Source organism: Haliotis cracherodii, unplaced genomic scaffold (genome assembly GCF_022045235.1).
Source record: "Haliotis cracherodii isolate W230 unplaced genomic scaffold, xgHalCrac1.p SCAF_3, whole genome shotgun sequence".
Lineage (NCBI taxonomy): Eukaryota > Metazoa > Mollusca > Gastropoda > Lepetellida > Haliotidae > Haliotis > Haliotis cracherodii.
In genome coordinates, this window is record NW_027266286.1 from 20,641,054 (window position 1) to 20,785,232 (window position 144,179).

Here is a 144,179-nt window from a genome sequence, read left to right on the forward strand (position 1 = left end):
TCAGCAACCTATACTTGTCCTAAAAGGCGACTATGCTTGTTGTAAGAGGCAACTAACGGATCGGGTGGTCAGTCTTGCTGACTTGGTTGATGCACATCAATGTATCCCAATTGCATAGATCAACACTCAGGATGTCAATCACTGGATTGTCTGGTCCAGACTCAATTATTTACAGACCACAGTCATATAGCTGGAATATTGCTGAGTGCTGCGTTAAACAAACAAACAAACACTCATCAAGAAAATGAAACACAGACACTGCCATATTATTGTCATTTTATTCCATACTTTGTCATGAATTCCTGTATACGATTCTGGACGGAAGATTTGACATAAAACCTAATAAATACAAATGTATATTACAGACATACTAACATAGCTGTAACATGCAAGATATAAAAATATGAACAATGGTGAATAATGGTCAACAAATACACTTCACTTGTACATGAGAGTGGCCTCACTAACAAGATACACTGAAATGTGTTGCAATAACTGCATCAACGGAATGTCTGTAAAACCCCTCCAAACTCTCAAACTGCCCAACACCAGCTGGCGGTACACTACAAGGGGGAGAGCAACATGGCAGTACAGCAGTGGGCGGTGATCATACACCCAACAACAGGGAAATGAAAGATAGGTTAAGGCTTAAAAAAATAAAAGAATTGGCTCTCAAGCAATGGCTTTTGAAAATATAGTGCAGGCATGCGATTGTTTTGTTTTTTGTTCAAGCCAGTATGTAACCAAATTTTGTTTACAATAATTTCAGCGAAATCATGTTGTTCAAAAGTATTGTAGCATTCACTGCCAGGGTTGTGTGTTCAAGACGCGGAAAATTCAAAGATTTTATTTTTTTGATCATGGGAAAAAAAAAAAAAACTGCAGCAGACTTTATAATGATGTGGGCAGTGCCTGAGAACCAAAAATATTATTTGTTTTAGCCTAAATATTGTAGCTCTTGGGGATTTATGTTTTTTAATCTTTGTTATCATTATCAAAGGTAATTATGACATTAATTATCCTGCTACTCATGGATACGAGTAAATGTCGGAACAGATTTTCAAATTTCACATGCCAGAAACTATTATACTTGACCATCAACCCCTCTATCATCAAAGCTTCAAGAAAGTTAGAGTAAATATCTACCCTTGGTGATTTTATTATTATAATCTCAGATATCGAAATTTGAGAGATGATGCCTAATGCTACAACTGTTGTATTGAGATATGTATACCGGTACATGACAGGTACTGCTGGTACACCAGTTACAGTACCATACTTCTTTAAGTGGCATTCAGCAGTTGGTAGCTGAACAATGAGATAAGTCTATGGATATACAACTTATTTATTACAATGGATGCACAGATTCTAACTTGATAACGGTGTTAGTATCTACGCCGAAATGTCACATTCATTGTAATCAAGAAGTTGTATATCTACAGAAGTATCTCCCAAGAGTATCATACTTGACCAAAACAACCCAAACTGTTTGAAAAGATGTATCTGTACCAGTTGATGCCAAATGATTTTGAGTTTAGTTGCTCCAACTAGGCTCTTAAGGATCATTTTCAGTGGAAGTTTCTGTTGCTATGTGACAAGACTGTGTTACAAGACTGAACACAATATCACTTGACTTGGGCTTTGGACCAGTGGCTAAAGTGACAGATTGCTGTACCAACTTGTCATGATCTAAACCCGCACCACATGTACACACTATCACTCACACTAGAATCCTGTGAGAACCACATCCATACCTTAACAACAATCACACAGATGTACATGTAAACATAATGCTGAAGAGGTCCCTCACCCAAGGGGAGACAACTCACTGCTGAGTCTCAATGATCATGAACCACCACTAAATTACACCAACAGTTGCACCAATCATTGTTGTATGGAGTCAAGATGTATGAAGTTCAAAGAAGCAGTCCAGCAACAATTTGATGATATCAAGTCTCAGTTAATACAACAGTTGCCCAGATATTCCAGCATCTCATACTTGCGGTGTGATACTTCCGGCAGATTTGCCTTAATTTGTCACCGGAAAATATAAGACACACAGATTTCATCTTCCCCATGAAGACGCAAGGACTGTTTTCTGTACATGGCATCCATTCTCTGTATTCATACACTGTTAGAGACTGTTTTTATCTACTCAGATAATATGTCTCCATGACACCCTTCCCTTGCCCCCGAGTTCATCACAATGCAGCCCCATGGGACCCGAGCCCCTTGACCCCAAGGTCATCTCACCGGGGCCCCCACTTGATGTTATTCATTCCCTGGAACTGTCTCTTCAGCTGCTTGGTGTCAGCCCAGGCTGAGTCCATGTACGCATCCTCCGCATCAGCATCCATTTTCTGCAATCAAAGTATACATCAAGTGAGGTGAGGTGAAATGGGGTTTAACGTCGCGTCCAAGATTATTGCACTTATATAGCGACGCGCATATCTGTGTGTGTGTGTGTGGCTGCTTGTACTAGTCCGGACTGATGCCGATTTATAGTGCTAGCTCACTGAGATACCATGCCGCAGTTTAACATAAATACCCCACTCAGACACAGTATACTGACTCCGAGCCGACCAGTCCTTGTTTTAGCCCCTTAATGCCAAGCGCCAGACAGGGTACCATCTTTTAACGTCTTTTGGTACGACGCGGCTGGGGATCTGGCTGTAGTGACAGCACTTTCACAAAGGCCAAAGAAATCTGAAAGACAACTGACTGTTGCTAATTACTAGCAATCAGTAAAATCAAAGAGCCTAACCCACCCGATCCTCATTTCAGTCGGCTCTTACAACCAATCTTCTGACCCATCTTCCCAAGGCAAGGGAATTAACTGACTGAAAAAGTCCAGTTTCCACCCTTGCCGAACTAGATTGGAACTTCTGGGCTCGATCATAGCGACACCAGTGGCTATTGTGAGTTTCCATCAGTTTTATCAGATTCCACCTCTCATATCACATGCATTTGCTTCAAACAAAATGGCAGCTCCAAGACGATATGATCAATAATCAAGATCATCATTGTAATAACATGTGCATCAAATCATGTGAGCACTTTGATTAAAAATATGAAAAGATTTGGAAAATATCAGTTGATGCTAAAGTGACGGTTCACACGTTTTGCAAATCCTGCAATCGACCGAAATCTGTACAGCAGTTGCCATGTTGTTTTGAACCAGATGTCGATTTCCCAGCGCGATTTTGATTGGACTATGGACTCAGCCATTATGTCCAGCCAAAATAAAATTCCATAATCCCAGCCTAGTTCGACAAGGGTGGAAACTGGACTGTTAAGTCAGTTAACTCCCTTGCCTCAGGAAGATGGTTCTGAACTGGAATCCCCACAGGGACAGAGAGACGAGAGACAGGAGACATGTTACCTTCCACTCCTCCTGTTTGCGGTAGTAGAACGCCATCATCTGTTTCTGTTCCTCCTCCCCGACCACCGGCTCCCTCCCCGGTGCACCCTGGCCACGCTGCAAAACAACCACGCAGCCGATACACTCACTGCATTGCAGTCAGCTTAATGATGTATCCATTGCTCTGTGGCAGTGGAGATTTATGCAAGTATATTTGACGTGAGTGAGTGAGTATGGTTTTACACTGCATTAAGCAATATTCCAACAATATCACAGCGGGGACACCAGAAATACGCTTCACACGCTGCACCCATGTCAGGAATCGAACCCGGGGCTTCCCCATGACAAGCGAACGCTGTAACCACTAGGCTACCCGACTACCCCTATATTTGTAGTGATTGTCAGTGGCAGCAAATTACTTAAGCACTGTTAAAATGGCAAGTGGTGTTGTGGCCAGATTTTATCGGCAGTGAGTAATTTAGAATTAGCCGCCTTTGTGTAAACTTGTACGAGACAGACTTGATCATTTAAGAAATTTGGGGATCGGACAGTTTTTAGAAGGCTGACTGTACCAAAATAAGAGCAGGAGGGCGATATGAGGCCTTTAACTACCAGACTAGTGTGTTATCTACTTGCCAAATGTGGACTGAATTCCTATCTGAAAACACTAAATTCCTGCCAGCTCACACTATTCTGGATTCAAGGACTGAGACAGACCCCTTCCAAGACCTTGACAGTGACAAAATTCTAGACATTCATGAATGCAGTTACATTAATTCTAGTCCTGCTAGTTCATGTACTTACTGCTACTGCCACCTATTTGTCCCAGTGTATTGCCTCATTATTCTAAACCTAAAACTCTGTGTTATCAAGATAATTTGTTGATTACCCATTGTGGTCATTTACCAATTTCACAACTTAGTTCTGTACGTAAAGATTTCTGGGTTAACATTCGCGTTTCTATTTGTAAATCATCTTGCAACACTATGGTAACCACTTCAATGCCCCGACAGTCCATATCTCCACTCATACAGAGGTACATAGCATCAGAGCGCAATCAGAAATAGTGATTTCCGAACTTTTATTACAGACATATCTCAAGGCCCACCTTCTGCAACTTGGCAACTATTTTTGTCTTCTCATTCTTGCCAATGAAGTCCATGAGTTTCTTCCCCCTGATAAACTCCTTCCCTGCCCACCAGAGGGAAGAACTAGCCTCGTCTATCACATCCAGGGACGCCTGCATACAAGGAGTAAACAGAAATAACAACATGCAATCTTTTATGATCAGGTATTTCTCATAACATAACTCAATCCAAATGGACTAGTAAATCACAAAAGGTCTTAAGTGATCGTCAGCAATAAGACAGCCAAATCACATCCACAGGGGTCAACATTGTGAACACTGATCCATGACGTCAGAGATGTCACCGCATGAGTTGAGTGAGTAAGTGAGTTGGGTTTAACGCCGCTTTTAACATTATTCCAGCCATATCGTGGCGTGTCAGCTTAATGTGGGAGGAAAGCCCAAAGTGATGCAGGTCTCAGACGTTTACCACTTCGGTGAAACCCACGAGCACGGGTATGGTGCTGACAAACCTAGAAACATAATCAGGGCGAACCGGGATTCAACATGAGTTGAGTCTGTGTTAGTATTCCAAGATGATCTCTCCCCCAGGGAATGTTTTGTTTGTTTGTTTGTTTCACATGGCACTCAGCAATATTCCAGCTATATCACAGCGGTCTGTAAATAATCGAGTCTGGACCAGACAATCCAGTGATTGACCTCATGAGCATCGATCTATGTAATTGGGATACAATGACATGCACCAAGCAAGTCAGCGAGCCTGACCACCCGACCCGTTAGTTGCCTCTTCGAGAAGCAAAGTAGCCTCTTATGACAAGCATGGGTTGCTGAACACCTATTCTAACCTGGATCTTCACAGCTACCTGGGAATGCGTTGCTACAGAGGGGCATGAAATACAAGGGGATATTGTCCCGTCACACAAACCTGAGTTCCAGTGAGGTCCTCTGTGTTTTCAAACTCGTCCCTGATGGGGTCATGAGGCGGCAGTCCCATGGGGTACACAATCATCACCGCCCCACGCAGCATGTCCAGTGCCTCCTTCACTGACCCCTGGGTCACCTCCACGTTGGCCTTCACCTTCTCCTGGACACAACACATGCACAGTTTAGGGAAGCGAATAACTGATCGAATATTGAAATGAAAGTATATTACAGACACTCCAAATATCAAAGTCATACCACAAAGGCTGCAAGTATCAAAGCTATACCACAGATACCAGGGATACTGCAAGTATCAAAGCTATACCATAGATACCAGGGATACTGCAAGTATCAAAGCTATACCACAGATACCAGGGATACTGCAAGTATCAAAGCTATACCATAGATACCAGGGATACTGCAAGTATCAAAGCTATACCACAGATACCAGGGATACTGCAAGTATCAAAGCTATACCAGGGATACTGCAAGTATCAAAGCTATACCACAGATACAAGGGATACTGCAAGTATCAAAGCTATACCAGGCATACTGCAAGTATCAAAGCTATACCACAGATACCAGGGATACTGCAAGTATCAAAGCTATACCACAGATACCAGGGATACTGCAAGTATCAAAGCTATACCACAGATACCAGGGATACTGCAAGTATCAAAGCTATACCACAGATACCAGGGATACTGCAAGTATCAAAGCTATAACTGAGACTTCAAATATATATTCTTAAGACTTTAAGTATCAAAGCAATAAGAAATGTTAGCTGAAATGTGGGGTTAATGTAGCTTTTTCGATTACTTCACCATATAGCATGTGCGAGTGCATGCATGCGCATACTTGTACTAGTCCAGACAAATGCCAGTTTTATAGTGCTAGCCCTCGGAGATACCATGCCAGGGTTCCACATGGACACCCCACACCAGACACAGTATACTGACTGTTCTTGCATCTTAATCCCGAAAGCCAGGTAGGGAAACAACAAGAATGGTCTTTTAACGTCTCTGGGTATAACATGACCAGGCATCAAACCACCGATCTTCCTCTCTCTGGGCAGATGTTCTATCCACTTGACCACGAAGGCGGTAAAAATATACAGAGAATGTTTCACAGTCTTGTACCTTTGAGATCAGGTCCTTGGCCTCCTTCACTGTCTTCTTGATAACTTCTGCCATTTTGTCAGTGGGTGCTGAAACAAATCAACAAAACCTTCAGTAGGAGTCAAATTTCTGAAATAAATATCATAACATTGTTTTCAATTGATGTAAGAACAGGTCTTACTTAATTGTAAGTGTGTCTGGTTGAACACCATTTTGAAAAATATTTCAGTAATTCAGTTTACGGCAGTTTAATTTGGGAGAATACCCAAAGTGATGCATCTACCCGAGGCAAGGTGTCCACTATCCTATATCAAAGTTTAGTTTCTACCCTTGCAACATTAAGGCCACTTTTCTTGGATTGACCCTGGCGCCACCTCATGTAGATCACGAATTTTGCCTCTTGTAATAAAAACGAGATATCCAATCAGAACGCTGTTCTTATCTTGTATAGTTTCATAAAGATAGCGACTACCTAGTCAATCAGATAACGAAAACATTCGCGATTTCATCCGTGAAACAAAAACATAGGCAATGGTTCGGGGCTTTAAGAGATGAAAAAGACATGGTCGTTCTCAACAAGGACAGGCAGCGGTAAATCACTTTCATACAAAGGTGTACCAGTAGTGGATGTTGATTTTGTGAAAAGTTCTCTGAATGGACTATCGACATCTGCGATAGTCCAATCATATTTATTATTGAGCACAGGAAAGTGGGCTTGATGTGGCAAGGGTGGAAACAAGACTTTGATAAAAAGGATAGTGGACACTCTTGCCTCGGAAAGATGGCATGTCTCAGACTTTCACCACTTTGATAAAAGCCATTAGCACAGCTATGGTGCTGCAAAACAAGCATCTCCCAAGATGTCATTCTCAGGTGGTGAGGTGGTGAAATGGGGTTTAACGTCGCATCCAAGATTATATATAGCGACTTGCATGTACGTGTGTGTGTGGCTGCTTGTACTGACTGATGCCGATTTAAAGCGCTAGCTCACTGAGATACCATGCCGCAGTTTAACATGAATACCCCACTCAGACACAGTATACTGACTCCGAGCCGACCAGTCCTTGTTTTAGCCCCTTAATGCCAAGCGCCAGACAGGGTAACAACAAGTACCATCTTTTAACGTCCTTTGGTATGACGCGTACGGGGATCAAACCCCGGACCTTCCACGCTCCGGGCGGACACTCTACCACTAGACCACAGAGGCGGTCTGTCTTTCTCAGGGAAGATACAGTCACAAGAACATACAATGATTAACTTGTTCTTGATTTACCCATTGTCAGTGCCATCTAATTACTACAAAACACACTCGAGCATCTAGCTTGACAGTCCTATAAGAACAGTTGAAACTGTAACAAGAGCAAAGATGTTTTGGTTTGGGTTTTCCTAGGAAAGAGACAATAATAAGACGAATAACAAGAACAGTATTTTCCTTCATCCTACCTCTGCCATTCCGTCGTCCAATCTCATCCTTCTTCTCCTTGTATCCCCCACTTGGTGTACACTTCTCTGCCCACTCGTCCACCAGCTTCAGGTCAAAGATCTGCTCCTCTGTCAATCCCTGCATGTTGGGGGGCAGCGTGATGCCAAACTTGGCCAACTCCTCCATCTCTGTATGATATATATACATTTACTTTAACAGACTGTGTTCAAAATGACTGGCATGAGTAAAAATCAAGAAACAAACCTCATGATATTAAAAGATGTACTTAAAGTATTTACCAGTTTGTGTGTTTATTTGTTCTTTAACGCTGCACTCGGCAATATTCCAGCTATATAAATAGCTATGTAAATAATCGAGTCTGGGACAGACAAGCCAGTGATTGACATCATGAGCATTGATCCAAGTAATTGGGATACAATGACATGCACCAACCAAGTCACCAAGACCACCCGATCCCGTTAGTCACCTCTTACGACAAGCATAGTCGCCTGTTATGTCAAGCATGGGTTCCTGAAGAACCATTCTACCCCAGATCTTCACGGGTGATTTTAACTAATTAATCAAGTAACAGCCTGTTCAAGCCAGAGAAAAACCAGCACATACTCAGCCAAATAAATGCTCAGTTTACATCACACAAACAATAACATTTCTCACATTACATCATGTTTAACACAGATTAGTGATATCAGCTCCATTCTTTGCTGCAATGTCGGACAATGGTAAAAACTTTATGCAATGCATAAGGTTCAGTTGAACTCCGCAAGTTATGAATGGCCATATATCATTTGGGTGAGTGAGTGTGTATGGTTTTACGCCGCTTTTAGCAATATTCCAGCAATTTCACAGCAAAGGACACCAGAAATGGGCTTCACACATTGTGCCCACGTGGGGATTCAAACCTTTGGCATGACAAGCGAACGCCTTAACCACTAGGCTACCCCATCGCCCATCTATATTTCATCAGCTGACTGAAATAGACATCCATCACCTAAACATATTGGCCTTATCTCTTCACAGTTGATGGAAGAACATAAAGAATACAAGCCTGTGAAGTATTGAAGATGGAGTCAATTAAACTAGCATGGCTTGAAACACATCTACCAGGAAACACAGTCACAGCAGCAGGGCTTAAAACTTTGTCTGTTTTAAGACATTTGGAGCTTTCATACATGCTGTACATGATTTTGTTATCCCCAGAATTTTTTTAACACTAACTAGCTAATTGGAAAATAACTGATCATTGAATTTGTGACTGATTCCTTGATTTGAAACAAAATCCAATCATTTATCAATGAGATCCATTAATTGGGACAACACTACAAAATAGCGTTTGGGTTGGCTGTGGATATTTATGTTCTACATACAATGGTTAAAAGTTGGGTAGGGAGCACAAAATTGTTCAAAGTTAATCTTTATTGTGAGGCCTAACCTAAACAATAGACAAATTGTGTGACAAAGCTAACCTGCACATATTCTCATCACTTTCAACCTGCCATTGTAGATTGCAGTGATATCTCTCAGTAGGTCTTCGATGGGAATATTCACTGTTGTTTCGTACAGGAACTGACTGTCATCACCTTTCTTGATGTGTAGTTTCACCATCTTGATCTGAGAAGGAGGATGCATAAGTCCTAATTATATGGTTAATCAAAGGTGTAAAGACAAGAGCGACATTATCAGTGATGGATGATGCGAGAATTTCTGACATCATACAACATCACGTATGTCTGCGGAGTGTATCAATAATAAGTACATTGACCAGCATTAATATTATTTATTAGATACATTATTACTATACTATAATCTCGTGAATCAACCAACCTTGATATGTAAAAATGGTTGCAGTGGTACACGACGGAGGAAAAGACTGAGAATAATGAGGAATAGAATATTCCTGGTCAGAAAAGGGAGATATTTCATCTCTTCATACCCTTCTAGTTAGTGAAAGGGATTGGTTACATATGATATTCATCACACATCTACCGATTCAGACAATGGAAAGAGAGAAGAAAAACATAATTGTTGGCTACTGTTACCTGTTAGCGGAGCTTTGGTGGTCGGTTTGTTTTTCTGTCGGCGTTTCTAGAATTTGAGTAGGCTGCGTCAAGTCAAAACGGGCACTATGTACACCGGATATCACTTAAGGCCAGCTACGGACACAATCACCTAGCAACGATGGTAAATAGACCGGTACAGATCGTGCAGTCGTACATTCATTTCACCATGGAAACGGATGGATTATCCGTTATTCAAAAGTTTAATAAGGGACGTATTATTCAAGCGGGGGGTCGCGGCGTTAATGCGATTACTACCAATGACGTTTGGAGTTAATCATCAGTGCAGGCATAGATTATTTCGAAAAGTTGTATCCGAAAAGGAGTCGGAAATTGAATTTACCTTGCAATCAAAATTAGTAGCAGCAAATAAAGGACCATGGTCATTGTGAAAAGCTTGAACTGAAAATAATATTAAATTATATTTTATTCATGAATAATATCCACTTCAATTCAATCTATTCCATATCATAAAGTCAAGGTGGATTTGAACTATGGATAAATAGAAATATTAATATCACAAATTCTCCATTCAACACTGTTTAAACACGCATATTGTCAGAAAAAAACATGGATTAGTAAACATGAATAACATACGTATAACAGTATCGCTACAGCAACAAAACATTTACAAACTTAGTTACAGAATCACATTGGCAAAAAAAACATAAGTAGAAACACTAGGAGAAATATCACTGCAAAACGTTAGTTTGTTATGTATGTTATTAAAGTTATTTGGGTCACGTTCTTCATAAAAAAATAGTTCTAGACAGCATCTTGATTAAATGTCAGCTGTTTCAGATCTCTTTGTTTTTATGGAGAAGTCATGGACTTTGAATATATATTCACGCATCTTATCTATAGCTCTACCAGTGTAAGCAGTGTATTGTGCTGAATAACTATATAGAAACTATGTATTGTTCCTTCCAGGAGGGGCGGTCGGGTAGCCTTGTGGTTAAAGCGTTCGCTCGTCACGCCGAAGACCCGGGTTCGATTCCCGACATGGGTACAATGTGTGAAGCCCATTTCTGGTGTCCCCCGCCGTGATATTGCTGGAATATTGCTAAAAGCGGCGTAAAACCATACTAACTCACTCACTCACTCACCTTACAGGACGTTTTGCAGTTGGAATTTAAAGTGCTACCCTTCATGTTTGACTCTCACACTGAACATGGACTAGATATTAATTGCAACTGTGGACGTACAGAATACATGTATGTTGTGTTGTTGTTGGTTATAAACATGCGTCTCGGTACACCGGCAAAGTGACGGTGTATTCGACTGTGGATGTCTTATTGCAGTATGCATGCGGCATGTAATGTTTAGGTAGTATATTTTATATTATATATTTTGCGTGTGCATGTGCGTTGGGAGTGTCTATCAGTTTTCGATGGATCCCCACACTTCTTTTTGTTTAAAAATAACATGTGGACATCAAGCGCCACAGTAATAGACACATATACACAGACACAGACATACTGTCCTACACACAGACACACATGCACCACATACACATACACACTGTGGACATCAAGCGCCACAGTAATAGACACATATACACAGACACAGACATACTGTCCTACACACAGACACGCAGGCACTACACACATACACACTGTGGACATCAAGCGCCACAGTAATAGACACATATACACAGACACAGACATACTGTCATACACACAGACACGCATGCACCACACACATACACACTGTGGACATCAAGCGCCACAGTAATAGACACATATACACAGACACAGACATACTGTCCTACACACAGACACACACACACACACACATACACACTGTGGACATCAAGCGCCACAGTGATAGACACATATACACAGACACAGACATACTGTCCTACACACAGACACGCATGCACCACACACATACACACTGTGGACATCAAGCGCCACAGTAATAGACACATATACACAGACACAGACATACTGTCATACACACAGACACACATACACATACACACTGTGGACATCAAGCGCCTCAGTAATAGACACATATACACAGACACAGACATACTGTCCTACACACAGACACGCATGCACCACATACACATACACACTGTGGACATCAAGCGCCACAGTAATAGACACATATACACAGACACAGACATACTGTCATACACACAGACACACATACACATACACACTGTGGACATCAAGCGCCTCAGTAATAGACACATATACACAGACACAGACATACTGTCCTACACACAGACACGCATGCACCACATACACATACACACTGTGGACATCAAGCGCCACAGTAATAGACACATATACACAGACACAGACATACTGTCATACACACAGACACACATACACATACACACTGTGGACATCAAGCGCCTCAGTAATAGACACATATACACAGACACAGACATACTGTCATACACACAGACAGGCATCACGCACATACACATACACACTGTCACGCACGCGCGCACACAATGTCCACAAAATCATAAATCAATAACATTATTCTTTCTATTTCTTAGTGTACCTTGCTAGATATCGCCAGTGCGCAATGTTATAATACTGTATTGACATCCCCTGAGAAGTAATGCTGCAAGGCTCCGTATTTCTTCATTTTATCGCAATCTTACTCTGAAAACCATGTCATTAAAACATTGAAAGTAGTTCCAACATAAAGCGTTATTTCACACTCGAATGCGATTTCGATTTCACATTTCACCTTCATAAATACATTAAACTAAATACCTAAAAAATGTGAACATTTCATTGCAAGGCTCGGGAAACACAGTCGTTCGCTGTACACATACAATAAGTACATGTTCGTAGTGGCTTGTAAATATTGTAAACTGGAGAGGCGCAAAATAAATGTTTCAGCGAATCTTACAATGACATGATGTTTTAAAAACATACCATAGTAACCAAGAAAATAATATAATTTGTAAACATAAGATGTGTGTACTTGTCAAATAACATATTTAACTCATCTAGTAATCATAAATTGATTTTTTAAAATGCTATTACGTAATTTGTTTGAATATAATTTTATTTAGGAGAATTGTCTCTTGTTCTTCCGGTGAATTTTCATATTCAAACAAACTACTGCACGTACAAACTACTGAGTGTGTTGCGTTTTACGTCGCATTGAACAGTATTTCAGGTAGATCATGGTGTGGAGAAAAGCCCGAAGTGATGCAGGTCTCAGACGTTTCCCCTTTTGATGAAACCCACGAGCATGGGTATGGTGCTGACAAACCTAGAAACATAATCAGGGCGAACTGGGATTGGAACCCACGATCATAGGCGTCTGGCATGCCCAAGGGGCGCAACTGCATAGCGAATTGCGCTGTCTTAGCTGAGACAGCTTCGTGAGTAGACCACCTGGGCCATCCGTGCCCTCATCGGTAGGATAGATGGACGATGTTTTACATAGATGTCGCCCCTATTTGATGACCGTACCTGTGTCCTGTTATCTGGCAGGACCGCCTCCGTGGTCGAGTGTTAAAGCGTCCGCCCGGAGAGCGAAAGATCCGGGGTTCGATCCCCGGCCGCGTCACACCAAAACACGTTAAAAGATTGTACTTGTTGTTACCCTGCCTAGAGCTCAGCAGACTTAGCATTATACTGGAATATTTTCTCACACACAGAACATTCACAACAGAGACAACAGAGTATTCACAATTGTACGTTAACACATATGTGTTACCGGTCTAGCAAGTGTAAAAAAAAACCTGATATAGATCGTGTCCTTGAATCTCCGAATCCTCACTCTCACCATAGACCATAAAACATGTTATGGCAATCTGCGTTTTGAATAACAGGGGTCCGTTCTATGTAAACTCCCTGGTTTGACCAGAAAAAAGTGACTACTCACTTGTTTAACGATTGCGGACCAATTTCGTTCCGCGTAATAAATCCGTGCCAACTTTTAGGAAAAAGATGGCGGCTAAGAGCACGCAACGGCGCTATACTTAAACACGATGATAGCGATGTCTCTTTAAATCGCAACATGGCAGCAGCTACAAGGGGATCTACGACAATCAGGGGGTTTGTTGTAGCTCTTCCTCAAGAAAACGACGATGACAGCGATGCAGATGAGAGTGACGATGACGCCGACTGGCTCGATTTTGGGGAAATGTCTGCTATGGCAGATGGTGCATCGTACATCAAGTTTACAGCAGCCAAAAAAAGAAGAGGTTTGGTCCTTATTATTGTTATGTCGACCTACTGTATGTATGACATAATTGACTTGACCATCAGGTTGAACGCACAATGACGGGTAGACTTACCCCTTATGTTATGACACCCAGGGAAGTTCCTCGGATCTGCTGAGACGGGTGCAGGCTAAAACGTCACCGATTTCTCGGGGAAGTTTCATTTGGCGAAAAAGGCAACTAATTGACATTGAGTTAATTTTGAGTAAAGGTTAAATCAAAGCATCTGAGGGGGCACTGATGGCTCAGTCGTCTAAGGCACCGCGATTCGCTGTGCAGAGAAGTGTCCCTTGGGCACGCAAGAAACGTATGATTGTGGGTTCGAATCCTGGTTCGCCTTGATTTTTTTCGAGGTTTGTCAGCACCATACCTGTGCTCATGGGTTTCACTGAAGTGGTAAACATCTGAGACCTGCATCATTTCAGGCTTTCCTCCACATGATATAACTGGAATAATTTTAAAAGCCGAGGGAAACCCAACTCACTCACTCACTCACTCACTCACTGAAAGCATGTGATGTTTTTACCATTAGTTTAGTTGTGCCTCCCAATTAGAGTAGGCGAGTAAATTGGAGTAGAGGCTAATTTCTTGTTTTAAGGCAATTAACATTTCACAATTATTTTTGCTTGCTTGACCATGTGAGTTTAATTTATTTTACTTCAAAGCATTTTTGCACAATAAGTCTAGCTGCGCCTCCCAATCAGAGTCAGGGAGTAAATTGGAGTAGAAACTTGTTTTAACATTTAACAATTATTTGTGTTTGCAAGTGACCATGTGAGTTTAATTTCATTTATATTTTTACCAAGGAAAAAAATAAGGTGCCATTTTCGCCAGGCAAGGTGCCGTTTTAGCTAAGACAGAGCCCAGTACTTCACTGGAGAAAAAGCACATCTCAACTAATGGGATTGAGAGTACTGCGTGTTACCAGCACACTTTTCGGATTGTAGTTAGTGCTGTGGTGGTAGTGGAGGATCAGACTGTTTTGCCTATGTAGTAGCCATAAAATTGCTAAGTCTTGTGATGGGATTCGAAACCACATACCTTTTGATCAGAGGTCAGATGCCTTTTCCAAATGAACAAAAAGGTCAAGCATGTCATCATCTTTGGGATGACCTCATGCCCTGCTACATACTTCCCATCCAACAGAAGGCACATCTCAGATCGCATAGTAGGATCCTGGGACATATTACTCAAGTTTGATATGAGCATACTCAGGCCTACATTGGGCGAAAGTTTAGTGGTCATAAAATTTCAGAGTCCCTTGATGGAATAGCCCACCTGACCAAAAGGTTTACCCCCTATCAGCAAGATACCTACCTGTTTGAAATATGAAATGGGTTGGCAAAATATGTTGATAAATTACATTCTTTGTTTATTTGTTTATTGCTTAACGCCGCACTCAGCAGTATTCCAGCTATATGATGACGGTCTGTAATTAAATAATCAAGTCTGGACCAGACAACCCAGTGACTGACATCATGAGCATCAATCCACACAATTGGGATCGATTGCATCAATCAACCAAGTCAGCGAGCACATGATACCGTTAGTCGCTTCTTACGACAAGCATAGTTGCTGATGTCCTATTCTACCCCTGATCATCACTAGTCGATAATTTACATTGAGTAACATAAGTTCATACAGAAGATGCTTTGTTGCAATTGTCACCATGGTTACTCATGGTACTGGGGCAGGTTCCCTCTTTTCCTTTCCTTATGGGGGTCAGTGAGCCTGATAATCCCTTGAACAATTAAAGTATAATCTGTTGCAGATTTATTTATCACAGGTTATCATTTTTTAAGACATGGTTAAAACATATTTTGATTCTTTTTTATTTAATATAACAATGATAGCTGCATAAATCGTTTTCTGTTTTTGCATATTATGGTGCAAGGCAATTGGTACAATGAACATTTATTACTTTACATAGAGACCAAAGTGCTTTCAACTGATCAGATTATTGCTCATGATCGATCGATGCTCATGATGTCCATCACTGGATTGTCTGGTCCAGACTCGATTATTTTACAGACCGCCGTCATATAGCTGGAATATTGCCGAGTGCGGCGTTAAACAACAAACAAAACAAACAAACAAATCATAGCGTAAAATTAATTTCATCTGGATTTGTTTTAGAGACAATTTAATTTTTTCATTTAGTTCATTTAAATAAATAGACTAATTATTAAATATAATGGATAACTCCTTTCATATTTTGAAGTGACCATCAAGTCTGTGACCCAACCCAAGAGAGAATATTTCTGTCAAGGCCTGTTCCAACTGATGGACCCATGGTGGTTGATAACAGCCCAGGCCAAGTACAGACAACGGTGCTATTACATGAACGGCCATCCAGAATATGAGTTACGTGAAGACAGTGCTGTCACATCCCACAAACTGGTTGTGCAGTTCCTCACATCGGCAGGACGTTCAAGGGACAATACGTCAGACCCTGTGGTTGATGATTTGATCAAATATTTTGAGTAAGTAACTTTCTGCATTCTTTTCAAGCTGTAAACTCGGCAATATTCAAGCTACTGATGTCATCCTGACATTATTAAGTCTGGACCAGACAAACCAGTGGCTGATATTGTGAGCACATCCCTTGCTGTGGTGGTACAAAGACACTCAATCAACCAAGGCACAGAGCCTGACCTCCGTACAGCAACCTCTTATGACAAACTTTGGTTTCTGGGGACTAAGCTATTCTAACCCAGAATCCCTGGAGGGAATCAGGCTTTTAATCTTATACCATGCATTTGTTTTACGCCGCTTTTAGCAATATTCCAGCAATATCATGGCGGGGGACACCAGAAATGGGCTTCACACATTGTACCAATGTCGGTAATCGAACCCGGGTCTTCGGCGTGACAAGTGAACGCTTTAACTGCTAGGCTACCCGACCGCCCCCCAAAACAATTGGGATATGATGACATGCATCAACCAAGTCAGCGAGCCTGACCCCCTGATACCGTTAGTCGCCTCTTACGACAACCATAGTCGCCTTTTACGGCAAGTCATGGGTTGCTGAAGACCTATTCTACCCTGGATCTTCATGGACCTTCATATGGCCACCTCTTTGGTTGCTGGGAACATAGCTATTCTAACCCAGGTTGTTGTTTTCATTATATTTCATCACAATGTCATGCATCTTATTTGTCGGCATATATGTCTATAGCTTACTTAAGCATCTCAGGACTCATTTTGACTTTTTTCCATTATCAGCTATAGAGATTAATTTTGATTTTGCAGAGCTAATGGAATTGATAAGAGGTTACAGTTTAAGGATCTGGAAGAAGAGATTGAGAAGTATTTACAGACGCTGGGAGAAGCTGATCTTGTATTTGTCAAGAAGACCTTGAACTCAACTATATGGCTGTCAGGTGGTAAACATATCACAATATACTTAGTTCAGCTTCCAATATGAGAAAGGTTTCAACATAGTAAATTCAAAATATGAATGTACAGATAGTGTCATTTGTGAGAAGTTTTAAATCCTAATTATTCAATACACAGATGAAACTCAATTAATGTGTTTTTTATTGTCTTAGGGTGTTTAAGAATTGGACATAACATCTTGTGTTCAATATTAAGTATGAAAGTCAAGAAGCCTTCGTAATTTCCCTAGATTCAAATACTACGGCAGCAGCCCTCAAGGATCTCAGGGTCCTGTTCCACAAAGCGATGGTAGCACTACGATTGTCATACGTCTATGTTAAAGTATGGGAATATAACCACTAAGATTGCTTTGTGGAATGGAGATCCGTGAAGATCCGGCGTAGAATACGTCTTCAGCAACCCATGCTTGCCGTAAGAGGCGACTAACGGAATCGTGTGGTCAGGCTCGCTGACTTGTTTGATTATGCATGTCATCGATCCCAATGCCCATGTTGTTAATCGCTGGATTGTCTGGTCCAGACTTGATTATTTACAGACCTCAGTTATATAGCTGGAATATTGCTGAGTGGGGCTTTATACAACAAACAAAGCTTTGTGGAATGGGACCCAAGACCCTCCTTAATTTGATATTTTGACATGTTTACATTTTATTCATTTCTGTTCTGTGTTTTGGTGAAATCACATATTTATGGTCATGAATAATTATCATCAAAATTTGATGTACAAAATTATTTTTTAAATGAGGGTATAATAAAATGATTTTATGAAAGAACTGTTTTTCTTGAGTTGTTTCCCTTCCCATATTGATCTCATAGGTTTTATTATATCCACAAAGCAGGTTCAATGTGTGAAGCCCATTTCTGGTGTCCCCCCGCCGTGATATTGCTGGAATATTGCTAAAAGCGGCGTAAAATCAAACTCACTCACACTAATTTCACAAAGCAATCTCAGCACTAGACTAACATAAGTCCCAAACATTAACCCTGTCTTATGGTTTGTTTGTTTTGTTTGTTGGTTGGTTTAATGTTTAACGCCGCACTCAGCAATATTCCAGCTATGTGATGGCAGTCTGTAAATAATCAAGTCTAGACCAGACAATCCAGTGATTGATATCATGAGCATCGATCCACGCAATTGGGATACAATAACAAACATCAACCAAGTCAGTGAGCCTGACCACCCAATCCCATTAGTCCCTTCTACGACAGGCATTGTTGCTTTTTATGGCTAACATGGGTTGCTGAAGACCTATTCTACCTCTGATCTTCACGGGCCTGTCTTATGGTGGTCATAGCGCTAAGATTGCTTTGTGAAATGGGGCCCACACCTGTAAATCATAAAGAAGCCTCCACTAACTGTCATGTAACATTGTTGTGATGTGTTTTCATTTCCAAGGTCAAGGAAGTGTTATCCAGTTTGCAACTCGTTATCCAAAGCTGTTCAAAGTGGCTTCCCAGCTGCTGCCATGCCACTTCCTGAAGCTGGCGGAGAAGGCTCGTCACATCAATGAGAAGAAGCTGCAGCTGTTGGAGGAAGCAACTGAGACCAAACTGTGGGTGTTCGGCTTTAAACAGGTATACCTCCTGCCACAGCCTGGTGGGATTGGGATTGTCTCACTTGCCATGAAATACATAGTTGTTTATGTTTTAAATACTGTAAATCTTGATATTAACGCAAGCGTGAATTAAATGCGAAAAATGCGAGTGGTCTTTGCTCGCATTATTAAACATCTCATTTATGTCAATAATAAGACATTTTGGATAGCAGAAATACCAACTTAGACATACGCTGAAAACAAACAACTATGTATTCCACATCACTGTTTATTGAGCAGCACTTGTAACAAGTACATAAACAATGTCATTCAAACACTAATTACATCCTGTGAATTGATACTGTTGGGGTGAAGACAAGCGTTCTACTCACTCATGTCATCACTGATCACACCTGCAAGTTCAGACAGACGCCACCCAACACGGTGTCTTTGCTCTTTGCGACTGCATCAAAGGCCGACACGAGCCAGCGTGCACGTATTGTTTTAGCTGAAGTATTCTACTCAGCGCTAATAAGCGGTGCTATTTGGTGTGTGATTGGATTAATGTAAGGTTGGATTAAGGTGAGGATTCTCCTGTAAACCTGACAGAGGACATTTTGTTTAGATATAAATCCACTGATGCTTGAGAGGAGGGGGTGTCGCATTCATATTGAGTCGCATTTTTGGCTAGGGGCCAGCGGTCGCATTATTTTGGAGATGCATTAATTTCACGTTTTACAGTAATTGTTTTTTGAGATGCTGTACACCAGGCTACACGACGGCCCCACTCCCTGTTGTAACATGTCTATATTGATACATGTGGTGAAAAACTCTCGACTGAAAATTACAGATACACTCTTTTGGAGGTAGATATTTGACACAGCAGAAAACTTCAAAGATTTAAATAGCTGGTCAGTGGAAACTAATTAGTTTTTCTTTCACTTGAACACCAGATCTTATACCGAGAATTCGGGGTGATGGGCTTGGAGGCACAGCTGCGGTCGTGGGTCAACTCCCGCCTCATCCAACGCATCCCTGCTGTACAGAAAGATGCTCTGTACATGTACAATGCTCTCAAACTGTACGCCAAGAAGAGAGGACACACGTATGTGAAGGAGAATGAATTGAGGAATAAATCGGCCATCTTCTTTGAGAAACATGTCGTACAGAACTGGGAAGAAGCTCTGGCCTTCCTGGACAAGAATGATGTAATAATCCGTGAGATTGAGGCTGATCATGTTAAGATATTCCTCAAGACTATCTGGTACGCGGAGAGAGACTCTGCCAAGGCCTTCACAGCTGTTCTCGAGAATGGAAGTGGAGATCCCCTTGAGATGGATGTAGATCTTAGCAGGTGGGTTCTGTATGACTTCAGGACTTGTTAAACTCTTAGCTCAGGTTATGATGTTATTGATGCCTGTATTAATATTTGAGAATGTGAGTTGGTCATTTTGTTGGGAGGTGGGGGAGGAAGCTGACCTAGTAAATATTCTTTTTTTTTAATTTATCCTGAATCACTCCTTAATGTATATACCGTATTCGACGCAATAAGCGCCCACGGCGACATTTGCTAATATATTGGCTGGTGAACAATCCCAATTAGCACCCCTTCCGATTGATCAATGTACACAAGACTTAATTATTGGCGTATAATGCGCACTCCTGTGTTATATGCACCCTTAGTTTTTGGCTAATAAATTCTGGAAAAATATATCTGTTGTACATAAAAACTTCAGGCTGTCAGCATAAACCACGAAATTTACTCTGTTTTTTCACCAAAATAATATTCTAATAAGAGCCCCCTATTTCTAAGTTTGAGAGCGCCCTGGGCGCTTATTACATCGAATACCGTACTGCTGTTTTCTGATAGAAGGATGAAGCTGTGTGAGGTCCAGCTGAAAAAAAGTTTTTCAGACTAGTTGTGTGGGTAATCCCAACACACAGTGCCCACATGACCACAGAAGTGATGATGTCACAGAACTTCACATTAGTGATTGTCAACCAGACTGACAAGTCGGGCATAATAAAGCTCTGGTTAATCTACTGGCATCCTTTTACTTATTCATTGTTCAATGTTCATTGGCGATTTATATCATTCTTATGGTTGTGACTTCACGTCTCACTACATACTTTTGCCGTAGTATTGATATATTGTGCGTGATGGTAGCTACAAGTCATTGCAAACATCATGTGCTTTGTTGTTCCAATAAGCAATTTTGAATTTACCAAGTGGTCATGTTCTCGTGTCCTACGTCCTTTAGTCATTATTGTTGCTAGGTAATTCTTTTATATTGTCTTACCTAATGCTCCTGGTGTGGTATTTAAAGTGTTTTCTCACTATAACACTGCGTAATTCATCCTTTGACCACCAAGTTTCTGGGTTTAGAATGGCCTTAACATTCTCTTTGTTTGTGCACCTTCTGATCAGGGCATCTGCTTAATTGCAGATTTATGCCTCGTTGTAATCACTGCCAGTGTAAGAAGTCCAGCAGGGATTCCCACCCCCTGTGTCTGGTCTGAACAGACCCTTGTGCTGTGGCTACGAAGTGTAGCTTCTGCTCACCCCTCCTCTCCTCCATGCTTCTCCAAGTACCCCCAGGTATCTCCGCCTTAAGTAGCAGGCCCTCAGACACCCTAGGATGTTGGACTTTCAAGAGATCCCTGCCACACTAGCATCATATCCATACTAGCCACTTCTGGCTGGAATCTGCCCTCATCAGCTACGCCTAAGAGCCCTGCCTCACCTTTGCCTCACCTTTGCCTCACCTTTGCCTCTGAGACCAAAATCTAGGCGGACGCCTTTGCATCCCCCATCCCACCTTTGACTTCCCTGATGCCGACGCTTGCCCAAGCATATCATCTGCCGTCAGCGCCTGCACCTCCGGGCCTCTATACGGCACCTCCTCAAGCACCTGCTACACAAGGCACAAGACTGCACTCAATGCTTTAGAACATGTGTCCTAGCATGCATCCCACAAGTTCTCAAAGGCTGGGAACTATCAGCCACGACAGCCTGTTTCAAGGACCACGCACAGGACACCCCGTCTGTTCATGGCAAAGGACAGGGTAGAGGGAGACAACAGGGCAAGGTAGAGGGAGACAACAAGGCGAGGTAGAGGGAGACAACAGGGCAAGGTAGAGACAACAGGGCAAGGTAGAGGGAGACAACAGGGCAAGGTAGAGGGAGACAACAGGGCAAGGTAGAGGGAGACAACAGGGCAAGGTAGAGGGAGACAACAAGGCAAGGTAGAGGGAGACAACAGGGCAAGGTAGAGGGAGACAACAGGGCAAGGTAGAGGGAGACAACAGGGCAAGGTAGAGGGAGACAACAGGGCAAGGTAGAGGGAGACAACAGGGCAAGGTAGAAGGAGACAACAAGGCAAGGTAGAGGGTGACAACAGGGCAAGGTAGATGGAGACAACAGGGCAAGGTAGAGGGAGACAACAGGGCAAGGTAGAGGGTGACAACAGGGCGAGGTAGAGGGAGACAACAGGGCAAGGTAGAGGGAGACAACAGGGCAAGGTAGAGGGAGACAACAGGGCAAGGTAGAAGGAGACAACAGGGCAAGGTAGAGGGTGACAACAGGGCAAGGTAGAAGGAGACAACAGGGCAAGGTAGAGGGAGACAACAGGGCAAGGTAGATGGAGACAACAGGGCAAGGTAGAGGGAGACAACAGGGCAAGGTAGATGGAGACGACAGGGCAAGGTAGAAGGAGACAACAGGGCAAGGTAGATGGAGACAACAGGGCAAGGTAGAGGGTGACAACAGGGCAAGGTAGAAGGAGACAACAGGGCGAGGTAGAGGAAGACAACAGGGCAAGGTAGAGGGTGACAACAGGGCAAGGTAGAGGGATACAACAGGGCAAGGTAGATGGAGACAACAAGGCAAGGTAGATGGAGACAACAGGGCAAGGTAGAGGGTGACAACAGGGCAAGGTAGAGGGTGACAACAGGGCAAGGTAGAGGGTGACATCAGGGCAAGGTAGAGGGAGACATCAGGGCAAGGTAGAGGGAGACAACAGGGCAAGGTAGAGGGAGACAACAGGGCAAGGTAGAAGGAGACAACAGGGCAAGGTAGAGGGTGACAACAGGGCAAGGTAGAGGGAGACAACAGGGCAAGGTAGAGGGAGACATCAGGGCAAGGTAGAGGGAGACATCAGGGCAAGGTAGAGGGAGACAACAGGGCAAGGTAGAGGGAGACAACAGGGCAAGGTAGAAGGAGACAACAGGGCAAGGTAGAGGGTGACAACAGGGCAAGGTAGAGGGAGACAACAGGGCAAGGTAGAGGGAGACAACAGGGCAAGGTAGAAGGAGACAACAGGGCAAGGTAGAGGGAGACAACAGGGCGAGTACCAAGGCAAGGGTGGTGAATGATGGGGGAATCTCTGACGCACTGGACATCGACGTCTGGGAAGTTCCACCCCCAGTCATTCCAGACATCGACACCCCCGTAGGTGGGAGACTAGGCTGAAATTGGGCCATCGTGGAGGACCCTTATGTGACCCACATCCTCCACCAGGGGTATTGGTTATCACTGCTAACCAATCTGACTACTGACTCTGACTAACTCACCCCAGGCAGACATTTACCCTCAAAATCAACATCAACCTCTGTTAGACAACATCAACAAATTACCAAACAAAGAGATTGTACATGGCCCAGCCATAACACCAGGCTACTACTCTCCCATACCCGTTGTTCCTTGTTCACAAGAAGGACTCAGACATGCTACGGATCTGTCAGTATTCAATGAGCATTATCTGGAATGCCCACCGTATTTCCAGATGACAATGCTGAGGCTGCTCAGGACCAGAATCAGCACCAACAATTTCCTTATCATTATCAAAGAGCCTAAGGCCCAGGGGCTACTCTGCTAGAGCAGCCAAAGCCATAGCCATGGTGCACAGACCTTCCACCCGGGGACTCGAAGACGACATGTGACGATCCTTTGAGTCCTTTTGTAAGGAGAAGCATCAGGACCCTACTTCTGCGTCTCCCCGTTTCTTGGCAGAATTCCCTTCTGTTCTTGTGCAGCAAACGACACCTCAAGGGTAGCACCATTACTACCCACCTGGTGGCCCTCCTGACATAGAACCCAGAACACCAAGCATTGCTGCACTCCTTCAGACACTCCTAGGAGATCAGAAGGCCAAGTTCAGACCTCCTGCCTGAGATCTGACCATGGTTCTCAAATTGCAGCTGGACCTCACACAGCTTCATCTTTCTATCTTAAAACAGCAGTAATTGCATTAAAGGGTAATGCAGGATAAGTATGCAAATATGAAAAAAATATTTAGATTTCACTAATATTCTTTACTAAAAGCATTCCAATGAACACTGAAGAGAGTAGTATTGAAAACCCTTCATGACCCATTACTACAATACAAGACTGTTGACCAGAGGGAAACAGTACTTGCTCTCTCACTCTATGTTAGATCTGCCTCAACTCCACTTTGGCGGCCATATTGAAAGTTTCATATTTGCTACTGATCATTGATTGCATTATTTCAAAACGTTATTTTTGTTATTCATATATGTTACATATATCAAGATATTAAACACTTAAAACAGCAGCTGATTTTTTACGGTAATTTCTGTTCGCTTCTCAGTGATGACTTTGACAGTACCAGGACAGACAGAGATCAGTGGACCGCCGTCCACCTCATGGTCAACTCTCCGATCACTGTCCTGTCTGGGAAAGGAGGGTGTGGCAAGACGTCCGTCGTCACCAAGCTTCTCAGTCATGCCTGTGTCCGCAGTGGAAAAGCCCCAAAGTAATATATCCTTGTGTTCAGGTCTACATTTGGTGCTTATTTCTCTCTTGTTGTGAATGAGGTAATCTGCTAGTAATTCTACCTTCAGAACTTCCTAAGGTTATTATTTAAAAGCTGTTATGTCAATAGTTAGGGTTGTTTCAAGAAAGAAGACCACAAAGTAACCGCAACATTGTTTTGTATTGTCTCTTACATCTTGGCATATTGACCAAGAAAATCTGATTCTGTCTTTATGATTATCATACATATTTTTGTTCCCTCCAGAAATGCAAACATCGCCTGTATTGGTTGAATAAATTTTGATAATTTTGATGTTAGGCAATTCACAAGATGTTTGTCACTTAGGAATCATTACACAACAGCATTTTCCTTGAAACACAATGTAGATGCAGTGTTAATCTGACTTTGAAACTTGTCTAGTAATGCTTTTTGATAATCACTTATTGACATTCATTCCAACAAACCAGACCTGATACAGAACAAAAGGAGGAAGATCAGAACACCAGCAGAACGCCATCGAAACTGGACAGGACAAGGCACATGTCTGGGATCGGGGACGCAACATTCACCACGACACAGACAGAGAGTGAAGCCATGACCAAAGATGGCAACCAGGACGAGGCAGACACATACTTGTCCAAAACTGTGCTCGGTCAAAAGGTCCTGTTGACCGCTCCAACTGGGAAGGCAGCCAACTTGCTGGGCAGGAAAGCTCAGTTGAAGTCCTGCACCCTCCACAGCGTCATCATGAGTTTTAAGATGTTTTGTATCAGGATGAATGATAAGAAAGCTAAGGGGGAGGGAGGGGAAGAGGCGACTTGGACTCACGCGGACAAGGAGATGCTGGTTGTGGATGAGTGTAGTCTGGTGTCGGTCGGGACTTTCGCCACAGTGTTGAACATCCTGCTGAAGGAGTGCCACCTGAAGAAGATCATCCTGTTGGGGGATGTGAGACAGTTGCCGTCCATCGAGCCCGGCAACTTCCTGGGGGACATATTCACAGTGCTGGCTCCTCTCGGGTTTAGTATCGAGCTGCAGACAAACCATCGAGCTGAGTCCGAGCTGATTGTGCAGAACGCGACCAGGATAGCTGCTCAGAAGAACCCAGTGTTTGACTCCTCGAGGAGATTTCATCTGTTGCAACCGGAGGAAGAGGATCAACAAGGTAGCTGATTTGTCACCATTTTCATAACAACAATCTCTTTATCTAGCAAGTTGGATAAAGTATTTCTTTGGAAGAGGGATAAATTGTCAGGAATATAGGAACGTAAACTTTAAATTTTAGCAGGTATTGATTAATTGTTACCATGTTTGATATTAAGACAAGTCCTTGTACAAGATTATGGAAGGGAGGGGGGAACTCCAAGATTAGATCTTGCCATTCATGCCTTGCGGGGGGATGGTTTTGAGATCAAAGATCCATTTTAGTTCAGTAGATCAGCGTTTAGAGATTAATTACTCTTGGGTTTTAGCCCAACACTTCTTCTTATCCCTTATACAAGGTTAGTCAAGTTTGATAAACAGCAATATACGTATGTTTGGTTTCCAATGAGAATTTAATTAATTTCTAGAAATATTGATACATTTTAAAAATTGAAACAAACAAATGACAGTAACTGATCAAATTGGTCAGAATAAAAGGTCACATGTCGGGATCATGAAGGTCTGGACCAAGTTTCTCAAGGAGTACTTAAACATATTTTCATGGAATTGAAACCATTTCAACTTCAGCTACCAAAATTAATTATAGGAGACATATCATGTACAGACACTTCCATTCGATTGCCAGCTAAGTTTTAAGTATTCAGTATCAAGGTGGGCAGAAGCACAGTCCAGAGGCCTGGTCGTAGTGTATCTGTCAGCTGAACTGGCCACTGCTGCAATGTCTTCTTTGTTGTCCAGGTCGGGACACTATTGTACGGAGGCTGCTGACCAGAAGCAAAGACCTACAGGACCCCATCACCTCCCAGTTTGTGGCCTTCACCAGGTACTTGCTGCCTCCTCCCTCACTCACTCAATCAGTCTGTGGCCTTCACCAGGTACTTGCTCCCTCCCTACCTCACTCACTCACTCAATCAGTCTGTGGCCTTCACCAGGTACTTGCTGCCTCCTCCCTCACTCACTCAATCAGTCTGTGGCCTTCACCAGGTACTTGCTCCCTCCCTACCTCACTCACTCAATCAGTCTGTGGCCTTCACCAGGTACTTGCTCCCTCCCTCCCTCCCTCCATCCCTCCCTCCCTCCATCCCTCCCTCGATCAGTCTGTGGCCTTCACCAGGTACTTGCTCCCTCCCTCCCTCCATCCCTCCCTCACTCAGTCAGTCTGTGGCCTTCACCGGGTACTTGCTCCCTCCCTACCTCACTCACTCACTCAATCAGTCTGTGGCCTTCACCAGGTACTTGCTCCCTCCCGCCCTCCCTCCATCCCTTCCTCAATCAGTCTGTGGCCTTCACCGGGTACTTGCTGCCTCCTCCCTCACTCACTCAATCAGTCTGTGGCCTTCACCGGGTACTTGCTGCCTCCTCCCTCACTCACTCAATCAGTCTGTGGCCTTCACCAGGTACTTGCTCCCTCCCGCCCTCCCTCCATCCCTTCCTCAATCAGTCTGTGGCCTTCACCGGGTACTTGCTGCCTCCTCCCTCACTCACTCAATCAGTCTGTGGCCTTCACCAGGTACTTGCTCCCTCCCTACCTCACTCACTCACTCAATCAGTCTGTGGCCTTCACCAGGTACTTGCTCCCTCCCTCCATCCCTCACTCACTCCCTCACTCCCTCCCTCCATCCCTCACTCACTCCCTCACTCCCTCCCTCCATCCCTCACTCACTCCCTCACTCCCTCCCTCCATCCCTCACTCACTCCCTCACTCCCTCCCTCCATCCCTCACTCACTCCCTCACTCCCTCCCTCACTCAGTCTGTGGCCTTCACCAGGTACTTGCTCCCTCCCACCATCCCTCACTCCCTCCCTCACTCACTCACTCACTCACTCACTCAGTCTGTGGCCTTCACCAGGTACTTGCTCCCTCCCTCCATCCCCACTCACTCCCTCACTCACTCCCTCCCTCCCTCACTCACTCAGTCTGTGGCCTTCACCAGGTACTTGCTCCCTCCCTCCCTCCCTTCCTCACTCACTAATTTACCAACCCAACCATTCTCACTCACTCACAGTTTGTGGCCTTCGCAAAGCACCAGCCCACCTGACCACTCAGTTCTTTTACTTCACAAGGTACTCTCTGCAGGAACCAATGCATGACTCTCCGTGAGTCTGTATGCCCTGCCTTGGTGCCAAAATAAACCCAAAAGACTGGGCAGAAAGTGTCCCAAGGTCCTATATTTAGAATATCTAACCCAATTCCAGTTGTGTCAAGTAGTTTCAACTCTAAACAGTATGTTTCACCTACGTTTTCTCCTTGCCTACAGACGAGATTGCGAGGCAGTGAATGAACTGTGCTGCAGACACTACAACAAACACTTACTGAAAGCGCACACTGGCAAATTAGACTTCCAACCAGGTGATAAAGTGTGTATGACAAGAAATGGCACAGTATCTCACCACTTCAAGAAAATAAAACCAAAAAAAAAGACAGAGGAGGAGAACGCTGACAAAGCTGATGGCGAGGATGCAAGTCCTGGACCACACAACCTTGAGAGAGGACAGACGACATCTGTGAAACGGAACCTCAACATGCAACTGGAGGGGATCTCAGCAAGACAAGATGGCCGCCACGATGGATACGGTGTGGGAAAGATGGAGAGACTCAATGAATATGATATATGTGATAACAACAAACCAGGTTCTAGATACACTGCTCTGAAAAGTCGAGAGAACAATCACGACAGGAGCCATGTTGAGGACCATGGTGAGGGAGAGGACATCTTGAACAGTTCCCTGGAGACGTCTGCTGCCTCCCAGACGTACATGGAGGCACTAGATGATCTCATCAATGCTGCAGGCAGGGAAGACAGCCAGTTGGAAGATTCCGCATTTCTCAGTGATGGTGATGGATATGACCTTGACACTCAGACAGGAAGGTCAAGTCGGCTGAGGACTGATGTGAGTGGTTTTCTGGAAATGTTTCATGGAGATACCAGGAAAGGTGTAGATGTGATTGCAGGGAAGCCTGTGACAAATCATGGCAGTGATAAGAATGTGACATTGTCTCAGAACAGATCTAGCAGTACTATTGGAAGACAGCCGGCTCCACAAGGGGGAGACAACTCTGTCTCTACCCATCAACCAGGGGGAGATAATTCAATCTATGTCCCACCAGCGGGTGTTCCTGAAGCCCATACTGAAGAAGAGATAGATGGCAGCACTCCACAGGAGTCAATATCTAAGAGAGATGTCAAACTCTGCAATGGCGAGATCTTCTACGTAGAAAAGGTAAAGAACCATGAGCCTAAATTAAAAATGTGTTTCTACCTCTTCTTGAAAAGAGATCTTTTGAGCTTATGAGAAGTTGTAGTTAAGATTGGTTGTTTGGTTGCTTTGTTATTTTTGCTCTCAGCAGTATTCAAGCTATATATCGCAACAATTATCCTCTCCTCTTGCAACACAAAGGTTTCAAAAAGATTGGTTGGTTTGTTGTTTTATGCCGCACTCAGCAATATTCCAGCTATATGATGGCGGTCTATAAAAAATCGAGTCTCAACCTAACAATCCAGTGATTGATATCATGAGCATCAATCCACGCAATTGGGATTGATGGCATGCATCAACCAAGTCAACGAGCCTGACCACCCGATCCCGTAAGTCGCCTCTTACGACAAGCATAGTCGCCTTTTAAGGCAAGAATGGGTTGCTGAAGACCTATTCTACCCCGGATCTTCACAGGTCTTGTAGTTTAGAGTATTGTAATGTGTATCTTCACATCAGGGATGGAAATTAACTCAGAAACCAAACAAGCCCACAGGGCAAGTGGCCTTTTTATTTCTGCTTGACCTGAAAAGGTTACAAGCCAATATAGAATTCAGATGACGATAGATAATTTACAGCATGTGTCAAAAGCTTACAGGCCCTACGGCCAAGAAGATTTTTAATGTTATTAGCCCAAGGTAATCCATCCCTGCATTTTTTGAAAGTGTGACTTGTTACTTTTGCTACCAACAACCAATTTTGATCATTTTGACACAGATTAGATCATTTAATGGCCACTATATTTTAATAAATAAACAACTCATGGTCATAGTTTATCGTACAATAAAACACTGCAGCCCCTCATGGTTTATTCTCCCTACAGTGTTTTATTGTACAATAAACAATGACCTCTTATATGAGATATCAACATTATGTACAGCCTCTTTAAGGATGTTGATCAAATGTACAAACTTTAAAAATATTTACCCAAATTTAAATAATGATGACTCCCTGAATAGAATATGACCTTGGAAATTCAAGTTCATTTTCCGAACAGGTGGGTTAAGTTTGGTATTTCCCGCATATTCTCACAATCCTCGTTTCAGTTACCTGTACTTTTTCTCCTGATACCGTTCGACAAATCACTCCCACTTTTGGATGTGATCGTTCAGCCCCTGCATTTATCTGCGCAGCCCAGCTACATCCATGGGGAATAACTTACAGGACACTTCCCTCTCAAAAATAACATTGTCCAATATATGACATCATCAAGTTGCAAGCACATATTCGAATCTCCAAAAATGACATCATGATAGAATCACACTTCGGTCTTCATTGTTCTTTGCAATTTGTAGCAAAGCTATCTTATATATGGCTGTAATATTGCTCTGCCACAAAAACAGGAGCACTCACTCCTTCAGGCATTGGACTTGGGTATGAACAGAGATGTAAGTAAATAATGGGTCCTAACTAATCGGCATAAAAGATTGTTAATAGTTACTGTAATTCAGTAATCTGTCAGTTTCCACGATCAGAACAATAACCCATTTTATAGATTTCTTTCTTGCTTAAGTATAGAAGAATGTTACTTGTGACACTTGTTTATTCCAGGAGCTGTCTATCTTTGACAACCGTAACAAGGCGAGTCGCTACATATTTTTGTGTGACAGAGACGAGGAACGCCCCCGCCATGTGTGTGCCAACTACAAACAGCTGATGAAGAGCTGTAAGATGAAGCATGCATGGGTCAGGACTATACACACATTCCAGGTAACCAGCTCGTCACAGTGACACACATTCCAGGTAACCAGCTCGTCACAGTGACACACATTCCAGGTAACCAGCTCGTCACAGTGACACACATTCCAGGTAACCAGCTCGTCACAGTGACACACATTCCAGGTAACCAGCTCATCACAGTTACACACATTCCAGGTAACCAGCTCGTCACAGTGACACACATTCCAGGTAACCAGCTCGTCACAGTGACACATATTCCAGGTAACCAGCTCGTCACAGTTACACACATTCCAGGTAACCAGCTCGTCACAGTGACACATATTCCAGGTAACCAGCTCGTCACAGTTACACACATTCCAGGTAACCAGCTCGTCACAGTGACACACATTCCAGGTAACCAGCTCGTCACAGTGACACACATTCCAGGTAACCAGCTCGTCACAGTGACACACATTCAAGGTAACCAGACCGTCACAGTGACACACATTCAGGGTAACCAGACCGTAACACTCACACACATTCCAGGTAACCAGCTCGTCACAGTAACACACATTCCAGGTAACCAGCTCGTCACAGTGACACACATTCCAGGTAACCAGTTAGTCACACTCACACACATTCCATGTAACCAGCTCGTCACAGTGACACACATTCCAAGTAACCAGACCGTCACACACACACATTCCAGGTAACCAGCTCATCACAGTAACACACATTCCAGGTAACCAGCTTGTCATAGTTACACACATTCCAGGTAACCAGCTCGTCACACTCACACACATTCCAGTGTAAGCAGCTCGTCACAGTTACACACATTCCAAGTAACCAGACCATCGCACACACACATTCCAGGTAACCAGACCGTCACAGTGACACACATTCCAGGTAACCAGCTCGTCACAGTGACACACATTCCAGGTAGCCAGCTCGTCACAGTGACACACATTCCAGGTAACCAGCTCGTCACAGTGACACACATTCAAGGTAACCAGACCCTCACAGTGACACACATTCCAGGTAACCAGCTCGTCACAGTGACACACATTCCAAGTAACCAGACCGTCACACACACACATTCCAAGTAACCAGACCGTCACACACACACATTCCAGGTAACCAGCTCGTCCAAGTGACACACATTCCAAGGTAACCAGACCATCACAGTGACACACATTCCAGGTAACCAGCTCGTCACAGTGACACACATTCCAAGTAACCAGACCGTCACACACACATTCCAGGTAACCAGCTCGTCACAGTGACACACATTCCAAGTAACCAGACCGTCACACACACACATTCCAGGTAACCAGCTCGTCACAGTAACACACATTCAAGGTAACCAGACCGTCACACGCACACACATTCCCGGTAACCAGCTCATCACAGTTACACACATTCCAGGTAACCTGCTCGTCACAGTTAAACACATTCCAGGTAATATATGCGATCGTTTCATTAATAGTGGAGAGATCTGTGTTGTATATATAATACCTGTATGGATTCCATGTATGTCAACTGTATGGCTAGTGGGGGTGTCAGGTAACCTTGATATAACGTGAACAATATCATTTTCTCATTGTAAGATATTTCCGTTATCAATTTTAGTGGTGCTGGTTCAACCCCCAAACCCAAACCCAAACCACAATCTGTGCCATTATAAAGATAGACATCGATTGATCTTTGTAGCCAATTAGTGCTAATTAGCAGAACGGTATTTAAGGATAAGAATTTATGGATGAACGACTTCTTTATTACAATTGAGATCGACGTTTCGGTGTAGGTTCTAACACCGTTATCAAGCAAGTGAAGCCTATCAATCCTGCTGGAATAAAAAAAAAGTTTTAAAGGTTGATTATGGGTCATTTCAAGGCAGAGTATAGATGAGACCTCTGTGTGGACAAGGTAGTGACATTTAGTCTAGGCGCTGATCTCTTTGTCAGTAATGTGAGGGACAGCAATTGATATGTATATATTGGGTTCTTGGGGAGCACAAGTGGCCAAGGCAACTACGGAATCACAGTGTGCAGTTATGTCCCTGAGGTGTTAGTATCTGCACAGGAGCAGGACAGTTGCCACCCAGACAATTGCCATCCAGACAATTACCACTGGATAGTTGACACCTAGGACAATTACCACCCATAAAAAATATTTCATTATCATGTTATGAATCCTTTATTCAGTTGATTATACAAACACTAAACGTTGGTAATTGTGGATTAAAATCACTGTCAAAAGTTCAAGTAAAACTTCAACCGTCAACTGTCCCAAGTACAACAGAGGAAACAGTTCAGAATCTGTAGTTGTGAGCCCCAGAGCCCCCAGTAGTTCATACAGTGTCTGTCAATAGAGTCTGATGCAATGGTGTGCATCTTTATTTTGTTTTCAATTGGCCACATTTTGTCCTGCAAGCATTTGGATGATCAGAAAACATGTTATTTTATTGAATACACAATGCCATTTAGAACATGATCAAATGTGACAAATGTTATATTTGGGATAACACTTTCTTATTAAAGTACAGAATCTCGTACTTTTGGGGGTTTGGTCCCATCCGGGATTTGAACCCACACTGCCAGAGTGAGGCACCTAATCGCGAGCACACAAAGTCAGCGATCTAACCCACTCAGACACCGAGGCTTCCACAAAAATGAAAGTCCGACAAACGGTAGTCTAGATCACGTTCTTTGTGTACCCCTCTGACAAGTGTAAACTGGCATGGCTCCCATGGCCGAAAGCTATGAATACACAATGCCATTTAGAAATTGGTGAAATGTACCTAATGTTAAATTTGGGATAACACTTTATTGGTAGAGTCCAGATTCTCGTACTTTTTGGGGTTGATTCCCAAATGTAACATACGTAACATTTGTTACATTTCACCACTTTCCAATTGGCATTGTGTATTCATAGCTTTCGGCCCCATCGCCTTATATCCTGTATTAAATAAGTCATAGTACAAGAGAAATGATGTACAAAGACTGACTCACTAGTACATTTACTATTGTTGAAGACGGGGAGAGGCATTTAGGAGCAAGGAAAGTTGTCTGTATGTGTAACTGATTGTGTTTTTCCAGGGCTCTGAATCTCAGTCAGTGGTGTACATCCTGAGCCCGAATAACTTCTACGAGAACTGGCAGCATGTGTACACAGCCATCACAAGAGGACGTCAGTCTGTGTACGTAGTGGGGAGCCCTGCAACGCTCAACACCATCATCGTACGCAAGGTGTTCCCCAGGCAGACCACCCTCCAGGTGAAGCTGCAGGACCACCTCCGACCTCGGGAGAAAATAGTCCAGGTAGGTCACTGTCTGTTCCGTGTTTATAGGTAGGACATTTACTCAGTGTTTACAGGTAGATCATTTTATGTTCAGTGTTTACCATGTTTACAGGTAGGTCATTTACACAGTGTTTACAGGTAGGTCATTTACACAGTGTTTACAGGTAGATTTACACAGTGTGTACAGGTAGGTTTAGACTTAGGTAGGTAGGCAATGTGGTTGTATTGCCATATTATAGTTTTTAAAGCAATCTGTAGGGTTTGTATTAAAACATTGCCTTGAGCATGCTATCCATCACATATTAACTGGCTTGTGTTTTCTTCGAGGTTTTTTTCTTGTATCAATTTTGGTATTCATTTCTTTCAGTCATGTGTTAGGAACATCGCAGACAGCTTACGAGGCCACCAGGAGATGACAGCAAAGGGAGACAATCCACTCAGTCCATCAGACGGGGAGAGGTCTCTGTTTGACAGTGATGACAGTTGGGTGTGCCAGGTCAATGACTCGTTCGGCCTCAGTCTTGACCAGTCAGACATGGCCTACAGTACTGAACCACCACTAGAGCAAGGCAATGTCACTCCGAGCAAGTGCTATGGGAGTAGTCTCCCTTTGGAAGTCCGACCTTCCACGTCTGGACAAGAGATGGACAGTCTCAAGCGGAGACAGAATGATGACACTGCTGAGTTTATGTCTCCCCCGAAATGTAAGAAGGCATCAGATGAACAGCTGGCAGTGACACCTGTCCGATCATCTCTCAGCTCACTGACCCTGTGATGTGTTTCCTTGTAAAACAGGCCCAGTCGTCTAAGGCGCTGTGATTTGCTGTGCAGAGTTGCATCCCTTGGGCACGCCCGAAACCTATGATTGTGGGTTCGAATCAGGGTTCGCCCTAATTATGTTTCTAGGTTTGTCAGCACCATACCCGTGCTCGTGGGTTTCACCGAACTGGTAAACGTCTGAAACCTGCATCACTTCGGGCTTTCCTCCCACATTGAGCTGACACGCCGCGATATGGCTGGAATACTGTTAAAAGCGGCGTTAAACCCAACTCACTCACTCACTCACTCACTCACTCACTCATGTAAAACAAAACCAGTCAACTCTTTAGTGTCTACTTGTACTTGTACTTGTCTGAATATGTGCTTGCTGCATCGTTTTTCAAGAGACCTGTTATACATAGGCTCTCATAAGCACAAACAGCTGCAAAATTGGTGATGTATCATTAAGCAATAATCACTCACTCACTCACTGCCATAACATCGACCATGTGACAGAGTATAATATGTAATAATACTTGTGTAGTCACAATACGAGGCAGGTACAAGGATGTATGTTTTGCCTAAAAATTAGTATCTGTCCTTTTTCTATTTGTGACTATAACGTGAAATTGAAATATGAACTATATACCATAAAGAAACCCATCATATTCATACCTTTACTTGAACTGCATGGATCAAAGTATCTTTCGAATAGGTACAGGTTAGGTTGATTCCCCTGAATGTAGACGTTCCAGTTCTGTTAACTAGGTTCTGATGTAGCTCCTAGTCCGTTTCCTGCCCTGGAACTGGTTGTGCAAAGCTTGGCACAAATGGTCTGTTGACCCCAGTCCAATACTCAAGCACCGGTGGAATGAATTAAGTGGTTGTCTGGCAGTCCCGTGTTATTGATTATTTGTCTCTCATAGGTTCTGAGACCTGCCTCACTTTCCAGTCTCTCCTGGCATATTAGGATGTGATATAACTGTGAAAATACTGTGTAAAGCAGGGTTACTCACCCTTTGAAAGTTAACCTGCTTTCATTTCAGTTTATTATTCCCCTTCACAAAGTGGAATGAGGATAAAGGAATGGGTGCTGTTCGTTCGTCCTTCTGTCACATTTCGTTTCCGGAGAAGAACTAAAAAATCATGAGAGATATCTTAACCAAACTTGGCATATAGATAGGTCTAGTGGTGAACTGGTGTAGTTTGATAGTTTGGGATTTTTAAAACAAGTTTTGAGTTTCCATGGCAACGACTTTGACTTAGACTGAAAATGATGGTAGTGCTCCTTTCTGGATCAGATCTTGAAAAACGTATGATATTTTTCACCAAACATGACACGTAGATAGGTCTAGTGGTAAACTCGAAATTAGGATTTTTACCAAAAATATTATCGAGTTTCCATAGCAACCGGACATGTCATATTGGCAGTATGAGTATTTCATGCTTGTTATAAATTGGGAAACATTTAGTCCTTTTGGACTGCTCACAAGTTACGGTCAGTAGAGCGAAGTAGAACATCTTTTAGTCCTTATAATGATAACATGTAGCAAAACTCTTAAAAATGTCACATTTTTACTACTGCTGCTGTATCAAGCACTGTTATGTTTGTTCAGTTAGAAAGACACCGTTTTGTCTTGTCATTTAACATTGTTGAATGAAAGATGTAATCAAGAGATATGAAGCCTATAAGCACATACTACAAAATTTATACTAGGGCTGGGACGGGTAACTCGTGTGCTCGGGTCAGGTGGGTACTGAGTAGGACCCGGGTACCCACAGGACTACCCCAACCCATAGTCATGTGACAGATTGTTTAATGACAAAAATTATAAAGGAACTATACGGTTACTCTACAAGTCACTAATGTTCCCATTTCTTTCTGACTATGCACCCATTCATACTGACTTTTATATGTTTGAATAAAGATAAAACTTCAGTCAACTTCAGTGTATGCATGACCAGATCGTTTTATATGTGTATCTTAATACATTTTGTCCACGGCTACGGTCAAACTTTTCCCAATTGGACCTTTTGTACCTATCTCTTAAGACCTACAGTGGGTACCAGGGTATGGTCGGGTAATAGAGGGATGGGTACTCGTCCCAGCCCTAATTTTTACACTATAGTTTCATCTCCATCTCCATCGTCATCTGTCAACTTCTAAGTAATGACTATCAAACAATTTATAGTAATATGAAGGAATCAGATGGTCCTTAACTTCTTTTAGTAGTATATATTTGTCATCTATTATAAAACCAGGAGAGATCTGCAGCTAAAACACATATCATCCCACCAATGGCTCAATCACTCAAGGGGCTGTCGGGTAGCCTAGTGGTTACAGCCTTAGCTCGTCACACCGAAGACCTGGGTTCGATTCCCGACATGGGTACAATGTGTGAAGCCCATTTCTGGTGTCCCCCGCCGTTATATTGCTGGAATATTGCTAAAAGCGGCGTAAAACCATACTCACTCACTCAATCACTCAATCGAAATTAGTTAGGTTTCTTGTCCTACCCTAAAAGATATTTTTGCCCTTGTTTAGATAGTTTTCTGTCATTTGGTGGCTTAAGAAGCTTATATTTCCCCAGCTGTTTCCCCTGAGAAACAAATCAAAGCCGGGTAACTATGGTTTTCAAAGCATCTATTTAATCTTGGTGAACTTTTTATTCAGAACGGTCATTTTTTTTAGGGGGATGTTCAGAGGAAACCAGAAGGGTCACCCAAAAATGACAAGCATTGGTCAATATTTTCAGTACATTAGTGCATCAGAAACCTCTGACACACCCCGTGTAATAAATGGCCGGTCCCTAAGTTGTCATCAGATCTGTGAGACAATCAACCAGGAAGCTTGTTGTAAGGAAACTGTAAGTCACAATAGTGCAGTAAGCTAAACATTGACGGCCGACTTTCCTTGTTGACTGTGATCAACAGGTGTTTTCAGCACTAGTCATTGACCAGCTCAGCTATATCCTGTCAAGCAATGAAGTGTTCCCATGTCCAGGTCTTCACACAAATAACTGCCATGTTGGGAGATTTTACTTGAAATTATTTTGACAATATTTTGTTTGTAACTAATGTTATATTTGGGATAACACTTTCTTAGTAAAGTGAGTGAGTGAGTTGTGTTTAACGCCGCTTTTAACAGTATTCCAGTTATAACACGGCGTGTCAGCTTAATGTGGGAGGAAAGCCCGAAGTGATGCAGGTCTAAGACGTTTACCACTTCGGTGAAACCCACGAGCACGGGTATGGTGCTGACAAACCAAGAAACATAATTGGGGCGAACCGGGATTCGAACCCACAATGATAGGTTTCTGGCGTGCCCAAGGGACGCAACTCTGCACAGCGAATTGCGGCGCCTTAGACGACTGGGCCACCCGTGCCCCCTCTTAGTAAAGTACAGATTCTAGTACTTTGTTATCCCAAATATAACATTAGTAACATTCGACCACTTTCTAAATGGCATTGTGTATTCATAATATTTTGTTTGATAAAAGTTCTATTTTATATTGTACAGAATTGATATACCTGTTATAAGAACTGTCAACATTTTATCCTTTTCATTTTGTTACCATATTCTGGAAATATATTTTTATCAAAATGAAACAACAGCTTGTTACAATTATTTCGTTATCTACACCACTGGTACATTAAAGGGATGACAGTGTGACTGTCTGTGGGCACACATTCTGCCCGCGGCTACGTGCCAGGTCTTCTTTGTACCACTAGTACTTTGTACCAGGGTACAACAAACCATTTGTTTGTACCAGACAGAGACCCTATACCGGTATATAGTCTCTGAACCAGGATACAACTTGGAATTCGTCTGTACCAGGATACAACTCACAATTTCTGTACCAGGATACAACTCACAATTTGTCTGTACCAAAATACAACTCACAATTTGTTTGTACCAGGATACAACTTTCCATTTGTTTGTACAAGGATACAACTCACAATTTCTGTACCAGGATACAATTCACAATTTGTTTGTACCAGGATACAACTCACCATTTGTTTGTACAAGGATACAACTCACAATTTCTGTACCAGGATACAATTCACAATTTGTTTGTACCAGGATACAACTCACCATTTGTTTGTATCAGGATACATCAAACCCTTTATTTGTACCAGGATACAACTCACTATTTGTCTTACCAGGATACAACTCACTATTTGTCTTACCAGGATACAACTCACTATTTGTCTGTACCAGGATACAACTCACTATTTGTTTGTACCAGGATACAACTCTCTATTTGTCTGTACCAGGATACAACTCACCATTTGTCTGTACCAGGATACATAAAACCCTTTATTTGTACCAGGATACAACTCACTATTTGTCTGTACCAGGATACAACTCACCATTTGTCTGTACCAGGATACAACTCACCATTTGTCTGTACCAGGATACAACATGGAATTTGGCTTTAGTCCAGACCAGTACAAGCAGCCACACAAATATGTGCATTCACGTCCCTATATAAGTGCAATAATCTTGGATGCGATGTTAAACCCCATTTCCCCTCCCCCCACCTTAGTTTGTTAGTGCTATACCATGACCCAACTCGACATTTATGTGTGCCTTGTACATCAGCTTCCTAGAAGAAATCTCCCATAGGATTCAAGACAGAAAAGATTCTCAAAGCAGCATGTTTTGACATTCGTTGGGTTTTTAAAAAAATTCAATCAAGTAGATGAAATATTCATTTATCAAATCGTCCCTCATAAAAATAGGCTGTAGAATAATCTATCATTCCCAGCGTAGCTACGACCTTGAATATTTAATTGTTTGGTCTACATTAAAAAGGCTGGTTACACAAACCATCTACAATAAATACAAACACTAGAGGATGGGGAATTTGTGGAGTTAGGCTGTGGAAGATGGCAGACGCGGCCTTGAGTTTCATGTCTACACGCAAACAAAATATTAGACAACAAACTGCAAGAAATGAAGGCTGGGATTAAAAACGATTTCCGTGGAGAATTACTCTTAATCATAGATCCCACAACAAAACGACTCCAGCAAACATTATGAATTCAACAACCCGCTTTGTAGTGACTTCAGTGTTCACGAAGTTGGACATGGGAAAAGCGATAAGGTAAAGGGACATAACTCTTATAGCACTAAGCCCACTGAGGTCACTGCAAGTGTTGTTTCCTCAACCCCTGAGTTCCGATGCTATGTGTCATCGTGTGTTATTCCCAGAGCGACAGTCGGCCACAGCAAACACGCTTGACATCGGGAGTGGGCTGACATCACTTGCGGGCCTACTCGGCCATCGCTAGGTTTGATTCCACAATGAGAGGCGGAGTAGCGTCCGATCGACATCCTACGCTCTCTGCGTTCATGGCCGATTCATCGTTAGTCACCTTTGCGCGTCATACATTAGTAAGGAAAATACTTAGGGCTATGACAAATCCCGGTCTGGGAAAACAAGTTCGACTTGACGCTTAGAATTATATTTTATATAGCTATTTAATGAAAACGGATGGTAGGAATGTGTTTTATTACCACCATTCATCAAATGCGGGTTTCTTGTTGGTTTTTTTCCGGTTGATAAATTTGTTTGAAAATATTTATTTTAGTTAATGTCCTAACACATGGCACATGGTCACAGGGACAAGCTCACTGTTATAGCGGAAGTAATTATCAAACAAATGAACATATATAGGACAAGACAGCTATTTGTATTGTGATCACTCTCTCGTGAGGATTTCGAGTTAGAATAGATCCAGCAACCTATGCTTGTTTGTTTGTAGTTTAACGCCACTCAGCAATATTCCAGCTATATGACGGCGGTCTGTAAAAAGTCGAATCTGGACCAGAGAATTCAGTGATTGACATCATGAGCATCGATCCACCCAATTGGGATACGATGACCTGCATCAACCAAGTCAGCTACCTGAGCACCCGATTCCGTTAGTCGCCTGTTACGACAAGCATAGTCACCTTTTACGGCAAGCATGGGTTGCTGAAGACGGTTCTTCACGGGTCGACGGTCAATACAACTGTACATGAAACCACGTCATTATAGAACAACGTCATTCAGAACTCGTCTTTGTATTTTTCTTTAAAAAATTAATATTTTATTTTCAGATACAAAATATTTCATATATTGTATAAAGCAGAATTCATCATTGCAGAAGTTTGTGTGAGTAGCAATCCCGTTACAATAAAGAATCTCAAGCAGGGAGATGAAATACGTATATCAAGCTGGTCCCATATTTTGTTCCCCAGTCATGGGGACACGGAAAGAGAGTGAACATCACCACAACGCGTGGAGAATGTCACCATTCAACACATTGATCAAATATCACATTCTACTACTTCCAACGATTTTTAGTAACACCTGTTATGGTATTGTTGTCATTAAGCAAACCAGTTCGAGTGTTTATGATAATCGTAAGGATTTATCAGAATTATCAATGAAAAACGTCTGTACACATGTGATGTGTAAGCTGTTTATAGTGCTAATAGAGAACCAGCATAGGAGTGCCGTATTCACATAAACTCTCTGTTTCGTTTTGGTATTTCATCGATCCAGTATTTGGATTGTTTTTATTTATTGTCTGAGATAGTCTTCGGGTTCATCGTATTGAAATATTGTTCTGTTATCAGCATATATCCGTGGATCTTCAGTCACGATATGGCTGAAATATTGCTGATGTGACTTAAAAAATCTAACTCACTCGTTAACCTTCAGAGAACCACGGAAGACTTTAACTTTAAGGGCCATTTGGGTTTTTTTCGTTTTGTTTTTTTCTTGAAATTTCAAGATACTAACTTAAAATTTCAGGATGTTCAAATATCAATATAAAAAAAAAACACGAAAAAAATAATAGCCCTAAAAGGCTTCCGTAGAGAACTAATCCCAATCATAGCCATACGGTGTACGGGGGGAAAGGCATAAACGCCAATTCTCATGTGTTAGGAAATTACTTGATTCTGTTTGGTCAGTCAGATGTTGTCAAATCACAATAAACGCCCTCTGGTTGAAACAGCCGATATGACGGCCGCGTCACAGCGGAAGCTAATATTCATAGAATAGTACTATTTTCAGTCATTGTCGGTTGGCATATTTAAATAATTATTTCTACAGTTATAGGTTACAAAATGTAGAGTTACGGTTACTTAGGAGATACACATAGTGTGTTTTCAATGTGGAGCTAGGTTACCTGTAGATTTAACCGCGCCAAATTGAATTTGGAACTGAACGCGCAGCCTACCGACAATGACTGTAAAAGTACTAAGTGAGGATAAGATATATGGATGAACAACTTCTTTATTGCAATTAGGAGCGACGTTTCAGTGTATATCTTATATCTTATCCTTACTCCAACTTCTAAATGCCTTTCAAAGAAATGAAAAAGTACTATTCTATGAATATTAACTTCCGCGTTGATGCGGCCCTCAAATCGGCTGTTTCAATCAGAGTGGGGTTATTGTGATTTGACAACATCTCATTGACCAATCAGAATCGAATAATTTTCAAATTCATGGTTGAATACAATATTCAAAGGATGTGTGGAAATACATTTCGCGCAGAAAGCAAGATAGTGTCTACATTGAGAATGTATTTTAAGTTTTTGGGACAAGAGAGAGCTTGGAAGTTGCCCTTTTCTATGTACGACTGTGACGTCATATCTTTTGCGTCACAGTGAGCGATATGACATAATGGTGTTAGAACGAAAGCTATGCAAAGGTTGCTTATTTTTCTTTATGGGGTACCCACATGTTAGCTTACCAAGTTGCCGTGCTTATATGCTTTCAATACCTGTCATATGTTCGAGTGAAGTATTACAGTGTAAATAAACTGCTTCAGCAAAAAAAACGCTGTATTTTGTTTAAAGGCTCTTGTCGGTGATTCGGTAATTCAGATCGACAACCTACTCAAAACACAGAACTCAATCCATGCCGCTTCACTCAATATCTTTGCTAACACCAAAGAGTTCGCGTTTTATTTTGTCATGGTAGAATGGAGATACACATACCGTGTTTTCAATGTAAATTTTCGATATCAAATTTAATTTGGCGCGGTTAATCTACAGGTACCTAGCTCTACATTCAAAACACAGTATGTTTACCTCCTAAGTCAATACTTAAAGTTATTATTATCGAGAGTAGCTGAGATGGTGCAAGGAATTCATCCCAAACGTGAATACAGTCCTGTTTGACTGAGATGGGGAATATACATGGCATATACACGGATGTAACTCAGTTCTTATTATTGTGTAGACAGTGATCGAGACATCCCCGGATGAGGAATATACATGCCATATACGCGGATGATAAGTCAGGTCTTATTCCTGTGTAGACAGTGACTGAGATGTCCCCGGATGGGAAATATACATAGCCTATTCGCGGATAATATCTCAGTTCTAATTTTTGTGTAGACAATCACCAAAACGTCCCCGAATGGGGAACATACATAGCCTACATAGCGGATATATTTCGGCCAAATCAGCCATATAAGCAGGTGCCTGTGACCTTTGCAAAATAGACAAACTTGAGGAACGTGCTGTGATCAAGTACTTCCAGAAAAAAGGGCTTAGCACCAAGGTCATCCATGAAGATATGAGTACCACACTAGGCAAGGATGTCCCTTCCTAAGTTTAATGTCACCGTACATAGGCGTGCAGCAGAGTTTATACGTGGCAGTGAGAGTCTGTCACGTCAGCAAGACAGGAAATGATCCATCGAATCCACGATGTGGTGATGACCGACCAGCGAATGACTGAGCGTAGTGTTGCAGGTTCAGTAGGCAGTTACCGGGAGAGAGTACATTCGATTATCACAGAAACGTTGCCAATGAAGACAGTATTAGCTCATTGGGATCCAAAGCTTCTGACATCTGATCAAAAACGCACCAGGTATGTCTCGTGATAATCCAGATCTGTTTGAAGCTGACCCAGAAAGGTTCTTGCAACGATTTGAGACTATGGATGAAACATGAGTTTACCACTTCCAGCCTGAATACGATTAACAATGGAAACAGTGGAAGCATTTGACATCACTACCACCAAAGAAGGGAAGGACTGTCCCGTCATTAGCTGTAAAGGTTTTGGCCTCGAGGGTGGCATCATGGTTGACTATCCTCCAAAGGGACGGATAATTAACGGAGCTTTTTATGCTGCACTTTTGAGGTAAATACAGAGTAAAAAGCTTTGTATCTACTAAAAAAGCCAACAAACGACATTTATTTCGAAAACACTGAAGATGTCTTTTACAAAAAGAGGAATACGACAAAATTCAAAGTTACACCTTTCAAACATTTAAATCCAACAGGCGTATATATGACGCTGTCATACCAGTGACTGACACCATGATAGCGATCCCATGCCATAGGAACAAGACGCTTTGCACGCTAATCCTGCACGAGACAAATGGTGCATCTCGAGTCAATGATGTCACATGTGGTGCGTTCACGAGCGTCGGTTCAAACAACATACCAGTATGTTCGTATGTGCATGAAACCAATCTGATATCTCTTCAATATGAGTAATTCTTCATATATCAACCAACATATATGATATTCGTGTTTCTTTTGTCGGTGAGTATATATAAATGTGCTAATTCACTAGTGTAGAGTAGCACATATATAAAGAAATCGTCACAGTCATGTTTCGGTTTTATCTTCAAAGAGAAGATCATATATGGTATATAGATACCGGCTGTTCACACAGGACATACGGACATACATATGCACACATATATACCGGGATGTATTTAGAACAGTAAACTACATAAAACCTAGACAACGTGTGACACATAACATTAGCGGTCGCAGCTCGAGGCTGAAATGTGTACCATTCGAGAAGTACTTTGGAAAGCGAGTACGTTTTTTGAGTGCATTGGAAATGTAGTTCACGTGTGATAAATTTATAACGCGAAGAAAATTAATCTAGAAACCAATAGTATCTACAACCCTAAACAGATGGCAAATAAAATCCTTTGGGGAATTCGGTTAATAAACAGGATATTAAACTATTATGTCGAGATCTCCCAACATCTGTTGCTTACAGACAAGAGAGCGGCACTTCGCACAGGCGTTATGTCTGATAAAAGATATTTAAATAAAGTGTGTTTGCGTCTGCTTTTTCTTACAATTTTTCATCATAAAAAGCAATTATTCTAAGTGACGTTTACTTAATTTGGCTTGTGAATAATGAGGTGGTGGGTTGGGTTTAACGTCAGTTTGTATTCCAGTGTCAGCTTCATCATGAGGTCTGTCGTGTTTACCTCTGTGATGAAAACCCACGAGCACGGATATGGCGTTGACAAACGTAGAACCATATTCAGGGCGAATCTGGGATTCGATCCACAAGCAGATGATTCTCGGCTCTATCAGCCTATACGCACCCCTATCTCAGCTCTATCAGCATATACGCACCCCTATCTCAGCTCTATCAGCCTATACGCACCCCTTTCTCAGCTCTAGCAGTCTATACGCACCCCTTTCTCGGCTCTATCAGCCTATACGCACCCCTATCTCAGCTCTATCAGCCTATACGCACCCTATCTCAGCCTGTACGCACCCCTTTCTCAGCTCTAGCAGTCTATACGCACCCCTTTCTCAGCTCTATCAGCCTATACGCACCCCTTTCTCAGCTCTATCAGCCTATACGCACCCCTTTCTCAGCTCTATCAGCCTATACGCAACCCTTTCTCAGCTCTATCAGCCTATACGCACCCCTTTCAAGGCTCTATCAGCCTATACGCACCCCTTTCAAGGCTCTATCAGCCTATACGCACCCCTTTCAAGGCTCTAGCTGTCTATACTCATATCCTTTTCAGCTCTAGCAGTCTATGCTCCTCGCATTCTCAGCTCTTGGAAATGAAGAGACTTAAGGGTTCCTTAAAACTGGAGTGTTCCCTTGTTGGACTATTTGTACTAACGTTACACATAACTGAATTTCAAGGAATATACGTTGGTCTAGTGGCGTGTCATCATCCCCAACAGGAATGGGTCGTTCTCATGATATCAACCACCGGTTCGTCTGCGGCTCACTTCACGCCGAAACATCTCTTATGTCTTTGACTGTGGTCTGACACGTCTTCGCCGTTTCCGACCGCCTCCTTGGTCGAGAGGATAGAGCGTCTGTCGGTACCCGGCCACGTCATACCAAAAGACATTAAAATAAAGTTATTTTAATATGTTCCATTATTGGCGAATATATTTTATCTGGTTAATATTAAAAAGTGTGTGGTTGAGTGAGTGGGTTTAACGCCGCTTTGTTTGTTGTGTAACGCCGCACTCAGCAATATTCAAGCTACTTGACGGCGGTTTGTAAATAATGATTGACATCATGAGCATCGATCTACGCAATTGGGATACGATGACATGCATCAGCCAAGTCAGCCAGTCTGACCACCCGATCCCGTTAGTCGCCTCTTACGACTAGCGTAGTCGCCTTTTACGGCAAGCATGGGTTGCTGAAGACCGATTCTAACCCGGATCTTCACGGGTCTTAAAGCCGTTTTGAACAGTATTTCAGTTCTACGAGTATAACGGCGTGTCTTCACACTGGGAGGAAAGCTCTTGAGGTACATCCTTTGGTGAAACCCACGACCAAGGGTATGGTTCTCACAGACAAAGAATCACAATTCGAATCCACAATTAACGGCTAAGGGACGCAACTCTTCACAGCGAATAGTGGCGCTTTTTCCCACACGTGCTACCAAATAGAAGAAGAAGAAGAATTCGAAATAATTCAGGTACATAATATGTATAAAAACTATAAATTGCAGAACGTACACCTGGGAATAATGTAGAGCTACACATTTTCATTTATACGTGTACGCATTTAATTTTTGTAAATTGTGTTCATGTTTCTGTTTAGTGTTTGAAAAACAACATTTTGAAAATTTACCTGCAAGATTACCTGATCATACCCAGAATATTGTTAAGAGTATAATTTTCTTCCTCTCATAAATACATCAGCATCATATCACCGCCATTACAGGTTGGTAGGAAAAACCATGTTAGAAAAAAATATCTCACAAATCAGTCCAGAAAACTCCGTTTACCCGGACGTTCTCGGTTGAACCCCTATCGTCTGGTTTAACGAGGGTATAGCGTCGAGTTTGGCAAATGGGTCTCCTTGTTAACATTACAGGTTTGACAAGTTTACATGAAGAAAATACATGTTTAACATGTCTCAAGTGTTCGCTGGCGCACTGTGACGAAAAATACAAGATTGTAAACTGGTTTCCGTCTCTCTCTGCGCTTTGTCAACTCGTTATATGAAGAGACGGAACCCATCTTGATGTCATTGTTGTGTCCGATTCTTTGTGTGATGACGTCATTAACACTTATTACATCACCCTACATGTTATAACGTCAAGGGGCTAAGTATGCTAATAAACAGAGGAGAGTTAAATTGCAACATATTTGGCTCTCCTTTAATTTGAAAAGAAGTTTGTTTGTTTATTTAGTTTGTTTATTGTTTAACGTTGCGCTCGGCAATCATGTTACTGTTACCATATGGGCCCAGCTAAGAAACATTTGAGTGAAAGATCAATGGAGCATTAAATATAGGCACAAGTATATCAAAATACAAAATACATCAAAATAGTTTACTAGCCGCCAAAATAACGTGTTTATTGTTTATTGTGACACTCATCATTTGATACGGGTATTCTGAGTGTCCAGGTTGGTTGGTTGGTTGTTTAACGCCGCACTCGGCAATATTCCAGCTGCAAGACAGCGGTCTGTAAATAATCGAGTCTGGACCAGACAATCCTGTGATTAATATCATGAGCATCGATCCACGCAATTGGCTGGGACGAGTCCAAATTTACTACCCGGGTACCCACCCCCCTATTACCCGACCCTACCCGGGTGCCAAGTGTAGGTCTCAGGGGACGTCTCAAAATGTCCGATTGGGAACATTTTTTTCAAAGCCTGGGTGCTGAAGACTTATTTTAACCCGTATCTTCACGGCTCCAATAACATTCATGAAATAATTCAGTTCCAACAAAGGTCATCACTGAAACGTGCTTAATGTTTGGGAAGAGTTGTGAGACAAAAACGGACATTGGTAGGTAAACAATAATAACTTTAAAGACGCTGGCATATTCGTAACCAAGAAAGCCCGCGCTGTTTATGATCCACAACTTAAGGTACATGCAACAAGCAACACACAATCACACCCTCACTCGAGATACAATCTGTAATTTTCTCTGATGATTTTGTTCCACATAAACAACATGGCGTTTGGGTAGCTCAGTGGTTAAAGCGTTCGCTCATCGTGCCGAAAGCCAGGATTCATTTCCCATATACATACAGCGATTTTGATATTGCTGACATATCTTTAAAATGTAGAACCCTCGTCTCACTAAATTATCACCACTGCGCACCGATAATGATAAACTTGAAACAGGCCTGAAACTTTTTATTATTTGAATTCTCGATAACCATAGAAACCGAGCAAGTGTCAGCTGTCTGCCACACACCGCCGGTTCTGAAGGTAACTCCTCTTGAACATCAAAGGCAAGCTGTAACCATCATATTGACACTCGGTCCACCACCCTTGTCTGTGTTAACAACAAGCTAACGAGCGTACATTGCACGCCTAGTCCATTCAACGTGCATTACACGTGTCAATTAGCAGGTGCGTGAAATATATCACTGCTGTGGATACGTTTCTAATGGCCAAGCTGTGAGATCTGTCGCTGACGGGTCGTACTGGTCATCACGAAGTTGGTTGAGTGTCCACACTGACAGAGTAGAAATACCTGAATGTTGGATTCCTTAATGAGGTGAGACGGTTTCATATCTACACCATCCACATCTACACTAGTACTTCAAAACAGCTCGGTTTGAATTTACTTACTATAAACCGAAATCTTTGAAGTTTTACATTCGTCTAAACCGCGTTGGTCCAGGACGTTTTCCGTATACTGAGTAAATCTAACTGCGCAGACTGGCATTTTTATAGAGCTGCCGTGTATGTTGGTTCTAAGCATATATATATATTATATATGCATATTAAATTCATAACAATGTTGTCAGTGAAATATTGATAGAACGAATTTGAGAAAAAGAAAGCGAATGGTGCAAGGCGTGGATTACCTCCCTTGTCCGGAACGCTTGGTCGGATATTGATAGCGTGCGGGAAATGCGGGGAAAAATATGCTTATGATAACATACACATACTTCCATCGATGAAAACGCAGCCGTCTCAGAAAATATTTATCAACCATCGGACATTTTCAATCACATATTTTGAAGATATACAATTAAATAATGAACAGTATTTTGAATTTACATCAGTGTCGCATACAGTGAGTGTCATTGCCGGTCGTGGTATATTTTCGCAAATATATTCGTTTGCTTCTGCTGGGCGTATTTGAAGTATGTTGACTGCCGTCACGCGTGTCTCGAAATGCATGTAGCTATATATATGCTGATTTCAGCATAACATACGTCTCTATATATGCCTGTACAAGCCCCCTGCAAGTCTAGAAGGCGGAGACGACTGGCTACACGCGATATTACCGCAAGTAAACATGTCCTGATTTACAGTCAGGGATATTAGAGAACGTTAAGGAAATAGAAACACTGACTTATATACCACATCCTAAATCTCCGTGTGTTAACACCGTACGAAGCTCAAGCGATATACTTTAAAGTGACACGCTTTAGTTTGCAATTAAAGAACTCAAACCACATTTTTCTCCAACCTGAATCTAATATAAAGTATGGGAAATGATTTAATCCAGAATATACCAAAGCGAACGTATTTTTCAGTAAAACGTTTGTCCTCTGAAAATTCCAATTGTTGGCCAAAAGACAATTTATAATAACCATATCGATCAACATAATTCGGATATTGATAGTATTTTGACTATACATGAACAACGCTAGTATTGTCCTCGCTTTTCTGGAATACGCTTATTGTTTTTAATCAAAATTGGAAATTGTGAACTAATAACGAAACATGTAAAATGCCTCTATTTATTTTTCATTTGAACGCCACAGTCAAGTTTCAAATACCAGGTTGAATGCAAGCTGTTCCAGGAATCCGCGCGACCTTCTAAATAAAATAATTCAGCCCATCACAAAGTCCTCCAATTGCGATAACGATATTTTTCTTCATTCGGGATAATGAAATAAACAATACATGAGCTCTTTTTCTCATAGAATAACACAGATATAGCCGACTGGAGCGAATATCTACTGATCAATGCTTCTCGTTTATAACGCGACCCTGTTTTCCTCGAGCGCTGCACGTGGTTCGCACGGAATAACAAATCAAGAAAAATCGTCTGCTTTCATTTCCCCAATAACCTCTTCACATCAATATAAATGCGCGTAAATTCTATCCACGCTACCATGATTACCTCCCTTGTTAGTTCCATTTCTAACGTGCCTACCGACCTTTCCTCTTGCTTTGCACAGTTGAGCTAGATTCGCTCGCTGTTATCGACGTTACGAGGGGAGACGTTTTATAACGGGAACAGCCTCGATATCTTTCACTCGTGTACTTGCTTATTTCACCAACTTAGAGGATTTTTTTTCTGAATTTTCTTTCTGTTTTAGATATATAAATTTTTAGTGTATGTAATGCGTTGAAGAAACGCCCAGTATCGGCTGCAGTATCTCCCTCACGACCGGCGTCAAGAAAAAATGAATAACAACAATTGCGTGCCCAATAATATGAGACTTGGCCTCCGGTTGACGTCAGTGCGAAAGCCCTTTGGCAACTCCGGCTGGTATAGTCACCTCCCCTGGAACTCAGAAATAAATACGCGCCTCGCCAAGAATAGTCATATTATGCTTTTCTTTACTATACATTGCTTTTTTAGGTAGAATAAAACAGAAAAACTCTGCAAAAAATGAGTGTAACCTTTTTGCAAATATTTTCTTTGGTTTTATCTGGTATTACTCATCCGAGGGAGGTGAAAAGATCAGCTAATTGAAACGGCAGAATTGAAAAGAATGCCTCGGACGCGTCACAACTCGAAATTTGTGGTCATCCGCTCAGTAGAGGGAGAGTAGAAAAGAATTCTAAGGTACTTTTCAGCGGATGCTGCGTGCCAAAACCGCGCGATATAGTCTACTTTATTACAGATGGTTGACAGGGCCAATATGAGTCGAGTAAAAGGAAAGGAGAAATAGCGCGTTATGTTTTGTCCGGAAACACGCCATTGCGCATGAATCTATTGGCAAAATCTCTCCTATTCCCGCTTATTGAAGTGTACCATATAATAGCCGAGTGTATGATAAGACCATGCTGCTATCCGAGACTGTTTTCCCCTACTGTTTCCAAACCTCATCTTCACACACGTGTGTAACATAAACTTGAGGTAGGGACAGGAGGGGACCAACATCATAAGCGTTCATCTGCAACAAGATTGGAGTCTGTTCCCGTGAATTTCGACTCAGGGTGTGTGCTCTTGGCATTATGCTTGATCAAGTTTGCAGCGTGAACAAAAAAGGCAGGGATATAGGACTATCCGAATCACCGGGGTTGGTACCAACGAATCGGTGAGTACCTACTATGGATAATATTTCTCCCGATGATGGCGGAGACAGAATGATCGTGAATAATAAGCTGCGTTCTCCCAACCAGATGAGTGAACCAAACACAATGGACTCTTTTCAAGATGGAGGCCAGCAAAACATGAACAACTCCGAACAGAGTGAATATCCTCCGATGGAGGGGGCTCACATGAACACCGATATGAATAATTTCCCACCAACATCAGGAGAACATGGAATGGGCCCTGAGAATTATAGCAGAATGAATGATAATATGCACCATGGTCAGATGCAAAACTACCCTTATAACAGGGGGGGCTATGGCCTGGGTTCGGAACAACATGGCGGTATGCCGGCATTGGCAGGAAGTACTGAATTTGGGACTCAGGGTTCACAATTTCATGGACAGTATTCACAATCACAGGTGAGACCAGGATATCCAGGAATGGATAAACCAGGTATGAGTCCATCCAGGCCGGGTATGGCACCCCCAGGAATGGCAATGATGTCACCCCCTGGATACAACCCTAGTGCTCAAAGAATGATGTCTGGACAAAGTATATCTCAGCAAGGTGGCCCAACACCTACACTAAATCAGTTGCTACAGACTCCTAACTCTACCCAAAGATACCCTAATAATTACAGTGAATATCCAGGGGGGTCGGGCAAGACAAATGACTTGGGATCTGGGAACATGCCATACAATATGCAAGGTCCTTGGAATGCAAGAGCTTCATATCCCCCTGGGCCTATGGGAGGGACATCTCCTTACAGAAATCAAGTGAGTGTCTGGATATTGTTGTGAAATAAATTATACTTTATAGTAGTGAAATTTCTTTTAAGAAATTTTACATTTGTTTTGTTTTGTTTTGATTGATTGTTTTGATAAGCCCAAGCCTTGCCTTGTGGGTGTGATGCTATTGATCTAGGACATGATTCATTGGAAAAGTGATAGAAAAAGATTGCTGTGCATTAGACCAGCCAGAATGGTGCTGGAAAGCAAAACTTAGAGACCAGAAACCAAATACTACTGCTGTCAGTCTTTCATAAGTCATGCATGCATCCAGCATGGTGACTGACTGATATTTAAATTTGGAGGCAAAATTAGCGCTTCACAAGACAGCTGGATGAATGTGGCATTGCCCTGAGATGATTGGTTGATGGCCTTTGTCAAACAATCAATTAATCATGCCTCGCATAATGATAGCACTTTACTTCCAGCAGCCTATCATAGTATTTGCCATGCTTTCATTGATTACTTTTTTCACAGCCAAAGCTTCCCCAGTTGCCATGGAGAACATAAACTGAAATTGTGTCAGCTGAAAAGCAGATGTGTGTGTTGCGTATACACACCAGTTCAGGGTCATGTCACGGTGCCAGATCACTCCATGCAGCCTAAGGCTTTATTTTCCACTGTTGATGTCCCACCTTGGCCTTCACATTCTTTGTTTGTAAACATGAAATTGTTTTAAAAATAATTTTTACATTTTTAGGTATCTTTTCCACAAATGATGAAATTGTTTTTTAACTAGTTTGTTTATCACTTTCCTGCATATGGTGCATGGGGAAACCTTTTAATGCATATTGACTTTTCTTTTATGTATTGCAATCAGGTTGCCCTGATTGTTCTAATGATGCTGAAATGTGGACATAGTTTTACAGAGATGGGGGATGGGAAAGAGTAGTAATATACAATGAAGCTAAATGATGCTTAGTATGCACATGGGGTATGAACCTTTCACTTTTTATGTTCTACTTACAGTGCATCATCATTTTGCCCCCCCCCCCCCCCCAATTCTTCAGCTGCATCAATATTAATTCTTTGGTTAATAATCTGTTTATCTTCAGGCATATATCTAAGGATTGCATACAAATGCGAAGATGTCTTCGCATTTGGATCCATCAGAACTTAAATAACAGTAAAATATTCACTGTTCCACTAATATATGTGTCGTTAATTCCAAGAACGGTTCCAGAATTGTGGGAAGATGCATGCAATGTATGAGATTGTTGATGCTGGATGGAGTGATACTTCTCTGATCCCTTAGCTGCCATTAAAAGGAAGTCCAGGAAATGCTGTTTATTAGTGATATGTTACGAAAATTTATCTCAAGGACTTGGACAGACCTTGATTTCTTCAAAAGTATTAACATGTTAAGTCTCAGTACTGTTTGGTGGATGCCTGCATGACTCTTCATCCTGGCGGAAATTTATTATCTAATGGCATGATACATAATGGTGGGATTTTGAATCAGGTTGAAAAAAATCTGATGGATGAAAAATTGGTAACTGCTGAAATGGTCAAATTTGGTGTCTGGTGGTATACAAGTGGAAATTCGGAAATCATAGAAATAATCAAGATCTATAACACAGACAAAGCAATTATTTCAAACTCGTTTCTTTCCCTGAATTGTCCTAAACTCTTCACATGACCCACCTTAATGCATCTTCCGACCAGAAGAGTATATGAAGTTACTGAAGGATTGGATTGCACATTGTCAGTCTTTATCATCAATAATCTGTTAATTGACATTCCGCTTTTTGAATTCCCTAAGTAGTCATTTATTGAGATCAAATTGACTAAGCCTTATCCAACCGTGGTTGAGTTATTGTTCAGGGTTGTTTTACCGAATATGAGTAGGTACACACAGCCACTAGGAAGCATATGCATAGATCTGAGATGGGTGGATTATGTTCCAGGAACCACAAGATTGAAATGCTTAATTAAACAGGTAGATCACAGGGTTTTACCTTGACCTACAAAACTCTTGGACACCAATAACTTGCCTCTTGTCTGTTTGTTGTTTAACGCTGCACTCCGCAATATTCCAGCTATATGACGGCAGTCTGTGAATAATCGAGTCTGGACCAGACAATCAAGTGAATGACATCATGAGCATTGATCCACGCAATTGGTATACAATGACATGCATCAATCAAGTCAGAGAGCCTGACCAACCAATCCTGTTAGTCGCCACTTATGACAAGCTTAGTCACTTTTTTCTGCAAGCATGGGTTGCTGAAGATCTGTTCTACCCTGGATCTTCATGGGTCCTTATACTATCGGAAATATTAGGGTCCTGTAAAGTAATGAAATGGTACTGTGTGCAGTACTTACATATTTAACAATTTTTTTAATTACAGGAACTTTTACATTTTTCGTCAAGAATTTGGTACAATGAATGTTATTGTGTGTCTCTTGGGACGCAATATAATTTTTTTCTGTGTGCATTCTATACCTGTATGCAAGAACGTCCAGGACGCACGTTTCTGCATCCTGTAGAACCCTGTAGATTAGTAAGATCTGTGTAAACCTGGATTATCAGGTATGCCAAGTAGAATTGGGATGTTTGATATTTTTCAAAACTGGAACTTTTTCTTTTCAATTCAGAGATATTTTAACACTGCAATCATTGCAATAATGTAAAACTAGTCTCGTCATCATTAGTTGTGCTGTTATCAATAAATACATCCAAGCCATCACATCAGGTTTAACTAAATAAACAAGATTTGGAAATCTTTTATTTCCAATTTGTGAAACTAGTGACAATTGCTGCAGACTTGGGGGCCATATATTGGTCCCTGGAAGCCGAGATAAAAACCTGAACAGCTGAGTTAAGCTGTTCATAATTTTTAAAATCCGATCTTTATGCAGTGGTTGCTTCTTCTGAAGAGACCCTGGGAAACAGTTTGAAGGCTAGATGGTTCAGATGTGAGTGGGTGGGTGTTTACATCGTAGTGGACAGTTTTACAGCAATATCATGTTGATGAAGTCTTTTACAAGTAAGCCTGTGGTTGACCGGAGCAGTGCGACTTACCAGCGGGTATAAGTGATACTGTCACAAATTGTGACCCCCCACCCCAGGACAGTTAGGGGTCATTTGTGAGTGTAGGACCATGTTCTTTCAGTGCAGTAGGCTGCAACTTCAGCTAGTAAAATTCTGTTTGTTGAAATATGTTCAAGTAATAATGCACCATATTATTGTTAAATAACTCAAATTAACTGAAAATTATGCTTAGACTAGTAAGAGCTGAGTTCGGACTTGAAAAGCTTTTGGTGCACTGGTATTGGGGTGTGTGTGTGTTTCCAGTGTGGTTTATAAGAAATCTGCTGGTAGTCAGGACTCGCAGCATAAATACTTTGACAGATAGATAAGCCTTTCTCATAGTTAAGCCGAGGTGTTAACTTTGTCCTTGAAATCTGTAACAAAATGTTATGTGCAGTACAAAAGACGGACTGCCAACGTAAAACTACAATCCTCTTGTCATGATCCGTCATCAGAAATCGAACATCAATTAAGTCCGTATTGAATTTCGCATGTTAATTCTGTCGTTACACTATCTGTTAATAAGTGTTGATTGTATATCTGGACTTGTGTTTGTAATATTAATTGTATTCAAACTTTCATTCAATAATGTTAACATAAATAGCAGCAAAGTCGTATGTCCCTTCGATATCGTATGTCCCTTTGATACTTTCAACCTCATTTTACCCCGTTACATAAGATCCGCTTTACCACATCTGTGACAGCACCAACTCAAACTATTCACAGCAACCACGGTCATATTACTTATATTGACACCTTGAAACGAACCTTGGTTGACAGATAATGGATACATATATCATAACTGCCATACCTTGACTTGTTAAAAGTCATATTTGTTGTAGAGTGACTATTATGTGTCACCATATTGTTTTTGTGATGGAAATAGCATGATTGCATGAAAACTCAACAGTTACTTCTAAAATTGTGCCATGTGTGAAAGGTATGCGACAAAACACTAAAGAGCTACTGCATAACCTTCGTTATTGTAAAGCCTGCCATTAATATAACAGAATATCAGAGAATGTTATCGTAGTAACATAGTAGTTTTTTCATTGTATCAGAATTCTTTTCCGTTATATTATTGGGGTTGTTTTTACTTAATCACTGGTAGATTGGGAGAAAATGTGTGTACAGCTGATTGCTATTTCTGGTTTAGTTTACAAGACAATACACACAATCTTTATCCCTGCATATTAAACAATGCTCAGCATAACAAAAATTGCAATGGAAGTGGTAAATCATCATGTCTTGTGATCTTTAATTGCAAATTTCACATTTTCATTTGGCAAAGTTGCTATATCTCTCATTTTTCGTTCACCTTCATTAACCTTTTCTGGTCCTCAAAATGTGGCTTATCTTCGGTCATATACAGTACTTAACATTACCAGATCGACGGAAAGTTTTGATTTAAGTTTAATTTTTTATCACTGCTTCATTTTAAGAGTATTGTATCCCTCACGCATGCATTGATAGCTTTGTAGGCTTTCTGATGGCCATCATCATGTCATATGGTCCATTACTTTTATAGTATCAATAATGATAATAATATACTGGAAAAGAAGTGTTCCTGGTAACCCAAGCTACAAATCATGTCACTTGTGACACTTACCAGAGTTAGAAATTGGCACTAGTCCTGTAGTCCTTACCAAACTGCCCAATAGTAAAGGTATCCTAAGGACTAGTAGAAATTGGCCCATTTTAAGGGTTTTGCTATATGTTATCATTAGAAGGATTAGTGGACAAAAACTGTTAGTTTCTAACCCTGCAAGACTAGTTAGGATGCTCGTGATATCAATCACTGGGTTGTCTAGTCCAGACTCGATTGTTTATAGACCGGATTATTGCTGAATTGCGGCGTAAAACAACCAACTAGTTAGGGAAAAAATTCCAACCTTCAGTCACCCAGGTGAGAATATCCGGTCAGATGAGCTTGACACCAACGGTAGAAACAATATTTTTAGTCCACTGGTCCTCGATCACATATAGTAAAACCCTTACAAATGGCAAATTTCTACTAGTCCTTTTGCTAACTTAACTAAAGGGCAGTTTGGCCAGGACTACAGAACAAGTGCCTGTTTCTAATGCTGTTGAAACCCTGATAGTGTAGGGTGTTGCTCATGGTATCAGTGTTTGCTTTTTTCCAGCCTGTATTTGTTTTTTTACATGCTGATGTGATGTGGCTGGATTGTTGCTGAATGTTGTTAAAAAAAAACAGAGCTAAGAAGAATATTTGTGAAAAACTAGAAAATAATAGCTATAATTAACATTCATTTTTACCTCCCACAGATCATATGTTTGGTACTATTACTGTAGGTAGCATGAACAGGTAATTTTAAGCAATAACTGACAATAAAATTAATCCTTAAAGGCCAGTGTATAAAGGCCTTTGTTCCTTGCTTAGTAGTAAGTATTTTGTGAAAATCAGTAATCACAGCCGCACGCCCAACCCCCCCCCCCCCACACACACACACACACACACACACACTTTTCATCGTTAGGAAATCAAGCATGACCTAAAGCCTTTTTTCTACAATGTTTTTGGACAAACTGGAATTGAAATGGCAATTTTTAGAGCAAGTGTTTTTTTGTGTTTTTATTTAATTAGGGATGATTGACTCCTAGATTGTGGACTTTTTTCTTGGAATTATTTTGAATATATAGCATTAGCTGGTAGGTTGTTCTCACTGTAGGTATTCAGGGTTAGAATTAGTCCGTGCAGCAACATATGCTGGTTGTAAGTGGTGACTTAATCATGTTAATGGATCAGGTGGTCAAGCTTTGGTGTCTTGTTTGCATGTCATTTTTACCCCAATGATGTGGAATGTTGCTCAATATCAATCACTCGATTGTCTGGTTTTGACTCTTGTTTACAGGTCACAATCATGTATCTAGCATTGCTGAGTGGCATTCATTAGCAAACAAGATTTTATTGACTTTAGGATTTATCTTTGTACAAGAATCTTGAAACATCTTATGAGATAATTTAAGCATTGACTTGCTTGGAGATTCTAGTTGGTTATTTGTACTTTCTTCACATTCTGGTTCTATCTTGATGGCAGCACACTAACTGCTATGAAACATGGTTAACTGGTGCCATGCTGGCAGATGAATTCCTCATATAAAGTACCTTAGTTTTCCATCACCACACCAAATTTCCACAAATCTCCTATTTTGGTATAACCTATGCTTGCCATAAGAGGCGACTATCGGGATTGGGTGGTAAGGCTCGCTGACTTGGTTGATGCATGTCATCGTATCACAGTTTTGTGGATCAATGTTCATGATGTCAATTACTGGATTCTCTGGTCGATTATTTACAGACCGCCGTCATATAGCTGGAATTTTACTGAGTACAGTGTTAAACAACAAACAAACATGAAAATGTCCAAATGCCATTTATTAGCTAAGTCATTCAATTCAAATGACTTAAAAAAGGAATGTATACTGTTTCTTTACCGAATCTATAATAGCCAGGGGCGAAGTAGTGAAAGTTTGGTTCATCATGTGAAAGATCCAGGTTTGATTCCTCTCATTGGTACAGTGTGTCAAGCCCATATCTGGTTTATCCCTGCTGTACTATTGCTGGAAGTGGCGTGAAGCCATACTTGGTACTCATTAGTCAGTTGGGATAGTACTAGTAGTCTGCAAGATGTTCACTTGTCAGCTGTCCCTTGTCTCTTGTTCTGTGGAAGCTGGTGAGGCGACTTTTCATCTTGGTCGTGACAAGTGCTGACTATATTACTAAGTGTGACAAGTGCTGACTATATTACTAAGTGTGACAAGTGCTGACTATATTACTAAGTGTGACAAGTGCTGACTATATTACTAAGTGTGAAGACAAGTGAGTCATTGATAAGCATTCTGAAACTTTAGCCAATAGTCTGAAAACAGAGAGACAAGTGAAATTAGGCTCCGTTTAGTAAGGTAAGCTATTAAAAGTCCATATAATAACACTGAAATCTACTGAAAATGCTGATCAGAGCCATGTTCAGCCGAGTTTAATTTAAGCACAGTCATTATTGTCACTTGCGTGGCATAATTTGTGACAACAGGGTGAATATCATCTCAAAAGCATTCATAGGTCAATACGGAATTCCAGAAAGTCTTTAAGAGTTTTTTCCCAAAAGGCAAACGAAAAAACATGGAACTGAGTATAAGGGGATACATTTTGTGATAATAATGATCCTACCAATATTCAGAGATGAATGAATTTAAAGCTTTCAGTTTGGCAGGTCTTGTTTCAATATTTTAACTGGTATTGTTCTTTTGGACCTATATGACGAACACCATGACATTCTTGTGTCTTTTGGCTGGAAATGAAGGAAATCCCTCAGTTCTAGTCGAGAGCTAACCATTACCCCTAGATTTTATTTCACAGTGTTAAGCTTGTCACTTTGAGAACAGTTTGTCAATTTATAAAGAAAACTTTTCATCTTGATTTGAAAACAATTGGCCCTGACTTTGAGAGCTAGGAAACTGTAACATAACAAGGTGGAAGGTCTCTGTGGACAGATAATGATTAGTTGCAAATAGTGACCAGGAAGTAACAACCAAAACTTATAGATTTCTTAAAATTTGATAAGCAGCAGTTAATGAAATAATCAGCTGTAGAAAGGTAGAGCTTGTAGGACCTTCCTATTGTTAATGTTGCATGTGTTAGTGAATGTGGTGTAACTTGCAGCTGTTAATAGTGGTAAACCCTCACCTGTGAGGGGAACTCGGGGCACCTGGGGTCAGCAGTCTATCTATCTCCCATGTTTCAGCCATGTGGCAGTGTTTACTCATTATGTTGATTAGCCATGTGCTTTTTTGGCGCCTTCCCCTGTCAGTGACACTGTAAACACAAGGTGGAAATCTCCCCGTTGAGCCAGTTGTGGGGAGCGTGTAGAGCCAGGGATAATGCCTTCCCTCGTCAGCTGGGGACCCCTCTGTCTAGGAATGGGATTGCTTTACACGGACTCCTTACAAGTTGATCCTTGCCTTTTGTCATCGGGAGAACCAACTGCCTGGGGATGTGTCGTGGCCTTTTGATTGCCCAATCATAGCTTTATGAATGAAATAAGCTGCAGACACCTTTGACATTTCTTGCGTGGTAGTAATTCCTTTCACTCAATCACATTGAAGAGAATACAATTTCAGTTGAAGATTACTGACAGTCAAGTGTTATACATAGCTTCTATGTTTGTGATGTGATATATGTCTTTTGTTTCTCTTGTCATGTTAAGTGATTTGTAACCTAATTGGTTTAAATCTGTGCCTCATTGACAATCAAATAATGTTGATATGTTTTTTTAGAAATAATTATTTAAAGAGCTTTTCTTTTAACATGTTAAGTAGTTGGGTTTTTTTAAACATTAATGAAGATTGAAAAGTCAACATCATTCTGACATTTACTGGAGATGTAAATTTGTCAAATGCGGAATATATTGATTTTGTTTCAAGTTATGCTCCATATTAGAACTAGGTGATAAACTGAGAGGTTAACAGAGATGTGTGTTTACCTCAAGGCTAGCAGTGTCCTTTAGGGCTGCAACTGATTGACAAGACAAATTTTATAGATCTGACCCTTAATATGTGTCCTTAAAAATTCAATACCTTTTCTATTAATGGATTGAGCCTTCCCACTTAACAAGTTAATGTAATATCTTATATCATTTTATTTATTTTTTTTTTTTGGTGAAAGGAAAGGCTTATTTAAATCTTTAATGAGGATTAAGTGGTCTTGTCTAAACATTGATTTGTTAGTAATCATGGTAATGATTAATAGTGTTTTTTCCTGGGTACTTAAAGGCCATTAAAGTATATGTTTAGAATCACAGAGATGATACATGGTGTCATGGTTATCACTTCATAAGTCAAATCAATATGGGAATAATGTATTATTTGATAAACCTTTTATTCGTTTGCAAATGGCATCTTATTTGAATAATGGTCTGTATAATAATCATAAACTCATGGGACATTTGGTTAAGCCATTTCACTGCAATCTTGGGAATTATTCCTATCCTTAAAAAATACATGGGTATGTAATTGTGAAAGCATCTTTTTTAATACTTTGGGATTGTAGGATGTTTGACACTTCTCTGTGTTGTCACAAAAGGCAACTTATGTGAGGAGCAGGTGCTTTCAACAGCAGCTGAGGGAAAAATGATACTTTGATGGTCACTGAGTAAGGGACCCGTGAAGATCGGGGGTAGAATAGGTTTTCAGCAACCCATGCTTGCCGTAAAAGGTGACTGTGCTTGTCGTAAGAGGCGACTAACAGGATTGGGTGGTCAGGCTCGCTGACTTGGTTGATGCATGTAATCTATCCCAGTTGCGTGGATCGATGCTCATGATGTCATTCACTGGATTGTCGGGTTCGATTATTTACAGACCGTCGTGATATAGCTGGAATATTGCTGAGTGCGGCTTAAAACAACAAACAAACACAGTGAGGGTAGACGGAACATTTGTGTGATCTGTTTCTGCAAAGGTGTTGTTTGTACTTCATGTATAATAGACACTACCACAAGTCCAAGACTAGTGATAATCGAGAAGAGCTACTCACTATGTGTTTTATCCCGAAGTCTAGTTATGTGACATCCACCACTAGTCTTAAACAAGATGCAGACCCGTTCTGTATGACCAGTGTCTATCCCTGCTTGTGCTCTTGACCATTGACCTTATACATGTTGGTTTGCCTGGCCCTGGCCCAAGACTTGTGATGGGACAGTAGGCACAGCAGTCAGGGATAGACATGGCCACTAGTCCGTTACTCTGAGACTACTATCAGTCTAGGTGGACCAGTTGTTTAATCCCCAAATCAAGCTATGTTACATACCACTATTCGGTAATGAACTGCAGAGTGGTCAGATATTGGCCCATGGTGTCCCCACCTGTCACCGTCATAGCTATGAATGAGAAGCTTTGTTGTGGAAAGTATGAATATAATGCTGTTATCATCACTGACTAGTCTGCCTGACTGATCATACTTTCGTTGTTTGCTCGGAGAGCAGTATTTACTGTTTTGTACTATTAGGTCATTTACTTAACTGATTGTTTTCATTATTTTCAGGATGAATAGCTTTAAGCAAGCACCTGTTCTATCTTTAAAGTTTCTCTTTCTTTGCTTCAGACTGGTTCAATACCAGGGGAGATGAACCAGCCGCGCCGTCCGACATCCATGTCCCCCTCCAACTACCAGAATGCTCCTGGGCAGTATGTGGGCGGGCCCCACCAGTTCTCCCCAGGCTCACAGAGATATGGCCGGAGCCCAGGGGCACAGATGGCCGGTGGCATGGGGAACCCAACTTATAATCAACAGGTAGGTTCTAGAAAAAAAAGTGAAGTTTAATCAAGATATAGTTACAAGTTTCACAGGAAAGTATATGTGTTGGTTAAGCTAGTTCCATCTGTGGTAATAATTGTTTTGTGTTTAGAAAAAGTCTGTGTTTAGATATTCCTGTGAAAAGAGATTCAATTTCCTGGGTGTGATTACAGCTGATCAGTTGACTGATGTTTCTCTTTCTTACAGAATGGGAGATAACAAATAGTTCATTGATACTTTCCCCTTGGCCTTAAAAATAAGTGTTGTGGTTTCCATTACATAGACTCTTAGATGGTTCGTTATAATCATCATCATAATTTACGGTGATTCTTGAACAACACCGCTATGACGCATGAATGCGTGCCTGTTTTTGTATTTAACAGTCAGTTTGGTATTTATGACCACAACATTTATTTTTTGCCATGTTTTCCAATAATAGATGATTTTGGTCCACTTTCAGTGTTGTGTGTGCAGTGACAATTATTAAAGAGACATGCCTTAGTTTGGAACACATTATAAACATGACAGTGCTTTGCTTACATAAATTATTTTTCTATCTTCTGATCAGAATGAGGTGGAGGGATAGATAATGGTCTTCTGTTTGTTCATCACACGGAAGTCCCGAGTTTGATTCCCTACATGGGTACAATGTGTGAAGCCCATTTATGGAGTACCACACAAGGATATTGCTAAAACATTGTAAAACCCTTCTCACCCATTCTGAACAGAAAAATAATTTGGGTCGCAAAATTGTAGAAATGCTGGCATGTTTCTTGAATTCCCTTAAAACTATTTCAGTCAGTAGTCCTTTGAGGCTGACTTGACCATTTCAGATGCATCCACACTTTAGCCAACAACAACCGCAGCAGCAGCCACATCCAGCTAACAACGCAAACAGCCCAGTGCCAGGATACAGTCAGAGCATGCCCTCTTCTCAACAGCAAACTTTCCTATCTCAACAGCTTCAGCCGTCATCACAGCCCCAGCCCCCAGGGCCGTCTCCCCCCTGCCAGCCGGCCAGTCAGTCCTCGCCCCTTCACACCCCCACTACACCCATACAGGCTCTCCAACATCAAACATCACAGATGAAGGGGTCCCCAGTCCACAATAACTCCGAACAGTCACAGCAGGTGAGTTTGGGTGATGCTGGCTTTTGACTAATTTTATGACTTGGTCTTACAGTACATTTATTGAAGTATGAAGGCAAGAGGAGTTTAACTTTAAAGAAAACTGCTGCTTATATAACTTGTCCTTGACAAAGGGAGATGGAATTGAAGCCAGAATTTTATCTTTCCCCCACACCCCTTGATTTGTTTTTGTTTAGAATACATTAAATATTCTTAAATCTTGGATTGCAAAGTACTTGAGATGTAGTAGTTTACTGACAGGTGTAATGAAAAGATTTGATTGTATAAACTGGCTGTGGTGCCTTTTAACAAGGGTTAAAATATTCAATAAATGCAAAGTGTTTTTATACTACAAAGAAATTGTGACACAATTATATTAAAGAGTGTTACATTTTAGACACTTCGTGTCTAGTGCAGATGAGGTGTTGTGATATGTGTCATATTTTGACCCTAGGTCAGTGATCTATGAATCATACTGTTACATCCCAGGTATGGATAGATAGACAGACAGACATTGCATCCTGTATGACACCCCTGTATTACACCCTTATATCAGTGTCATATTGATACATCCATGGTGTTGATAGACAAGTTATTCCCCTGGATAATTGATATATTTCAAACTGATGCACCCAACTGGTATTGTCGTCTGACCAATAATCAAGACATATTTACAGCTTACACTTATTTTGAATTCTGCTGTCAGATGTAGGTTCATGGACAGAAGTCTCAATAGAAATAGGCCTGTGAAGATCCGGGGTAGAATAGGTCTTCAGCAACCCATGCTTGCCATAAAAGGCGACTGCTTGTCATTAGTGGCGACTAACAGGATCGGGTGGTCAGACTCGCTGATTTGGTTGATGATGCATGTTATCGTATCCCAATTGCATGGATCGATGCTCATGATGTCAATCACTGGATTGACTGGTCCAGACTTGATTACTTACAGACAGCCATTATATAGCTGGAATATTGCAGAGTGCGGCGTTAAACAACAAACAAACAATAGAAATAAAGATGTTGTGATGCATCAAGTTAAACTGCAAATTATTGACTTGGTAATGTTTTGTAGTGTGTATGTGTACCCATATAACTCTCAATAATTTCTCTCCAGTAAGGCATTAAATAAAATTGTTACCAAAGGCAATTGAAAACAAGCATGGAATTCATTTATTTGAAATGTCACTTCTATACACATGTGAATAAAGTGGGGAAAAATATTACCATTAAAATAACATTTTGACTTCTTTGAGTGTTATTTGTTTGTCTAGCTTTCAAGTTTTTTGGCACTTGAATAACATTTGGTGGATAAGAGGAGCTTCTTAATTAACATTACACAAAGATGTTGGACAAAACATATGCTGTTTTTTTTAATTGAACTCAAGATGAGTTGAATTTATAATCTTGGTATAATTGTGTGTGCTTGCAGTGTTTTTTATCAGAAACACTATTAAGATGATATACTTGTAGTGCTGAATATTGTAAAGCTATGTAAATCCCAATACAAACAGTGCACGCAGTTCTGTTGAAAGTAGTTCCGGCAGCATGCTTCTAGCTTGAGAGATCTTTATGTTTCTGCTACACAGAAAGTAGTCCTAACCAAAGGAAAAGTTGATGGTAGATAGAAATACTGAATTCACTCAAAGTTTTAGTTATAATTTTAAGCAACCGTGATGATTTTGATACTTACATAAACAAATTGATCAGGACATATATTATGTGAAAGTAGTTCCGGCATGTATCACCCAACCATATGATTGCACTATTTTCATCAAAGGGATCAGTATTCTGTATAGTTTAGAAGTAGTAAGTAGAGTATTTTAAGAAGACAGTTCAATAATTTGAAAAATCTAAATTATATTTTATTTTAATTTATTTTTTTCCATTTTTTTTGTAAATACAAATTTCATAGTTGTGAAGTTGATGGTATATCACAAGAGATTTTGAAACTTTGTTAGAACACAGTTATGTTAAAATAAAATAAAACATTTCAAGCCATTTCACCTTTGTCAATCAATATATCAGTATTATCAGTAAGTTCCTTTTATGCAAGGCATTTTATATATGGAATTGTTTTATATGCAGTGATTAAGATTATCATGTGTAATTGTCTCTTAAACTCAGATGTCAATAGCTGTCATCAATTCACGCATTTGCTGCCTGATCGACTGGTGATTCTGTTCAAAACATACCAATCATAAAATAACTGAAAAGAATTTTATTGCAGTTATCAAAAGAAATGTTATCTGAAACTGTTATTGGAATAATATATTCTGTTATCTTGCTACTTTTACTCTATATATTCACAATTCTAAGTCTTTATTATGGCATTTCTACTCTATGTATCTAACTGATGTTCGTTTCAAGGCATCTAAAGTCGTAATCTCACCATGCTGCAAATAATGTTGAGTTTATGTGATCACATGCGATTTCACCGAAATTAATGTGAATGATATTGAATAAAAGATTGATTAAAATAGACTACAAAGGCAAGATATACAATGAACACTAAATATGACCAGATAGTTTTATTACAGGCCTAACTTGTGTACTTCTGGACAGACATGCTATATTCGGTGTTAGGGGGGGGGGGGGTTGGGTAGCCTAGTGGTTAAGCGTTCGCTCGTCACACTGAAGACCCGGGTTCGATTCCCGACATTGGTACAATGTGTGAAGCCCATTTCTGGTGTCCCCCACCGTGATATTGCTGGAATATTGCTAAAAGTGGCGTTTAACAATACTCACTCACTCACTCACCTCACTCACCTCACTCACCTCACTCACCTCACTCACCTCACTCACTCATTTTCGGTGTTACATGCTCATGGTCTTTGCATTGGGGAAAATAGTCAACTCATTGTGTACAACCCACAACACAGCTGTATTTCTCTTTTTTAAAAAGCATTTCCAGAAAACATGATGCTTTACTTGATCGCCAGAAATGTAAATTGATCCTTTTTCCAGATCATGTGAGGTTAACTGGCTTTTGTTCATGTTCAGGCAACACAATAATTGAAATACATATTTGGCTTAATGCATAAAATCTAAAAATTGTAATTTATTGTTGGCAGATTCTAGTTGCTGATGACACTTAGATGAATCTACTTTCTATCCATTTGCGGCACTTCTGATACTTCAGTCCCAGATGAATTCTGTTGTGAAATTATTAATGTTCTGCGGTAAAATGTCCAAAGTTCTGCAGCTAACACTGCATAGTTCTGCGGTAATAACAACCATTTCCCTCTCAGAAGTTAATACAAAGTTGATGTCACCCGTATTTATTCATGCTTTGATTTGAACATGTGTATGTAGTCATAATACCACAAAAACGTTTAGAAGTGAGAATTGTTTCTGTCAAATTTTGTTTTATTGTATGATTCATGTTCTGTATGTTTGAATAACGTGGTAAGTGCAAAATTTGTCAGCTTGAAAATAATGAAAATGAGTGTATTGATCGATAAAGAGGGCTAATTCTGTGAATGTTCTGCAATACAGCGTTTGAAGGTTTCCATTTTTGGTTATCAAGTTTTCATTCACTAATAGTAATACACACACTGCAAATCATTAAAAATTGTGTTTTGTGTGACCAATTATTGCGAAAATATAACATTTAAAAGAGCAAAGAATTGCAAGTTGATATGTTGCCGTACTTCACAATGCCAGATTGCCCCAGTGGGAAACAATTCACTTTTTCTGAACAATAGGTTTCTCACCAAAGAGGTGAATGTCTCAGACCAGGGCTCTGTTCCACAAAGCGATGGTAGCGTTAATTAATTGTTACGCTCAGACTTTAACATAGGCAAGCGACAGTTGTTGCGCTATGATCACTTTGTGTAAGAGGGCCCTCCGTCACTCAGCGCTTTCCTCCATCATAAAGCTGACACACTGGAATACTGTTCAAAGTGGCGTCAGTCCCAGCTCACTTTATCTTAACAATAGTTATTTCCCTTAGTCATTGCAGGATGCAATATCTTTAAGTGGTATTTTTGAAGCTGTAGTATCAAGTCTCTCTTCACTTATTGTGCTACAAATCTCATTGTTGTCCTGGTAATGATCATTAGCACCACACTTCCATTAGAATATACTATTAGAATATATCCCCACTACCCATTGCTGGTGTTTGTGGGCAAGTAAGTTAGATGTGATCACGTTTCATCATGTGCCTGTGTCCTGGATTGTTGCTCATTTGTTTTTGTCAATGGTAACATAGGTTTGCCTCGGATAGATTTGATATTTTAAACCGACTATGAGGCGACTAACAAGATCGGGTGGTCAGGCTCACTAACTTGGTTGATGCTTGTCATCGTATCCCAATTGTATGGATTTGGGTTTATGATATGAATCACTGGATTGTCTGGTCCAGACTCACTTATTTACAGACCGCTGTTATAGCTTGAATATTGCTGAGTGCGGCATTTAAACTCCAAACACACAAACAAACAAAATGATATTTTAGACATCTTTGGCTATATGGTAGAGATATATTTAGTTTAGACTTGTCAGTTGAGTAAATTTTTTGTTTTCTTTTTCAGGGTATAACAGAAAACAACAGAATGAGTCAAAACAAGAGGTCAGAAAGCGAAGAGGAGTCAAAAGGGGTAGGTCATAAAACACTGTGTGCTCACAAACCTGTACTCTTGCCTGGTTGAAAACAGTTCCCATTAACTCATTGTAAGAGGTTCAACATTGGGTGAATGCATGTAATCATACACCAACAGCTAGGGCTGGCTAAACATTTACGATTATGGTTATGAAATTGTTTTCGATAACAACTTGCATTAATTATTGTGATGAAATAAAGTTGAGATTTACCGACATAGAGTTGTTATTGTCAATCATGTCAATTGTCGAAGACGAAAAGCAGTTGTCAACAAAGTAATCCATGTATAAATGTGTCACTGCTCACCAGTAGGGTGGAAGATGTTGATTTCTTTCGGGACTTTCTTGCATACTTGCTTAAATTACTTCGATGTTTATCGATAATTGATCGATATTTAGTTAGTGATTATCAATCTCTGATATATATCGATAGCCAGCCCTAACTACAGTACTGGATGATGCTATTAATATCAGTCTCTTGTTTGATCTGTGCGGCCTGAATAGCGCTAACTCGTCAGTTCAGAACATCAAACAAATTTCAACCTTGTTGGACTAGAGTGTGAACTGTCATCAGTAACCTTGTCAAACTAATGGTGAAGCTTGTGACATATGTAATAGAACTGAGTAGGGGTGACCATTGGTCTGGATATCAAAATCGCGATGACTATGGATATTGCAAGCAACTATTGCGATAAATATGGATAGTTTTCAGTGTATCATTTTAGATGGATTTTAGAGTTGAATTTAACCTTGGAACTGAAGTTTCCTTTGAATGTGATAACCATAACAACAAAAAAGTTTGATAAAGTTTGAGATATGACTGACTGTTTATTCTTACCCTAATAATTTAAGAAAAATAAACTTCCACATTACCATATGTAAATTACTACCACTCATGATCAAAAGAAAAACAAATTTGAACAGCATTTGACTCCATCGCATGATATGGTAAATACAATCGAAACTATCTATATTCCTGACTGAAACCGATACTATTCATCGGAAACTGATCTAACAATCAATTTATTGTCTTCAAGTGCTTACCACTAGCAATATATCTATTTCGATTCATCGTAACACCCCTAGAACTAAGTATATTTTGGAGTCAGGATCAGTGTAGAAGTCATATCTGCAACATTACACATAATAGAAACTGTATTTATATCATTAATGCATGTTGTAAGAGGTATCTAAATGTTTTTGGTGGTCAAGCTTGGTTGATGGTGTGACCCCATACCCTGACATGGTTGGACATACGTAACATTTCAATAACTGGATTGTGTGGTCCAGGCATTCATGACACTGTTATATTGCTGAAATACTACTTATTACTTGTTTACTGTCAGACCACAGTAATATTGACAAAATACAACTTATTACTCGTATACTGTCAGACCACTTTAATATTGACAAAATACAACTTATTACTCGTATACTGTCAGACCACTGTAATATTGACAAAATACTACTTATTACTCGTTTACTGTCAGACCACTCTAATATTGACAAAATACAACTTATTACTCGTTAAATGTCAGGCCACTGTAATATTGACAAAATACAACTTATTACTCGTATACTGTCAGACCACTGTAATATTGACAAAATACTACTTATTACTCGTTTACTGTCAGACCACAGTAATATTGACAAAATACAACTTATTACTCGTATACTGTCAGACCACAGTAATATTGACAAAATACAACTTATTACTCGTATACTGTCAGACCACAGTAATATTGACAAAATACAACTTATAACTCGTATACTGTCAGACCACAGTAATATTGACAAAATACAACTTATTACTCGTATACTGTCAGACCACTGTAATATTGACAAAATACAACTTATTACTCGTTTACTGTCAGGCCACTGTAATATTGACAAAAATACAATTTATTACTCGTATACTGTCAGACCACTGTAATATTGACAAAATACTACTTATTACTCGTATACTGTCAGACCACTGTAATATTGACAAAATACAACTTATTACTAGTATACTGTCAGACCACAGTAATATTGACAAAATACAACTTATTACTCGTTTACTGTCAGGCCACTGTGATATTGACAAAATACAACTTATTACTCGTTTACTGTCAGGCCACTGTAATATTGACAAAATACAACTTATTACTCGTTTACTGTCAGGCCACTTTAATATTGCTGAAATACTACTTACTATGGTGTTGATTAAGACATTTAATAGGTTTGGGATATCGATGACTTCGTCTTTTTCTAATTTTGAGTTGCTTGTATACAATATGCATGAAACATAAAACCCTCGAAGTATAACAACACTGTTGGTAATTACCCAGTGTGACCTTTTGAGCTGCCGTGCCTGTATTTCCTTACAGATCTATATTTACTGATTGAGTGCAGGTATCGCATACATGAACAGTGAATAATGCACAAAGGCTTGTTAAATGTAACATAGTCCCATTGTTGTGAGCTTATGCAACATGTGAATCTTGGGGTGGCAAATGAATAGATGCCTATATTAGAAGTTGCCTTAAAAAGAATTTCAGCTTGAATTAAAAGCTATTTAATGTCTACTCTTTGGTTTAATATAGGTCTTCAGCAACGCATGCTTGCCGTAAGAGGCGACTAACGGGATCGGGTGGTCAGGCTCACTGACTTGGTTGACACCTGTCATCGTATCCCAATTGCGTGGATCGATGCTCATGAGGTCAATCACTGGAGTGTCTGGTCCAGACTCGATTATTTACAGACTGTTGCCATATACCTGGGATATTGCTGAGTGCGGCTTTAAACAACCAACCAACCAACCATTAAACATGGGAATAAATATATGTTGGTTACCCTAAGACAAATGTAAATACCGAATGGTAATGATGACATTTGAAAGTACTCAATGACTCAAGATTATCTGGTATTTGTTTTCTTTTGCCTTCTTGCAAATGAAAATGTTGAATGAAAAATATTTGAGTGATTTTGAAATCAGAAAAAAAAATGTCTTTTGATATCAATGTTAATCAGTAGAACAACAGTGCACATTACTAATGAAACATCAGACCTTCCTTCTCGGTCAAACCTTCCCCAGTTCAAACAGACGAGGTTGAATGTCAAATTTTAAAAAAAGTAGCCAAAGTTCTTCATGTCTGAAATGTGAATTGACATTAAATTAATTAAAGACGGTACCTCCTCGACTGTGAATCAAAATCAATGATGATTTGTCCTCGTACACAGAAAGATACTTTGACAATTGACTAACTCGTTTGCAGTGTTTATCTGATACGTGATTACTCAGGGGAAGCCGGAGTAATGGGACATGGGTCACAAATGTTCCCCTCTTCAAATAGCAATATCTCTGGAATAAGACCGAAACAATTTAAAGCTGAAGATAACAAATGCAGGTTCTGAACATTTTGAATCCTTCGCAAGCATCACATATATATTTTGCACCAAAAGTGAATATTTTGGTTGAGTCTGATATCCTGCTCAGGCATTGAGCTGGTCATTTATTGCAGGGGAGGGGGCGGTGAGATTGGTCTTAGGACTGTATAATATTTTGACCTACCCACCCGACCCCATCCCCTCCCCATCTTTATGCTGTGTCTCTTTTTCATCTTGCACAGATGCTCATACGCACACGCACACGCACACTCACACTCACACTCACACTCACACTCCCCTCCCCATCTTTATGCTGTGTCTCTTTTTCATCTTGCACAGATGCTCACACGCACACGCACACTCACACTCTCTGACACTCTCACACTCACTTAGTAGTGTTAGTCATGTGTGTTGGTGTCATGGTCAAGAATAAGTCAATCTTTGGGTGTTTCAGGAAACCTGACCTTTGTTTCATGTGCGACCCAAATATTTTGTCACAGCTGTTAACAGTTGGATTTTTCTGCATATTATTGTAGCTGTAGCTATTTTGACCTAAAACTGCTAGTAACATCAGTCATTAACAATATTAAATTATAAATAGAACCCTAACTACCGACCCATTTTTTTGTTTTGTTCCCTGAAACAAGTATGTTTTTGTTTGGTCTAATACAAAGGCATATATTATTGGTAGGCTTGAAATTCACACAAGTTTCAGCAGTTTTCTTTGGTGATTTTGTTATTAACAAATGCGGAAGACATATTCATTATTTTTTTCAAAGCATTCTTCTGTGTATTGGCTGAATTGGAAAAAAAGTATCTTTAAGATGACAAAGTGATCAGACTGGAAACCCTGACCACTACACAACATGCTGCTGTGCAGTAATAACAATCTCTGCAGGATGGCCATTACTTATAACATATATTTACCACCTTCGATAGGGATACTGACAATCTCTGCAGGATGGCCATTAATTTTAATGTATATTTCTTACCTTCAATAGGGATACTGACAATCTCTGCAGGATGGCCATTACTTTAAATATATATTTACCACCTTCGATAGGGATACTGACAATCTCTGCAGTATGGCCATTATTATAATGTATATTTACTTCCTTCGATAGGGATACTGACAATCTCTGCAGGATGGCCATTAATTATAACGTATATTTACTGCCTTCGATAGGGATACTGACAATCTCTGCAGAATGGCCATTAATTATTATGTATATTTCTTACCTTCGATAGGGATACTGACAATCTCTGCAGTATGGCCATTAATTATAATGTATATTTACTACCTTCGATAGGGATACTGACAATCTCTGCAGGATGGCCATTACTTATAATATATATTTACTACCTTCGATAGAGATACTGACAATCTCTGCAGTATGGCCATTAATTTTAATGTATATTTCTTACCTTCGATAGGGATACTGACAATCTCTGCAGGATGGCCATTACTTATAATATATATTTACTACCTTTGATAGGGATACTGACTATCTCTGCCGGATGGCCATTAATTTTAATGTATATTTCTTACCTTCAATAGGGATACTGAATTATTATTAGTATTAAAAAAGTAGAGTAATGCAGATAAATATGGATATCTTATAGAAAAAAAGAAATAATGTATTTAACTTGAATAAGCTTTTCAACTTTTGTCATTAGTTGCCAAGATAGTTCTTGTTTTATATGAGTTATACTGGTACAAAGTAATTAACCTGTTAATGTTTAAGAAGACAACATGGGGGTCTGTCTTCATCATGGTACATTCTTCTCTTCTCTTTTTATGGTGTATGAATAATTTTGTTGTAATTCTAGAGATGTAAGGCAGCACAAGTTTCATGAAACTGTTTGGAACATTGGTTGACAATATCTTACCCGTGACTGTCTTGGTTTAAATTTATGTTCTTGTTGGCCCTTTGTAGATGTCATTTGCCAGATGACATACACTATATTATATCTGTCACACGTGTTGTAACAAGTGAAATTACAGATGCGTGGTGTAGTAAGGTAAAGGTTACTGTATTCTCAGAGATACCCTATATAGTAGACTGTGCAGATCTTCTAATTTCAGATATGTTGCTACTGAAACAAGAAATCAGAGAAAAGATAAACCTTTTAAAAAGATCTTCTAATTTCAGATATGTTGCTACTGAAACAAGAAATCAGAGAAAAGATAAACCTTTTAAAAAGATCTTCTAATTTCAGATATGTTGCTACTGAAACAAGAAATCAGAGAAAAGATAAACCTTTTAAAAGTGTGGAATCATTTTATGATAAATAGAGAGCTGTTACTCTTGCCAACTTGTTGCTCAAATATGACCAAATATGTTTTTGTCAGATGATGTAGAAATAAATGGTCTCTTGTCAACTGGCAAGCAAACTGTTTAAGGAAACTTCTTCTGAATCTTACAGGCACAGTATATACTACTAAACAAAAAAGTTAAAGAACACTCCATTATTGAGGAAAGCAGGTGTTCCTTAACTTCTTTGGCATTGGGGGCGGTCGGGCAGCCTTGTGGTTAAAGCGCTCGCTCGTCAGGCCGAAGACCTTGGTTCGATTCCCGGCATGGGTACAATATGTGAAGCCCATTTCTGGTGTGCCCCTGCCATGATATTGCTGAAATATTGCTAAAAGGGGCGTCAAACCATACTCACTCGCTTACTCTTTTTGTATAGGATATATATATTTAAACATTAATCATTGTCATTTTTGAATCTGTCATTTGGATAAACCTGGGTTTTTCTTTCAACATAATTTTCAAACAAGCTTTATCTTAATGATGATGATAGTTACTAATCTTAACATGATTACGAGCAATATTGTATGAATTCCACAAGTAATTTAACATTAGTTATTGATATTACTACAGGTAGTTTAACCAATTGATGATCTATTAATAACCAATTGTTACAGCTTATGATGGGAAAATGAATGTATTGAGGAGTTCAGTGATCAGATGCATTGCAATAGGTACAATCATCCTGATAATGATGGCTGTTTTTAAATTACTAATTTAACACCCAGTTATCTCTGATGTATCTAATTACCTCATGTTGAGTTGGAAAGCTGGAATATTGCGGAGTGTTTTGTATAAACAAGCAATAATGGCAGTACAACAATGACAGAAACAAGTGGAGTACAGTTTGTTACTCAATCACACACATGATCATGTTTATTAATTAATGATTAAGATTTCTGGAGAATTGTTAATTTGTTCACGATTCAAATGCAAAATGCTATTTGGTCACTGACAATTCAAATGTAAAATGCTATTTAGTCACTGATAATTCAAAGGTAAAATGCGATTTGGTCACTGACAATTCAAATGTAAAATGCTATTTAGTCACTGATAATTCAAAGGCAAAATGCGATTTGGTCACTGACAATTCAAATGTAAAATGCTATTACACTGATAATTCAAAGGCAAAATGCCACTTGTTTGGCACGAGAATCCAAGACTCCAGCAAGACTCCATGTTAAATTCAGGAGATTAAACATGATTATATACTACTCAAAAGAAGTTAAGGATCACCTGATTCTTTCATATTACAATAGTAATATTACCAATATGAAAGAATCGGGTGATCTTTAACTTCTTTTGAGTAGTATATTTATGATGCTGTACACCATGGCTTTTTTATTCCAGTCCCATCGTGGTCAAAATGTGGTACCCCTTCTTCGTGTACACTTGCAGGCTTTTTATCAGAAGTCAGCAGCTGGTGACTGTTTACTTGAGTATTTGCACTGGTTACTTTCCTGTACAACTTAAAATTGGCAATAGGTTTATAATACAGCATGGAAAGACCCTTCCTGAAAAATGTCCAATCTGATTGTGCTTCGATAATTCTAATGCAAATATTTGTTACGTGTAAGAATAATTCGTGTTCACTTGTGACTGCTACTTAGCCTATTCTCTCTCTCTCTCTCTCTCTCTCTCTCTCTCTCTCTCTCTCTCTCTCTCTCTCTCTCTCTCTCTCGGGTTTAACTATTTGCTATCATTATAAGGACTAGTAAACTATCAATGTTAATGTCTATTGCTAACACACTCTCTCTCTCTCTCTCTCTCTCTCTCTCGGGTTTAACTATTTGCTATCATTATAAGGACTAGTAAACTATCAATGTTAATGTCTATTGCTAACAATGGACACTGATAATGGGAGAGTTACAGTGACAACACTAAAGCTGGCCCATGTTTAATGGGAGTTGTTCCTCGTCATTTCTGACACAAAAACTATGAAACCCCCAACCCAGATTTTATGTTATCCCAGGATACCCAGACACTCCCAATTGTTTTTAACATATTATGGACAAGTGATGAAAGTGGTGAAGCAATTTATCTGAGAGATCTGGTGTGCCCTTTATCATTTAGGATGTTGATACAGAATAATTTGATAATACGCTCATCCTAACAAATACCTTGGCCACTGTTGTGATGAAGCTGGAGACAAATGACATTTGTATTTGGCGGGAATCTTTTTAAGAACAATCTATTTTTTCCCAGCTGTATCCAACAAACTAAGAAGTGCTCACTTCTCAAAACTAAAAACCTACCTTCAGAACATCCCTAAATTAATTTGAAGGCTGAAGGCCTGTAATGGCTATCCAGTCGAAGTCATTTTTATACCCCGATTTGAAACTTTCACTGGGGTAAACAAAATGCCTTGGCACATAAATATGAACATTTTACATACCCAATGAAGTTGTGGCAGTGAGATGTATCACAGTGTTCACAATTAAGCGTGAAAGTAAATGGGTCCTGTCGTATCTCTAATCTTGAAGTTTTTATATTGTATCCCTTGATACAAATACAGCAGGAGCCAACCTCAAGGACAATAGCACGACACTTAATTTTAAGCACTGCATTGCCTCGGGTGATTGCCTTATGTTTTCTTCAATCACAATCTGGTGTATATACTGTGTATAACTGTTTTTCTGTGAAATATATTGATAATTTAAATTACTTCCATGTTACATCTGTTTAGTTACATATTGGTTCAATGATTTCCCCATTTAAAGAGATATCTTCAATGTTGTAAAGGTTTCATGCAATTGTTATTTTAGTTTGAAAAGAAAAACAAACCTGATTATGTATAATATGAGATCTGTTAAATGTCTTGAATATATCATTCTATTAAAACATAATTCAAAGCAGTTTGATAATTGTCAATAAATAAATCATTGCTGAAACAATGTCATACTTAAACCCTGACACTAAAGGAATTGACATATTTGATGTAGACTAAATTAGAATAAACATTGTATTATTCAGAAGATAATATGGCCACTAATTGTAATGATAATGAATTGCCTGGGGAGCATGGATGTTGTAATTCAGGTAAATAATTGAATGTTCCTTGTGACACGGTGTAGACCCCCACTCACATGGAGTGGGTTTTCTTTATTATCCTACGTCATTATAGATGGAGCTCTGCCTTGATGGAATCCCCTTCAGAGCGAATACTCCTTTGTTGCGATAGAAAAATCGGCTCTATTTATAGCCTGGACACATGTAGAGCCAAGCCAAGCTGGAGCGAGATTCTACACTGCATCTGGTCTAAGTTTCCACTGCCTATAGCCTGTTTCAACAAGCATGATTGCTTACTTTATGAATTATGTATTTGGTGGCGTTTCTTTGTTGATGCTTGGGCCAGATGTGTACTTTTTGTTCGTTGGAATTACAGGATAGGTAATGATGTATTGAGGAATGTTTGTTCTCAAATTTTTATAATATCAATGAATTTTCTTTTGTTTACCCGGTTTTCAGGCTGGTTGATTATGTGATCATAGTCTTACTATGCCTTTTGTGATAATTGACATACTTCTACTCGAAAAATATAAATTTGTCAATTTCAGTGCACAAAGCTGTCCATGCTGATAACAGTATGGAAGAAAATCTTCTTGATATTTGCTTGATTTCAAGTGATTGTTCAGTATGATTTTATTTCTCTGTTGATGGAATTACATATTGTAGCAAGATTTTTATTTTATTCCACAATTTGAATATATATATTTTTTATATAATCAATTTTGAGAAAAATAAATTTAGTCAACTTTTGATATCACATGATACTTACTGTAATTATTACATTTTCCATTTATTAGACATAAAAGCTCTCAAATGTCAAGTTATTGATCAAACTATTGGAAAAATTCCAGTGAAGGAAGTTTTTTCTGAAAAGTGATCATTTTGCAGATAAGATATCAATAGTTAATAGTTCAAAGTTGAGTTCGGAGTTAAAATCAATATGTTTTATTGGTAAAGATATTTTTGAAGTTTTTATTTTTTCGATCTAACTTATAAAAATTATTATGACATGTATGTATGTATTTATTTTAGTATGCTGACTAAAAAGTGTGGAAAATCCTTCTAGTATAACAGAGAATATTTGTGTAATGTTGAAACAGACTATAACTTTGTGGAGAGATAAGCACCCTAGCTCCAAGCCTGTATTGATTTTCGGCTATAGCTATAGATTACACTCAGTAGAAAGACTGGGAGATCGGGTCGGAGTTGACAAGCGAGTGAGCCAGCCAGCCACAGCGCAGAGAAAATAACCACATGAGAGTGGCCTATAAACCACACCACTTTGCTTAAAAACTTGAGAAAAAATATTCACACACTTTTGTTGATATAAAACACTTTTGGAAAAAAGGTTGTGAGAATATTAGACTATTATAAAACGAAGCTTATATGAAGTTAGTTTGCCTTGCTTTGTGGAGCCATTAGGGTTGCCGGGACTACTTTATGCAAATATGGCCGCCGTATAAATAAACCATTATATGGGCTAGTGAAATGGAACATGTTACAATGAGAGCATACAGAGAGATCCAAATTCAATTAAATGAAGGAGATTGAAAACCTAGGTGTAGAGTACTTGTGTTGAAAAAAAATTGGGGTGGGGGAGTATATTTTAGGGAGAAATCCGCTGTTGAATATGCGAGTCTAGCTGAGCAGCCAGTGAGACAGCAGCCTGCTAGCAAGCAAGCGGGAGCGGAGCGCTAGTCAGATAGCTTAACTGCTGCGTAGGCTACACCAGGCAGTGAAGGCCTGACATAGCTTGATAAATGGGCACTGCTGTATTGTCCTTTACAGCTTATTCAACCATGGGCAGAATGTAAATTGGACCAGTCTATTTGTGAAAGGATAGGGAGAGGAGCAACCGGGCTTCAATTAGGAGGCTTTTCCCTTGAACCCACTAAGTGGAACATGTTGTAAAAGCAACTGAAGAGTGGGGACAGGCAAGGGGAATCTTTGAGCCCGAGAAAAACCAAACTTGTGCTAGTTGAGCGAGCGGAGGCCTGACTAAGGGGGTTTTCGCATTGGTATATCCTGATTCTGTTCTCAACCGGGGATATTTTTAGTGGCTTTAGCTGAACTGTGAGAGACAGCCTGACTGCCTTGCCTGTTCATCTGAGGGCTGATTGCTCAGAGATTCACCCAAGTAAGTAGTAGCAGTAGATATTGGAAACAAAGGGAATTAATTCTTTTGTGTGGAGAGACCCTGGCCTATTCAACCAGGAAGGATAATTAAGGTAGAGCGTATAGCCCAGCCTGTAGATATATTTAGCACAGCCAGGTCTGAGCTGGTGGAAGCGAACTAGTTCATTTAACCTTCTCATTTAACTACTTTTCTCAACTGTTTATAGTGATCTATGACAAAATTATGTTTGAGTAATAAGTGTGTTTACATTGAAAGAATTTATCAAGGTGTGCACACAAGGTAATGTGTGTGTTATCTAGGAAGACCGATGACCTTTGCTTTGTTTGAACATTGAGCGGTCAGGCAAAACCTTTGTTTGCTGGTAGGAAGGAAAAAAGATCCGAGGGAAATAGACAGGGGACGGACAAATGAAGGCTGTACTAGGTACGCTAGTGTTGTAATAGGTGAGCATTGTATGGCAAGGCCTCCGTTACGTGAGTATCCTGCTTATGTGGAAACAGGACCATCCAGCACATGGAGTGGTGTGTGAATATGGCTGCCTTCCCTCAGCTTGCTAGGCTGTGTTGTTGTACTTGCAGTCCTCCAGTTTACAAGCTCTCTGTTCACGGACGAATAAATGGAATTTTGTTTGGGGGAGTTTGAGTCTGGGTCGTATTTGTAGTTTGAATTAAGGATTTTGGGTGTAACAGTTTGATTTTTTTTTAAAAATTGATTGTTGGAAACTTTGTTTTGGTTGGCCTGATTTTTATAGCTTGGTGTAACATCTGTTTCAAAAACTTGACTGAAACTTGTTAACCTGTTGGTTTTTGCTTGCTCTTTTACACACAAATTATTTTTTTGTGGGGGAGTATTAGGAAATGTATATGAAAGTGTTCTGAAATATAGTTGTGAAATGCCAGAAAGCTGTTACTACAAACTAATAACCGTGTATATGTCATTGAATGTTGGTGTTGGTATTTTTTACAAAATGGGATTATATCAATAACATGTTGTGAATTATTTACTTATATCTGAATGTAAATCCTTTTAAATCATTTACTTACATATCGCCTACATTAATATAGTTGAGTTTGAAAATCATTTTGAAACCAAATATTAGTAACAATATTGTATACTTCATTTAATCCTTCACATCTGAGGTGTTGGAATATTTGAGGGAAGATTGACATGCTAATCTTTAATTGACAATTTAGAATGTGTGAAATGCAAGTGCATTAATTAATATTGATATTTCAAGTGCCACTTGCGAAGGTTACCTGATCAACTAGTGTTAGCATACATTAAATTGTGTATGTAAAAGTAATCTTTCGAACTCTCCATATCACATTGATTTCATTGATAAATGTGGCTCCGTTTATGATTAACAGGACAATGCATTGTTTAAAATATATTTTATTTTCTCAACAATTGTCTCCTTTGTGGTTGTTGTTAGAGTTGTAAAGGTGGCTTTGTTACTTTTATACGAGGTTTTTGGAAATACTCTTTGAACATTTTGTCCATAGATTTGTCCTTAATATCAAGCTCCTTTTACTCTAATAATGTGAATTTGAATATTGCAGAAAGTCATGGATACAGTTATTAGGAATGTTTGAAAAATAATATAAACAAATTTCAATATAGGTTTATTTGTTAATTCCTGTAACTTTAAGTAAACTTTAACTTGTAAAATAAGTAGATTTAAGTAGAAATTTGAAAGGTCCTTAGAAAAATATTCTGTGATGAACACGTCTCAGCAATCACGTCGTTCCCACGCCCTAGTCCCCACACTTGTGAGTTGTCACCTTCCTCAACAACACTCTAGTGTTAAAAACCAGCTATGTCATGACTAGTTGTATCAACATTGATGATGATAGTATTTCCTGAAATATCCTTATGTTATGGTATCTACTGGCATGTATTTTTGTGAACAATTTATTCTGTCCAGTTATTCACCAGAGATGCATTTTGTAACTGAGATGCTCGTTTGGCAAAAGCAGCAAAACAGTGTACAGTGAATGTTGTCAAGATGATTGCAGTACGATATGCTTACCCTTTTCATGAACGCCTATTGTTATCACTGGGTTTCAGAGATTCATACATGTTTCATTGATATTTTGCCTTTTATGCCCATTAGAAAATAGAATAATGGGGGATGGGGTGGGCTGGTATCACCGAAACTGCTTATTTTGTCATTGACGTATATTTACTTTACTTTGCTAAAATGCAAAGTTATTTACATATTCATATCTATTTGTGTCAAACCTAGCAAAATGGTTCTAGGTTGCCTCCCTTGTTGTGTTTATATGGCATTGTAACAACCAAGTAATGAAGACCAGTGTATGATGTATGAACAAGCCGTATCGCATACCTAATCAGATGAAAGAGAACTGAGCCAGTGTTACACAACGTGAAATAACCTTGGTCAACATATGCTGTTATGCAACCAGACAGAGGCAGTGATATGTGATATAATAGATTAAGAGTGTGTGGGAGACATCTATTGTCAGTATTTGTCACCCGGGACTATATGTCACACTTCATTACTTCCTGTGGAATGTTAGTGCAATTGTTGCGTATTTGTTCAACTGAAGTGAATGAACTTACTCGTATGTACTTAGTATTCTTTCATAGTGTCACCAACCTTGGATGTCGACCAGGAACAATGTTTTACCCTGAACAATTACGCTAGGTGTAGATAGTGCAAGGTTACTGGTTAGAATGAAATGAAGTAGTCTTGGTACATATTACCTCCATTGATCGTCAGTGTGGTTTCGATTGAGTGAAGGAAGTGTGGGTTACCACAAACATAAATCTAGGTCTGGTTGTCCAGTCTTTGGAACTGTTTGCATAACAGTATGTGAAGTCAATTTAAGAAAATGTGTCGTCTTTTGACATGACTACTAGTCGGAGGTTCGTCAAATGTAGGGACTACTAGTAATGTACTAATGTTATGTATTCCTGTGTCGCCCCAAGTGTAGGAAAACTGTTTGTGTATTTGAATGACTCACATGAGGGACTTGACTTGTTTTTGTTTTCAATAATCCAGTTTTGTAAAGCAGAGCTCCAGATAAGCTTTTGGTGTTGTGGGTATTTTACCCATGCATTTTAAAATCATTGGGTATCAGTAATTCAATCTGCGTATTCAAATTTCTGTTACCCACTAGTTTTTACAGATGTGGATATTTAAGTTAAATATTTAAAAACACTATTCATCTAGTCCCTGCAAACTGGTGTCGTGTGGGTTCGAGAGCTTTATAGGACTCAAAAATACCACGATACTTCCACAAGAAAGTGTGATGGCAAATGATCATGATGTAACTGTCATCGTGGAGTATGGCAAGGTTGACGGAATGCCCGTTTATAATTCAAAATAAGTTGCTCATTTGCTAATCGAATACGCAGGGTTACTTCACAATATTTTGATGATACGCACAAGTTTTATTTTTGTAGCATATCTGTAATGTTCGTTGCGTATTTGATACGCTTGGATTATATTTTACTGCGTATTTCTGCATTTCTGATGCGTATTTCACGCAGATACGCAGCTTATCTGGAGCTCTGGTAAAGTGTTGTTTGTATTTCATTGCTGTCTCCATATGTTCACGTTCTTGTAGTTGCAATCACATCATGAAGTCTGCGGCTTGTGCAGGCTCACCTGAAGTTCAGATGCAAATGAGTTCTTTTCTCATAGTTTATATAACATAAGTTCACAGATTTATCTAGACCAGCTCAGAGGCTGATATTTGGTCCCAAGTCTGCAGTAGAAGTCTGTCAATATTTGCAAATGGGAACGGAGAATAAACTTTTCTCAATTCATGTTACTAATTAGTGGTGGAACCATAATCGGTGCACTGGTGCATCGTGAGTTTTTATGTGACGATACGATACATGATACGTTTTTTTTCTGTATCAATACTTGAAATTATCCGCAGCATTTTTGTCAGATATCGCAAAATTGTAATTAGCGCTTCAAGTTCACTACTAAAATAAATGCAACGGACGTGTGTCTACAGCTAGTGTTTCCTTTTGAACCTGCTCTGAATTATTAAAAAAGTTTCCATGCGAATTGACATAAATATGCGTACTGCGATGCGTATCTTGACCTTGCTGTATCATTTCAGTTCACCGCCATTACTAATGTGATGGCATGGTTTTGGTCACTTGTATTTCACTGATAACAGACCACAAGTATTTTTAAAAATCCCAACAAAGTAATTATTTCCCAGTGTGCTTTAAACATAAGATAAATCCATCATGTTCACAATGAGCTGTGTTTTATGTGATATCGCTGGCCTGAAGCAACATGTACTTATTTGCTGTCATTAGTATTCACCAGTTCGTATTTTTTAAACAAGTAATATTTAATGTAATGAATAGGGTAGTATGGTGAAAGATTTAGTAGATTGATTGTTGCATTGTCAATAGAACAAGTGGTTCCTGATATTGTTGTAGTCAGATGTAGAAGGGAGATGAGGTAGCCTTGTGGTTTAAGCGTTCGCTTGTCACGTCGAAAGCCTGTGTTTGATTCCCAACATGGGTGCAATATGTGAAGCCCATTTCTGGTGTCACCTGCCATGATATTGCTAGAATATTGATAAAAATGGCATATAACTATAGTCACTCACACAGATGTAGATTTGCTGCGCCACTGTCTCATGTTTGATACATCATGACAGATACCATACATTTTGGATGTTTCTTAGTCAACACCCAGGCAAGACTACTGTTTTAGGTTAAATTTACAAACATTAACATTATCAATTGAAGGGAATTGGTCATCCAAGATTTTTTCAATGTTTTTAAATGTCCTGTGAAAGATAATGCAAATGTCCTCATGCCATGTGTGTGAAACATGTTCTTGGCATCCCTCCTGATAAAATGGCTGGAATAATGCTAACAATTGACAGCACTTGGGGCGTGGGTGGCCTTGGCGTTCACTGTGCAGAGCTGCTTCCAAAGGGCACGCCAGAAACATATGATTGGGGGTTCGAATCTGGATTTGCCTTGATCATGTGCTTGTGGATATTACGCCTGGTAAAAGTCTCAGACCTGCTTCACTTCGGGCTTTCCTCCCACATTAAGCTGACATGCCGTGATCTAACTGGTGTTTAAACCCAACTATCTCACATTTACTCCCTGACTCAAGCTGCAGTGATGATGATGATGATGATGATGATGATGATGGTTTTGTATTTCAGGAACAAGGAGGTGGTGACGACACAGATTCGCGGACAACTCCAACGTCCACGGGGGTGCCACACCCGGCAGTCTCATCGCTCCGCCCGGTGCCATCACCCTCGGGGTCAGCAGGGTCAAGGTCAAATACGCCAGCCTCTCTTCCAGGTAGGCCAACGAGACAGTACGGGTGTATGATCAGTAATGGCAATCTATAACCATTGTTGCTGGAACACAAACCAGATCATTTAATGATCATTTGGAACAGGGAAAACATTTTTTTAACATTTTTTTAACGTTTTTGTTTCTTTGTCTTTTGGTCTTATGATATATTTCTGATATTTTATTCTATTATTGCAAGAATAAAAGGACATTGATTGGCAACGGTTGTTGCTGGTTGCCAGAATAGATTTAGAATGGTTCATATATCAGTATGGAAGACGTGTGTCGCAATTATGCTCACAAGATTCTGAATCTTGCCATATATAATCTGATACTTACCTCATGATACTATATATAATATGTTTTTATGAGACTTCTCTCATCTCTTTAATGTCTGACCGCCGTCCTAAAGCTGGAATATTGCTGAGTGCGGCGTTAAGCAACAATCAACAATTGTAATGTCTGATCAAACTTGGAAACCTTAATTGCAAGTAACAGTAAATGTTACTTCAACATGTTCAAATGCTCTGGTCCCTTTTGTGTCCATGTCTCTCTGGCAATGTGTTTTAGTTGTTGTAACAGACGTCAGGGTAATGATTGTCATGGAATCCCTGTAGATACTTTGAGGTCTTTGAGGGATGACCCTTTTAGCAGTATTGCAGCGATATCCTGGCGGGTGAAACAACCTCCACCGATTATACCCATGTGGGGAATAGAACTGAAGGTCTTTCTGGCTTCATTGAATGGACACTTGACCATTTGGCTATCCACTGCCTCCCTCTAAGTCACTTAGCTCTATATTTAATTTATTTAATATCATTTATGTATTAGTGGGGTGGTGGGGTCTTGTGGTTAAAGCGTTAGCTCGTCAGGCCGAAAGACCCAGGTTCGATTCCCAACATGGGTACAATGTGTGAAGCCTTTCCCGGTTTCCGATGCCATGATATTGCTGGAATATTGCTAAAAGCGGCCCAAAAACACTCTGACTCACTATTAGTGCAAGGAATCACTTTAAAAGTATTCTTTATTTTTGACTACAGCTCAATCAAGATTTATCTGTAGAGAACTTCATCACTGATCAGAATACCACAAATAATTATTCATTTAATGAACACAAATTGGTCGCAATTGTCATTATATTGATTTGAGTGTGTTAAGCCAACTGTTTAACTCGCTGATGGAGTTGTAAATGATTTAGTTTTAAGTAGACAATTAGATGTAATTTTACAAGTAATAAAATTATTCATAACAAGTTGTATGAACAAAAACTATTTTACATTCAATAAATGAAGAATGACTATCAAATGGATTATATTGAGGGGACACATTTCCCTTTTTTTGAAATTTCAGCCAATATTTGAAAACTATTAAGTTTGTTATTGAATTGAGGACAACTTAAGCTCAATATTTTCATCTACTTTCAACATTACATAGTTTCAAATGAAATATCTCCTTTCGGGCATGGAACTTTTAATGGATATGGATGCACGGTTGGTCGAATACAGGGGAACCTTGTTTGAAATTAAAGAATGCTCGGTGGATTCAAAAGTAATCAATTAGAAAGTATCAGCCTTTGGCTAGCCTGGAACCTTGTTATATTCAACTTGTGCATGATTTGATCAGAATAGCATGGGCTGCAATGCTGGTTTATGAATCCCAGCGAAAGATAAGCCACCAGTGTATTTATTAAACCTGTGGCTGAGGACATTGTGTAATGCCTTTTAATTTGTTTAGTTTTAGAAAATATAGCAAAACACCTTATTGCGTTTGTATATTATCAAATGAAAATCCACTTTTGTTGAATTAATCTTCTTGAAAAAAAATGGAAATTTCACAGCCAGGTGCACTGATACACATTAAGAATATACTGAAATTGTTCATCCACAATGACAGACTTTGTTCAATATGGAGCCGATATTTATCGCTTCGGAGGCATGACCCGAAGACACAGGAATGAGGATGATGCACTGACTAGAAGGCCCAATTAATCTAACTTACAAAATTGCTTTGTGTCCTAAAAACCCTTGAGAACCACTTAAACTGAATCAGTATAGATACAGAAACAGGACCATCGATACCACCAGCACATTTCACATCATTTTTGTTTTGTAAACAGTTCATTTGGTTCTCTGCGCTCTCCTGTTGAGAGTCTACACTGTCTCGACATGTCCCAATTATAGGCAGTTTGAGAGACAGGATTAGATGTTCTGAACAAATAATTCCTGTTTCATTTATTTCTGCCTCCAAGTACACCTAGTGCAGGAGCTCTGTACATTGGACACATTCCGAAAAAGTCCAACCCTCTGCATCATTCATGAAGCAGTCAGTGTCTGTGTGGAAATATAAATAAAGTTTTATGCCACCTGCTTTAGTATTTGTACACCTATCACGTGTTGTATCAGTGTATGTGTCAGTTTGTGAAGAAAATATATTAGCATTAATTTCAGAAATCGGGATATATTTGTGCTGTTTACATCTTCCAAGCCTTAGAATTTTACCAGATTCTGGTGCCAGACAAGGGAATATGGTTATGTACTCCTCACAATTCCAAAAATGTCTCTTGCCCACAATTACAGGAGTGCTCGCCAAGCCTAGGATTCATACAGCTATGAGATCTCAGGTCCCATGTCCCTGGAGGCTGGGTGTTTTGGGGTATGGAAGGATAGAAACCTGGGATTATGAAGAAGCCACTCTCATGTCACAATGCTCGTGTGGCCTAGGTGTCTACTTGAGAAAAACGTTTGAGCTGATGTTGATATATGATCTATTAGCTGTTATAATATGAAGGGAGTGTTGACATGTACAGTTTGGCTGTGCTTGCCATGCCCCCCCTATAGGATATGCCTCTGTTCAAACAAGCCATTCTTATCACCCTAGTATCAATGCTCCAGCAAATATTTGTGAAGCATATGAATTACTGCTAATCGACAAGTCGGATGGCGTCATAATGAGGGTGGCATGTGATCCGGACCTAGGCTGATCTTTGAAATACAAGCAGTAATTATTCTGTCAGGCTTGTGTTAAAATTTAAGGGCTTTTGAATAAAAAATTACAAAAGAAATTCCCGGCCAAGGTGTAAGCTCACATTGGCAGATGCTAGGGGTAGTCGAAGAATGATCACCACATGGACGACACATGCGCCTCCTTACGTCTTCATACAGAGCATGAACGATATGCTATTCATTGTCCCACGGCATGTTTGCCATTATGATATAATAGTGCAATGGCTTTGTTTATCTGTGTCAGTAGAAAGCCATGCATGGAAGGGAAGGGGAAAACCCACACTAGAACCACCTTGAAGCATTGCATACTTGCAATTACACAAGTGGGCTTTGCAAATGGGGAGTGTGAAAACATTCATTTGCTGCATTGCACAGTCAACTGGTCAATTACTGGTGAGGCTCGCTACCATGCATTGTCAAGAGTGGCCAGACCACAAACTGGATTTTACATGGTGCTTAGACAGAGTATTAATAAAATATGGTAGCATTTGTGTTCATTCATTAATGAAAAATGGCTATAGATGTATTCTGAATTTTATGTCTTTTTGTATTTACATGAAAGGAAAATTCTAATATATTTGACTACCCGTGGAAGTGAAAAATAAAATGACTTGCTTAAATATTTAAGTAAAATAATTTGAGTAGTTCATGTGAAGGTGGAAACTTGAATTTTCTCATTCAGTAATGTGGCTGTCTCATACCACGGCCAAGGTGTGCACCAAGCATTGTTTTCTATGTAGAAAATATTTCATAGATAACTAACCTTCTCAAGATTTTCCATTAATGATGTGAAATTGTTATTCTTGCAAGATCATATATTTATTTTTTTTAAAGGTTCAAGTAAAAACACAAACCAGCTCATTCCAGTCCTACTAAAACGTAACATAGTTATGACATGTTTTATTGTACATATAAGCTCACTGAAACACGTTCATTATGACAGTTATCACACAGTAGTGATAATACTGAAACACAATGTCAGGTTATAGCCCCAGCTCCATGGTGTATGTTTGCAACTAATGGGCCGGTTTATAGTGAACACAACTAATTCTGCAAAGCAGGATTTGCGCAACTGCTGTGGATGTAAGTTAGTGTTCTGGCTTGCATTCATTGCCAGGAAAGTAGATTGGTTGTTATTACATAAACATACGTACAGAAGTGACATCTGGTCCAAATGACATTTTATGGAGGGGATTTCCCAAGATGAGTGGTTTTGAGCCTCTCACCACTAGGGGTTTTCCATGCTCTGCAGCTTAATCTCGGGTCACTAATTATAGCCATCAAATTGCTTCTCACCAAGAGGAATGAGCATCGGACACCTGGTGGGAGATATTTATTGCAGCTGCCCCACTATAACACCTTGCCTGGGGACAGCCTGCAGAGTCATTGTTTTGGTGTGGGAGGGAAATTGGCATGGCAAGATACAATGTTGATAAGTCATTAGCACATAGTGTGGCAGTAGGTCAGAGGAGTACAGTGTCACATATTGTTACACCATGTTGCCAATCACTGTGCTATAGGAGGGACGTGACCTTTGTCTGAAGGCAGTTGTGAGGAAGTAGGTCTGTCTGCCAATCATCTTTCATCCATGCCCATGTTGTGTGGCTGTACATTGAGAGTGCCTCAACTGGTGGGGGAGGGGGGGTTGAGTTGAGCAGGGATGTGATATCCATCACAGAGGTTTACATTTGGAGCAATGCTTGCACTGAATGACCTTATCGACAAGTGTTAAAGACGGCAGAGTATATAGACGGAGGGATTGTCTTGTTACTGCGGGGAGTGATGAGCAGGCTAGCCCTGTAGACCCTCAGGTCAATAGCTTATCCCCCAAGTCCTCATGTATTGATAGTATTCTATCTATGTCTTCCCCATTCAAAGCTCAACTCTTCACGATGGCAAAGTAGGGGTTTTCCAAACTAGATCTTAAAATACAATTGCCAAAAGTGCACTGGCGTAGCATTTCTGTTTTTGATGTGCCATTCATTTTCATTTCATTTCGCTGTAGTAAGATTTAAGGGTTGAGCCAGGATTTTACGAGCCTTGTGTTCAATTATTTTTGGCTCTTTTTATCTGATCTTTTAAGGTAATATTTTTCTGAATAAGCCCTGTTCCATTAGTTAGAAATGTTAACATAATTTCTAATGGATCAAATTTAGCGTTCATTTTGAAGGCCATCAATAAGTATAACAATCTCCTTTATGTGGTTAGGCTAAGTGGGCCTCTACTTTTTTTTTCACCCTTTAAAAATTGTGAGCCATTCTTCTGATACCTCATCCCTTTACATATAAATGGGAAATGTCATCACAAGCCATTTAGTCCTTTGTAGTAGTGAGTATTTTGTCATTTAGAAACACATTAAATCATTATTCTTTCAATTCCCCTAACGGCGGCATTGTCAGTGATAACATAGTAGCCAGTTCTTTTTATATTCTCTCTGTGAATACATTTCCTCATGAGTATAGCTGGCCGAGAGCAATAGTGATACATATTGTTGAATGAGAATTTAAGTGAGTCAGTTTCTTTTATGATAGTGAACTAGGTCTGTTTACCTTGTCGTTGCTCTTGACCTAATAGTCTCTTATCTGGTCGTGTTTGGCTCAAAAAGATGGCCATATGTTGTTCCATTACAATATTGTCTTAAAATATCGCTCTTTTTCTGTTCTAGTGATATGTAGCGTAATATTGTCCTTGCTTAAAAAAAGTAGATAGTTTAGGTGATATATGCTAGCAAAATATACTTTCCAAATTATTTCTCCAAAGAAGAATGTGTCATGTTTAATGGTGCTGTAAAACAGGTAAAAAATAGCTTACACAATCATTCTGTGTCAGACCGTCCCCTGTTGAATTCTTTCTATAATGGATTGAAATATATTACATCATTCTGATTTTGATCTAGGATATTTGTTGTAACTTCAGATCCCATAATGCAACGTTTCAATCTCAATTCTCAAGCCCCCAATGTTTTCAAATATTTGATGTTTGGCCTCAAACTAGTGGTTTTCATTCCCGTGTTGCAATATCCAATGACGATCATTATTGTTACAGTAATGGATATGATCGGGTTTTCCTCAACAGGTAAAATAGACATGTTTTTCTATCAAAGAATTTGACCTCAATTTGAGAATAATAGACCATCTAAAACGTCCATGATGAAAAGTTTAAAGTGGAGTTGTCTAACAGGGAATGGTAATGATATCAATCAGAGACTGGCTGCACAAACTGTGCCAAGGTGCCTATTGATGGACATAATCCATTCAGAAGTAAAGCGGAAAAATTTCCAAGCCAACCACCGATTTTCCATTACCTTGCCTGGCTCACCTGCAGGTTGAGAGACGGCCGTGGCTGGAGCTGACTCACTGGTCCTCCTGCTTTTCAGCGATCAATGGCACAAATCTTGATAAGAGAATATTCCTTGCTCGGGCTCCAACATGCCACTACCAATCCTTCTCTCTGTCAGAAGAGTGCAGGACATCTTTCTCTTTTTGTAAACTGCTCTTGAATATTGTATCGAATGTGTCAATTGGACCTGTAAAATTGATATTTAGCTTTGAGAATATTCTTTGTGTGTGAAAATATTTATGGATGTGACCTGCTTTTTCCAAGTGGATAAATATTTCATGAAATAATTTACATGAGATAAAGTTTGTATTACTGACTAAGCCAATTCTAGTAGGCCTGTTACAAAAGGTTTAGATTTTTAAGTGTGGAATAGTTTTATATTCATAATGTTTAATCAAATGTTTATCCAGTGTACAAACATGAAATATACTTAATTGTATTCCCCATGCTTCTTCAGAGTTATAGAGGAAAAATGCTATATCTTACATTATAACGTTAATGAATGCTAATGAACGTGATGGTATTCTGACAAGCCAGTGACAGCTGTTGGCAGGTGGGAATATATTCAATAATGTGTGCGAGATTCTATTTTTGTAATTTTTTGTATTCACAAATATCAATAACAGTGTGGATATTTTTATGCAGTTTGAAGTCTTTTGCCCTCATGGTTAATGTTAAACACTTCACTTCAGAAAGTTAATAAGTGAAACTGAAAGCAACACACTTTTACAATCATTGTGAAACTAGCACAATTAAAACAAATAGAGGAAAAGAAATGAACAGGGAAGTATATAACCTGTATAGCATGTCTGGGTGGTTGTTTACGTTACAATAATTCCCCACAAAGAAGAGCCGCATGGTGTCCCCTCCCCTCAGGAGCCTCCACAGCAATGTGTTGCTACGCCATTGATCATCACTACAACATGTGTTCTCTACTCCTCCCCAGAGAAGCCTGCTGTGATCAATTGTACAACATAGTAGTACATGTACTGAATCATTTATAGCCACACAACTCAGCTGATTCTAATTGTCATCACTTGAAACCTTGCTACACCTCTGTACCCTGTTACAGGTGTATTAAAGAGTGGTAGAAAGTACCAATAAAACAGTGGTTTTATTCTTTTTTGAATAACTTGATTAAAATGGAAGGGATATAATAGGTATTTCTTTTTGAGTATTGTTAGTTGAGTTGAATGTTTGGGACAGGTGAAATATTCAGCTGTGTTGTTATGGAAAGGAACTCCCTGTGTAAGGTTTTAAAATTATTATTTTTTGTTTTCATCTGCTACAGTGTTGCCATCTAATGGTGAAAGTTCATAAGGGGAATGTCACTAGTCCTTTCTGAATTTTACAAGTCTCAGACTAGCTGACTTACGTTAGTTTCAAACCCTGGCAGAACTTTGCAAGTGTTGTCAGCAGTTAAAGTTCAATCAGGGATAACTCTTTTATCTTAACACTTAAAGTTACCTTATGAAATACGTACCTCTCGGACCCGTGTAGATCCGGGGTAGAATACCATGCTTGCCGTAACAGGTGACTAATGGGATCGGTGGTCAGGCTTACTGACTCATCGTATCCAAATTGCATGGATCGATACTCATGATGTCACTCACTGGATTGTCTGGTCCAGACTCGATAATTTACAGACCGCAATCATAAAGCTGGGATATTGCTGAGTGCAGCATAAAACAAACAAACAAACATCATCTAAACAATAAAAGTTATGTTATGAAATATGTACCTCTCGACTGAAAAGCTAGGTTTGATTCCTGTGTACAGATTAGGGAGCACCAACAGGTTAATAATGCTACAATAATGAGTGAAGTGGCATGCAATCCCTGTACTCACTCACTCATTGAATGCTGCCATAGTCCGAATAGGTGAAGAAGTCTACTGCAGTGAAACTTCCTCATGCTGCTGTGGATTTGTGATGTCTTTGATGGTGGGATATTTATGGAAGACATGTTATCCCTACGTGTAAACTGATCAGACTGAAGGTCTTCCTCAGAAAAATAATCTTCTGGTTTCATGTTTGTGAAGAGTATTTGGTTTCTGATCTGTAAAGGTTGCTTTTTTGTGATACTGCATAAATGATCCAGTTACATTCCAGGCAGTGAGATGTATTTGATTCTGAATTCAACTAACAAGATGATTATTTTGCAGGAAATCAAGCTGGCAGTCCTATGCCTCCACGACCGCCGTCCAGTCAGTTGGAAGGTCAAGGTCGCATGAGTCAGTCACCAATGGCAACACAAGGTATGAATGTGCAGTTTGATTAAATCTGCTACATTTGGATGGAACATACTTTTGCAAAGTGAAAACTTTCACAGCAAAAAATCCCAATCTTTAGCAGAAAGTGTAAATATGGTTGAATACCTCAATTCATATATTAATAGATGTTGCTGTGAATAGTAAGAATGACGATTAACAGGGCGCATTTTACACTTTTGTATCATACTACTCAACAGAAATGAAATTCCTGTTAATTGTTGCAATATTAAACGTATTGTGTTGATGTGTTGAAAATCAAAAACAGCTTCATTAAATGGAAGGAAAGAACTTTCTTTCCACGTTGCTGGAGATGGTATGCTGCAGTGCAAGGGAGGCAACTGCTGAATAACTGGGTGGAAGATATTGATTGGCTTCCACCGGTTTGTTCAAGCAGTATTGTTTGGTTGGGTAGTAACACATGCTCTTACTCTGAAATAAAATATATGAAATTTAAAAAAAGAAGACCTCAACGCATAGTGTGAGATAGGATAAGTATATAATTATACAATTTATTAGAAAATTTACAATATTTATTAATTTGCTTACCTTGATGCAGGCTACAACCAACAAATGATGCCGCCGCCTATAGGGCCAAACCAGATGGGGTTTGTGCCCGGGGGGAACAAGATGGGAGGGGCACCAGGACAGATGGGTCCTGGGCAACTCGGACACTATGGTCAGTACAACAACCAGTATCCTCCCGGCCCGGGACCAGGCCCAGGTGAGTCCTTCTACCCCATAGAGTATCTTGTCTGCACAACCTTCTGAATTCAAAGAGCACTGCCTATTTCACTACACACATGTAAGGAAAGTTGTCAATATAGTTGTTGGCTATATCCACAAAGACTTGCTTGACATTTAGGGGAAATTGTCAAGCAATGTGGCAAGATCCACAAAAACCTTTATGCGACTACTTACATTTAATGGAAATTGTTAAGTAATTTGAGGTCCACAAGAATTTAAGATAAATGATTAGATGTTTGGATTTGATGTATTAAAATTTGATTTTAGAAGGCGGTGCGATTGTAGTGCTTTTGATTGTGTGTCTGTCTGTGCTATCCATGTTTGTTGTTTTGTTGTTGTTTTGTTGTTTAGTTGAGCAACCCCGCATTAACCGTTGTTCCCATCACCCCAGCTTCTGAACTGATCTGTAGTTTGTAGTCGTAGACTTGTTGTCGTCAAACCACACACACAAATAGTGATAGCAGGAGTCATGTCATTGAAACAGATGTTAGATATCAAAGAAGGAAAATGGTATGTAGTGTCAAAATAGTGCATGAATGGCTCCGGAGCTTCAGATGTTTATGCTTGTTGATACAAGTGGAACGTGTTTGGCAAAGTATTATGGTAATAATTGGACTGACTTTTAAGTGTACACATTATGTTTTGATCAAATTGTGAATATTGTGTAATGTGAATGTGGAAAATCGATAATTGCATGAAAACTCTAGCCCGTCAAGGGTTGTAATGTGCAGTTAGTACTTAAATGTGGTGGTATGCATGCTGTGAATATGTCTAACAAAAATAAAAATAAAAATCTAGTTTTAGTATTTCGGTCTGCATGCTGTATTTGGTTTGACTAAATTATTTTGTGCATAATGTAAAACTTAATTTGTAAAGTGATTGTCATTTTGAAGTTGATTTTAAGTTAAGTATTTTTTGGTTTATTGTTGCATTTGACACTACTGTGCAAATCGGCAACCAATCCTTGTCTTTCTGACAGGGCTGCCAAATTATTCACCAGTCATACCAAACCAAAGAATAACAACAGAATCCAACTTGGTGGTTACTTAGTGATACTGAAGTGAACATTACTGATAGGAAAGGCCTGCATTGGCATTGAACTAGAAATCTGACAAGTTTTTCTTTAGATTGTAGTTTGTAGTTGCAATTTAATTGCTTCACTTTCACAAATTTGAATTAACCTTTGAATTTGGATAATTAATTAATCATAGTGTTCTCATAGTCGGTAATGAATGAAAAAAACCCAACAGTTTGAAACACTAAAAGTGTATTGGTTTACTAGTAGTGAAATTGCTCCTGTAGCTTTAACACTGACTTTAGACGTAGCCTATGCAAGTAGGACTGTATCGTGTATTAAGCGGTAAGGGAGTTTCCAACCCTGTTATCCTGTTCCATCACCTATGTCGGCTTTTCCTGATCACAGTCTCTGTCACTTCATGGTGAACGGCAATTGGGCAGCCCTGTCAATCACGTACTTCACACTGATTCTCATCAAGGCGTTCTGTCTCATCATGCAGAATAAAAGATGATCATAAATTGTCTTTCAGGGAACTATGGACGTCAGCATAACGTCCCGGGCATGCAGAATGCCTCAGGAATGTCCAACTATCCCTCTCAGAATATGTATAATGGGCCAAATCCGATGGGGCAGGGAGGTCCTATGTACAACAACATGCCCTTGAACCGAGGAATGGGCAGTTCCAGCTACAATAACGCGTACAGTGGCCAAGGCAATGTGAGCATGGGACAGATAGGGGCAATGAACAATCAGTACAGTGGCTTCAACAACCATATGGGTCCGGGTCCAGGTCCTGGCCCTGGTCCTGGGCCGGGTCCAGGCTCGGGCCCAGGGCCTGGCCAGCAGGGGCCTGGCATGAATCCCAACATGCCGAGTCACTCCTCCATGAACTCAGTTGGTCCACCAGGTCAGACCGTACAACCAGGTATGGGGATGCACACGTCTCCACCCGCAGGGCCGCCCATGCCGGGCCCAGGTGGCGTGAAGGGGGCTCAGGCCGCTGCCCAAGCTGCCATGATCGCTGCTGCCAACAGTGCTGTCGGGAGGGGGGCCCAGATGAGATCGGTACCGTCGGTGCCGATGGGGATCGCCGGACAACCACGTATGTTTGGCCCGCAGTCGGCCAATCAGATGCCACCCAATCAGATGGCTCACATGAACCACATGGGTCCCATGAACCCAAATATGAACAGTATGGGTCCCATGAACCCAAACATGAACAATATGTCAAATTCTATGAATCAAATGCCTAACAGTATGTCCCATAGTCCAGTGACCAACAGTATGGGCCCGGGTTCATTGGGGCCTTCAGGTCCTGTTCCTCCACATAAAGGTGGCAAGTCCAACAGCACTGCCTTGCCTCCATCAACCATGTCGGGGCAATCCAACAGTCCGCCAACAAGTGCAGCAGAGAATTCCACAACTGCTGCCTTTACGACGACATCCACAAGTTCTGTCTCACCCATGCCGAACTCCCAACCTTCACCACCAACAGTTAACCCCAAATCCCCTGCGGCTGTATGTCAGATGGAAACAAAGGTTGCAAACTCGGAACCAGCAGACAGCAAGAGTTTATTGTCGGAAACACCATCAGCAGTTAACAGCGGCTCCAACTCCTCCGATTCCATGCCAGCCTCTTCGACAGACACAAAACCTGCTGATCCACCTGCAGAGTTACCCGAGCCGCCTCCAACCACAGCTGCTGCTACTCCCCCAACGTTAGTAGCCAACACCACGACACCATCAAACTCGGACACTGTGAGCAGCAGCAGCAGCGGCGGGGACGGCACCTCCCCCAACCCGGCCCAGGCTCCAGCACCCCCCTCCACAGAGTCTAGTGGAGGAGAGGTGAAAACTGAAGGAACTATGACAATGTCCTCCTCCTCTTCCCCTGAACACCAGCCTATCACTACAACAGCTATCACAACCATGGGTAAGTTCACATGAGACGGGGGTCACAAACTGCCCAGTCAGTGCACAAGTAGCTACAGAACTGTGTCCTGCACCAGATTTGCCTCTGCACTGGCATATCTTAACCTTGCTTTGACTTTCTCATGGATCATAGTATTTGTTCAGTGTCAGTGCTGCCAAATTGCCTCACCATGCTTGTGATGGGATTCTACCTGTCATTTGTTCATTTCTCTTCCCTTTCCTGCACCTTTTTTGTTTCATTCTTATTCACCCTTTTAGAACAGGCAGCAATCCAACTGCCTTTTTCAAGCATTTGTTTTAGGAGATCGGAAATACAAACCTTGTTGGTCCCTTTGTTTCAACTGGCATTGAATTAAAGATTTTTATAATAATTAATCAGACAGTTTCATCCCTTTCCACCTCTCTTGATGGTAATAAACGTCATTCGTCTTCTGTAACATTCAAGATCATTTATTAGCTTATAAATGAAATGAAATTATTTTTTTTGTACATCAAAATCAAAGAGACCAACAAAGTATGTTCTTTCCTTAGAGATGTTGAATCTTGTTCATAATCCTTATTAACTAACAGAAACATGTGTTTGTATTTTAAGAAGAAAAAAGTAGTTAAAGATGTATGTTAAGCTTTCTGTTGAAGTTATTTTTCTGTTTCTAACCATAGTTCTTTTGTTTGTAGTCCTTCTGCAGCTATGCTGATCTGCATCGTAGCCCATCATGCTGCTTGAGTAGCCTCCCTTGGTTGTTCTGCACTGACAAGATGGATGTTTGTTGTGAATAACCTCTCTCGATGTCCATTTCAGTCAGCACAACTACTGTAGTGACCCAGAGCATCACTTGTCCTGTGACCTGCGTTGCAGAGACGACCATGTGCAACTCTCAAATGGGAATTGACAGCATCCCGAGCATGCCAGCAATGAACTGCATCCCGATGCCAACGTTTCCGGAAGAGCCTCCTGAGAAGAAGAAAAAGGTTTGTTCTCCGAGATGCAGTTGGGCTTCGTAGCAGTTGACCTTGTGCTGCGTTTATTAATGTTTGTTTGCAGGTTTCAGGTTATATTAGTTTTAGCTCCTAGTTGGCTGTAGATTCATTTCATATTATAGTTTCAAGTAGTTTTTAAAATTTCAAATGTGCTTCTGATGAATGTTTAAAGATTACAGGTGCAGTAGCAATGAAAGAACTTGTTATCAAGGGGAGATAACTGTTATTCACATGAGATGCTCTCTTCAGTCTCATGGCAGACATTCATGTCATACGTTTTTCCCTTCCAAATAATTAATTAGGCTTTTCAATTATTTCATGCCAGTGTTTTTGTTTGCTTATAATCCAGCTCCATACAATCATCGCGTCCTCATCAGTATTTGCAGATTTGATTTGCTGGAACAACTACTATAGCGCATCTTTAGTTGTAGAGTTTGGCATGATAGGTTAGCTTTCCTAGATTTGTTGATGTTAGTTGTGTTCCCTTGTCTCTCTTTGATATACATGTCACCATGTAATTACATCATTCTCAAAACTTTAGGAACCGAATTAAGTAAATTTATCTAATTTTTTCTAATTCCTCTTTTTAAATGGTAATAATTTAGCTCCAGACACTTTACCATAAACCTTGTAATTTTGCATTGCCATCAAAATGTTGCAGCTTGGGAAAAAGCATGCAAGATGATTCACTGACAGTCTTTATTATGTACACTTGTAACAATGAACTGGCCTGACATTAGAAGCAGTGATAGATCTATGTTACTCGACTGAGGTGCCAGTGATTTTATTCTAGGACAATGTGGTGGTTGGAGCGCCCTCTCCTGGCGCACCCAATCTTTCCTCTGCTCAGGACGACATGAGCAGTAGCCCCAGTTTGCCCGGAACGCCCGTAAGTCGATTGGAACGATATGAATGGCTCGCTCGTTAATCAGCTCGGGAACTGGCTCCGCCTATCCTTTTCCCCACTGCTTGGGCCCTGGTGAAAGGGTCGGGTACTTAATTCGTAATGTCCGATTATACTCACACGCCCCCGCCGACCAACCAACCAACCATCTGATTAGTTCGTCCGTTCTTCGTCTGTGCGCCCCTGTCTGTCTGTGAATCCCTCCCGATCACCAGGTACCCTTTCCTTATCGCCTTCCTGTACGGTGTCTGGTGACAACGTGGTCTCTCTAATCGACTAACGTTACTGACAGGTGTCTGTGTAGCTCTCATTCCTTCCACGTGGGGGTGTCAGTGTCGGCTTTTCAGCCATGGTGGTCATCAACTCAGCAGTTTTTGTTTTATTTGTGTTTTCAGTGAAGCATGAAGTATTATTTTCCCTTCACATTTTTACACATCATCAAAGTTATCTTTTCACTTCACTGTCATCCGAATTTGTATATGAAAAACATAATTCAGATTCTTATCTCTGCTCGTAACATTGTCATTGAACTTTTTTATAGCTTATACATAATAGGCTCACGATTTGATAGGATCATTTCTTTAGATGAAGAAAGAAAATGTCCCTGTCAATTGTTGAGTGGTATGCGTTGAAAGTTCAATCATTGTGAGCTAACGTGTTTTGGTTTATGAAACTTGCATGCTCTGTTGTGTCAATGTTGTTAGGGAGATGCTTTGATGATGTGCAGGTGAATGCTGAATATTATGTTGTTTGGTCAGGGTTTGTATCTATTTTTCAGTTCAGGCTCTAGCTCACAATGACTTCCGTTTTGTTTCTTGTCTTTAGCAAATATTCTTGACGCATGGGATATTAAAATGTCGTCTGCCACAATTGGAATGTGTGAAGAGAAGGAATGAGATTAACAACATAAAACAGACTCCTTGATCAACAAAATTAATTTTTGTTTCCCTGAAAAGTGATGTTGCTGATGTATCTAATTTCCTTAACCAGCATTAACCGCATATAGCCTTCATGTATTTAACTCACTAAATATTGAGCACAAAAGTAACCGTTGAGGTCTGATTCCCTCAAACTCTGTTGTACAAAATCCACATTGAACTACAAAACCATCTTTCATAGCTCAAGGGAGAGAACTCTGGAGTCTGTTTTGTGAACTGACGTGTTTGTGCCTTTTCTACGTTTTCATTTTCATGTTATATCCTTCCAGAAATCTGGTGGTCCTGCTGATTTGGGTAAATTGTATGAGATGGGGATGGAGCCGGAGCGTCGACCATTCCTGGACAAAATGTTGATGTTTTTAGAGGATAAGGGGACTCCGGTGACATCAATGCCTTCCATCAGTAAACAACCTCTTGATCTCTATAAACTATATCTCTGTGTGAAGGAGAAAGGAGGAATGGTTGAGGTGAGTGCTGCACAGCATTGTTTGTTGTGTGTATATTTACATATATTATCTGTTGGTGTTAGAAGTGGACAGAAAAAAAGACCCTTTTGTAATATTGACTGTTATTCCACATTTCCGTTTTTTGCTTACAGTGTTAAGTTGACAGATTAAGTATTTATTTATAAAACTGAGGCATATGATCTTTTCTTACAATACACATCAAAACATTATTATGTAGCACTAACTTGCCAGCAGTTGCGTCAACCTGAGACCATCTTAGCTTCAGTCAGCTGGGTAGTTCATCCATTTTGCCTCCTTTTCCCTGCTGTGGTATTGTTGAAATATTGCTGAAAGCGGCATAAAACCATACTCACTCACTCTCCTCCTTTTCAATTTCTCATTGTGGTTCAGAGGTGTTACAACCTCCATTTGGGGTGGGGCAGCCCAGTCGTCTAAGGCACCAGATGTTTTTGTCTGAATGACTATACAATGTGTATTTAATTATTAAACTCCTGATTTGTTTTCTTGCAGGTTAATAAGACGAAAAAATGGAAAGAAATTTGTGGTTTTGTGAACATTGGATCATCAGCTAGTGCTGCTTTCACATTAAAAAAGAACTATATTAAGTACCTGTTTGCGTACGAGTGCCAGTTTGATAAAGGGGGCATTGATCCTCAGCCGATTCTTAACCAAATGGAACAGGCTCTAGCTCAGAAACGAGAACAGAAACAGAAGCGAGCCCCTTCACCAGGTAATTAAGCTTTTCAGTCCATTGAATCTGTTGTTGCTGACCATGGCAGGATACTTGCTGGCTACATAGCAGGGATTGGTTTTATACGTAGCCATCAGTTTGATATCCCAAAGGAAATTTGGTCACATGTTCCAACATGCACAAATTAAACTGGCCCTTTCAGGAATTTTAAAGTATGCTTGATTCATGAAATAAGAACCTGACCGTCATTGTGGCTATTGTGCATCTTTTTAATTGTTTTCTACAATGCTGATAAACGTATGGATAATATTAATGTAAGTATGTACCCCTGTTTAGTAGAGAATTGACATATTGAAAGAAGAATTCTTGGTGTTGACCACACTGTGCTACAAGCTGCTGAAGTTTCACTGTAAAGGATATATTGTGAATGTAGCCATCATGTTTATGGACTAGGCAATCATGCTCAGATCAGCTCTTGCTTTTATTTTGGAAAGTCTCCCCGAAGTTTTAACCTTCCAGGTTGTTAATGTGACACTTGTTTTGCCCATCTCACATCAAAATAAAGCCTCTTGATTTTATCCACCTCCACCTCATTGGCGCCGTGACTCACACCACTAACATGCGTATAGATACGAGTCGGGATTTAGGTGTAGAAAGTGCCTGTGTGTCTTCTTTTATGAATTACGCACCACTGGGAAGGAGCGCTCATTGCCTTGGTGCTCAGTGTAGTTTATCGTCCTGTTCCTGTTTCAGCTGGATCTCAAGGTTCATCGTCCCAGGATGCATTCCGCCCGCCCAGTACCCCAAACAGCCAGGGGATGGACCCCTTCTCCCCAAGCATGCCTCCCCCATACATGCAGAACTCTGACGGGGCAATGGGGCACATGGGAGGAGGTGGGGGCATGATGCCCCCCAACAACATGATGAACCCCAACGCAATGATGCCTCCGCAGTCCAACATGCCCCACCCGTCCGCTATGGGTGGTGGTCATAGCAACATGCCCAACAGTATGATGGGGGGCCCCGGGGGCATGGTTCCCAACAGCATGATGCAGGGCAGTATGGGTCAGAATAACATGATGGGGAACAATATGCCACCGAACAGTATGATGGGTGGCAGTGTGCCTTCGAGTGGAATGATGGGGGCGTCTATGCCCAATAATGCTATGATGCCGGGGAATATGCCAAACAACAGTATGCTAGGGGGCAATAGTTTTAACCCCCAACAGAACAATATGCTAGGGGGCAGCAGTGTACCTCCAAACAGTATGATGGGCAATGCCATGATGCCCACCTCCAGTGCAATGCCCCCTAGTGCTGGCACGACCATGCCTTCTACATCAGACAGTATAAGTGTTCAAGATCCATTTGCTGATGAGCCGACGGCTACTAATTCCCAATTTTCTCCCCGACAAAGTGTTAATTCTCAGATGCCGCCATATTCAAGTATGCAGCAGCAGCAACAACAATCCGCGCCCCCACCACAACAGCAACCCCCTCAACAGCAGCAGTCCCAACAGCAGCCAACACCTTCACAACAACAGCAACAACAGCCGCCTAACCAGCAACACAACAGCAACTTTAACTACAATGCTCGATCAGGAGTACCCCCAAATATGCCCCAATATTCCAGTAACATGAATCAGTCCAATATGAACAGTTATGGGGATGGTGTTCCCAATCGTATCCCCTCTCAAGGAGAGCAATTCAACGAGTCGTCAACATACCCCCGACCAGGAATGGACTCCTATCCACCTGGAGGTGCTCGGCCTGGTGAATCCTATGTTCCTGGTCAAAGTCAGTACATTGCCAGACCTCCCAGTGCACCAAACAGATTCCCCTTTGGACAGCAGTTTGAACGACCAGAAAGGTGAGAATATGTGCCTCCATACGAGGACCCATGAAGCGGCTGCGCACGTGCACACACACTGGTGCACATTCGTGCATGTGCACACACATGCACACACGCATACTAAACATTTACTCATTTTGTGTTTGATCTGGTATACTAAAAGAAAAAGTATAACAACACTGACTGGTTCATGAGGTGATCTGTTTAATTGAAAAGAAAGTCACATAAATTTCATCATCACAAATTGCACTGCTCCATTTCCATATTTGTGATTGACACTTTTCTGAACATTTGTTCCGTTAATTGTACTGCTCAGGAAATAGACATTGCCCTATTTGTTTTTCTGCATTTCTAATGTGTATTTAAAACATGCTGTAAATATTATGTTGCTGTTGCATGCATTGAAATATTGTTTTGTCTCAGGTACGACCAGCAACCTGGCCCTACCCACCCCAGCCAACAGTATCGCCCAACATCCCAAGCAGGGATGATGGCTCCTAACCAGCCTGGCCCCGAGCAGATGTTGGGAGCCCGTTACCCGGGGCAACAGATGCCAGGGATGAGGCCGCCTCATGGAGGCCCCCAGGATCAGTACCCAGCGCAATCGTACCCAGCACAGGGCCCGGGCTACACGGGCCCCCGGCCCATGATGAGCCAGGAGGGATACCCCGGGTACAACGGTCAACAGGGCTCCTTTCCTGGGCCCCGCCCGCCTATGGCCAGGGACATGACGGGCGGGATATACCGCACCCCTAACAAACACTACGCAGAGATGCCACCAGGTGAGAAAACATTCTCAGTATTTCCGCTATGTTCAGTTAGTTTGTGTACTGGTTTTGAAATATAAACGAAATGTTATATTTCATCTACTTATATCATGAAAATACTTATACAACATTAAGTTTTTTTTTAAACAGAAACTGACACACTAACATTAAATAATTTTGAAGAGACGTCGGCTTCCATAAATGGGGACAGTTTGAAACAGATGTTTAGCTCATATGATTGGGTTTTTTTAGGGGTAGGGGGGTTTAAGTTAAAAAAATATTCTCTATTGATTAACAACTTTGTAATCTTGGTTAAATGTGTTTGACATTCCTTGATCAGACGGAAGATTATCAGTAAACAGTTGTATGGAAAGTGGTGTGGGTATTCTCACCTAGTTTTCCCATCAATGTGAAAACGTATATGTTCTTCTACGAAGTGTCTGTAGACTTAGCTATTTGCCAGATAGTAAGGGCGGCATTTGTTGTCTTTTTTGGCAGCGTTTGGCCATTCATCGCCATATACAGAGCGAGGTATGCCTGTCCCTAGTCATGGGGGATACCCTCACGAGGGTATGATTTCACATCTTGAAGGTCACATGACTGGTAGGAGCTCAGTGATTGGTTTAAGCTTTTACTAACTCGGTAGACTCAGTCCCCTGGGCCAAAGGTCCAAGTGATGACTTGTCAAGGCTTGTTGTTCTTGCGTCCATCTTGCTTCTTTACTCTCTCTCTCTCTCCGTTAGTTGCTTGACCATGAAGCTAAATTTTGTGCTGATGATGCAAGCAATCGTTATTTTAATTGAGCACAGAAGTTGCTAATTTGAAATTGGAGCAATATTGAAAACGTCATTTGGCTTAAATTAAAACTGAAGGAAGAACAAGATTCAAAGCAGAGAATCGTACCATATCACATATACTACTCAAAAGAAGTTAAGGGACACCACATCCTTTCCTATTGCTATAGTTATCTGCCCTGGCAGGACAGACTAACTGTAGTAACATGAAAGAATCAGGTCGTCTTTATCCTCTTTTTAGTAGTATACATGAAATAAATTACTAAAACTATGTCTCATAATCTATAAAGGACAGAAATTTTGGGAGCTCATTTAATTCAATATTGCTGGGATCGTTCAAACAAAATGTAAGGTTTTCCCTTTTAGGAAAATGGGGTTTCAAAGATATCCAAAATGATATCCTAGACTGAAATACATGGGCCTAAATGTATGTGACAAATATATCTGATGCATTAGTTTGCATGTATCGTACCCACCCATACAGTTGCTGCTTATCGATTTACACATGCCAGTCATGTCGGCTATATTGAAAGTGTTGTATTGATCCATCACTCCTTGCAATATTTCTGACATGTTTCTATTGATACCTTGATATTGCTCTGATTAATCAGTTAGTCTTGAGCTTTATGTTAATACATTGTGAATTTGAACAGTTCCCAAAGGTTATGTATTTCATATGACATTGTAAGCTCACACAATGCAGGTGACCTACAGATCTCATGGCTTTTTTCGTAACATTCTGCCTTGATTTGCATCATGGGAGGGAAACAATTCAGTTGGATCAATGGATGCAAATAAATGCAAAGAGTTATGTCTGAGAAACATTATGTGCAGTTTCAATTATGAAGTCTGATTCATCAAACAGTAGAATATTTGCTATTGATTATGGGTCTTGATGTTATTACACACACACGTTGAATTCATCCTTGAAAATCCGGGTTAGAATTGATCTTCAGCAACCCGTGCTTGTCGTAAGAGGCGACTAACAGAATTGGATGATCAGACTTGATGAATGTCATCATATCCCAATTGCATGGATCAATGCTCATAATGCCAATCACTGGATTGTCTTGTCCAGACTGGATTATTTGCAGACCACCATCATATGGCTGGAATATTGCTGAGTGCGGCGTTAAACAACAAAGAACCACAGTTTGAATTCAGCTGTTTTATTTGAAGAAAAGCGAACACTTCCAACTTAATGCGAACTAACTCGGAAATGTAACAATGAATGGGATTGGCCAGCTATGGTCGATTGTGGAAATGTGGGATTACTACTACCATCTTAATATTTGTCTTAGACTTGTTAGTTAGATCTCATTATTTTCCGAGAAAAGTCTTGTGGTTTTTGACTAACCATTTTGTCTGATATGATATATCGCATCATATTAGTGTGTACTAATTGTTACTGACATGTCGTTGTTTGTCATTTCTAGTTTATGTGTCGGATGTCGTCTAAATAGCCGCTTTAACAAACTGATTTAACTTTGCAAAATATAGAAAGAAATATAACAAGGAATTCGATATTTGATAGTCATTTTTCGAATACCCCAGCAAAAACTCATAGCTGCATAGGCTCACTGCATAGGCTCACCCCAATAACATAAACAATGGTCAGAACTTTAAAGATCATCTTATAAAAATTATATCTTTATGTAAGCTACATAAATGAATATGGAGAATGTTAAAAGTGAAATAAAGTTTAAATTTATTTATCGAGAAAAATATTTCAGTTTTTCCATCCCATTTTTTATTGAGAAAAATATTTTAGCTTCTCTGTGCAATTTGATAATGTATCCATAACATTGTTGTGTAATATTTCAGATCCTCGACGAGGTGACGTTGGGCAGTGGTCTCCAATGGCTTCGAGGTACCCCTCCCAACAAGGCCCAAACTATATGCCACATGGCATGGCAGGCATGCCCCCAGTCGCGCCAGGGACACCACCCATGGGGCCATACAGCAGGGCGGGACCTCGAGGATCACCCCACCCCAGAGAAAACAAACAGTATATGACCAAGGCACAGGTAAACATGCCACTTCCTACATAGCAGCCATTGGTAGAACCACATTAGTTGACCATTATCAACATTAATCAACCGTATTCTAATTGGGAAAGAAGTAATTTATTTTTGTAAAAATGTTCTTTTTGGAAGTGGGGATGGAAATCGAGAGATCGTGTCATGCAGTGAAAGATGTTGAAAGGGGTAGATGTTTGCTGTTTTGCTGTTTGTGCTAAGTGCGGGAAGTGTTGCCAACAGCCTCGGAAACTGCTGTCATGTGACTCCCTTAACGGAGACCCTGACATTCTGTTGCACTTTCAATCTGAGGAAAATTATTTTAAGATTTAAATTTAGAAAAAAAACCTTTGAACACTTGCTTTCGTCGTAGCTTGCCCAATTTGTTTACTTTTATGTGTTAATTTAAGTTACAGTTTAGCCACTTTTGAGCTTTTGTGCTAATAGACATTCTGATTTTGCATGCAGCTTCATAGTGCTAGTTGTAGAAATGTAGATTCTCAATCTTTCTCAATATTAACAAATTTTCTCTTGACATACTCGTCATATGCTGGTTGCTAGGGACATGAATGCAAACAGGTACATTTTCAGACAATGACATTGGGCCAGGTTGGAGGTGGGGTGTATGGGGTGGGGAAAAAAAGAGATTAAATATGAAAGCAAAACACGCTTTGGAACACGTATGTAACACTAGAATAAGTGACTTTGCATGCACTTAATAACCACAATGGAAGCTAACAATACAGACTTTGTCACATAAATGAGTATTATTTGATTAATTGACACCTCATGTACATGTTTCCAGTGAGTAGCCATAAGCGGGTGAACCGATGCTCTGTAGTGGAATGTAGGATGCCAGTTGTTTTCTTTCTCAAAAGCAGCTTTCACCAGATGGCTGACGATGAGCCTTAAGGTAATGGGACACAGCTACTTTATGTTGCTGCTGCTGCACAGCGGCCTCCACCGCGTAATCCGACACACGAGCTAGCTCGTGCCCAAGGGTCAGCTCCCCGTCGGTCAGCACCAAGGTTGGCACATGTGACAAATATGGCTACTACATATATCCCAGGAACTGTCCCACCTCTCCTCCTGTCTCTCTCCCCAGCTTACGTTAATACTGTGTAGTTCAGTAATAGCTTTTTAGATGTCTATATGTGGTCACCTGACAAAACATTGGGGTTCATCATAAGGGCAAACTTCCTTCTCCAGCTCTGAATCAAAAAGCCATCCTGAAATATCTTGAAATCTACATTTGTTTTCTATTCAATGATTGGCTGAACACAAGCTTAAACTGTTTTTTCTTTCTTGCTTCTTTCTTTTTTATTTTAGTATTTAAGAAAAGAAATTACGTTTTGTTAGCTGAAAAATGCAAGCTTTTGAATGTTGATTTTTGCAGCTTTGAATGGTATTAATTTAAAAACAAAACAAAAAAACCACTTAATTTCCTTTTGGTACAAAACTATTTTCTTTTTCACACCACATCACAGTTGTTTGAGAGTATTTTGTCTGTTCAGGTGATGAAACTGTTGCTTCAGTACAAATGGAAGTAAAGAAAGACATTCCTCCGGAAATGATTTTTCATGTACTAATCGTTTTGTGAGGCGTTAACCGAGTTGTGCGAAGGTGTTAAGGAATTGTGATGTTGGCAAGATGATCAGTGAGGTGTTGCAAGAGGAAGCCCAATGTTTTGTAGTGGGTGTCCATGCTAGCTTGGTTCTCGTGTGTTGAGCTACAGCTCTGTTACACTCTGCTGATTCTTTTGCAGCAGAAGCCGGGTACTCTGTTTCCAAATGCTCAGTTCCCTCCTAAGAAGGAGATAGTGTTCCCCCATGACAGCGTTGAGGCCACACTACCGCTTCTCAATAAGAGGCGACGTCTGTCCAGCAAAGATATAGGTCGGTAACACCTGACTACGTTCGTCTGTACGTCCGTCTCTCGTTCGTACTTTCGTGCGTGTCAATCCTTCAATTTGTCCAAGTATTTGTAAAGATTTTTAAAAATCTCCGAACTCCGAGTTCACGACATGTTTTTTACTTAATTGTTCATTGTTTCACGTTTCGTGACTTTTTCGTCTGTAAACATGGAGGTGGTGACCGCTGACCTTTATGTCATATCAACCAAAATAATGGACTTCGGAATTTGAATATTTTGTGAGGCTGCGTCTAGTAAGTGGTACCTAGTACCAATGAGAACCAGAAAATTGCTTTGTGCTGCAAAGGAAAAGCAAATTTAGGTTTACAGCTTGTGTTTTTGGCAATATTTTATTTATTTTGTTTATACATGATTTTTTTCATCATTACATAAATAGACTGTGCTGATTTATTTTTTTGGTCTAAACAATTGGGCTTCAAGAAAATGGCATAGTGCTTATCATGTCCGAAGCCCATTACCTTGTACATTCAGGTAGCCACTCCATTTAACGTAGATATCCTCTTCATTTTCAAATCATTGTGTTACCCCTTTATATGTTCTATGATTACCTCGATATTCTGTAGATCCTATGGTAGTTCATGTACGCCCCCATGACTAATGCTGTTTACTAATGCCGCTTCTCTTTCTCATCAACAGGATCATTGGAAGCATGGAGATTAATGATGGCTCTGAAATCAGGTTTGCTGGCGGAGAGCACATGGGCTCTGGACACTCTCAACGTTCTGTTATTTGATGACAGCACTGTAGCTTACTTTAACCTTGTACATCTGCCTGGCTTACTTGAAGTGTTGATAGAACATTTCCGCAAGTGTTTGATGGAGATATTTGGCATATTTGACGATTCCGATCTTGGGTATGATCACAAGCAGGAAAAGTGTGCCGATGGTGAGTCAGACTGTGAAGAGGACCATTCTGATCCTGATAACCTTAAAAATATTCACGTTACATGGAATGGCAAAACTGTCAAGGTCGAGGAGGAATCCCCTGAAAGATGGGTGGCTGATAGAAAGAAATGGGACGTGTATAGTGGTTACAGTGGTAGGCGGAATCATTGGCAGCTAGGGGGCGGGGACCTGACTCATCACATTGTTACACATATGGAAAGTGGCAAGACACACGATATGTTTACCAGGTTATTCTCCCACAGGAAAAGGACTAGAGAAGAACGTGATAGCGTAGTTAATGGCCCTGTGAGTGACCACAGTGAGAATGTGGAGAGTGAGGAGGTGGCAGGAAAGATAGACAAGTCATGTGTGGATACGACTGAGGAGTGTGTGTCGCACGAGGAGACAATCTCAATTAAAGTTGATCATTCTGCTGTGTGTGACAAGACGAAAATTAGAAACAATTTCATCAAATCCGTGCACATGAAGACCGAGCCTCGTGACTCGGGTCTTGACAGTGTAGACTCGAACGATTCATCATCAAATGAGGCAGCAGTGAAAGACAAAGCTGCTGCTGAAAAGTGTGCCGAGGACTGCAAGGAGTCAGAGAAGTGTGTGAATCATATAGACAAGTGTGAAAATTCATCTGATTCGGATCAGGAAGCTCCTTGCCTCACTAAGGAGGAACCCTTTGATCTGAACTCAAAGCCTGAAATGAAAAAGGATGCAGTAAAGGAAGAAAATGGGAAAGAAGAAGAAGAAGTAACTGAAATGGAGACGGACGAGGCATCAAAAGAGGCATCAAAAGAGGCATCAAAAGAAGCTCCTGAGCCAAAGGTTGAATCTGACATTACAAAAGAGGAGGAGGATACCCCAACAGAAGCTTCATCCGAGTCCAAACCAGAGCCAGTGGATTCCAAGACAGGGGTTCTGAATTCCAGCATCACAAGTCGGGATGATTTGGCGGAGATCAGTCTGTCTGAGCAGTCTCTGCTGAATCTGTCCCACCAGGAGAGTGAGCTGGAGGAGGAGGCGTACCACCGGGATGAACCACCACTGTGCCTGTCCACAGAAGCCCAGGAGGAGCTGGGGCGACGCTGTGTCTGCATCTCCAACATCTTGCGCAGCCTCTCCTGCATTCCTGGCAACGACGTGGAGATGTCGAAACATGCCGCACTGATGAAGGTGATGGGGAGGTTGCTGCTGCTTCATCACAAACACCTACCTCGCTCAAAGTGTCATCGGAAACTGGTAGAGAGGGATGTGGACACAGACATCGCCGAGCCAGACTTGATGGGAGACATTTGTGAAGGCAACGGGGAATGGTTCTGGAGCTACTTGGATGCTCTGCGTGAGAATACATTAGTGATATTTGCCAACATCTGTGGACATCTAAACCTATCGGCCTACTCTGAGAAAATCTGCTTCCCTATACTGGATGGACTTTTGCACTGGGCAGTGTGTCCGTCATCCTGTGCTAGAGACCCCCTGCCTAGCATGCCCCCCCAGTCCGTCCTCTCACCTCAGCGACTCGTGCTTGAAGCTTTGTGCAAATTGTGCATACATGACTATAATGTAGATTTACTGTTGGCAACTCCTCCTTTTGAACGGATTGTGGACCTGTTTTCAAATTTGTGCAAATTGGTTTCAAATAGGAAGGACCAAGTTCCACGGGAATTTGCTCTAGTTCTCTTATCAGAGTTAGTGCAAGGTGACAGTAGCGCTGCTCGGGCCATTGCTCTGCAACACCCATGTATATCATTACTTGTAGACTTTCTGGAAACAGCTGAACAGAATGCATTGCAGGTGGCTAACACACAGGGCATAGGAGCTCTTCAGAACAACCCGGAGGTTATGGGTACTAGTCTTGACATGTTACGGAGGGCTGCCACCATCCTCTTGAGCTTAGCTAGAATTGAGGAAAATCGCAAACTGTTTGTTCATCATCAAAGTAGGTTGTTAGCCTTAGTCATGTCGCAGATTCTGGATCAGAGTGTTGCTCAGATTCTATCAGACGTTCTGTTTGAATGTTCCCTGTTTTCATAGTGAACAGAAGAAGATTGCATCACGTGAAAGTGGATCCACACAGACAATTTCATGTTATTCTTAACTTTTCTAAAGTTTTTAAAAAACTTTAATTGGAATTCTAGAATGGATATATATCAAATAATTTTTACAAGAAATTTGAAAGAAAGTGAATCTGATTCTACTGCCGTTGGTAGGTATGTTAAACGTTGCACGGCTTCCTACGCCTGCCAAGGCTTCTATTGTAACGCTTGTGCTGTTTAAGCATGGGAGAAACCCTATAAACAGACAATTGCCATATCATAAGCAACATTGACATTTCCCAAACTTACATTGATATCTGTTTTTCACTGCTCATAGAATTGGGGTTCTCATGTACCCGAATGTTCAAGATGTATAAAATATTCACTTACATTTGTTTATAGAACATCCGTTTTCATATCATGTTTTCATGCTGTTTCATTGGATGCCTTTGAAGGGAAGCCATGTTTTGATTGGCTCATTTATCATGTTGCTACGGAAACAGAACTGGAGCCATTTTCTCCTGAAATCATTTGACTTCATATTGGTGTCGCGTGCGGACGAATGGACTATTATGTTGTGTTATACCCAGTGAGGAAGCCATATACTCTCTATATCTCTTCCTGCGTTTTGTACAGTATGTGTAGATACAATTTCATGTCACAATTCTTATTCAAATAAAATTGGTTTTGTGATTGCACCTGGCACCTGTGACTTGTCGTCATACCCTGACTGAGAGCTGTTGGGCGTCGACCATCATCACATGTTCAACACTTCGCTAACGCTCATTGGTGCCCAAATGCTGTCGGGTGCTGACAACATCATCACGTCACCATGGCAACCCTCATCGATGCATTCAAACATCACTCACTGGTCATCGTGCAAAGGCTTAATAATCCATGTCAGAATTGAGAAATAAATGTATATAGATAACAAGATAAACCAAATGCCTTGGTCTTGAATAAGCAGCAGGAGCCCGATGGAAGACCTCACAATATATGCTACTCAAAAGAAGTTAAAGAACACCGATTCTTTCATATTACTATAGTTTATCTGTCATGGCTATGGTCTATGAAAGAATTGGGTGTTGTTTAACTTCTTTTGAGTAGTGTATGTTACAAGCAGTGAACAGTGTTTACACTTTCATAACAGAATATTGCTTCCCAAGCATCAACACACCAGCTCTGGATAAGAGTCTGAGACTGCAGTTTGTTGGCAATTCAGACCAGTTCTTCTATAAAAGTTGTAATGAAATTAGAGCTGCAGATATTGGGAAATAAGTGATCTTTTGTAACTATACACCAGGAAAATTGTAAAGCACCACCCCTTCAGTTCCATATATGCTAACTTCTATGCATCTTTTGGAAACCGGCCATGTTGATCTCATTTTTGCGCAACGTACTGGATAGGTTTGTACATGGTTGCTCAAGATGTGTTGTGAAGGATGGTCTGGTGTCTGATGAAATGAAGTTGAGCTAGTTGATTTAAAGGGCAGTCCGACCAACAAGTACCATGGGGCAGTGTCGAAACGTGAGATAATCAATTTCATAAATAAAACAAATGTGTTGTCTGAAAATGTATTAGGTGTAAAATTTCATTGTGGCTATATGATACATTATAAGGGGGTGGTCATCATTTTTCTAGGTGTATGTTAACTTGGAATGCAAGACTGAGTCCTACTTGTCAATAATTTTACCATGTTTCGAACCAAGCGTCCATTGTTGGTCATTATACACAACTGAAATGAGAGTTGGGTGGCTACAATGAGAGATCTGGTTGGTGGCGTGTATTGACCACAAATTTGCCAGGCCCGGACTTGATTATTTACAGGTTGCCATGGGATGAAGCTGGAATAAGCTTATTTCGGCAAAAAGCACCACTCCTTGAACAGTTCAGTGAGGATACCTCGTTGAGGTTGCCCTTCAACAACATTTAACACTTTCAGCAGGGGCGGTCGGGTAGCCTTGTGGTTAAAGCGTTCGCTCGTCACGCCGAAGACTCGGGTTCGATTCACGGCATGGGTACAATGTGTGAAGCCCATTTCTGGTGTCCCCCGCCGTGATATTGCTGGAATATTGCTAAAAGCGGCGTAAAACCATACTCACTCACTTTCAGCAACATCATTTAACACTGAGATTACATCAGACGTGCAGTTTTTGTGGACTGTTGCACTACACCAAACTTCATTGATAACGTGAACACAAGGGAGTATGTTTAAGTATTCATACTTGACAATCTACAGTACTGAATCGGAGTAGTCCAGTTGTCACACCTGTTTGGTGAAATCAGATGAACTATGAATACTTCCGCTTCTGATTTGGAACCAGAGGAAAGATGCTAGACTAACATCTAGTCTCTGAAATGAAAATATTTTACTGAAGTTAAAGTTAAAATGTCATTCGAAGGACCCTAATATTTCATTTTGAGAAACTGCAGTCTTGCCAAGTATTATAGACTTGTTATGGATTGTTGGAATATATGTGTTTCTAGGTTTGCATAAAGCACAAAGACAAAGGACCAGTATTGTTTTTAGGAATGAAATATTTACAAATTAGCCTCCGAGTGCTTTGACCAATGCAGTAGATCTGTATGAGTTGGGGCTGGGACGAGTCTAAATTTACACAACGTACCCAGGTACACACCCCACTATTGCCCGACCCTATCCGGGTACCCGCTGTAGGTCTCATGAGATAGGTACACATGTCCAATTGGGAATAGTTTGACCGTAGCCATTGCAAAATGTATTTAGATCCCTGGTCATACATACACTGAAGTTGACATTTAGTTGTCTCTATTCAAACATATTACGCCGAAGACCCGGATTCGATTCCCGACAAGGGTACAATGTGTGAAGCCCATTTCTGGTGTCCCTCCGCCGTGATCCTGCTGGAATATTGCTAAAAGCGGCGTAAAACCATACTCACTCACTCTATTCAAACATATAACGTCAAAAGGAATGCGTGTATATTCAGAAAGAAATGGGAACATTAGTCACTTATAGTGCAACCGTGGAAGTTCTAGATAATTTTGCTATTAAACAATATACCACGTGACTAACCACGGTGGTAGTGTGTAACCAGGTCCTACACGGGAACCACCCGACCCGAGTTGCCCGTCCCAGCCCTGGAATGAGTGAGTGTTGCTAAGTGTAGTTATAACCTATTATATTTACACAACAATAGGATTGGGAAAAAAGTTAGCCATTTACAAGATCCTCCCCCCCCCATACTGGAATATCAAGACATTGATCATGATATTTACATGTTTGGCTTAACAATCAATTGGTGCTTGTACTGGGGAGATTATTTTGGTATGTAAACGCTGAATATGACAATTCTTTTTACTGTTCTTAAGAGCCATATATACAACACATGCATTTAGTTGTATGATATCATGTACACATGTTATAACTTTTTGTTCTATATTTCCATGGTTCTTGAACATACACAAATTGAGCAAGCATAAATATTCTTTTCGTATTTCATAAACAGATGGATCTCATGTCATGACAATTTATGATAGAGGAAACATGAAGGGCCTATATAATTATCACTGATGCGTGACGGTTGCCACACCTGTTTCTCACCGACAATGACAAAGGAGATAATACTCAAGTCTTCTGAAATAAAATCTTAATTTATTTAAAGGGAACGAGTAAGCCATCTTGACCACGTGTTCGAGGAGTACCCCATCGAGTGTGGACCAAAGACTTCAAAGCGGACTCGTTCAACTCGTCTGTGCACGAATTGTAACAAAGGAGGCCTTTATTGCTAAATCGGCGCAAAACCACTCCCTGCATATTAATAAAGCTCGACAACCAGACAACGCATTGAAATATTTTATTAGTTAGTTTAGGAATATTTGGTGGTCGATTAAAAATAATTTCAGCTTCCAGATTAGTACTGTTACTAAAGATTGAATAAACAAGTTTTAACTTGGCATGATACCGAAAATACGAACAACTGAGATAGATTTCGTCACGCACAAACAAACAAACAAATTGGAGAAAAGTCGACGAAAAGTATACATTTTCCGAATTGATATGTTTTCTAATTTCAATGGTATTGTGTCTGTCGGTATCGTAAACCAACTTTTAAAAAAAGGCCTAAACGTTGATGTCTCGCACAGGTGAATAGTTGGGGGCGAACAGCACGACCAATAATACGCTGACCGACAATTCCAGGCTGGTGAATTCCTTCCAGGCCACGCATCAGTGTAATTATGTTCGTTTGATTCTCATTTCCAGTCATCCCACATAATACCGTTCTTCTAAAGAAATGTTTTGTGTGTCATGATTATGTACATTTCGTCCTCGAAAAGACAAAAACGTAATGAATTTTCGTTTCATAAAAAAACCCACCGCACTGTGTTTAATCGAAAAGATGTGTGACCGCCTGCGTGGTCGGGTGGACAGCATTTGCCCGGAGAGTGGAAAGTCGGTGGTTCGATCCCCTGGCCTCATCATACCTAAACATGGTACTTGTTATTACCCTGACTGATCACCTCGGAGTCGGTATGCAGTTTCCAGGTTGGGATATGCACGACGATTTGTAAATCCAATAATCTTTAAACTTCCGTTATCACCTCCTGCCTCCAGCCTCCTGATGATGTTTAAGAAAGGGAAGTAACTCCATTGCTTCGTTTTTTTCACCTGCGCTCTCAGTACGACAAATGCTCAATAATGCATCATCTGTGCACATATCTTAAATAGACAGCTAATCAACAGTACTGAATTGAACCCCCAAATAGTATGGATGGTTTCAGGGTGAAATAATTGCCGAAAAAAACACTCGTTAAACTGCATAGGCTGAAACGATAGCACGTTCGAATGATCCATTTATTGTCAAACGAAAAAGCTGCTTCTTTTGACTTTTGCACAAAGTAATACGACTTGTAGTCAAATGTCGGCATTCGATTAATGTACACTAACCAAAAGAAGGTAAAGAACACCCGATTCTTTTCAGATAAAGACTATTGATTGAACTAGAGCATGAAAAAAATCGGGTGTTCTTTAACTTCTTTTGAGTTGTATACATCACGCACGCACGCACGCACGCACGCACGCACAGGTTTGAGATTTGTTTGCCGTTCACATAACCCCTGTCCGATAATCAATGATTAATAATACATTGTATTAATCCAGTAACCTGCATGAAGAAGTTGCTGAGACCTGTTCAGGGATAAAAATCGGAGTGTGTGCTAATCCGAATATAAGGTACACGCCTCGTCTAGGAAGTAAATATGTTCATTGAAGACTCTAAATAATGGCTCGGGACATACGGCCCGGTGACTAGGTCGACATAACCTGTACACTCACTGTGAAAAAGAAGGCGGGCTGTGGTTACAATGAGCACATTCATTTACCGTATTCGACGTAATAAGCGCCCCGCTCTAATAAGCGCGATATTTGCTAAAATATTGGCTAGTGAACACCCCTTCCGATTGATCAATGTACACAAGACTTATTTATTCATGTATAATACACACGTGTGTGGTATATGCACCCTTAATTACGGGAAGATAAATTTTCTTTAACTTTTCTTTTGAATCATTTCAGGCAGTCAGCATAAACCACGAAATTTACGATCTTTCAAATCTGTTTTTTCCCCACCAAAATTATATTCTAATAAGAGCCCTCTATTTCTAATTTGAAGGAGCGCCCTGAGCGCTTATTACGTCGAATACTGTATTTGTAATTTATATGAATCCTATTTGTGACTTTTCAGATAATTATCATCAAAGAATGACAGTTTCTTAAATGATGTATATTCTATAGCTATGTGTTTAAAACATATATTGTTTGTTACTTTGTAATTGATCTAATGCTTTGTTTTAAACATGATTGAAATATTATGACGAGTGACACGTGATCTTCAATATTTTTACGGGCCGTTTTCGAAAATTTGGGCCCATTTGGGCAAGGCGCCGTTTATGTCCGTACACCCAAAAAGTTGGACTAGCTACATACAGAAAACATACTACAACATTCCCCGAAGGCACTAGGTTTCCGGACATAGTTTTCGGATGACTACGTTTAACGCGAATACTCTCGCTATAACGAGGGATGTGGCTTCACACAGACATTGTAAATACTCCGATGATGGCTTGATTTTGAGATAAAGTTGTTCCACAACACAAACCTACAGGGGTAAGCTGTAAAATGTCAGCCTTTAAAACGTTGTCCTGTGGGACAGTATGATGTTATATACTACCCAAATAAAGTTAAAGAACACTTAGTAATAAAATAATAGGGTGCTCTTTAACTTGTTTTGAGTAGTATACATACAGTAGATTGCAGCCACATCTTAATACAGTGGCATGAACACTTGCTTCTGTAGGTGCACATTTTCTGCCCTGGGTGCTGTTGTACAAAACAACCTTAGTGCTGCGACTGTCGTAAGTCAGTGTGAAGGTATGGGAGTTACGATCACCTTAGTGCTACGACTGTCGTAAGTCAATGTGAAGGTATGGGAGTTACGATCACCTTAGTGCTACGACTGTCGTTAAGTCAATGTGAAGGTATGGGAGTTACGATCACCTTAGTGCTACGACTGTCGTAAGTCAATGTGCAGGTATGGGAGTTACGATCACCTTAGTGCTGCGACTGTCGTAAGTCAGTGTGAAGGTATGGGAGTTACGATCACCTTAGCGCTACGACTGTCGTAAGTCAGTGTGAAGGTATGGGAGTTACGATCACCTTAGCGCTACGACTGTCGTAAGTCAGTGTGAAGGTATGGGAGTTACAATCACCTTAGCACTACGACTGTCGTAAGTCAATGTGAAGGTATTGGAGTTACGATCACCTTAGCACTACGACTGTCGTAAGTCAGTGTGAAGGTATGGGAGTTACGATGGATCACCTTAGCGCTACGACTGTCGTAAGTCAATGTGAAGGTATTGGAGTTACGATCACCTTAGCGCTACGACTGTCGTAAGTCAATGTGAAGGTATGGGAGTTACGATGGATCACCTTAGCACTACGACTGTCGTAAGTCAATATGTAGGTATGGGAGTTACCATCACCTTAGCACTACGACTGTCGTAAGTCAATGTGAAGGTATGGGAGTTACGATCACCTCAGCACTACGACTGTCGTAAGTCAGTGTGAAGGTATGGGAGTTACGATCACCTTAACACTACGACTGTCGTAAGTCAGTGTGAAGGTATGGGAGTTACGATCACCTTAGCACTACGACTGTCGTAAGTCAATGTGAAGGTATGGGAGTTACGATCACCTTAGCACTACGACTGTCGTAAGTCAGTGTGAAGGTATGGGAGTTACGATCACCTTAGCGCTACGACTGTCGTAAGTCAATGTGAAGGTATGGGAGTTACGATCACCTTAGCGCTACGACTGTCGTAAGTCAGTGTGAAGGTATGGGAGTTACAATCACCTTAGCACTACGACTGTCGTAAGTCAATGTGAAGGTATTGGAGTTACGATCACCTTAGCACTTCGACTGTCGTAAGTCAATGTGAAGGTATGGGAGTTACGATCGATCACCTTAGCACTACGACTGTCGTAAGTCAATGTGAAGGTATTGGAGTTACGATCACCTTAGCGCTACGACTGTCGTAAGTCAATGTGAAGGTATGGGAGTTACGATCACCTTAGCGCTACGACTGTCGTAAGTCAATGTGAAGGTATGGGAGTTACGATCACCTTAGCGCTACGACTGTCGTAAGTCAATGTGAAGGTATGGGAGCTACATACAGAAAACATACTACAACATTCCCCGAAGACCCTAGGTTTCCGGACATAGTTTTCGGATGACTACGTTTAACGCGAATACTCTCGCTATAACGAGGGATGTGGCTTCACACAGACATTGTAAATACTCCGATGATGGCTTGATTTTGAGATAAAGTTGTTCCACAACACAAACCTACAGGGGTAAGCTGTAAAATGTCAGCCTTTAAAACGTTGTCTTGTGGGACAGTATGATGTTATATACTACCCAAATAAAGTTAAAGAACACTTGATTTGATTTGAGTTACGATCACCTTAGCGCTACGACTGTCGTAAGTCAATGTGAAGGTATGGGAGTTACGATCACCTTAGCACTACGACTGTCGTAAGTCAATGTGAAGGTATTGGAGTTACGATCACCTTAGCGCTACGACTGTCGTAAGTCAGTGTGAAGGTATGGGAGTTACAATCACCTTAGCACTACGACTGTCGTAAGTCAATGTGAAGGTATTGGAGTTACGATCACCTTAGCACTACGACTGTCGTAAGTCAATGTGAAGGTATTGGAGTTACGATCACCTTAGCAAAAAGATCGCTTTGTACAACTGCACCCTGGACTCTCCAAGTCTATCCACAGAGAGTTGACATAATCCTGCTCCTCTGTTGAGTCCACTGTAGGTTCTGTAAAGATGATCCAACCAACTCAACAGTCAAGACAAAAAATCAGCAAAGTTTTAATTTAATGTATCAAAAGGGAGGAAGTGTACACCAATGCACAGAAGAGTTCTTTTTTAATGAGTCAAAATTTAATGTCGCATGAGTGCTCTCGGCCATATAGCGACTAGTTTCACTGAGCACACAACTGACAACATACATTGACAAACCTGTTAGTTGTTACCAGTGAAGATCCTGGTTAGAATAGGTCTTCAGCAACCAGTGCTTGCTGTAAGAGGCGACTATGCTTGTAACAGGTGACTAACTGGATCGGGTGGTTAGGCTTGCTGACTTGAATGATGCATGTCATTGTATCCCAATTGCTCATCTTATGCTCCTGATGTCAATCACTGGATTGTCAGATGAGCTTTTCTCATGGTGTAGACCACTATTTACCTGACCATGCATAGATTGACCACAGTGTGTGTGTGTGTGTGTGCGTGTGCGTGTGCGTGTGCGTGTGCGCGCTTCCGGACTGATGTTGTTTCATAGCACACTGAGATACCATGCCGCAGTTGAACATGAATACCCCACTCAGACACAGTATACTGACTCTGAGCCGACCAGTACTTGCTTTAGCCCCTTAATACCAAGCGCCATACAGGTATGACAGGGCCTGGGATCGAACCCTGGACCTTCCGCTCTCCGGGCAGACACTCTATCACCATTAGGAGGCGGTCCATTCCACAAAGGAAGCAGATAGATTTGCCAAGTTGGCAGGGGCTAGTGGTGTACAGTGATGATCCAGTGTCCCAGAGAAGCTGGATTGATGACAGGTCATGGGATCCCAATATTCAAGCAATATCACAGTTGGGGACACCAGAAATAAGCTTCACACAAATGTGGGAATTTGAACCCGGGCCTTTGGTGTGACAAGCGAACACTAGGCTACACCACTGTCCCAGACCTCCTGATAAGGGAAGGTTGGACCCAGGAAGTTCTTCCTAATGCTGTCTGGTAGGTCTATCTGGAAGCCGCACCACTGACATGTGCAGCCATGATGAAGTAGTGTCTCAGACCATTAATCAAGTGAGTTAGTTTGGTAGTCTCATGAAGATCCGGGTTAGAGTTGGTCTTCAGCAATGCATCCTTGTTGTAAGAGGTGATTAACGGGATGGGGTGGTCAGGCTCGCTGATTGGTTGATGCATGTCATTGTATCCCAATTATTGGTTCGAAGCTCATTGCTCATGATGGATTGTCGGGTCCAGACTTAATTATTTACAGACTGCTGTCATATAGGTGGAATATTGCCGACTGCTGCGTTAAACAACAAACAAACAACAACAAAACAAGACACTTCATGATGCCACAATTAGCACGTCCATCCCTGCATCTTGTACACACTTGTCTCAGCTCTTCACTGCAACCACATGTACAAACTGGGTGGGTGGGAAGTCCGTGAGTGGGTGGTACATAGACATTGCCCCAGTATGGGAAATCAAACCCTCACCTCTAGAATCATGAGTGAATATGTTTAAGCTACCCATCCAACTCATCCAACTCAAAAAAACATTGTCTGTATTTGTAACACACTCACTGACAGAAGACAAACTGTATTACCTACCTTCTCCAGCACATGGTCCTAGAGCAGTTCAGGTCTATCAGGATGGCTCCATCAGACAGCCCTCAAACCCAGAGGGTGAATTGTTTCCTTATCACACCATTGGCCCACATCCATGGTGTAGCAGTATCGGAGAGCTGAAGGTCAGTGGGTCAAACCTGGCTGTGCCATACCAAGAGGTGTTAAAAGATGGTACTTGTTGTTACCCTACCTGGCGTTTGGCATTTAGGGAATTAAACAAGGACTAGTAGGCTCAGAGTCAGTATAATATGTCTGGGTCTGGGGTATTCATGTTAAACAGCAGCATGGGTTTATCTCAGAGGGCTAGCACTATAAAACCATCATTAATCCAGACTAGTACATGCAACCACACACAAAGACACATTCACTTCATTATATAAGCGAAATAATATTGAACGCAATTTTGAACCCAATTTCACCTTCCCACATTGACCACTTGCTTATGTGCAGAGTTACCTCCCTTCATGGGTTTACATCTTTGACCAATCACACAATTTAGTCACCACAGTTTCTAGTTTCCCCACAACGCTCTATTAACTTGGCTTCTGTCTACCTATAACCAGAAGAGATCTTGTAGGTTTCGACTGGACGACAGAAAACAGCATACAGATTTGTATCACAAAGTTGGGCTGCCGCCTGTTGGCGAATGTTGGTTAATAGCACCAAGCTTGGTGCATGAGTGAGTGACTGAGTATTCTGAGTATTCCAGCAATATCATGTCGGGGGGGACACCAGAAATGGGCTTCACATATTGTACCCATGTCTAGAATCGAACCCGGGTCTTCAGCATGACGAGCGAACGCTTTAACCACTAGGCTACCAGACCCGCTTGTTGCATGAAGCAACAGTGGATCGATTATAAAACCTCTACATTCTGATTCATTTTGGGGTTTTTTCAGCCATTAATCTGCCACACAGATAGAGCTGGCTGGGTGCATTGCTCATAGCATCACTGTACTCTGGAAGGTAATTTAAGGTACCAACGTTTACTACAATATCTGAAAAACTATCGGACCTACTCCTGTCAAAGTTGGTATGAGATTATTAAACAGTCATACATAACTGGATATTACATTTAGAGACAATCAGTGCATGAATAAAGTATCTGTCTATTTAGCTATCACTATATTTCATCAACAACCAGACCTGTTCGTCACGGGTGGAACGAGCATTCATTGAAACAGCCATCTGCATAATGCAACCCCTGCGTCACATTTGAACACAACATATGCACAGTACGTGGGAAGCACTGCCATACATGTCAACCACATATTAGACATTCCGGAATGTTCATTTGTTCAGTTTTCAAACTTCGTCAGGTTGAAACCTGAAAAGTAAAGTGAAGGAGTAGAGCTCGAGAAAGCTGCTTTCTAATTGGCTTATGTCAACTTCTTGTTGGTCATTTCAGTGGTCAATCAAGGTTCGCGAAAGGTCGCTCTGACTTGATCCGTAGTAATGGGATGTCCTCGGATCTCTGTTTAGCGATAGCGAGAACTAGGATATGATTTTAATGAGATTGGACATATATGTTGCAGTTGTGAGTTTATGCATAAGTTACACACTTGGGGCAGCACACGAACAGATACAAATTAGAAGGCGCTTGAAACAGCATTTTGTACAGAATTATCTAAAAAATGTTTATTAACATTTTTAACTTATTCTTCTCAAAATGCTTTTACCCATTAGACCCAACAGAGTAAAAATATTTTGATCAAGGCAAAAAGGGAGCATAGATCCATGCAATTGGGATCGATGACATGCATCTACAGAGTCAGCGAGTCTGACCACCCGATCCTGTTAGTCACTTTTTACGGCAAAGATATTCGCCTTTTACGGCAAGCATGGGTTGCCGAAAACCTATTCAACCCTGGTTCTTCATGGGTCGAGCAGGGCTAACTAATACCCACGACTACAACTCCACAGTTTTCTCAGTTCAAAACATGAAAAAGCAATATCCACATATCAAAATCAAACTTTGCACTGCTTCTCTTCTAGAAAGTGTTCACCAAGTTTGAGTGAGTGAGTGAGTGAGTTGGGTTTAATGCCGCTTTTAACAGTATTCCAGTTATATCACGGCGTGTCAGCTTAATGTGGGAGGAAAGCCCGAAATGATGCAGGTCTCAGACGTTTACCACTTCGGCAAAACCCACGAGCACGGGTATGGTGCTGACAAACCTAGAAACATAATTGGGGCGAACCGGGATTCGAACCCACAATCATAGGTTTCTGGCGTGCCCAAGGGACGCAACCCTGCACAGCGAATCGCGGCGCCTTAGAGGACTGGGCCACCCGTGCCCCCTCACCAAGTTTGAAAAGAATCCATGCAGTAGTTTTCTGGTTATAGGTCACCCACAAAAATTACCTCAGAAAGATGGGTGGAATTCCTTAGTATATATACATATCACCGCCCTTATAGGTCAGGGGAATAATAACAAAGAAAACTATGAACACCCAGTGTGACTACAAAAAGGCATCTGGAGCCCTGTGCAAAGGAATATGACAGTCTACAAGAGAATGGTTTGGCCTGATAATATACTGCTCAAAAGAAGTTCAAGAACACCCACAAAGCGATCCTTGCTCTAAGACGACCATTACTCCAACACTTTATCATAGACTTAGGAAAATGGCAGCGGTAAGATTTCTTTGTGGAACAGGTTCCAGATGTTCTTTAACTTGTAGTATATACAGTAAACTATCCCAGAAGTCAAAACTAAGACTATGTTGACGACATCCCACTGTGGCCTAAACTTAGTCTATGTAGACGACTACGCACTGGTGTTGCAGAGTTGGAAGAGTTCTTCAACTTTGGTGCGGTGACCGACTCTGCCATATTGTCACTCAGCCTCCTCTTCAACCTGGAGGTCAGAAACTCCGATACAAAGGGGAGATCACTCTGTGTGGATGACAGGCAGTGTGGATCCATCAGCACCAGAAGTTGGGTATGGGCATGCCTGATTGTGACTGAACCCATTGCTTGCATTTGGAATCTGTTCCTTCAAAATTGTTGCACATGATTGACTCAGGAGTGTAGGATCATTGTGAGAAACTTCATCAAGATGATGTCTGTCATCAGCCTTAGTTGGAGTTGTGTCCAGAAAGTCACAGACACTGTCACACAGGTCCCCCTGTCCTGACCTGGTCTGTAAAGGGAGATAACTGTCACAAGGCATTCCGTCTGATTACAGCATGTTTTGAATGGGGGTCAAATCAGTGTTACCTCCACTTTGCACCTGTGATATGATAACCCGACGGTCAGCTTGAGACATCCAGCTGTCATCACTGTCAAACTCGGGTACACATCCAGTCTTGTGTCCCTTGTCCGACTCTTGTCCAACGTTTCTCTTCAAGATGGCTGTCATATTGCAAACATGTACCTGCAGATATAAAAGATAGTTTCAAAACAACATCCATCAAAAACACTGCATTACCTGGTTGTAAAAAGTAAAATTTGGAATTAATTGATCAAGTTTGGTTTCAAACTAATATTTTAAAAGTATCCCGACATGACAGCAGTTGGTGGTTTGAATTAAAGTCACATGTAGACATTGAATGTGTTTGTGAACCCAAGGAGCACTGGAATGGTGAAGACAGACCAAGTAACATAATCAGGGCAAATCAGAGATTCATAGCAGTGATCACCGGATCCTGGCATATTATTATTATCATTATTATTCATCTATATACTGCAGGTTTCCAGGTACTAGTATCTGTTCAAATGCAGTTTTCTTGTTCCCCTACCAGTGGATCTGTTTGCATTCCTGTTATCATTCTCAACTCCCTGGGGAGTATACAACCGAAGCTGCCTACAGGTGCTAGGTTTTTTTTACATCCACCTGACATGTTGGGTACCAATTCCCTGCTGAGTGAACAGAGGCACATGTGAACTAAGTCACTTGCCCAGGGTGACACCACACGTGTTGACACTTGTGTTTCGGGTGTATGTACATATTCGTGTTTCCACCATCTGGTCATCGACCATCGGATGAGCAGGTTCTTGATTGCACAGGGTGAATGTATTGTACACTACGGGTAGTGACAACACTGTAAAGACCTGTAAACATTACATATAAAAGGAATACAACTGCACAGCAAATATGTCGCCTTACACCAAAGGGCAATACTACTGGAATAACTAAATGCCCCAGTACAAACTCAAGTCAGATCTGCACACTGCTGAAACGACCAGTGAAGATCTTGGTAGAAGAGGTCTTCACCAACCCATACTTGACGTAAAAGGTTACTATGCTTGTCGTAAGAGGCGACTAACGGGATCAGGTGGTCAGGCTCGCTGACTTGGTTGCTGCATGTCATTGTATCCCAATTGCATGGATCTATGCTCATGATGTCAATCACTGGATTGTCTGGTCCAGACTTAATTATTTACAGGCCGATTCCATATAGCTGGAATATTCGCTCATTGTTCAAATATATGCAGTAAAATATGGTCAAATGTAACATGTCAATGTGAAACTTGAACAACTATTGTTAAAATTGATAAAATCCTACTCATGATACTGTCAGCAGTGTCAGTGAAAGATTGTCACGGACATAGCTTGATGACAAGGTCACGAGCTGGGACACAAACACACAAACTTTATCTGTACCATGACCTTAACTCCATCATTCAAGCCACAAATGTTATTACGAACAATTCAATAAACAATTAGATAAACAACAGTTGCACTCAGCAATATTCCAGCTATATGATGGTGGTCTGTAAATAATTGCGTCTGGACAAAACAATCCAATGATTGACACAATGGGCAATTGGGATACGACGACATGCATGAACCACATCAGCGAGCCTGACCACCCAATCGCATCTTAGCACTAGGATCACTTTGTGCAAGTGGACCCAGAGTTTTGTATCACAAAGAAATTGAAGGTACGACTATCTTAAGTCTAAGTTTGAGTATGTTAGTAACGATCATCGTAGCACTAGGATTGCTTTGAGCAAGATTTCTGTTTTACAGAGCAATTGTAGCACTATGGTTATCTTAAGTCTATGTTTGAGTATGGTAGTAATCATCATCTTAGCCCTACGATCACTTTGTGGAAGCGGGCACGGGTGGCCCAGTCGTCTAAGGCGCCGCGATTCACTGTGCAGAGTTGCGTCCCTTGGGCACGCCAGAAACCTATGATTGTGGGTTTCGAATCCCCATTCGCCGCAATTATGTTTCTAGGTTTGTCAGCACCATACCCGTGCTCGTGGGTTTCACCGAAGTGGTAAACGTCTGAGACCTGCATCACTTCGGGGTTTCCTCCCATATTAAGCTGACACGCCGCAATATAACTGGAATAATGTTAAAAGTGGCGTTAAACCCAACTCACTCACTCACTCACTTTGTGCAAGTGGGAATGGGGGCCTATTCTAATCAGAAATCATATTTATTTTGATGGCATCTTTGTAACCAATGAAATGCAGCCGAAAATTCTAATCAAAACACTGGCAGCTCAAGCAAGAAAAATATAAATGAAAAACACCCCAAAAAACAAGACTGACTTTGCAATTACATCCATCTTCATTGTTCAAAATGAAGGGGGTCCAGGTGTCTTTGAGGTTTACAACTGCAGTATTTGAGTCTAGGGACAGCCTACATCTTCATCTTTCAACATTGTCAAGCTTAATTTCCATATTAACAATTGTCTGTACCTCGATTTCAAGCCGGTTCGGACACAGGCATGACTGAGAAGCTTGGTGACGACGGACGTCTTGCCACACCCTCCTTTCCCAGACAGGACAGTGATCGGAGAGTTGACCATGAGGTGGACGGCGGTCCACTGATCTCTGTCTGTCCTAACAGAGTCAAACCAACTGCTGAAAGAAGAAACAGAGATCCTGTGATTAGATGCAACAGATAGTCTATGACAGCCTTACAAACCATGTTTCTTTTCCGAGAGGACTTGTGTAAAACCTCCTATGCTAGTCCTCAGATTTGTAGGACTAGCGTAGTATTTTATCAAGTATTCCAAACATGATGGGTGTCTATACATACACTGCAGGGTGAGTCATGATGGGTTTGATACATGCACTGCTGGGTGAGTCAAGATGGGTGTGATACATGCACTGCAGGGTGAGTCAAGATGGGTGTGATACATGCACTGCAGGGTGAGTCATGATGGTTGTCTATACATGCACTGCTGGGTGAGTCAAGATGGGTGTCTATACATACACTGCAGGGTGAGTCATGATGGGTGTCTATACATGCACTGCAGGGTGAGTCATGATGGTTGTCTATACATGCACTGCAGGGTGAGTCATGATGGGTGTGATACATGCACTGCTGGGTGAGTCATGATGGTTGTCTATACATGCACTGCAGGGTGAGTCAAGATGGGTGTCTATACATGCACTGCAGGGTGAGTCATGATGGGTGTGATACATGCACTGCTGGGTGAGTCATGATGGTTGTCTATACATGCACTGCAGGGTGAGTCAAAATGGGTGTCTATACATGCACTGCAGGGTGAGTCATGATGGGTGTGATACATGCATTGCTGGGTGAGTCATGATGGGTGTCTATACATGCACTGCAGGGTGAGTCAAGATGGGTGTCTATACATGCACTGCAGGGTGAGTCAAGATGGGTGTCTATACATGCACTGCAGGGTGAGTCAAGATGGGTGTCTATACATGCACTGCAGGGTGAGTCATGATGGGTGTGATACATGCACTGCAGGGTGAGTCATGATGGTTGTCTATACATGCACTGCAGGGTGAGTCATGATGGGTGTGATACATGCACTGCAGGGTGAGTCATGATGGTTGTCTATACATGCACTGCAGGGTGAGTCATGATGGGTGTGATACATGCACTGCAGGGTGAGTCAAGATGGTTGTCTATACATGCACTGCTGGGTGAGTCAAGATGGGTGTCTATACATACACTGCTGGGTGAGTCATGATGGTTGTCTATACATGCACTGCAGGGTGAGTCATGATGGGTGTGATACATGCACTGCTGGGTGAGTCATGATGGTTGTCTATACATGCACTGCAGGGTGAGTCAAGATGGGTGTGATACATGCACTGCAGGGTGAGTCATGATGGGTGTGATACATGCATTGCTGGGTGAGTCATGATGGTTGTCTATACATGCACTGCAGGGTGAGTCAAGATGGGTGTCTATACATACACTGCAGGGTGAGTCATGATGATTGTCTATACATGCACTGCAGGGTGAGTCAGGATGGGTGTCTATACATGCACTGCAGGGTGAGTCAGGATGGGTGTCTTTACATGCACTGCAGGGCGAGTCATGATGGGTGTCTATACATGCATTGCTGGGTGAGTCAAGATGGGTGTCTATACATACACTGCAGGGTGAGTCATGATGGTTGTCTATACATGCACTGCAGGGTGAGTCAAGATGGGTGTGATACATGCCCTGCAGGGTGAGTCATGATGGGTGTCTACTCATGCATTGGATGGTGAGTCAAGATGGTTGTCTATACATACCCTGCAGGGTGAGTCAAGATGGGTGTCTATACATGCACTGCAGGGTGAGTCAAGATGGGTGTCTATACATGCACTGTATAATCGGAATATGTGGTGATCGTAGCGCTACCAGTGGCTATTATGAGTTATGTCCCTTCCATGTCCCTCCTCTTGACCAGTCAGATTCTACCTGTCATATCACTTGCATTTGTTTCAAACAAAATCAAGTTTTATATTGTAATAAAACGGCTCTTCGTTCGCGAAGTGCATGAAATCATGAGAGCACCTTGATTAAAAACATGAAAGGATTTGGAAAATATCTGTCGACGCTAAGTTGACTGTACACATGCTTTGCAAATGTTGCAGTCGACCAAAATCTGCACTGCAGTTTACGAACCGGATGTCGATTTTGATACGCGATTTTGATTAGACTATGCATAGACTCGTTAGGCAAGCCAAAATATAACTCCATAATTCCAGGCTAGTCTGGCATGGTGGAAACTGGACTTTTAAAGTCAGTTAACTCCCTTGCCTGGGAAATATGCAATACATATCGTATCATGACACCCCTAATACTTTCGTTCAGACATTAGGTACCACAATCATGCTCATGATATACTTACAAAATGTATCTGACAAATTCATTTACATAAGGATCCACATCATCTTTAGGGTCAGACTTTCCCACTTTCAACAGGAACTGTGTGATGACTTTGTACTCTGCCAGTCATGGGTCTGTCCAGAGCTGGTAGGGATCATTCAAAGGGAGACAACTCCTGTATTCATACGTCTCCTTATTGAAAGTCTGAAGCATCACTGAAGAGAGATAAAATCAAGGGCTGACCATGCTCAAAGTTGAGTGAGTGAGTTGGGCTTATCGCCGCTTTAACAGTATTCCAGTTATATCACGACATGTCAGCTTAATGCGTGAGGAAAGCCCGAAGTGATGCAGGTCTCAGACGTTTACCACTTCGGTGAAACCCACGGGCACGGGTATGGTGCTGACAAACCTAGAAACATTATCGGGGCGAAGCAGCCCAAGGTCGACCTGCAGTGATTCACTGTAGTGTTGATACATTACATTTTGTTGTGTCACAAGATATCATGAGTTTGTTTGTTTGCTTGTTTGTTGTTTAACGACGCCCTCAGCAATATTCCAGCTATATGACGGCGGTCTGTAAATAATCGAGTCCGGACCAGACAATCCAGTGATTGACATCATGAGCATCGATCCATGCAATTGGGATCGATTACATGTATCAACCAAGTCAACGAGTCTGACCACCCGATCCCGTTTGTCACCATTAACGACAAGCATAGTTGCCTTTTACAGCAAGCATGGGTTGCTGAAGACCTATTCCACCCCGGAATCTTCACGGGTCAGATATCATGAGACCAAGCATGGATGCAATAGCAGTGTTCCCACTGGCTTTTGAAACTGCCAGTCCTGATGGACTAGCAACTCCAAAAATTATGTCTCCCCTCCTAATTTTGTCAGTCCCAACTTTTAACAAAAAAAAATGAATGAAAATTACCTGGTTTTTATTCCCTCAGAAAATTACCTGTTCTTAATTCCCTCAACATCATTTTCAATGCAATGACATCATCTCTGAAGTAACATAATTTCATAACTTATATGAATATCGTTGATGTTTTGTTCAACAACAAAGATTTATAAGGTACTTTATTTGCTGGTCCACAGGGACTGGCAGTCACATGAACTACCAGTCTAAGCCTGGTAAAAAAAACAGGTAAAAAAACTGGTAAAAAACTGATAATTACCGGTAAAGGGGAACACTGCAATACACCACATGTACATGCCACATCATACACCATGTACAGGCATAGATTGATTGTTTGAATGTTATTAAATGTCCATTAGAAAAGTGCAGAAAGTGTTTGACATGGACAGAGAAATAATGTCCTGATGATTGGTCATAACTGACAAACGTTTTAGCATATGCCAACCGATAATTGATTGTAAGTTTTGATAATCAACTGCATCAAAATTATTTCATTTTGAAATTTTGTTGTGTAACGCTGCATGGAATAATGTAAATAGCCAAGTCTGGACCAGACAAACCAGTGATTAATATTGTGAATGATGTCCCAAGCCATCTGGGTAATAATGACATGCAATCAACCAAGTCTCTAGGCCTGAGCACACGATCAGTTTAGTCACCTGACAACAACAGACTGCTTTGGGACTTGTTCTTACCCAGTACCGTATTCGAGGTAATAAGTGCCCCGCTCTAATAAGCACCCACAGCGATATTTGCTGATACATTGGCTAGTGAACAATCCCAATCAGCACGCTTTCGATTGATCAATGTACACAGGACTTATTTATTCGTGTATAATACGCACTCGGTTGTTATATGCACCCTTAATTACGGCCAATTAAATTCTGGAAAAATATATCTGGCATGTATAATACACACAGACTTTTCTTTTGTATCATTTTAGGCTGTAAGCATAATACACGAAATTTACGATCTTTCAACTCTTTCACCAAAATTATATTCTAATAAGAGCCCCCTATTTCTTATTTTGAGAGCGCCCTGGTTGAATATGGTATCCCCAAGATTTTAATAAATATGAAGAATATGATTAGTTCTTTACAATAAGGTCTTTTTACAACTTCATCTACATCTTTTACTTTTATTGTTAAAAAGATAAATTAACCTATTCGATATATTTAAACTAAACAATATGAGAGTTTTGCTTCAGCAGGCGCACTTTTTCCAAAAGTCAATTAAGCGCCGTGTGGATGATCAAACTAACATGACCTGCTCGAAGGTCCTCGAGCACTTTCACAAATAATTAGTGCTTGTTTACCAAGTCATCAGCACCTGATTGTTTACCTTTATCATGTTCATGTGCATGCACAGTAGCTAATTTCTCCAGAAAACTTGATTAACAGTTACAGAATTTACTTGAATTTAAATTACATTGGATTAATTAACTAGAAGGGATATCTGAACAATACCCGACCTCACGACTAACCCTAAGGATCGGAAATGGGTGTTGGACCGGAAATGGGTGTTGGACCAGAAAGGGGTGTTGGACCGGAAATGGGTGTTGGACCGGAAATGGGTGTTGGACCAGAAAGGGGTGTTGGACCGGAAATGGGTGTTGGACCGGAAAGGGGTGTTGGACCGGAAAGGGGTGTTGGACCAGAAAGGGCTAAGGATAGAGATGTGGGTACCCTAGATAATTGAGCGAGAGCCAGAGTCAGCAACCGGTGCCAACTAGCGCTATAGTAAGCTGCGCTCTGTAAACTGCATTGTTACTCAATATCTCCACACATGCAGGTAATTTTAGCAAAATGACATAATTTCTAAGCATAGCAACTGGCTTGAATATGGGTGCGTGCACTATCTTTCTTCACAATCGTCATCCCCATATGTGTGAAAGAAAACGAAATCCTCTGGGAAAGTATTATTCACATGAAAACTATGCATATGTAGCGGCCATAACATTTCCGAGTCCCGTGATGAGATTCGAACCACGGACCTTCTGATCCTAGGTCGGGCGCCTTGTCCACATGACCAGAGAGATTAATACCGTCAACAAACTGACAAGGTAAGGATGTCATCTGTGGGATGACTCCACGCCCTGCTACAAATACAGAGATGTGTTATCAGTTTTTTCTGCAAATCCTATCCTGACACTAACCCCTGCACCGTTTGGCCCGTGAGGAGCTGACAGTGACATCTCCTCGCAGTCAGGCCAGTCATTGCCATCGTCACTCAGCTCGTCCTCGTCACTGCCAGTGACATCTTTTAGTTCGGCGTTCAACAGCGGCCATTGTGAACTCACTGGTTTAGTCACACACATCCTGACACTTTTCGAATAGTCCCGCTGTTTTAACAGAACGACGCCATCTGGTCCTACGGAACTTCTCGGTTCAGTGTTACCGTTAGCGAATGGGATGTTCCGATTGTTCGTACCTTGTAACGGTGTCTTCTCATTGGTGCACGCGCTAAATTTCCAAAGTGAGTCAAAGCACTTTCCATACTGTGAAAAAAATCAAATGACACCACCATCAATAAATTGAAAATCAAAAGAGTGCTCATGGATCCTAATTGATAAGCATCTCTCAACCTGTGTTTTTAAAATCGTTTAATTGGTTACCTTCCTTAACATCAAAGTGGCACAAGGAAACATGCAGTTTGATACTCGACCAAGCAAAGTCTTCATAAATGTTGAACAACATATATAAAATGTTGTTTTTATTTTTTGTTTTCACCGCACATTTTTTAAAGTAAAAAATGTTTCAAAGATTAATATTTACAAAAAGTAAGTATGTTTAACAGCTGTTCTTTTCTTATGAACTTTATTTTGGGTCGTCCCAGATCCATTTATTGTAACGTATGCCCCAAACAAAAACGATGACAAAAATAAAACAGCAATTTTCCTTTTATCATTTAGCTTTACAGAATTATACTATAAATGAACAGTAAGACACTTACATTGTGATTACTTGTACTGACGTAAGCACGTGGGAACAAGGACTGGTCGGCTCGGAGTCAGTATACTGTGTCTGAGTGAGGTATTCATGTTAAACTGCGGCATGGTATCTCAGTGAGCTAGCACTGTAAATCGGCATCATTCCGGACGAGTACAAGCAGCCACACACACATGTGCATGCACGTCGCTATAAAAGTGCAATAATCTTGGACGCGACGTTAAACCCCATTTCACCTCACCTCACCTCATCCTGGAACTCGACGGTCTGACCTACGCTGGGTAAACGGGATCGCAGTAACATTAAATCCGCGTTGTGTTGACTGGTCATGTTGCCCTGCACGACCATCAGATCCACCCGGTTGTCGCGTGTGATGCCAGGTCAGACCACGATGCTGCCACCACCGTACGTACCGTGGACAGTTTCTAGACAGTATCATCCACACCGTCTCACACCGCATGGGGGCGGTTGGGAAGCCTAGTGGTTAAAGCGTTCGCTCGTCACGCCGAAGACCCGGCTTCGATTCCCGACATGGTTACAATGTGTGAAGCCCATTTCTGGTGTCCCCCGCCGTGATATTGCTGGAATATTGCTAAAGCGGCGTAAAACCATACTCACTCACTCACACCGCATGACCCTGGAAGGACGTCTTGATTTCCGACTCGCACGAAAGTCGGATACCCGTAGCAGCCCTGTGGTTGTCCCTCCCTTGCGCAAAACGATCTTAGCGCTAAGACTGTCGTAAGCCTGTGTTAAAGTATGGGAGTTACGATCATCCTAGCGGTAAGATCGCTTTGTGCAAGTGGACCCTGGTGCAAGACTTATACTGTACCTGAACGCAATGGTGCTGTCTGTGAGTTGTCTTTTTAGGCCTTCCCTTACCTAGGCCCACTTGCACAAAGCGATCTTAGCGCTACAACTATTGTAAGCCTATGTTAAAGTATGGGAGTCTTAGCGCTAAGATTGCTTTGTGCAGATATCGTTCCATCATTCTGCATGTCGCACGTTTAGATTTACCAAAGCGTCTGGCAAGTTGGCAACTGCATCCTCTGATTCACCAGCTACAGTCATGCCTACTGCACGCAATATTTCATTTTCTGTCATGTACACTTTTGGAGGCATTTTCCTTCGCTGTACCGGTCAATGAACCACGTGGTTGTGGCGGCACTTGTCACCGTGAACGGCATGGGTCACATGTGCAAGTGTGAGCGAATTTGCTATCCGCCTTCAGTAACTGTGTCTCCTGCATTCTTCATTCTTATAGCTAAAAATGGGGGCACGGGTGGCCCAGTCGTCTAAGGCGCCGCGATGCAGAGTTGCGTCCCTTGGGCATGCCAGAAACCTGTGATTGTGGGTTCCAATCCCGGTTCGCTCCGATTATATCTCTAGGTTTGTCAGCACCATACCCATGTTCGTGGGTTTCGCCAAAGTGGTAAACTTCTGAGACCTGCATCACTTCGGGCTTTCCTCCCACATTAAGCTGACACGCCGTGATATAACTGGAATACTGTTAAAAGCGGCGTTAAACCCAACTCACTCACGCGCTCATTGAGATTCACTGAATGTTTTACAGGATAATCTTGAAGCTTCCGAGAATAAAGACCTAGAATATCTTGGTACAAGTGCAGCCTTTTAATCACCTGCTGTTGCCTGTAGAAAAAATTGAGGTCATGTATTGTGTTGTGTCATCGCAACTGGCCTCAAAACGAAGCATGGGTGGCGAATAGGTATGTTAATTACTTTAGTAAGCACCCCCTCCCACCCCCACCCCCGACCCGCGCACCAGCCCATTTAAGTTACGTAATATAGATAAGATAAGTACATTGCCGCAGGGAACAGATACGCGTCCCTCAACCCACCCAAAAAAGTGCTAAATACCATCTCACCTGACGCTGGATTTCACATATCACCTATTATTCCAGGCCCCACCCCCAACACTTACCAGCCAGTCAAAAACACCACCCACCCCACCCCATCCCCATCCTCCCATGAGCGTCGTTACCACACAGATTTATGGGGTCAAGAGGGCGAGTGGTCAATCAGTCAAACAGTAGCCGCTACCCTTACCCGCCACCTTTGGCGAGCATCAAAGCGGTAGACATATTCACACGCGCAATAACCTGTCTGCGCATGCCCATAATTAGTCGCAACACATGGCGAGCTTCACTGCTCAACAACAAAGATAGATAGGTATATAGATAGATATTCTTTATTACCTCCATTTAATGAAGATTACAATATGCAGATATGATTAAGTTATACACATGTTTAACATGAATTAGGGGTATATTTACCCATGCCAGTCTCACAGGTGTTCGGCCCGACTTTGCCCGGGCTGTGAAAATCAAGTTAAACCTCACACATGTATCATGAAATGTGTTTGCATCTATAGATTAGTATTATATCTACCTACATCCCACTTTATAAATATCTACCTACATCCCACTTTATAATGTCTCAGATCGCGCTATCTAAAGAAAACAGGGTGCTCAAGGTGAAGCACCTTTCCCTCTACATTCTCAACACAGTCTCTATGAGAAGTGTTTGGTCTGTGTTTGATCCGACTTGGCCGGGGCAAGTGGTGGTATATAGGTAGCTATAATACTAGTCTATAGATGTAAACACATTTGATGATACATATGTGAGATTTAAGTTGATTTTCACAGCCCGGGCCAAGTCGTGGCAAACACATGTGACAGGGAATGTCTTGAGAAAATACATAAACAGTGTTTGACTTTAACGGACCAGTTTTCTTTAATGGTTGTGGTTCAGGGAAATTTGACAGCAAATCGCTTCATGAATCAAATTCTTCAACCTCACCTCCTTCCAATCATTGACCGCCAGAGGGAGCTGTTTCAACGGGACAACGCTCCACCGCACAAAGCCCTTGTCTCGGTAGCCTACCTCCATAATGCCAACATCAACAACTTGCCCTGGCCGTCGAGATCTCCAGATCTCAACCCAATCGAACACCTCTGGGATGAACTCGACGTGTACGACAACGTCAGAACACACCGCAGACACTCCAACAACTGGCCAACGCATTACAAGCAGAATGGCGCAGAATTCCGCTGGACAGAATTCGTACACTTATCCAGTCAGTGCCGAGGAGATGCAGATCCGTGATTGCTGCCCGGGGCGGTCACACGAGATACACGAGTTCAGCGCAACCTTGTGGCCTTATATGACATGACAATGAACAGTTTTCAATGCCTTTGTACAACGATAACATGTGACTATCGAGCTCTAAAATTTCACATTTGTATCTATGATATTGAATTAAATATATCAACTTTCTTAGGTACAAAAAATAAAGGCTAGGTTGAAATGAAATGTTATAATACCGGTAATTTTCAGCTCAAATTTTCCTTAAGGATTCATGAACAGTTTCAGAATATCTTTCATACCATTTTGATACCATTAAAATAGTTTCCAATGAAAACATAAACTATTCAAGTAGTTGGTAAACATTACATAAAATCATAATCACACTGAAAGTGTTTTCCAAATCCTGTTGAAATTCGCGAAACATATATCTTCCGTATAGCATGTATCCTTTATCATCATCCAAAACTGGCTCCCACGGGAGATATCGCTTGCATTAGATCAAGCGATATCTACACTGTAGATATCGCTGCAATGAAATGACATCACAATGCTTTGCAGACCATTGTGACGTCACCGGTTACCATGACGTCTCAATCAAATGACATCACTAATGGCTCTGCTACTGAAACTGTTAGCAGTACTTTTTACACTGAAGACACTGCTAATTACTGTACGAAAAAGTTGGAACAATGATGTTGGATGATAAATAAAATCTCACCCTCGTGTCTTTTGATATCAAATAAACTGAAGTACAAAAGAAAGTACACACCCCTAAAATATCATATATTACGCATATGGTTGAAAAAGTTGTTACATTTTTGGCGCTATCGTAATGTAATGAACAAAACCATTGAGAGCATATCGCAGAAACGTTACCTTGACATCATGATAGGCAACAAAAGCACACATTGTGAAAATGGCAATTTTCTCCATTTGCACGTGCAATATGCGTAGAAACAGTATAAAAGGCAGTGGATTCTATCGTTCATTACACATTCAACGAAAAAAACACAAGACAAATGCCACGTTTAACAGCAGCGGAGCGAGAGAGAGCCGTGGGAATGTCCCAAGTGGGGGCGTCGAACAGTCACATCGCAAGGACCCTTGGCTGCACCAGGCAAACCATTATCAGACTCCTTCGTCGTGTCAACCAGACATCCGACCGCCCAAGAAGAGGAAGACCGAGAGTGACGACCCCTGCAGAAGACCGGTACATACGCACATTACACCTGCGCAACAGGTTCCTCACCATGGCATCAACAGCGTCGACAGCGTTAGGTCACCACATCAGCAGGAACACAGTCATGAGATGACTACGAGCTGCCGGTATCCGGGCTTATCGACCATTCCGTGGGATGACCTTGACCGCTCAACACCGTATCAGCCGTCTTCGCTGGGCAAGAAGAGTCAGACGCTGGCAACGTCGTGACTGGTCACTAGTCCTCTTTACCGATGAAAGTCGATTCAACCTCTACCATGCTGACGGTAGAGTGAGAGTCTACCGACGTAGAGGCGAGCGACTGGCTGGAGCATGTGTCCAACAAGTTCATCCTTTTGGCGGAGGCAGCGTTATGGTTTGGGGAGGCATTTGCGGCGAACAGAAGACGGATTTGGTCATTCTGCACCAGACCCTGACAGCCCAGAGGTACAGGGACCAAGTGTTACAGCCGGTGGTGATCCCCTTCATGCAGAGGCAAAGGCAGGGGTTTCTTTTTCAGCAAGATAACGCCCGACCACACACCGCTAGACTCACTATGGACTTCCTGAACCGTCAGAACATTCAGCTTTTGCCTTGGCCGTCACGCTCTCCGGACTTGTCACCCATTGAACACCTGTGGGACCATCTCGGTAGACAGTTGCGACGACGTGCACAGCCACCAACCACCATACCACAGCTGGAACAGGCTCTGCGAGAAGAGTGGCAGCGGATCGCTAATGACGTCATCCGACGGTTGACCTTTTCCATGAGAAGGCGTGTCCTGGCTTGCATTAACTCAAATGGGAGTCATACGAGGTACTGAGACCACTCGCATGGCCTTCATACCTGGGACTGTCATCATTTCTACAAGTGTGATTTTTGATGAGTGACCGCCTATGGACGTTATTGTCAACTGAAAAGTTTTATGTGGCCACAAATCTTTAAATCCATTCTAAACATGTTTGAAAATGACTCAACAATGACATTAAACATTACAATCACAATAAAGTTTGCCCTGTCTTCTTTTACTGTCAGAATAGTGGGGTGTGTACTTTCTTTTGTACTTCAGTTTATATCAACACTCGTTGAAAAAAAGTGACAAAATCCTCGGCAAGCCTCGGAATTTTTTCACTTTGATATCAAAAGACACTCGGGTGAGATTCTCTATTTCCACACGGCTTTTGAACTTGTCTGACTCGTTGAGAGTATGTTAAAGTTTACTGTCTTCAAAAAAAAAAAAAAATACTCGCCTCCGCCCTATACTGTTATATACCACCGTAAATGGTCTTACAGAAATAACCGTCCCCCTTAGAGTAACCTATACTTAAGTTACAGTACCCTGTTTAGGGTGAGGTGAAATGGGGTTTAACGTCGCGTCCAAGATTATTGCACTTATATAGCGACGTGCATGTACGTGTGTGTGTTTGTGTGGCTGTTTGTACGAGTCTGGACTGATGCCCATTTATAGTGCTAGCTCACTGAGATACCATGCCGCAGTTTAACATGAATACCCCACTCAGACACAGTATACTGACTCCAAGCCGACCAGTCCTTGTTTTAGCCCCTTAATACCGAGCGCCAGACAGGGTTACAACAAGTACAATATTTTAGTATGCCGCGGTCGGGGATCGAACCCCGGACCTTCCACTCTCCGGGCGGACGCTCTACCACTAAATCACGGAGGCGGTCCCTGTTTAGGGATAATACGTTAGTATATACTCTGAAAATAATATGGCCCCATCCGACATCCGGCTGTATGATTGGACGGGTTACTCGATGTACTTATTGACCTAGATGAGAACAATACCCCAGGCATTCCTAATCCATGTGTCAACACAGGCTGCCGCTTTGGGAGACTCGTTCACGATGTGTGCCACCCACAGTTGATAAAAAATGTTTTATCATTTTGAAAACTATTTCGATTGAAACTATTCACTTAGCCTGAATTAACTGGAATGTCACTCTAAATAGTTAATCCAAAATTCCAAGTTTTCTCTATATTTTGAATGGCTGAGGGAAGTGAGTTAAGTGAAATGTCATTGATCCCAATTGCGTGGATCGATGCTCATGGTACTAATCACTGGCTTGTCTGGTCCAGACTCGATTATTTACAGACCGCCGTCATATAGCTGGAATATTGCTGAGTGGGGCGTTAAACAACAAACCAACAGCTTTGCGTTAAAATAGTGTACTTTCTTTCGCGCGGATATAGCCTTTGAACATGTGCGAGCCAGGCACATCACGTGACATAGCGAGGCGACACGTTTTGCTTCTCGTTCATCTTCTGGGCATCCTGGGGCATCCTTGGGAGGGAATATTCACGGCCAGGCATGCACTGATGTCGATAAGTGCAACACGTACGTGGCTACATATTCTGCTTTTTTCTTGGCTCGACATTTGTGATTAATTTGTTGAACCGAATCCCACGTCCTTCCTGGCGACACCCAAATTATCTGCCCCTGTTTGGGTGAGCGCGGTCAACAACTTCAAGCGGTGTCAGTGTACAAGTTCAGCAGTGAGGCCCGGTGAGTAGATCTAGTAGTATATTTCATACAGTGGGGTAAATATTTTTTCTTAAACCTGTTTTATTTCTGTGCGATAGATGCGTAGTGTACAAATGCAACACATGTGTTTTGCAAGTTTGAGCTTTTTGTGTCAAGCACGTTCCTGTCATTCCTGTCAAGCACACATAAAATCCCAGCAATGTCCCTTTAACCACACTTTACTTATCGTTAAAGGGGCACTGATCTAAAGCAATATTACCCGGGACTGGTTGTTGCCTTTGTTATTGTTTTTCCCCCGTGAGTATCCGAATGATACCCAACGCAACTGAGCGTGACAAGAGACTGGCCTACCGTCTGCAAGGACATCTAAATATACTTTGAGCCAATATTTATTTTACTCATTTTGAACATTGATTGGTTAACCGTGATCTATAAAGATTTCGACAAAGGGTGCATGTTAATTAATTTCTTCAGCATAAACAAACAGACAAAAAAAACGGCGGAGCTCATTTTGAAATACCTCTGATTGTTATAGTTTAATAATAAAAAAAAGTACCCCTGCAGTGAAAACATTTTCTGATTTCGGATTGCGTCGATAATACGATTACTACTCCCTTGTCATCCACGTTTTCTGGTATAACCCTACACTTGTGTATTTGTCGTCATTTACTTGATGCTCATTTAATGAATTTATTACAGGTACAATTAGTGGTAGCACCACTCAGAATACCCGACAAAGGTTCCCATTTGGCATTTATTGTGTCTGGGGTAATTATTCAATCTAAATCCAGGTTTGAAGTGAGGTGAAGTGTGTGTTGTGTAATATGCACGTGGCAGCCCAGCAAGAGATGGATGATCAGTGGATTTACTTTTTTGTAAATCAACTGATCGTTCCTAGTCATCAAAGGATTAACAGAAAATACACTGACTGATTAATCACTGTTATCTTGCACAGTGGATATGTCAAAAGTGAGTGTTTACATGTCTAGGTTTACTAAAAGATAGGGAATACATTCATATCATGGTGTGAAGTGCTGATGTAAAAACAACATACTCTGTTCAAAGGGTTAACTGATAATACGTTGTTGATTGATTGGATTTTTCTAGGAACCATGGACATTATGAAAATAGTTGTCACGTGGGTTTTCTCAGCCGACCTTTGAGACTTGACACCTGAAACTGATCTAAGTGATCAGTTCAGAAATGAACACGAGTTATAATATCCCTAAACGATATATATATTCTAAAATATTTGATTGTTACAGAGACACATGACATCGAATAAGTTTCTATGTACAGCTGCAGACATGTGGGATATTGTTCCTTTGTGTGGATATTCACGGATACATTCCTCGAACAAGGAAGCTGCCTAAAATTATACACATATATTTGGTAGGTTGTAATAATGGTATTTGCATTTTGTTTTCCTTCATTTGCTGTAACTTTGGACAGATTCATTTTTGTTCCTCTACGTCTTTGTTGGGAAATTCTTTGATGCGAGATAGACGTTGTTTTCACAAGTCTTTTCCTTTGTAAGCGTGTATTTATTACAGTCAGTTTGTAAAATGTGATTCTCTCAGGCAATTTATAAAATGTGTAAATATTTCAGTCATTTAGATTGACTAAATTTGATTAAGACGATCAAAAGGGCCTAAAACGTCACAATAGATCATAATGTAGGATTAGAGGCAAAACAATATAGAAATGTACTTTTCATCGCAACATTTTCAATCTCTTGGTGATGATATTAAACATAAACATGTTTGGAATTCGTTGGAATTCGTTATCATAATAATACAGATTACTGTAAAATTACTGAATATTCCGGCGTTTAATATATTTCCTAAGTGAAAATTTTGCACATTTTGACTGTAAAGATATAAACACGATAAAATAAGCAATGCTCAGTAGAAATATTTACTTTGTGTTGCAAGTCAAAATAGTGTAAATGAAAATCGTACAATAACCAAGCAAGTTACTTATCAAAACTTCATCACCATTACCGATGCCACCCACAAAGATAACTACATTTCCTTATTATTTCCAAAACTGTATTACATTTTGTTGATCAATGTGACCATACGCCCCTTATACTATCAATAAAAGTGACAAATGGGCTTACGAATTACGCAGCACAGGTCGCAAACTAGTCTAGGTTTCTGCTATATCATCAGGGTACTCATGGAAAAAACAATAACAAAAGCAACAACCAGTCCCGGGGAATTGCTTTAGATCAGTGCCCCTTAAACAATACTCCCGCAAAGATCCGAGTAGAGAATGGGTCTTCAGCAACCCATGCTTGCCGTAAGAGGTGACTAAAGGGGTCGGATGGTCATGCTCGCTGACTTGTTGATGCATATCATTGTAATATCTCTGATATTTCTAATTGTGGCAATATAATTTTATTTATGAAATGAAGATATAAAGATGTTTCTTCTTCTAGCCAGAGTCAGTTGTACAATTCCGACTATATTCTGACTATATACTCAACAGCAATAGTTCCTGTGACACCAATATTTTGGTTTATCATATAATGGGTAGGTTTCTCGGCAGGATTAAGCCAACGGATAAAAACAATATTCGTTGGGGTCATATGCGGATAGAGATGCAAATATCAAAGGTCAAGTTGGGATTACTTTCAGTGTTTATAAACAAACATGGCGTCGCTCTTGTCATTCGGCAATCGAGTAAGGATTAACCATCGGGGAATATGGATAAACTACAGAGATAACTGCTATAATTATCAAAAGAACAGTCTAATATACTTAAAATCAGTGTCTAGCTGTGACGTAGCTAAGGCATTTTATGAGTTTTGGCAACTTTGGAGATATAAATTTCAAAACAATTTTGCTAGGGCACTAGGCCTAGCCAAGCGGGATCAATAGCCATATCTGTGGTTGTAGACCTCTGCGGCTTGAAACCTTTTCCACAAATCAAAATAGTTGGATTTGGCCGAAATATGTTTGAATTGTTACCTTGTTTCGTTTTGTCGCTGTTTGTACATCTGATTGCACTTTTTAACGTTATGACAGGACAGGTTGAATGTCAACAGCGTCTGAACGTGGCCGTGAAGTCTCATAGACTAGGGTTAGAGTAGCTTCCCTTTGACAAAGGGCAGTTACTCTAGCCGACAGACCGATGGATTGCTGCGAAATGCAAGTAAAACAACTGTTGTTTTGCATATATGTTGCTTCGCCTCTGTATAAGAAACAGATTTCAGTTGGAACTATATTAGCTACTGTCACTGTCCGACCGACACATCTCTTACCCGGTGACGTAATAAATATTAATGCGCGCATTCCAGGAAAACTCGCAATGTTTAGGTAATGTTTGTGAGAGTGGCAAAGCAATTTTCAAGCAAGGAATTAAAGAATGATATTATATGGTAAAGAGGTTATCATGCTTGTGTGTTTGGGGATGGTAAATATCCTGTATTAGGAATAAACACTATGTATTTAGCTCGCCAAGGCTCGCTAATTACAATGTTTATTTCTAATGCAGGATATTTACCATCCCCAAACATACTCCCGCAATAACCTCTATGTATTTTTCAAACAAGTAAAGTTTGTTTTTCAATATTGTACTACGTGTATGAAATCAAGTCGCAAAAACGCAACTGCTACAGAAAAGCATTCATTCCATGCAAAAGTTGACTTTTATGCAAGCACATAAAAACATTCCATATGCATTGTTTAGCATCGTGCTGACAACAACCACTCAGAAAAACAACAAAATTACGCAATTATTCAACATTTCGAAATGCCACGCCTCTCCGAAAATGAGTGTCTGCGAGCCATTGGTATGCTTGAAGCAGGATCATGTCAACGTGATGTTGCAAGTGAATTTAACGTCCACAGAAACACCATTTGGTAACATTGGCAACAGACGGATGCAGTCAGAGACCATCCTCGGAGTGGCAGGCCATACGTAACAAATAATCGACAAGACAACTGGATTTGAACAGCACACCTACGAAATCGATTCAAGCCAGCAACAGTGACTGCAAGAAGCATCCCTGGCCTACGACGTATATCTTCACAAAGCGTACATCGCCTCAGATGTGCAGGGATTGTCGCCAGAAGACTCGCCAGACATCCCATTTTGACAGGAAACCACCGTCAAGGACATCTACAGTGGTGCATACAGCGTCTACGCTGGACGGCCATGCAGTGGGGACAAGTTCTATTCACTGACGATTCTCTTTTTCACCTCAGCCACAGCGATGGACGGATTCGAGTGTACCGACGTCGAGGTGAACGTTACGTCGATCATTGTGTCATGGAAGAAGATTGGTTCGGGGGCGGCAGCGTTATGGTATGGGGTGGGATTACAGCAAGACGGAGGACCTGTTTGATAGTG

At 40.9% G+C, this 144,179-nt stretch overlaps 4 protein-coding genes across 10 annotated transcripts in view; 3 read left to right on the plus strand and 1 right to left on the minus strand.

The window, feature by feature from the left end:
* Positions 1 to 280: 280 nt before the first annotated feature.
* LOC139474015 (cilia- and flagella-associated protein 298-A-like) lies at positions 281 to 10,065 on the minus strand. The gene is made up of 8 exons (XM_071256872.1): positions 9,968 to 10,065; positions 9,395 to 9,539; positions 7,931 to 8,098; positions 6,509 to 6,576; positions 5,374 to 5,532; positions 4,470 to 4,601; positions 3,383 to 3,478; positions 281 to 2,360 (listed from the first exon to the last, which is right to left on the minus strand). The coding sequence occupies exons 2-8, from the start codon at positions 9,531 to 9,533 to the stop codon at positions 2,250 to 2,252; spliced, it is 873 nt and encodes a 290-aa protein (XP_071112973.1). The 5' UTR covers positions 9,534 to 9,539; positions 9,968 to 10,065; the 3' UTR covers positions 281 to 2,249.
* A 3,855-nt stretch (positions 10,066 to 13,920) lies between these two features.
* On the plus strand, positions 13,921 to 35,096 carry LOC139474090 (DNA helicase B-like). 2 transcript variants are annotated; one of them, XM_071256956.1, is made up of 12 exons: positions 13,921 to 14,171; positions 16,411 to 16,672; positions 17,442 to 17,572; positions 18,984 to 19,162; positions 20,076 to 20,476; positions 24,732 to 24,896; positions 25,364 to 26,061; positions 26,799 to 26,883; positions 28,318 to 29,281; positions 30,866 to 31,024; positions 34,072 to 34,293; positions 34,642 to 35,096. In XM_071256956.1, the coding sequence occupies exons 1-12, from the start codon at positions 13,985 to 13,987 to the stop codon at positions 35,047 to 35,049; spliced, it is 3,861 nt and encodes a 1,286-aa protein (XP_071113057.1). In that variant the 5' UTR covers positions 13,921 to 13,984; the 3' UTR covers positions 35,050 to 35,096. The 2 variants fall into 2 exon arrangements, with proteins under 2 accessions (XP_071113057.1, XP_071113053.1); XM_071256952.1 differs by lacking the exons at positions 13,921 to 14,171; positions 16,411 to 16,672; positions 17,442 to 17,572; positions 24,732 to 24,896 and having other exon boundaries at positions 18,933 to 19,162.
* Positions 35,097 to 51,035: 15,939 nt separating this feature from the next.
* LOC139474314 (trithorax group protein osa-like) lies at positions 51,036 to 111,819 on the plus strand. Of its 5 annotated transcripts, none has more exons than XM_071257274.1 (18): positions 51,036 to 52,313; positions 62,477 to 62,665; positions 63,502 to 63,798; positions 68,328 to 68,393; positions 84,399 to 84,543; positions 93,042 to 93,134; positions 93,706 to 93,870; positions 95,441 to 96,844; positions 97,643 to 97,812; positions 98,615 to 98,710; positions 99,933 to 100,130; positions 100,641 to 100,860; positions 101,575 to 102,691; positions 103,097 to 103,455; positions 103,939 to 104,043; positions 106,059 to 106,261; positions 108,018 to 108,147; positions 108,821 to 111,819. In XM_071257274.1, the coding sequence occupies exons 1-18, from the start codon at positions 51,552 to 51,554 to the stop codon at positions 111,112 to 111,114; spliced, it is 8,013 nt and encodes a 2,670-aa protein (XP_071113375.1). In that variant the 5' UTR covers positions 51,036 to 51,551; the 3' UTR covers positions 111,115 to 111,819. The 5 variants fall into 5 exon arrangements, with proteins under 5 accessions (XP_071113375.1, XP_071113378.1, XP_071113377.1 ...); XM_071257277.1 differs by having other exon boundaries at positions 63,631 to 63,798; XM_071257276.1 differs by lacking the exon at positions 103,939 to 104,043 and having other exon boundaries at positions 51,037 to 52,313.
* A 27,801-nt stretch (positions 111,820 to 139,620) lies between these two features.
* The window catches only part of LOC139474288 (zinc finger protein 888-like), a 9,219-nt gene continuing 4,660 nt past the window's right edge, over positions 139,621 to 144,179 (plus strand). The window contains exon 1 of one of the 2 annotated variants that reach the window (XM_071257238.1): positions 139,621 to 139,841. The gene's annotated coding sequence lies outside the window, so the exon portion shown is untranslated. Of the gene's footprint in view, positions 139,842 to 141,188; positions 141,213 to 144,179 lie in introns of those variants that run through there. The other variant, XM_071257239.1, reaches the window with a different exon arrangement.

Coding starts and splice junctions, on each gene's coding strand:
- LOC139474314 (XM_071257274.1), top strand. CDS start 51,552: ATGGATAATATTTCTCCCGATGATGGCGGAGACAGAATGATCGTGAAT. Junction 98,711..99,932: donor CCAGTTTGCCCGGAACGCCC/GTAAGTCGATTG, acceptor ATATCCTTCCAG/AAATCTGGTGGTCCTGCTGA. Junction 100,131..100,640: donor AGAAAGGAGGAATGGTTGAG/GTGAGTGCTGCA, acceptor GTTTTCTTGCAG/GTTAATAAGACGAAAAAATG.
- LOC139474090 (XM_071256956.1), top strand. CDS start 13,985: ATGGCAGCAGCTACAAGGGGATCTACGACAATCAGGGGGTTTGTTGTA. Junction 19,163..20,075: donor GGGTGTTCGGCTTTAAACAG/GTATACCTCCTG, acceptor CTTGAACACCAG/ATCTTATACCGAGAATTCGG. Junction 24,897..25,363: donor CGCAGTGGAAAAGCCCCAAA/GTAATATATCCT, acceptor CCAACAAACCAG/ACCTGATACAGAACAAAAGG.
- LOC139474015 (XM_071256872.1), bottom strand. CDS start 9,533: ATGGTGAAACTACACATCAAGAAAGGTGATGACAGTCAGTTCCTGTAC. Junction 5,533..6,508: donor CCAAGGACCTGATCTCAAAG/GTACAAGACTGT, acceptor TGTTGTGTCCAG/GAGAAGGTGAAGGCCAACGT. Junction 4,602..5,373: donor AGGACCTCACTGGAACTCAG/GTTTGTGTGACG, acceptor CCTTGTATGCAG/GCGTCCCTGGATGTGATAGA.